Genomic DNA, 143,260 nt, shown 5'->3' with positions numbered 1-143,260 from the left:
TCTGTCTCTGCCTTTTGAGTGTTGTGGCTAAATCTTGTGACACTGTGCCTGGCTCAATGTATTTTAAATGGATTTCTGTCCTTCTAAATGGCCTCTTTAAAGATTGTGTCCCTGTTAAAGTTTACTTGCCCCTGTCTAGGGCTCTTCTGTCCTCTGGAAGATAAAATTGTGGCCTTAGTCTTTCTTACCTGAAACTACCTGCCCTGTGGTCTTCCAGGATGTGGAATGACCTACGATGAGAACATCTGTCCTCTTCTCTCTTAGGGATGCCTTCCTTTTGTAATTCCCAAAATTAACCAGTAAACCCCACATGCTCAGAAACCAGGAAACTTCCTGGAATTCTAGGACTTGTAGTCTTAGGAGATAACAAAGTCTCATGGGAAAAGCTTACAAGCTTCTCTTTATAAGCTTTTTAACACAGCCATCTGGCTATCCTTGGACCATCTCTTAGCAATATGGTCTGACACATTGTAGCCTCCATGTTACTCATAAGGTGAACTTAAGTTCATCACATTAAAAAAGTTATCACTTTAACTGATACTAAAGAATGTTACTGGGGCTGGAGAGATGGCTCAGCGGTTAAGAGCACTGACTGCTCTTCCAGAGGTCCTGAGTTCAATTCCCAGCAACCACATGGTGGCTCACAACCATCTGTAATGGGATCTGATGCCCTCTTCTGGTGTGTCTGAAGACAGCTACAGTGTACTCATATATAAAAAAAATAAAATCTTAAAAAAAAAGAACGTTACTAATAAGCCAAAAGTTATGGTTGAATACTTATGTGTAGACATAATATAATATTTTTGCACTTTTAATAAGCATTCAACCTCTCCCTTAGCCCACCACCCAGCAGAGGAAGTAAAAGAGAAAAGTTATTAGGATACGGGGGAAGTGAACCTGTTCAGCCGTAGTTCTTTGGGGGTGAGCTCAATGTTCTTTCTCAACAGTTCAATTTTGCAGCAAACACCAAATAAGACTCAGCAGCTGCAGACCAGTTCTCTGGGCAGGCAGACACCAGGCACGAACCAGCAGCTGTAGTTCAATCCTTATGAAATTGCCATGGTCACCAATTAGCCTGAGGTGAGGCGGTAGAAGCAGCAAGCTGCCACAGGAACATCTGGAGCAGTTCTTGGATGAGTTTCTCTCAATGGCGGTATAACCACAAGTTAGCTCAACAATGCTATGTAAGGCGAACCAATACATGCCTGTCCTTAGTGAAGGATAGCAAAGTGGAGCAAACCAAACCAGTGCTCAAAGCTTGTCTCTCACTGTCTGTGGGGTCATATTTATACTCTATCATCAAATGTCCTTTTGTGTGTTTGCTATATCAGAACATCTTTTCATCTGTGACTGCTTCAGCAAGACATCCTTTTGCCTGTGTGCCCCAGGAAAACATCATTTGGCACAACTAATTTTCCAAAGGAACTAGAAATATCCACTTCCCTTATGTTCTGTTATCTCAATGTACCAGAATTCCTCTGTTCACTACCTGTCCATCACCCCTCTTACTTCACCTAGGACCAATCAGCTTACTAGTTAGCTGATAATACTTTGTCTAGATAGCCAAAATATTGTACCACTTCCCTGCCTGCCTTCTAAATGTTTGAAGCTGTTTATTCTTATAAAATTCCTTCCCTGAGAACACACTGGTACTACATTTAGACTCCTGAGCCCTTTTTGTGGTCCAGACCGATCAGTCTGAATCAAGCATTCAATAAAATTTCATCATATCTGAGATTGGTATCTGAGTGGTCAGTGCATGGCTAATCCCAGACCCCAACAGTCAGTATGTAATATTTAATAAATGCTTGCTTCAATTTTGCCAACAGGTCCAAAATGGTATAGTTGGTTTTCTGGCTAATCGCAGAATTAACATTTTCCTTGTAAAATTATGGCCAATTTCGGTGAAAAACTTAGATTAAAAAAAACTCAATAAAATTCTAGAAAACCCATTTCAAGAAAATATGCAAAAGGTGATATATTCCTGAGACATAACTTAGTTTAAGATGACCAAATCAACACACATATTATAGCATTTAAATACAATTAAGGACAGAAATCACAGGAACACTTCAATCAATGCAGAGAAGACTTGTGACGCAGTTCAACATCTCTTCACAATCAAGTCTCTGAAGAAATGAATAGAATGTATTAGGTTTGTGCAGGAAGCTGAGAAAACTGACTAGAGACAGAGAGACAGAAATTTAAAAGTAAAAGCTGGTTCAGGATTTGAGCCACATCTCCAAAGGGAAATTGTACAATATTTTTAAGGAATGGGGACAGAAAAAGGTGGAGGCTAGAGGTTTGACCTTATGTGTTAAAAAAGAAAATGAGTGCCTGTCAGAGACTGGGCCACATTCAGGGCACCTGGTTCAAGATCCTTTTTTTTTTCTTAAACATTTATTTATTTATTTATTATGTATATATACAACATACAGCTTTCTGCTTGCATGGATGTGCCTGCAGGCCAGAAGAGGGCACCAGATCTGATTATAGATGGTTGTAAGCCACCATGTGGTTGCTGGGAATTGAACTCAGGACCTCTGGAAGAACAGTCACTGTCTTCTCTTACAGAGGTCCTGAGTTCAATTCCCAGCAACCACATGGTGGCTCACAACCATCTGTAATGAGATCTGATGCCCTCTTCTGGTGTCTCTGAACAGCTACAGTGTACTTATATATAATAAATAAATAAATAAATAAATAAATAAATCTAAAAAAAGAGAGAGAAAGAAGACAGTGCTCTTAATCACTGAGCCATCTCTCCAGCTCTGGCTTCAAGATCCTTAATTCAGCTTTTGCATCCAGGTCCCTTCTTGGTCTCTGGCCTGGGATTTTAGAATAAGTGGAACAAAGGAGTGGGCAAGCACTACGTAGTCAATTAAGTCAAGACAGGATATTGGTTATATATAACACATGCGCGCGTGCTCACACACACACACACACATATTTATATATATAACCTGTACACCTTGGTTTAGATAACAGTAATTTCTATATTCTTTGCCAGTGAACAGTCAATTAAGGAAATATTTGGAGAAGTGGAATAGGTGTTCGTTCATAGGCCTGGGAACATGAACTTGATTGACCTTTCCAGCAAAGTGGAGAAGTTGTCCTTGAGATGTCTGGACTCTACAACTGTTTACAACAGAAGCTGTTCAGCTGTAGAGGACTTCCCAGCTCCCCTAGGGTCTGGGATCTTAAATTTAGTTTCTCCCTATGATTAAATGGAGTCTGAAAACAAAATGGTACTACTTAGAACATGTTTCTTTTGCTTGTTCCCAACAGAAGGAACCTCAATATAATAAATGCGACATACAGCACAGCCACAGCCAATATTCTTCTAATTGGGGCATGTGGGAGAGACTCAGAGAATTTCTTACAAAATCTGGGAGGTAAGAAATACGCCTACTCTCCCCTCTCCTATTCAGTTATGGAGTTTGAACTCTTAGCTAGAGACGTGGGAAGAAGCAAAGAATATAGACAGGAAAGGGAAGGTGAAATGATCAGTATTTGCATATGGTATGAACCCATACTAAAAGACCCACATAATCCAGAGGAATCTTCTAGATCTAATAAATAGGAAACAGGATCAACATGTACAAATCAATAACTTTTCTATATTTCCACATAAAAAAACTTTCTTTGAAGGAAATCAGCACAAAGATGTAATTCGTAATAGCTTCAAAAATAAGATGAGACGAGACGAGACAAGATGAGACGAGACGAGACGAGACGAGACGAGATGAGATGGGGCCAGGCATGGTGGTACACTCCATTAATACACGGGCTCTAGAAGCAAAGGCAGGCAGATCTCTATGAGTTCAAGGCTCAGTAAGTAAAGACCCTTCATATTAACCTAATCACCTGCATTCAATCCAGGGAACCCATGCAAACGTGGAATCAACCCCATAAAGTTGTCCTCTGACATCCACATGTGCACCTAGGTACATATGCTCAGTCCCAATAATAAATGCAAAGTTGAAAATTGCTTTTCCATAAAAATAAACCTAAAGCTGGGTGTGGTGATATGAAGTGGTGTTAGTTAAATATGCCTTAAACAGCGCAATGGCTGGGCATTTTCAAACTTCCCTGTGGTGAACACATTCTCCCCACCGATATTCCTGAATTATTACTTTACCCAGCCCCAATCAGGGGAGCACCACTCTACCCTGCTTCTTACATATTGCGTGTGCTTTCTCTCCTGCAGCTCTCAGACTTGTTCTTTCTGCTTCCCCATCATGACAATTCTAAAACCCCTCCTCTCTGTGCTCCCTTGCCTGGGAAATCTAAAGTCGTGCCTCTGTCTCCCTGCTGAGTCATTGGACACCAGCAACTCTATTTCACCAATCAAGGCCAACTGGGGGCAGGGACTCTCAGCGTCTTACGGGCAGACATGCCAATTCCCATGGAATTTTGGGAGCCAAATTAACACTAACATCAAATTAGCATTAGAACCAATCCACAACAGTGATGCTTGCCTTTAATCCCAACACTCAGGAGGCAGAGGCAGGCCAGCTTGGTCTACAAAGCAAGTTCCAGGACAGTCAAGATACAAAGAAACTCTGTCTCAAAAAACCAGATATAGGGGTTGGGGATTTGACTCAGCGGTAGAGCGCTTGCCTAGCAAGCGCAAGGCCCTGGGTTCGATCCCCAGCTCCGAAAAAAAAAAAAGAATAGAAAAAAAAAACAGATATAAATAAATTAATTAATAAATAACACCAAGGTAGAAACTGAGGGAGACACTGGAAGATGGAATTGGAACAACTGGTACTTGTGAAAATGGTTATATTACTGAAAGAAATCCGGAGAATCAGTATAACTCTACGGAAAGTAAGAACACAACCCTTACAGAACCAGACAAAACAACCCTATGTGGGAGTATAAAATATCCCCAGTCGGAAAAGGGGTGCACCAAGGACCAGCCACAGCTTGGAGAGAGGTTCTGAGGAAGGGAAATATGTGATGGACAAAAAGAACAACTCAAAGTCAAATCATAGGTACAAGCTGAGCCTTTCTTCTGCTCAATACAGCTTTCTGAAGACACCAGACAGCTCAGTTCTCACAGACCAAAGCCCAGTCTTTTATTTAAGATCAATTCAATCATCCACCCCAGGTTCCCTTTTGATTATCCCACCTGTCAGCGTTTTTTGACCTTAGCCCCCTGACTCTTAGGAAAAGACAGCAAGCACATTTTTCTTAACATTGCAAATGTTGCCTTTGTAAGCACAGACAATAAGCTACCTGGGTGGGATCCAGCTCTGCTATCACCACTGTGCCTGGGCTTAAATTCATTCTGTCCCAGACTGACCTTGAACTCAGGAATCTGCCTGCCTTTGAATCTGCCTGTCTTTTTGTCTTTTTGATAAAAAGCTGGCTCATAGTGCAGCTGCCTCTGTTCTTTTAGGCCCATGAAGCCCCTTATACAATCTATCCTTATATTTTACATAATTGAGAAACCCGCATATATATGCATATATATATATATATATATGTATGTATGTATATTCATGTTTTCAGAGTTCTTTCCCACAGTCTTAGGGCTATCCTGAAGGTCACAGCATTTACCATTTTTACTAAGGACAGAGACACACCCTCGCCTCCCAGATTTATGCTGTCTCTAATTGTCATGGAGTCATTAGCCTTGGCAGAGAGGACATTCCTTGATAACCTTGGAAAGGAGAATATTTCTTGAAGGAGGAACATGAAGTTACATATATTATACAAACAAGCCTCATACCCAGCAACCATTAACACTTAGGAAGCCCCACCCTGCTGGTTCTGTTCTAGAAATAGGAACCTTGAAACAGTATCCCTTCCAAGACCATGCAGGACTTGGCATAGGTGCAACCAGACAGTAATGGTGTATGCTTTTAGTCCTAGTATTTGGGGAGCAGAGGCAGGTGGGTCTCTGAGTTTGAGGCTAGCTTGGTCCACACAGAGCAGTCCAGCACAGCCAGGGCTACACAGAGAAACACCATCTTGAAAAAAAGATGCAAACAAGCAATAAGCAGGGGTGCTCCTTGGGCTGGAGAGATGGCTCAGCGGTTAAGAGCACTGACTGCTCTTCCAGAGGTCCTGAGTTCAATTCCCAGCAACCACATGGTGGCTCACAACCATCTATAAAAGGATCCGATGCCCTCTTCTGGTGTGTCTGAAGACAGCTACAGTGTACTTGTATACATAAAATAAATAAATCTTTAAAAAAAAAAAAGCAGGGGTGCTCCTTAGGGAAGGAGAAAGGATGTAAATACAGGAGAAGGAGGTAGGTTAAAAAAATACCTGACTAATAACCTCAATACCAGGCATGAGAAGTCCTCTTTTGACTTGTTGGCCAGAGCCGTCTGAGAAAAATCCCCAAGCATACAGCCTATTGCTGTTGTCCTTGGTGATTCGGTGGGTAATTCGGTGGGTACCTTAGCCCAGCTGTTATGTTTCTATTTGTGAATTCATTAAAATAAAGTTACTTCTAAAGTAAGAAGAACACAAATATATCTCCAATAGTCAACGTCATCTTAAGCAGAAAAAAGACGTGGGTATTATGTCAGGTCTCAAACTATGATACAGAGCTGTTGAAACGAAAGCAGACATGTAGATAAATGGAATACAATCAACGTCTCAGAATAAACCAAAACTGTTACAACCACCTAAGATGATGTATGTTATCAAAAACATACATTTGGGGGGAGATAACCTTCTAAATAACAGGAGGAAAACTGTATGTCCACATGTAGAAAGGTAAAACTAGACACCCCTCACCTGCTTTGTTGCTTCGAGGCAGGATTTCTTTGAGTATCCCTGGCTGTCCTAGAACTCACTCTGTAGCCAGGCTGGTCTCAAGTTCAAGAGATCCAACTGCCTTTGTTTTCCAAGTGCTGGGAGCAAAGTCATGGGCCAGCACCACCCAATTAGAGCTCTCTTATTCCAAACAAAAGTCACTTCAAAATGTACCAAAGACCTTAATGTAAGACCTGAAACTTAGAAGCAGAAAACATAGGTAAAACACTTCAAGATAAACCCAAGCCACAAATGATGATGATTTCTTTGAAAAGAACTCCAGAACCACAGGAAATAATCCCAACAATTGATATAAAGCCACTGCACAGCAAAAGAAACAATCACCAGGATGAAGAGGCTGCTTACAGAACAGGGGAAAAACATCCTTGCCAACTACACATCAGACAAGTGACTGACATCTCATCTTTATCAAGAACTGGAAAGACAGAACACACACACACACACACACACACACACACACACACACACAATGATCCACTAACAACTTGGCTAATAAAGTAGACAGGCCTCAAAAGAAGAAATACGGGCCTGGGACGAGGGCCAAGTGGATGTAGTGTTTGCTGCACATGCATAGGAAGCTGAGGTCAGATTTGCAGCACCCATGTAAAAAGCTGGGCTTACCAACAACAGGAGGAAGAAGAGGTAGGGGGTAAGGGGGAGAGAAGGAGCAGCAGGAGGAAGATACACAGCTAATACATACTTAGTTTTTAGTCTTCTTAGTCATCAGAGAAATGAAAATTAAGGCTGTTTTGAGAGTTTGTCTTAACCCAAGTGAGAATACCCACTATCAAGAAATTAAAGAAATGGGGGCTGAAGAGATGGCTCAGTGGTTAAGAGCACTGACTGCTCTTCCAGAGGTCCTGAGTTCAATTCCCAGCAACCACATGGTGGCTCACAACTATCCATAATGGGATCCGATGTCCCCTTCAGGTGTGTCTGAAGACAGCAACAGTGTGCTTACATACGTGGAATAAATAAAATAAATCTTTTAAAAAAAAAAAGAAATTAAAGAAATGGTGAGGGCTCTCTCTCTGACTTGTTCTTCTTCTCTCTCTCTCCTCTTCCTCTCTTCCTCTCCTGGCTTGACACGAAAATAAATAAATAAATAAATAAATAAATAAATAAATAAATAAATAAATAAATAAATGGTGAGGGCAAAGAGGAGGCCTTATTTATATTACTTTGGTGGTGATATAAAATTGAGCAGCTACTGTAGCAGTCACAGAGGTTTCTAAAAGTAAATTAAAGATAGAACTATGATATGACCCAGCTATACCACTTTTGGTTATGGACCAGAGAGACTCTAAGTCAGTTTCTCACAGAGATGCTTACATACCTATGGTTATTGTGATGCTAATCGCAGTATGTAGGAAACGAGCCAGGGCCTCCCCAAGCTTTCCCTACCAGGACCAGAGGTGGCTAATAACCCAACTGATCTCTATGCTCTCCTGAGACCAGCCCGGTCTTCCCTCGGCCCTCGGGCCGTACAGGTAGCTTATTTCTAGAACCGAACTCGTCTCAGGAAAAATGACACGCGCCAAGTTTCAACATATTTATGCTTCCTTGGGATTGCATTGAACCAGGAAACCTTTCCCCAAACTATACTGGGCTTAAATGTACTTCGAATGAAGCACCCAATCTCGGACTCTTCACAAGTCTCTATCTGGGTTGCTGAAGTGAGCGTTCCTCCTCATCTCTCCTCTGCCAGACACCTGCGATGACCCCTCACACTGTGTGAAAAGAACCAGACAGAGCCAGAAAGATGATGCTGACCGTTTTCTCTCACATATGGAACCGTGTGTGTATGTTGGTTAAGAAACTGGAACAGGGAGCCTGAGAGGTGAGGCAGGGATCCTAAGGCCACGACCCTTTAATACAGCCCCTCAGGCTGTGGTGAACCACAACCATAAAATTATTTTGTTGCTACTTCATAACTGTGATTTTTCTACTGTTATGAATCATAATGCAAATACCTGATATGCAGGATATCTGATATGTGACCCCAAAGGGTCGAGACCCACAGGTTGAGAAATACTGTCTTAAGGGACAGGATGGAGAGAGATAATGGAACGCGTGTATCGAGGGAGCGTCTTCCGGGGAGAAAGGAAGCAGGAGGGGGGGGGAGGGGCGGGGCATGTCAGTCCTCTGTTGTTATGATAAAACACCATGACCAAAGAAAGCAACTTATGAGAGTTTATGTTGGCTTACAGTGCCAGAGAGAGAAGAATCTATCCTGTGGGGAGGCATAGTAGCAAGCAGCAGACATGGAGGCCGTAATAGGAAGCTAAGAGCTCTCCTGTTCAAGGCAAACAAGAAGCAGAGATTCGAGAGGAAGAGGAACAAGCATAAGCTTTCAAGTCCCACCGACAGCTGCATACTTCCTCTAACTGGGGACCGGGTGTTCAAGTAACTGAGCTTAGGCGTGCGTTCTCTTTTGAAGGGTTACTTTATACGCATTGGTGTTTTGTATACATGTACTTTTGTTTTGTGCGAGGGGATCAGATCTTGGAGTTACAGAGGGTTGTCAGCTGCCCTATGGTTGCTGGGAATTGAACCCAGTTCCTCTGGAAGAGCAATCAGTGCTCTCAACTGAGCCATCTCTCCTCTTTTAAACTTTTAAACTGACCCGTGTACATAGAAGACATGGAGGGAGGCTATTGGGTAGAGGCGAACAGACAAAGTATAATGACATATACAAGTGTAAAATGCCTCAGAGAAACCCATGACTTATGGTAATATAAAAAGAAAAAGAGCCGAATCTTCTTCTGAGTTGTTTGTTTACGACCTTCTTTGTTATTTAGGGCTGCCTTTGGAGAAAGAAGCCCCTGGGGAGGAATCAGATAACTCCTAGACAAAGAGCAGGCTTTTGTTTGTTTGTTTTTGTCTGGGGAGCAATGGCAGGTCCTTGTGCTTGTAAGGCAAGCCCTTTCCTAACTACCTCCCCAGCCTGTTTTCCTCCTTTCTCTGCAGGAATCCTAACTCTTTAGCGGAGCCTGAACTCTCTCCGCATCCCAGTATGAGCTATTGCTCAGACTTCGACTGCTCTGTCTACTTAACCACATCTCCAGGGCCCGGTACAGCTTAGTGTACCCAAGAGGATGCTTTCATGCATGTTCAAATATCCTTAAGTCTCCTTTAAAGCTTTGGCCTGAAATCAGCAGTAATAGTCCTACACGCTGGTTGGCCAATAATAAGGGCCAACACTTACAGGCCTCTATGCATTGCCCAAGGCTGCAGTGCCAACATGCTGCAAAAGCCAGGGTTTTTATCTGGAGTGTGTTGTATGCTGGTAATGAAAGGAAAATTATACGAATTTAAGGTTTAAAAATATAAAATTAAAAGAATAAGCCCCCATTATGAAAGATCCCACGCAGAGAGACCCTTACTCAAGTCTTGGGAAATCGCGGACCCCAGACACAGAGAGACCATTTTGGATGTAATAAGCAAAGGCGAGGTTTATTACAGAGACCTATTATAGAGATCTCCGGGCCGACACGTATCCCACTCACACTTGACTTTTGCTCCTGCTTCATCAGTCTTCTTTCTCAGTCTTCTTTCTCAGTCTTGAACATATATTTACACAGCTATTAACGCTCTTGGAATTTTGCAGCTGTGTCTTTCTGTCATTTAACAGACCTTGATTGAACTCTGCTGCTCTGGTCTAGGAGAGGCGACGCGCACCTTAGAGGACTGCGGAGCTGTGCCGATTATAGAGTCACTGCCTGCTGTGGTGCCTTCTTACACTCTATGGTGTAAATCCTTCTGTAATGAGCGTCTAGGTCAGCTACTTTGTGATTATATTCTTTAGATGTAAGAAACAAACTCAACTTATCTTCAGTCAGCAGGAAAACCTTCAGTGCTTAAAGTGGGCTACGGGAGGGAAGGCAGTGGACCCGAAAGGACCAGACTCACCGGTCAGCGGGACCTCTTCATTTTCCCCTGCATTGCTTCTTTCTTTCTTTTTCTTTTCCGGAGCTGGGGACCGAACCCAGGGCCTTGTGCTCGCTAGGCAAGCGCTCTACCACTGAGCTAAATCCCCCCCCCCCCCCGCATTGCTTCTTTCTTTCTGGTTCTGGAGCCCCCTGGTGGGAAAGGTAGCCCCCTTTCTGTTCCTCCACATTATACATTAACATTTTTCATTCATTTTTGACTAAAGTAGAGTCTCTTTGAAGTGGAAACTTAAGGGTTTTGTGGAAAGCGTCAGACGGTGTTTTGCTGGGTCAAACACGTGAAGGAGTGTTTCCTGAAGCAGACACAAGTGAAGGACATTTTGCTAAAGCAAACCCATGAAGCAGACACCATGAAACGACGCTAATGCAAGATTGTGGAGGACACACGACGTTTGGAGGGCACAAAACAGAGCCGACGGACAGTGACGGAGGCTGAGCTTGGTTTGCTTAAGTAGGTAAACCCTTCGTCTCTCGCACTTTCACTGATCTTCACTTCATTGAGAGAGGCACAGGACAGAACTTTTTCTGGTGTTCCTCTTGGTGCTGGTCCTTCCCGCTGACTCTTGCTGATTTGACTGAGGCCTGGCTGTCTCTGCTAGGTCTTGCTACCGTTGCTGATGCCTGTTTGCTATCCCGACTCTACCAAACTGGACCTCTGGTACATTCATGAAGTGTTTGCGAGTGGATCGATCTCCCACTGCTGATCCGTGAACTGAACTGCTAATTTCTTGACAATACACATAGGACTTGCTCCAAAGAACCATTTTTCTAAACAGGTCTGCTTCCCCAGGTCCTTTCTATTACCTCTGGTGGGTGCTGGGCTAGAAGGGAGGTTAAAACATTTAAGAACCATCATTAAAAATAGGATTTGAAAAAAATTAAAGTTTCAGTCCCATTTCCACATATTTTTGGGGGGGGAAAGACTCTGACTGGCCTTGTTTCAGTTGAGACTCTGCTTTTCCATCAATGTTTCCTAAAGGGCAGACGGTGAGAGCAGCTAAGAGGACTATAGCAGGCAGACAACAGCACATTCAGAGTGTCTATACAGAGTGGGATAGATTCTGAGAGCCCTAAGTGGTTACTATCCCCAGTGCTGTGTCCCCAGTGCTACGTGTTACATACTGTAAAGGTCTCCAACAATAACATGCTACCCTCTCTGGAAGAGCTGTCTACTCTGGGCCAGCTGTATGTAGGAGCTGACTGCATATGTTGGCATATGCTTCCAGATGTTGGCAACATAATTATCTTGATCTTAGGAAAGTCAGTATGAGGCTCTCTTTGGGGGAAAAAAAAACATAAAAATAGGGGTTGGGGATTTAGCTCAGTGGTAGAGCGCTTGCCTAGGAAGCGCAAGGCCCTGGGTTCGGTCCCCAGCTCCGAAAAAAAAAAAAAAAACATAAAAATAAAAGCTGCATTCCACTTCCCCATGTAAACTAGTTTGGTGTCTGTTAACCAGTGAGCCTTTTGGGTTGGTGGAATCCAATATTTTGAAAGTCATCCCACCATGAGAGTGCTATTGAACTGTTAAACTTTTAAACAAAAGCTGCTTTTTGTGTGTGTGTGTTCAGAAGAGCGATAGGGGACTAGGTATATTGGTGAGGGTTTTCTAAGGAACTAGAGCTGATAGAATGAATATATTATTAAAGGGGATTTTTTTGAGTGCCCTTTTGATGTTGTCCAGTTAATCCAATGGTGGATAGCAGCCCAAATTTGTTGACGGAGTCTTAGAGGATTCCCAGTGAGCTGCCGCTCTTCAGTCTACCTTGGAATCCCAAAGAAGTCAGTCCTAATTCTAGCAAAGAAATGCCTCAGCAACAGGGTAGATGAACTTGCCAGCCAGAGTGAAGGCAAGTAGGCAAAAAGCCAAAGCAAGCATCCTTCTGTGTCCTTTTGTATAGACTGCCACCAGAAAGTGTGGCCCAAGTGGGCCTTCATACCTCAAATGATCCAGTCAAAAACTTGGGTTTTAGTTTGATTCCAGATATAGTCAAATAGACAACCAAGATGAGTCATCACACCAGCACTGACAACATGGTGTAAGGGTCCATGATTTGCTGAAGAATGATACCTCACACTCAAACGGTGTGCAACAGCAAAGAGTGTCTATTCTGCAGAGAACCTGCATGCAGGGGTCTACCATACATCAAGGTAGAAGACAGGGGTGTAGACTTTGCAGGGTAGGGCTGGGTGACTTTTACCTTTCTTTCACTTGATTGGTTGGCTCTCTCTCCAGGGCTTTGGGGACTTTGCAGGGCACCTTTGGAATGGCTACTCACTCACAGCTGTGATTGGCTGACTGCAGGTTTCTGGGGCTTGGTTTTCATTTCTGGAAAGCAGAAATGTAGGCCTATTGTCCTAAACTGTCAGTTTGCAGCCTGCCATGGAGTCTGGCTCCAGATAACTCAGAGACTGGGGTTCTCTGGAAAGTAAGCATCCCTCACTCTTAACTGTTGAGCCATCTCTCCAGCCCACTCCCAATCCCCCGCTGATCAGGTGTCCCCCCAAGACAGGGTTTCTCTGTATAACAGCCCTGGCTAGCCTCAATTTGTAGACCAGATTGGCCTTGAACTCACAGATTCCCATCTCTGTGTCTTACTCCTCTCAGGGACATAAAACCATGCTAGGAAACGTGGTAAAGGAGAGCAGGTCGAGACCGGAGACTCGGTGGGCACACACCTGAGGCTTAGGTGACTCCCAGCTCCCTGCCAGACTCCTGACTTGGATCATGTGCCATGCTTCTCCATAAAAGAGACGTGTCCTAGGTCACATAGGCTCAAAACTGAGTTCTCCAAGCTACTGAGGTACCTGGAGGCCTGGAGGGTTCAGCCAATAAGCTTCCCTTCCCAGACATTCCTCTCACAAAAGGTGTTTAATCTCACCTTGAGAAGCATCCACTTTCCGCCATGACAATAAATTGTTTAGAACCATGGACTGTCTCTTTTCATCAAGATCTGCTGTGGGGAGCCATGAGGAAGGCCTCGACTACAGAGCTGCAGCCTCATCTCCCTCAAAAGGTCTCTCTGCGCTCCCAGCCACAACCACCACCAAGCCTGCATCTGCCAAGGTAAAGACAATCACCACGAGACAAGTGGGGAGCCGGGGTGCGCGTGTGCGTGTGTGTCTGTGTGTGTGTCTGTGAGTGTGTCTCTGTGTGTGTGTCTGTGTGTGTGTGTCTCTGTGTGTGTGTCTGTGTGTGTGCATGTGTGTCTGTGTGTGTGTCTCTGTGTGTGTCTGTGTGTGTGTACATGTGTGTCTGTGTGTGTGTGTGTCTGTGTCTCTGTGTGTGTGTGTGTGTCTGTGTGTGTGTCTGTGTGCCTGTGTGTGTGTGTCTCTGTGTGTGTGCCTGTGTGTGTGTGTGTGTGTCTGTGTGTGTGTGTGTGTGTGTGTTCCCCTTGCCCCCTAGACACTGGCCCCAGCCCACTGGCCCCCTACTCCGTTCTCTGCTCTTCCAGAACTCCCAGTGGTACTCGGATGTCCAGGAATCTGGGAATCGCAAGGCTTTTGTCACAGGCCAGTGACCCCCAAGTCAGCTCTGGCTTTCCCACATCTTTTTTTTTTTTTTTTTTGGTTCTTTTTTTTTTTCCGGAGCTGGGGACCAAACCCAGGGCCTTGCGCTTCCTAGGCAAGTGCTCTACCACTGAGCTAAATCCCCAACCCCCACTTTCCCACATCTTAGACTGGGTTTCCCATCCCTGGGGCAATGCCTCAGCACTTCCTTACTGCCCAGAAAAGAACAATCAAACTCCCTGCTTCGCCTCCCCAAGAGTCCATTGGCCACAGGCCTACAACCCTACATCCTCAGTGTTGGGATTAAAGGTGTCCATCACTACTCCTGGCTTTATATCATTTTTAGCTTAACTTATAGGTTCTATAAAAACAGGTCAGTGTCTAAGTCTGGCTTTCGGATTGTGCCTTGTTGACCCATCTAGAAATTTCTTTATTTAAATCACTGTCCATAAAAAGAAAAGACTTGGGTTGGGGATTTAGCTCAGTGGTAGAGCACTTGCCTAGCAAGCGCAAGGCCCTGGGTTCGGTCCCCAGCTCCGAAAAAAAAGAAAAGAAAAAAAAAAAAAAGAAAAGACTTAGAATTTATGAGATTATGTGTAAACATGTAGACTTTTCTCTAGTAAAGGTACAAGAATTTCTGTCTGGTAGAAATGTTATATTAGAGGCTCTGGCTGCCATCATGTACTGTACATATTCAGCACTCAGGATGCAGGGGCAGGCAGACTTCTATGAGTTCAAAACAAGATAGGGGTGAGCAGTGAAACCCTGTCTCAAGCAAAATGTAAGTTGAATTGTATGGCTAGAACCTTTTGGAATCTGTTTTGTTCACACAAAGTAATTCTCTAGGAATTCATGTAGTTGAAAATGAATTCTTTTTCTTGAAATTTCTTTTCCAGGATGGGCATGGTGGTGTAGCCTAACCTCCTACTCTGGAGGCTAAGGCAGAAGGACCATGGCTGAAGGCCAGTCTGGGCTGCGTATCAAGACACCTTCTGAAGGGGCATCGATGAAGGAGGAAGAGAGAGGAAAAAGAAGAGAAAGAGGAGAAGAAAGGGGGAAGGGAGGAAAAGAGAATGGGCAAAAGACAGAAATGGGGATGGGGAGTGGGGGGAAACTAAATAAGACTCTCCTCAAGGGCAGTGCCCAGCCTGAGCCAGCGTCATCTCCTGGATCATTCCCCCTTTGATGAATTGACATTTCTGTGAGTCATGTTCAAACTTTCTGAAAATAATACTTTGTCATAATTGTTTGGTTTGGGCAGATGTCTTATAGTGTGGCTCAGTCATCATCATCATCATCATCATCATCATCATTATTATTTTTTTTTTTTGGTTCTTTTTTTCGGAGCTGGGGACCGAACCCAGGGCCTTGCGCTTCCTAGGTAAGCGCTCTACCACTGAGCTAAATCCCCAGCCCCATTATTATTATTATTATTATTATTATTATTATTATTATTATTATTTACAAAACTTGTACTTGGTCTGAAAAGGCCAGACCACCTTTTCTCCCCCAAGGCAGAATCAAAACACTGATTGCTTTGAGACAGTGGAAGGCCCATGAGGTCTCTATCCAGTAATGGGTTATTTTTGTGAGATTTTGGGGTAGGTTAAGAAGGAGGTTATGCCACAGGCTGTTTTCATTTTCCAAGCAGTGCTCCCAATAGTACATCAGCACAGATATGTGTCAGCATTGGATGAAACAAAAGGCCCAGGCGTCCGACAGCTTTCTGCTGCTAATGAAACACAGGTGTCCTGATAGAAACACGTGCTCAGGAGAAAAGGTGGAAGGGACGGGGCCACTCTTTTGAGTGAACTGTTTCTGAGCATTATCAGAATAAGCTTCCTTAAAAACAAAATCCTTGGGCTAGAGAGATTGCTCAGTGGTTAAGAGCACTGACTGCTTTTCCAGAGGACCTGAGTTCAAATCCCAGCAACCACATGGTGGCTCACAACCATCTGTAATGAGAACTGATACCCTCTTCTGGTGTCTCTGAAGACAGGTACAGTGCACTCATATAAATAAAATAAATAAATCTTTAAAAAACAAAAAACAAGGGGTTGGGGATTTAGCTCAGTGGTAGAGCGCTTGCCTAGGAAGCGCAAGGCCCTGGGTTCGGTCCCCAGCTCCGGAAAAAAAAAAAAAAAAAACCTGCAGCTCGGGGCCTGAGGAAGTAGCTTACCAGCTAAGAGTACATACTGCTCTTGCAGAGGACCTGAGTTTTGTTCCCAGCAGGTCCATTGCACACATTCCATTGCACAGATCACAGCTGCCGAAACTCCAAGGCTAAGAGAATCTGACACCTTCTGCCCAGCGTGGGCGCCACACATGAGAATACACCCATACACACATACATAATAACACCAAGGGAATCTGAAACTTCTGTTCAGCGTGGGCACCCACACATGAGAACATACCATATACATATATATATATATATATATATATATATACATATAATTAAAAATACAAATAATGGGGTTGGAAATTTAGCTCAGTGGTAGAGCATTTGCCTAGCAAGCACAAGGCCCTGGGTTCAGTCCCCAGTTCTGAAAAAAAGAAAAAGAAAAAAAAAGAAAATACAAATAATTCAAAAAGCAAGCCACATTATATTATACAAATATATATAGGAGTGACATAGAATATATCTCTCTTCTATGGACACATTACTATACACATACATACACACGCATCTATATAGAGATAGATATAGATGATATAGATATAAATATGTGTATATATCTCAAAAGCTCACATGTCACACCATTTAGATTCTACACTATCCATATCTTGTCAGTCTTCTTTTTTTTTTCTTTCTTTTTTTCAGAGCTGGGGACCGCTTGTCAGTCTTCTCTAATTGTTGCTTATAATTTCATCCAACTTTGTAAATCACAGACATTATAGAGTTTCATTTTATGAACACTTCAGGATCTCCTTTGGTTTTGTTTGTTTGCTTGCTTGTTTATCGTTTTTTACTTTGATAGATCCTCCACTTTGTAGCTCAGTCGGCTGCCAGCACACACCACCATGCCTGATCCTTTAAGAGTTTTAACATCTTTGTTTCATTTATTTTGCTTTGTCTTGATTTTTGTTTTCCAAATGGTGTGAAGCAGCAGTCCAAATTCATAGCTTTCATGGAGACACCATCAAAGAAAGAAATATCTAACCATTGTTAAAGACATTAGTAAGGAGCACTTTATTCAAGGGAATGCTATAGTGTGTGAGGTAGGAGAGAGTTTAAACTCAACTCTGAATGCAGATTAGGTGGAGATTTTAAGCTGGTATGATGGTGCATAACTATATTCCCAGGCTTTGGGAAGCTGAGGCAGGAGGAGTATTATGAGTTTGATGCCAGCCTGTGCTACATAGAGAACCGTGCTGTAGAGAGAGTGTGGTGTGTGGCGATGCGAAGCCAAGGAACAGAATAGGCAGTCAATGGAAAGGAAATTAATCGGAGGAACTATCAGGAGAAAGGTGATGTCTTAGGGTTTTACTGCTGTGAGCAGACACCATGACCAATGCAACTCTTACAAGGACAACATTTAATTGGGGCTGGCTTACGGGTTCAGAGGGTCCATTATCATCAAGGTGGGAACATGGCAGCATCCAGGTAGGCTTGGTGCAGGAGGAGCTGAGAGTTCTACATCTTCATCTGAAGGCTGGCTCTCATGTGGTTAGGAGGAGGGTCTCATTGCCCACTCCCACAGTGACACATTTCTTCCAACAAGGCCACACCTCCTAACAGTGCCACTTCCTGGGCAAGGAATGTTCAAACAACCACAGGGGGTTCTGACTAACCTGACTTTACAGGCTTCTTGCTGAGGCAAGCCAGAGTAGTCAGCTAACACCTCAAAGTGATGAGACTCAGGAAGAAAGAAATCCTTCCTAAAGGGACATTCTCTTGTTCATAAACTTGGTGATGCAGACCTAGCAAGGACAGGCACTGAGCAGTAATGCCAGATGGAAAATAAGCCCCTTTCTAGAGTTAGTCCAGGAAGAGATGGGCTGGGGATGTGGCTAATTAGAAAGACTCATGAAGCACTCGGTTCGATCCCCCGCACTGCATGAACTGAGTGTGGTGGCATTTACTGATAATTCCAGCACCGGAGAAGTAGGGGTGGGAGGATCAGAGGTTCAAGGTCATCTTCAGCTGTGTGGCAAGTTTGAGGCCAGCTTAGGCTGCTAGACGATATCCATTCTAACAGAGGAGAGCATGAGAGACGGAGAGAGGGTAATACACTCCATCATTCCCCAGCACACATTCAAGGCACCGAGAGAGCAGCTCCCGCCCCTTTTAGAACCCAGGCAGAAGGGAGGCAGAGAGAAGGGGAGACTCTCACTCACCCCAGATTTGTGGGCTCTGGCTTTCAATTTCTCCACTTGAGAAACCAGTCTGAGCGGTGGTGGCTACGGTCTGCTTACCTTATAACTTAATAGCATCACATTTATTACTGGCTAAAAAAAAGTGGGTAGTCATGGTCTCCCTCCTGGGCAACCAACACAATAAATATCAGCAGTCGGGAGGGGGTGGGGCACGCAGGGGTTGTTGCGGTCTCTGTTACACACACACACACACACACACACACACACACACACACACACACATACACACACTCAGCAAACCCTGTCCTCAGGCACTCATTTTCTACATTAATTTAGAAAAGCAGATCATACTTTAAATGAAAGCGACATGGCCTCCAGGGCTTCTGGCTAGAATGGTACAGCTCACTTCCTTAGACATCACAAGTAGATAACTATCTCCAAGGAAGGAGCTCCCTGTGGGAGCCGATGGGACCTCAAGACACAGTCAGCAGATCATTGACTTTTAATGGCTAGAGTATATTAAATATGTTTTAAATATTAATGCCATGCTGCCTTCAGACTTCCTATAAAACACTGTAGACTGAGAATGTGTGTTCTCTAAATGCGAGCTGGGTCTTTGGGAGGCCATTAATTAGGCATGAGAGTGGAGCCCAGATGATGGGATCAGTGCCTCTTTTTACGGTGCCTGTCATTTTTTTTTTTTTTGCCTGTCATTTTTTAAAATTTACCTTTTCACTTATTCATTTTACATCCTTCTCACTGCCCTCCTCCCAGTCACCCCTCCCACAATCCTTCCTCCTTCCCCCTCCCTTTCTCCTCTGAGTGGTGGGGTTCCCCTGGGTATCCCCAACCCCCACCCTGGCACTTCAAGCCTGCAAGGCTAGGTAGGTGCTTCCTCTCCCACTGAGGCCAGATAAGTAACAGTTTGTTCCTGATCCCCAGCTGCCCCTACACTCTACTCCATGGTAGAGTAGCATACGCAAAATTAAATATAAATACAAATACATATATAATAATTATAAATATAGTAACTATAAAGTATAATAATATATAATATAGTAAATATAAATGCAAGATTAAAGATAAAAGTAGGGGCACACATAGTTTCACACCCCTTTACTCTATGGTCTATGGTACTTGGTCATAGCAGCCTGCACCAACACAAATGATGCTTCCTCTTTGGAAGATTAATCTAACAGTCACAGTCCTTGCTATCTATATCTTTGTTAGTCAGTGTGATAAGAATAAAAGAGGTTCTGCACCGCTTCGAATGGCTATGCCAGGAAAAGGAGACCAAAGGCAGAAAGGACTTCAAGAAACGAAAAGGAAGATGTCTCAAGGGGTTACATGTGCTTGACTCACAAGCTCCATGACTCGATGTTGATCCCCAGGACCCACATGGTGGAAATCGAGAACTGACTCCCACGAGTCGTCCTCTCAGCTCACACGGGCATGTGTATGACTGTTCCCAGCATCTGCTGTCAGGCAACTCAAAAACCCCACAACTGCGGGTTCAGGGTGATCCCACACCAGTGGCCTCTGTGTGCACTACACTCAGGTGCACACAACCAAGACACAGCTTCAACAAAAACAAAAATAAAAATTAGGGACAAGCATGGCTTCACACACCTTTAATCCTGGCACTTGGGAAGCCGAGGTAGGCTGAGCTCTGAGTTTGAGGCCTGGTTTACAAATCAAGTTCCGGGATAGCCAGGGCTACACAGAAGAACCCTATCTTGAAAAAGTAAAACCAAACCAACTCTCCTTCCCTGCCCCTACTTCCCCCTCCTCCTCCCCAAAAAAGGAAGAAAATAAAAGAAAGGGAGAAAAGAAAGAAAGAAAAGTGGGTGCAGGAGGATCTATAAACTCAAGGTCATCCTTAGCCACATACTGAGTTGGAGTCTAACCTTAGGCTAAACGAGACCCTGTCTCAAAAAAAGAAAAAGAAAAAGAAAAATTGTCCCTATGACTGTCTATGGTGCTAAGAAGGTATCCTCTATAATGCTCTGGTGACAACCACTGTTTTCTCTTGACCTCAATTGGAAATACAGACTTCTAAGACCTCATTCATACTCTCCATGTCTTGGTTTGCTTTCTTTTGCTGTGATATGCACCAAGACCAAAAGCAACTCTGGAGGAAAGGGTTTAGTATAACTTACAGCTTACACTCCTCATGACAGAAGTCAGGGTGTGGGAGCCGTATTAGATTTGGGCCTGGTTGCTTTGTCACTGTGTGGCCTTAGTCTTAGATTGTAGGATCAAAAGCTCCTCCCTGTGATTTATGGCACAAGAAGTTTACATTCATAGAATGTTGTCAGCCTGAACAAGACCCTTCTGGGTCTCCAACAAGGTTTGACCCCTTCTGAGCCCTGCCCTTGCATGTAGAAGCCTTTTGTCCCCAACTGGGAACAGTCTGGCCAGGTACTTCTCACCTGAGTCAGAATTAGGCTGGCCTTCCTGGTTATTTCCCTAATTTATTCAGGCCACATAGTCGGTCCTTTGTTACCAAAGTCTCAGCCAGGGTTCCCCACTGTGCTTGACAGATACCTGCTAAGTGGTGTTCTTTGGATATATAGTTTGGTCAATAAAGAAACCAGAAGCTCTCTTCCTCTTCTGGCTTGACACGAATAACCTGTGTGTGTGCTTCTTTCATCCCGCAGGCTTTCGCCGGTACCGTGTCTGTGCTGGCGCCGACATCAGGGCAGGAGCTCAAGGCAGGAATCGAGAGGCAGGAACTGAAGCAGAGACTGTGGAGGACCACTGCTTGCTGGGCTGCTCTCTGTGGAGTGCTTTCTTACACCTCCTGCCTTACATTAGGACAATTTGTCCAGTTGTAGAATTGCCCACAGTGGGCTGGCCCTCCTATGTCAAGAAAATGTCCTCGGACTTGCTTACAGGAAATGGGATGGAGGCAGGCTCCAGTCACTAGGCTTGGTGGCAAGCGTCCTTACCCACAGAACCACCTGCCAGGGCCTCTGGCTCGGCTCTTCCTTCTCACATTCTCATCTGAGCTCTCCCGGGATGAATCTTCCCCAGAGAGGTTTGCTGAACGACTCAGCTAAAAGTATGACACTTCCTCCCACCCTGACCCCGTTCTCTTGTTGAATTTTCTTCCCTGCATTTATTGTGATTTAAAACTACATATTCGTGATGCTAGAATTTATAACGTAACTGTGTATTTGCTGTTTTTCAAATTTGGCACAGAGCTCCTAAAAACCTTGAATTTCTTAAAGGACATGAGACAGTTGCTGGGGTTGGGGAGATGGCTCAGTGCTTTAAGAGCACAAGAAACTCTTCCAGAGGACCTAGGTTCAACTCCTAGCACCCACTTGTAGTACAAACCTGCCCACAACTCCAGTTTTAGAGGATCTGACTCTTTCTTCTGGCCTCCGTGGGCACTGTATGTATGTGATACACAGGCATCCATGCAGGCAAAATGCTTATAGTCATAAAAGGAAAACAAATAGCTATTCAAAAAAACTCCCTTCCAGGTTCTTGGATGACGGCAGCATTTGGGCTTGTTGTCAGGGAAACTAACCAGGGTTGGATGGGAGGACTGGAGTTTCAGTGTCTCTTCAGGGAGCAAGAAGGACTGACTAAACCCAACATCAGAATTTGGTCACTCATGCCTCTGTGGCAGAACCTCTATAAAACCCCAAGACTATGGGGCTTAGTGACTACACGGAGGTGCTGCTCTGCCGGAAATTCTAGTTTTCTCCTTCTAACTGTCTTTATGCCTTTCTTCAGTCTGGCTACCCCTGAAGTACATCCTATATAATGGTATTGTTTCCTGTGCTGTGGGCTGCTCTCGCACTTTTCCACCCGAGGGTGGGAGCCATAGGAATTCCTGACAGAAAACAAGTTGGTAAAAAGTAAGGAGTCTGAGTTTGTGATAGGAGCAGTGTTGACACCAGCTCTCTGTGGACAGTTAGAATTGTACTGGGGGAAAGCCAGAGCCTAGGTGGTGTGGGTTTATAACAATGACTTGGAGTGAGACTTCCCTCAAGGGACTGACTTTTCACTTAGGTCTAATGGGTCAACACTTGGCATTCTCTGCCTCCATTTTGAATCTGCTCACTTTGCTGTTAGTCATCCTCCTGTGTCAATACCTTGAATTCCAGGAACTACAGATGTGATAAATAAGGATCTTGTGTGGACAGTCTTATCTGTTGCTTATGAAGCAGTGACCCTTATCACCACAGGGTTTCCCCCCTGACCAGTCCTGAAGTAATGATAAACCAAACCAATTTGACCAACACTCACTAATGACGCATACACCCCTGCTCCAGCTCCATATCAGTGCGTGTTCAGGTCAGTATTCCTGTCTATAGTGGAAGTGTATGCTTTATATCTTAATGCCTTTCAATATAGGATAGATATTGATTGAATTTCTTTCCTTCCCCTCTACTAATAGTTTTCCTTTTGGTTTCTGGGTCAAATGGTGGCTAGACACAATTTGTTGGAGATCTTACCTTGCCCTGCTGTGCTCTCAGAGTGCACCAGAGGGACTCCTACGTGTTAGAGCTGTGGGCTCTCAGGTTTCCTTCTTGCATGCTTGAAGATGTCACACGGTACCGGCCAATGCTTGGCATTGAGAAATCTGAATCAACGTGTTCAGATACTTTCTAAGTACCATAGATATTCAACTTCTTCTGCTGGAAGACTTTAGACTGCACTCTCAGGGCAAGGAGGCTGTTTTTAATCAGACACATTTGTTACTGGATGTGTCATGTTGCTGAGGAAATTGTGGTCTATTTTCCAAATGTTTATGTTCCCCCCCCCCTTTTTTTTTTTTTTTCTTTTTTTCGGAGCTGGGGACCGAACCCAGGGCCTTGCGCTTGCTAGGCAAGCGCTCTACCACTGAGCTAAATCCCCAACCCTTATGTTCCCCTTCTTTGCACTAAGTCTTCCTTCTGCTGTCTTGATGCCGAGATACTTCCTGCCCTCAGCTGACTGTCCTCTGGATGATCCTTCCTATTCACTCTGCAGCCAGACCATAGTCCAGTTAACCTCCTGATGACCTGCCTGACCGATGCAGTATCTTCTGGGTGTACTAAGTAGCACAAATGAACTCTGAGTTATCTGCCAATGAAGGTCTTATTATTGTATACATTTACTTCTCTACCGACATCCAACTTGGTGAACCAGCGAGTTACTTACAGGACTACGGATGAGAGGGGACTTACAGAATCAGAAATGACTCAATGACAGCTGCATCAGCAAAGCTCGCCTTAGCACAGGTGACAACCCACAGACCTGGGAACACTGCACAGCCCGCAGGCAGCTCAGCAGGCCGGAGAGTGTCCTTCCCAGATGCCTCACTCTACATCTCTTCCATGCAGCCCAGATGGCTTCTGCTTCTTCCAGGGAGCTGGTCTGGCCTCAAGAGTCTTCTTCACAGCTCAGCTTGTCTGAGACTTCAGGATTTCCTGAAGCTACTTTGAGTTTATTTACCTTCTTGCTTTGAGAAAGCTAGCCTAACTCCATGACAGGCTTCAAACTGGCCGTTCAGGAGACGAGGCCTAAATCTGTTTCTAAGAACTAGGCAAGTCCAGGCCTCAGACGCTGCCCTTTCACCTCGTCTGAGGTCAGAACAGTTTCCAGACTTCCAGAGCAACAGACTCCATGCCCCTAGGCCCCAGCAATGGTTATGGAATATTCCTAGAGATGGAGCAAGATGAAAGTCACCTGCCCCAGAATTCCCCTCAGGTACTTTAAATTGGTCCTGTGAGCTCTCTTGGGGATCTCTCTTTGTAGATGGCAGACCCCAGTGTGCTGGACTTCTGCAGAATAAAACACTTTTTGTTTGCATACTACTTGAATCTGGGCTGCGGCAAATATGGGCACTTACGTTTGGGGTCCCTAGAGGTGTGAGTCGGCCGGAAGGGCCAGTCACTCCTTTGCTGCCTCAGCAGCGTGGCCAGTGTGAGGAGAGCAGGGAAGACAAATGCACTATTGGTTCTCACTTGTGCTTTGATGGCTGTTCTCTCACTCCAGGCCTTTCCTTCACTCCAGAAAGCACAGAGGAGGCCAGGGAGCGACCCTGTGGGAGGGACGACCTGGAATCCTGGCCATGAATCAGCCACCCCAGTGGACACTGTGTATGAGTCTCACACCCCATACCCAAAGGAGACACTGCTATGCCGCATCTGAAGACTGCCCACTTGGCGAGCACCTTGCTGCCCTTTAGCCAGCGACAAGATTTTTACATGCACTCAGTTTTAGAACATTTATTTATTTACATAGTTAGTAGAAAGGAGTTCTTAAAAATATTTATTACATTTGCTTTTAGAAATGATAGAAAATAAAACTGGCTAGAGTCATGTTCCACAACTCCAGAAAGGCATTTGCATCCTTTTGGAGGAGGGATTTCTGCAGTGACCGTGATGGAGATTCTTAAGCAGCTGCAGATGAAAGCAGGAGCCCTTCTCAGCTTTCCAGAGTTTCTCCATGGTCACTATGTACTTTTGAGTCCAGTGGAAAGGGTTCTGAAAGTAAAAGGCACCTACAGTAAAATCAGTAAAATCAGACTGCACCCAATAAAAGCTACAGACTTCTATCAAGGGCACCGCTCCCCTTGAAAGATGCTGACAGACTACCCAGAAAGGCACTGGGAGCCAAGCTGTATATAAACGCTTACCTGAGCCTGTGGACGTTTTGCTATCATTGAAACCAACATGAGTACTGCGTGTTAAGTGTGCAGTACTAATCCAGTCCAGATTTGTCTGCTGCATCAGCTCTGACATGAACCACTGAATAACCCCACCACAAACATAAAATTGTTTGTACTCCAGGTGCACAGCAAAACCTAAAACTGCAACTTTAAACCAAAGTCCCCCTTTATTCTTTTTTTTTTTTCTTTTTTTCATAGCTGGGGACCGAACCCAGGGCCTTGCACTTGCTAGGCAAGTGCTCTACCACTGAGCTAAATCCCCAACCCCCCCTTTATTCTTATAAAGCCACAAAGCTGAAACTGTCCTAGAATTTAAGCACCTAAGGGATATTCTGACCAATTTTAATTTTCTGAGCTATAACTAGGATCCTCAGGATTTGTACATGTGTACAAATATTGCAAAGTATTTAAGCTGATACAAACTTTACAAAATACAAATAATTCTTTACTATAAAAGATTCATATCCCAAACATGAGTCAGCACATAAAAAGAACAGAACAGGTCGGAAGCAGGTCTGCATCTGTCTATCCGTCCATCCGCTCTCTGAGCGACCCACTACTCAGACCCACTGCTCATCGCAGCCAGCTCGTGTTTAGCTGGGTCTGGTTCTTGATGCTGGTGTCCATTTTGAGCACTTCTCGAATGGCCATGGTGGCGTAAGTAGAGGGAGGAAGAGAGAAGTCCATCTTCAGAGCCCTGTATCTGCCTTCTGCCAGGAGAGAAACAGAGCGCAGTCAAAGGCGGATCGCGTAGCTGCAGGCTGACCAAACGTCACCCCCACCCCCCACCCCAAGCTATGCCTGTTTCTTTAAGATTCCACTCCTCAGGTCCTCAGAGAGAATGAGACCACAAAATGAGAACACAGGAGTGTGTGGACCAGCGGGGGTGTGGTGATTTACTCAGGAACCCTGATAAACAGGGCAGGCGGGGCTGGCAAAGTGGCCCTCCAAGTAGAAGCACCTGCCACTAAGCCTGGTGACTTGAATTTGATCCCTGGGACCCAAAGGGTGAAGAGAACCAACCCCCCAAATCATCCTCTGACACGTGAAGACCCACAAGAAAACACTTCGAGTTGTACTGATTTACCAGAAGCAAAGACTGGTGGTGGTTTCCCCTCGAGGTTGTCCACATCCGTGTTGAAAAGTGGAATTTTGGGATCATCGTATGCAACCACTTCCCTTCAAAACACAGAAAGGTGAGCGTGAATGGGCATCAGAAGGGGCGCAGGTCTTGCTATCCCCATTTGCTGAGCAAGGAAAACACACAAGCTGCCTGGCAGGCCTCCCCAGGAACAGACAGGACTATGGGAGGACTATGGTAACAACACTTCACCACTGCCTTATCGTAGAACGCAAATGGCATCAGGCAGTGGGAAGGATGTGGACTGCAATCCCTAGCATGGTAGGCGTCACTCTGTGTGGGCAAGGTGGAAGTAAAGGTGACATTTGCATCTCCTCCACCGTGGGCGCCATGCCACCACCTTCTCCTGAGAGGGACCGCTCTCCAGAGTGTGGATGGTAACCTCCGACTCTGCCTACTTCACGGCCACAACCCGGAAAGGAAAAGAAAGCGGGAAAGAGAAATTCCTGGAAATGGGCAACTAGTTCAGGACTTCATTTTAAAGTTAAGACACATGAGGAAATAATATAAATATCAAAGGTATCTTTTAAAATGTTTTTTTTTACTCTCATTTTATTTTGTATGTATGAAGGTTTTGCTTGCCTGTGTGTCTGTGCACCAGGTGTGCAGTGCCCAAGGAGGTCTGGAGTTACAGACCATTGTGAGCTGCCACGTGGGTGCTGGGAATTGAACCTGGGTCCTCTGGAGGAGCAGCCAGTGCTCTTAACTGCTGAGCCATCTCTCTAGCTACAGAGGCAAATGGAAGTTTAACAGAGAAAGGCAAGAAAGTTCATTTTCTGTGTATCTCTTCAGTAAGTCAGGGATTCTAACAACATGTAAGAGAAGCAACTTTCACTATATGATTGTAGCCAACTCTAATTGGTTGAACACTTGAAAAACAAAGACAGGTGGCAGTGGTTACCACGGTAACAAGTACAGGCAAGTGGCAGTGGTTACCATGGTAATAAGTACAGGTGACCACTATGGAGCCTTATATGCTAGGTTCTGACCAAAGAAAGACACACACACAACGCAAAACCTCGTGATCCTAAAGAAGGCCCCAGCTCTGCTTCAGTTCTCACTCACCAGCTGACGCTCTGAGGTCGGATGATGATCTTTCGGTAGGCCCCCGATAAGGAGTAATCTCGAATCGTGTGTCTCATGTTGTCAATATCAAGGTTGTCTGCGGCAAGCATTTCCCTGTAGGCCTCGCTAACTAATATAAACACAAACAGTTCATTGGAACGCAGCCTGTCAGCAGGTGACCCTCAACGAGCATTCAACTAATGCTACCAGAAATACCGATAACAAAGTTGGTTAACTCTAGTGACACAGTGACCAGGCCGAAGGTACCTCCCACTTTACTTCAGCCACCCTGTGGTTTTATGTATGTAATCAGTCACAGGGACTGAGGCATAAAGTTCCCACGCCAACTTCAAAAGGCCTCTTCACATGGACTTCCTCAGTACAATTTATACAATGACTCGAAATGTTTAAAAATAGGAGACCCAGGGGTTGGGGATTTAGCTCAGTGGTAGAGCGCTTGCCTAGCAAGCGCAAGGCCCTGGGTTTGGTCCCCAGCTCCGAAAAAAAAAAGAAAAAAAAAAAAAAGAAAAAAAAAATAGGAGACCCAGGCCTGGTCACCTCAGCCCCCAGGAGAGTTTTCTAATAATCCCTTCCATGAGAACATATTAGAAGGTCCCTTCTATTGCAAACAGGCTTGTTTTCCTGCGTGCTCCCTTGGCTTGTCTGGAACATGGTAGATTAGCTGTGCTCCACATGTGACCACACTTCTGGTACTGTCGGGCCTTTCCTTTGACTCTGGCTCCTTCAACTGTCTCTCCTTTGACATTTTTGGTTTTGTCTGACCCAGACCAAGAGGATTCAACAGTAACACCTAACTCCTTTTTTTTCCCCCAAATTTTTTCTTTTAAAGATTTATTTATTTTATGTATGCGAAAACACTGTTGATGTCTTCAGACACCAGAAGAGGGCATTGGATCCCATTACAGATGGTTGTGAGCCACCATGTGGCTGCTGGGATTTGAACTCAGGACCTCTGGAAGAGCGGTCAGTGCTCCTAACTGCTGAGCCATCTCTCCAGCCCCACATATTATTTCTTTAATCGTTCGAGAGATGGCTTCCCTGCGTAGTCTTGGCTGTCCTGGAACTAGCTCTGTAGAGCAGGCCTAGCTCAGAGAGAGAGAGAGAGAGAGAGAGAGAGAGAGAGAGAGAGAGAGAGAAAGAGAGAGAGTGTGTGTGTGAGTGCGTGTGTGTGTTTGTGTGTGTGTGTGTGTGTGTGTGTAAGAGAGAGACGGTTCTGTACATGGGCATAGGGCACATGTGGAGGGCCTTTCCTTGATTCACATGTGTTCTAGAAACTGAACACAGTTACCAAATTTTCATACAGCAAATGCCTTTACCCATCTTGCTGGCCCTTAGTAGTTTTTCTTTTTCGGAGACAAGGTCTCACTATGTATCCCTAGTTGGTCTCTAACTTACATGGGCAGGCTGGCCTCCAACTCAGTGATCCTCCTGCCTAGACTTCTTCAGTGTTAGGATTAAAGGTGTGAGTCACCACACACAGCCTTCTAGGCCCTTAAGTTTTTCTAAGCTACCATCAAACTGAATTTGTTTTCATGATTTAAAAACATTTTTCACTTTTGTTTATGCAAAAGCTTGCATATCTGTATGTATGCATATATACGTCGTTCATGTGGATGCCTATGGAAGGCACTGGATCCCCTGGGGCCTAAGTTGCAGGTAAACGTGTACCACTCAGTGTGGGTGCTGAGAACTGAACTTCAACTGTCTGTGAAGACTAACAGACTCCCTTGACTCCTGGGCCACGGCTCTAGGATACTGCCATGTAGCTCAGGAGCCTCTAATGAACCTTCTTGCCTCAGCTCCCCCGTGCTAAGGTAAAGGCCTGAAGATCTGACTGCTGGGCCTGACTCCATTCCCTGGCTTCTGTGACTCTCACTTTCCCTATTACTAACATGAACCTCATCATACAAGTATGGCAAGATTTAGGAATACCGTCAGTCATTTCTTTATTCAAGTTAGCTATCAAAATGCTGCAAGTACACTGACAAGGCAAGAAGACTTCCGGGTGCTAGCCGTGCCCATGTTACAGATCCAAAAGCTCAACTACATCTAGTAGGGTATGTCCCGCCCGTGACTACAGGGTTTCGTGAATGGCTTTGTCAAGAGTTCTTCAAATTTTCTTTCTTATTAGAGCCAGCCAAGTTCCCGGTACTGAGAGGAATAAGAAAGAAGAAGGAGGAACGGACTTTTTCTCTGTTGTGACAGCTGGCTCAGGGAATCAAGCCTGACTAATGGACACTTGGTGTACATTGGTGTACTCTAATGGACACCTGGAGTATCCATTAGTTTTGTTAACTTGACACCAACTATTGTCACCTGGGAGAAGGGAATTGTTTCCATCAAACTGGCCTGTGGGAGTCTGTGGTGTGTCTTTCCTGACTGCTGGTTAATGTAGGAAGGTCTAGCCCACCGTGGGTGGTGACCCCTGGACTGGGTCCTGGCTTGTCTAAGTAAGGAAGCTGAGCAGGTCATAGGAAGCAATCCTGTAAGCAGCATCCCTCCAGCTCCTGCATGTGTCCTTGCTTGTGTTCCTGTCCACTTCCCTCAATGATTAGCATGTCACCCGGTTCTTTTCTCCTGTGGACATGCCCTGAACAGAGCAGAAAGGCAGAAGAAAGGCTGGTGAGCTCCTGTTTTCCAGACCTCAGACACTATTTTTCTCTTGCCCCCAGACTTCACAGCTTGTACCAGCAGACCCTAGGTTCTTGTACCTGAAGGCGCTGACTGGACAGACCAATGGCTTCTCTGGTTCTCTGTCTCTAGCATACAGGTAGCCCGGGACTCCTCACTAGCTATAATCATCAAGTAAGCCAAGGCCTCTCACAGGCACCTTCCCTATCTCTATGCTGTCTGTGCCAGGAGGGTCTTGGCGAAAGCAAAGGCTCCCTCACTCTTCTGAAAAGCATGAGCCAAATCAGAACTTCACAGAACCCCAAAGACAAGCTGTGGCTCTCAGCAGCCATCCAGAGGGAGGAGGAGGAGAACAGGAAGAGAGAAAACCAAGATATTCGAGTTGGGCATGGAGGTCAGTCACGTGGCAAACAGGAGGGAGGGGGCCTTCAGAGACAGAGCAAGGAAGCCCCTAGGACCAGAGAAGCCTTACTTGTGTTCAGCCTGCATCAGACAGAAAAAGGTAACAAACACCCCAGGAACAGGCAGAATCAATGGATCCTCATGGCAGCCGAGAGCATTTTATACCCTCTCCTCGGTCGCTTCTAAGAGAAGCAGGCAGTCCTTCCCTACCTTCCTCATCCTCTCGCTCCTGTCCACTGCCTTCTCCTCAGAAAGTCAGTCAGTACAGGCACTGGAGGCAGAGCCACGTGGAGGACTTACTCAACCACCTGGCTAGAGGCATCCCATCAGCCACTACCCTTCAGTCCTAATCGCTACAAAATGTCAAGGATGTAACGTTAGTGGGCAGAATTCTGGCCCTGTGACAGAAAAATACATTGTCCACAGGCTGGGAGTAAGTGTTGGGTCAGTTCTTCCAAACGGCCCAGAGTTGTTTCTTTTTCTGCCCCTGAATCTACCACCGAGGGCATCCACGAAAGTGATGGTAATGACAGAACGTCTGGAGAGTGGGACTTACTGTAGAGCATCCTAACTTTTCATTTTCTCCTCTCAGACTGGCATCCAACAGACAGGATGAAGCCATTTTCTAGTCTGAGCACCGGAGATCACAGGCCCATGACACTGCAGTGGGGGGGGGGCTCTAATTTAAAGTTCCCTCCTGAACATACTCCTTCCTGGAAGGCCTGCACAACAGATACTTAATACATTTAATGTATTATGTGTGTGTGTGTGTGTGTGTGTGTGTGTGTGTGTGTGTGTGTGTGTGTGTGTGTTATATGTATGTATAGATACATACATACACTTTTTAACTTTTAAATTTCTAGACAGGGGCTGTCTAGATAGCCCTGATTGGCTTGCAGTTCAATTTAGAAACCAGGTTAGCCCCTGAATTCTCAGAGAACTGTCAGCCTGTGCTGGGATCAGGCACCATATCCAGCTATTTTTGCAGGCTAAATCTCTATTAAAACGTGATAGAAAGCTCTAAGTATGAATTTCCCCCTCTGGTTCAATCTTGGATACTGTTGGATACTCAATCACATCATATTATTTGGCCCGAATACGGAACTTACTTTTATGTTTGGGGTAGATGACATCAAAGCCAGGCAAAGGCATCACCACATCGTGAATGGAGTAGTTATTAATGTCATCTTCCTCAATATAGGTGGCCGTGGCTGCAAGTCCACAAGTAAACAGGTTAAGAACAGACATTTTCCATGAATTCAGGTTCCTAAAAATTATACACATCCAGGTGCATTGAAAGCACAGGTGTTCAGCTGCAGAGGCCCGGGACGCTTAGAGCGCTGTTTTTTTTTTTGTTTTGTTTTGTTTTGTTTTTTAATCAATTGAGGGACCTTGAGCAAGGGGCTACATCTCATAAAATCAGAATGCTTCCCAGTAGCCAGTAGTACTGTGACAGAGCAATGCAGCAAACTGTACGGTGACACTCAGTAAATATTTCATCGTGGACAGGATATTAGCACTTCTTTTTAAAAAAAAAATTATTTCCCTTTTTGTGTATGAATGTTTTCCCAGTATTTATGTCTGTGCATCATGTGTGGGCAAGACCTTGGAGGCCAGAAGAGGGTGCTGGGTCCCCTGAAACTGGAGTTACAGACAGCTGTGAGCCACCATGTGGGTGGTGGGTGCTGGGGACCGAGAACAGCCGGGGCTCTTTATAGTCCAGCCAAGCTCTAGATTCATCCTAGCCTTCCTGTCCTGTCCTCTCTTCTCTTTCTCGTCTTTTCAAGACAGGGCTTCTCCTGTAACCCTGACTGTCCTAGTCATAGCTCTGTAGACCAGGCTGGCCTTGAACTCATGGAGATCCCACCTCTGCCTCCTGGTGTGGGTGCCACCACGGCCGGGCAAGCATTCTCCTCTGTGAACGCTTTGGCTCATTCTATCATGCTCACCAGTGCAGTCAGCTCCAGGCTGGCGTTCATCTGAAGAAACTGCCTGACAGCGTTCGGAAACACCAACACATCCATGAGTAGACACGCTTAGAAGCCCCAGACTGACCGTTTGTAAAGACTTTTAGCCAATGCTGGCCCAATATCATTCTGCTATACTTAAGTTCAGACTTAGCTGCTTATTCAAAACACTTACATATTCTTTCACAAACTAGCAGCCTGACCTCATGCGGCCCTTCTAGCTCCCAATTATTACACATCGCTTTCTTAATTAGCACCATGCTAATTAACATCTGAGTCCTGATCACAGTGCTTCCCGTCGTACCTCCTTTGAGCACGAGGTCCCCCGGCACAGGCTTCAGCCCATACAGCTCGATTCTCCTGCTCACCATGCTATTCCACACATAACTCTGGTAGCTGTGGATGTACATTAAGCGGTTGTTTCTTGGTATCTGCAGAGAACGGAAAAGCAGAAAAAAAAACCAATTCTGAACACTTGAAGTGCTGTTTTCCCAGACATTTTGCTCATTTCGTGGTAATTCTAACACAAGAAACTCTCATTTTAGACCTGATGTGGGCTGGGAAATCACTTTAAGGTGTCCTGAATCACGCACACATGTGGGCTGGGCTTACCAATACTTGAAAGCCCACTGGCAACCTCTTAGCTACTTCCTGTCCAACTCCCTTCCTTGGGCAAAGCTCCAGTGAAGACATGACAGAGGCATGATTGTGCAGTCGGGCCAGGATGACGGAGAAACTTCCATCCGGTAAAGGCACTCGGAGTCAAGCCTGACAGCCTGAGTCTGACCCTCAGGGACAAAATCTAAAGAAGGGACTCTCACAGTTGCCCTGACCTACTCCTGTGCGCTCAAGTAAATGCCTGGGCACTGCGCGAGCACGCAGGCAAACCAGTGTTAAAAGAAATGACCGCACAGTGGGTGGGGTCTGAACTCTCAAATCCCACTCGGCTACATTAGGTATTTTCCACAGGTAACACCTACAGTCTCAATAAACACTGCCAGCATTCCCCACACCCATCTGCTCACCACCCGTCAGGATCAGAGCGAAGCACACACTAGTGAATTCCTCTGAAGACCACTAAGGATCCTTGTTTGCTGTTCCTTCGAGATCATTTTAAGATTGTGTGTAAAAAGCACTGACCACCTCTGAGGCCTGACTCCACAAATTGCACTCACTATGCCAAACGCAGAGACTATATTCTTCAGTCCATACTTTGAAAGTCCTCGAAGCAGCTGCCCTTCCACACACCTTTTGACGGGTAGCTTTTTGAGGGCAGAGGCTGGGTCTTTGGTCTTGGCCCACTCTTCTCTGCATTTCACCAAGTAACCCTTCTCAGCTGCAGGAGAGAGAAGCCAAGATCAAACTCTCCAACAGAAATTGGGTATCGCCTAACGCACTTCATAGGGAACCTAAAACTGGAGCATGTTTCTGTGTAATGAAGACGCTCACAGTCACGCAAGAGCAAAAACACGGGACCCCGGCGAGGGTGCTTCTCTCTGGCTTTTCCATCAGCCGGAGTTACGATTCATCATTACAGCAGCTAATCCAGAAAACACCAAGCCCCGAAGGAAGCTTCTCCTTCCCTCGTCCCTGTCCTGTCAAGTTTCACGCTTTCTTTAAAAATAAAAATAAAAACCAGCTAAATCCCTCTTGTACAGTGTAGTCTTAAGAGATTTCCCAGAAAAACTTTAATCAACTTTGTGAAAATCCTTAAGGTACTTTGCCAAGATCACGTATTTCATTATACTACGCTTTAGCAAAGCAGACATACATGTAAGTTCCTCTACGTCAGGGAATTTGAAGTAACCACACAGAAAGCAATTTACTTCAAGTACACTCAACCGTGCACGAATAAAGGGCTAAAACTGGGGTGCAACTTTAAAATTCAATCCAATATGCAACACTGTGAAAATAAACAGCTTTAAACATTTCAATATAGAGGGTCCAGAAAGCTTACAACAGCAGCAGCCTGCAGTTACTCTCACTTAAAGTGACGCCATGAATATCTAGCTATGCATTCTATGCGATTTATTTTTATACAAATCTTTCTCACCTCCAGAGCGGGGTTTCAGTATTAAATCCATGACTTCTGTCCAGGAATTCTGTAGAATTGCTCTAGAATTAAACAGTATTTACGTTAGTTAACTTTGCACGATAAACTTTACGTGCTCGAGTCACAATTCTTAGTGTATTAAACTTGAAAGTATGCAGCAAAGTGATAATACATCCAGTGGACACTACCCACTATAAAAGGCTTCTCACGCATAGGACCAGACTGTCATGACCTCCACCGCTCACAGCTGCCTGTAACTCCAGCTCCAGGGGATCTGCCGCCCCCTTCTGGCCTCCATGTGCATCACACTCAGTATGCACAACCTCGACAAAAACCCACACAGACACATTATTTTATCTGTTCTGCTGAACACCTGGATTCAGTTTCTGAATGACCGGTCATATATGGGATATCTGTATCATCTCCTCCATTGAGCATCAAAGAGGAAGGGAGTGGAAAGAATGTATAAGCTGGAGTGGGCACGGGGAGGGAGCCGACTTCTGAGCAGGACAGACTGCATTCTTAAACACTCAGCAGCTGTGAATATTCACACAAGCTCCCCAGAAAACGGGGCCCATTGACACCCCATCATAGAATGGAGTGGGGCTCATGCACCCTTACTTCAGCGTTAAGGCACCGAGGATTCTGTAAAGAACTCGAGGGAACCTCAGGGACACACCTAGGTCACATGAGAGTGGGGAAGCAGTGGGGGGGGGAGGGGTTGGGGTTAGAGGACCGGGATGAGAGGGCGAGCGTGAGGACAGAGGATATGCAGAACACCACTGAATACGTACACATGAAACCATGAAACCAACTAGAACATTTAACTAACAAAAACCATTAGGAAAGGTAAGGGTTGTCCTTTGGGACAACGGCATAGCTTTTCCTATATTGCCTTTATATAGGATACAATTCATCTTCTGTCTCACTAAATGCTGGGAAACCCTACGCTGATAACAGTAAGTTCTCTGAGGGTTAGGACATAGTCTGACGTTGTGGAAACAAATAATTTGAAAATCTGAACTAACTCGTGCAGACGTTGGGGAACACTGCAACTTCTGTTTCCGGGTTAAGTCTGACAACACTTTATTGAGCAATTATTCATACTAATATTCTTCGGGATACAAAACTACAGGGTCACATGGTTTTGCTTCTGCTACGTTAATTAAAAATATTAAAAGTAGGCTGGTACCAGCCTTCCCCGGATGCTCTGTCCCACAGCGACCAGTGTCGTCATTATGCCTCGGGTTTTTCCTGAGAATGTGGTGCATTTTCCCTCTCCAGGTGCTGGAGGTCTCGTCTAGGGCCCCGTATGCTACACATGCACTCTGCAGGCTCAGCCACACTCCAGCCCTAAAGGTTGCTCTTCCTGACCTTCTCTGCATCAGCACGTGGATCATTCCGTGCTGCCCGGGCTGTCCTGTCCCGGACTCACTGGGTCTGGCCTAAAACTAGAAATATTTCCAGTTCTCCTTTTACAACAGTGCTCGAAAGAGGCACCGCATGGCAGACTGAGCCCTAAGCAAACATAACCTGATGTTGAAACACTGAACCAGAAAAAACTGTTTTTACGGCTGTCCAAGTAGCACATGCTTGCAGCCCTCCTGAAGCGCAGCCCCTGCCTCTCACTGCTCAGACAGAGCCACGAACAAATGTTCTTGACTGCACTCTGTGTACCGCCAGTGTGCCAGCTCCCGGGAGGGCAGTTACTTTACGCCATAGCAGGCCTCTGCTGGACAGTGGGGTCCCCACTGAACACTTAGGCATTTATTGATAAGATTTCCACTCTAATTTACCCCGGAGGGTTTCCCTATCATCTAGATGTGAACCAAGCTCTTGAATTCCACATTTTATCTTCTAGGGCTTTCTTGAGAGGGTGGAGGAAGGGCAGACGGAAGATGAATCAATGGCAACCCATGTGCTAAGAGAGATCACAGTGTGCACACCTTGTGTTACTGTTTTTCACTGGTGTCCACTCACCTGTTAAAAAGTAACAGAGAAGCAGAGTGTGGTGGCGCACACCGTTAGTCCCAGTACTTGGGAGGCAAAGACATGCAGAGTTGGACGGCAGCCTGGTCAGTTCCAGGACAGCCAGGGCTAAACAGAGAAACTCTGTCTTGAAAATTGAAAAGATAAAAACTCCAAAACTAAGAGACCCCCTGGACTGACTTAATAGTGGGAGGAAAAATTTAAATTTAGGTCTCTCTCTCTTTTTTTTTTTTTTAGTTATTTTATTTATATGAGTACACTATAGCTGTCCTCATGCACACCAGAAGAGGGCATCAGATCTCATTACAGATGGTTGTGAGCCACCATGTGGTTGCTGGGAATTGAACTCAGGACCTCTGGAAGAGCAGTCGGTGCTCTTAACCACTGAGCCACCTCTCCAGCCCTAGGTCTCGTTTTTTATCAACTGTGTCTGTGTGCCTGTGTGAGTGCATTATATATGAGTGTGAGTGTGTATGAGTGCGTGTGTGTATGAATGTGTGTATGTGTCTGTGAGTGTGAGTGCATATGTGTGTGTGTGCATGTGTCTGTGTGAGTGTGAGTGCATGAGTGTGAGTGTGTGTTGTGTCTGTATGAGTGTGAGTGCATATGAGTGTGAGTGTGTGAGTGCATATGTCTGTGTGAGTGTGTGTGTATGATTGTGAGTGTGTGTGTTGTACATGAGACCCAGGGATGCACGTGTATTCACTCCTGGCTCTGCTGAAGGTGCAGGGGACTTGAGGTGAGGTACTCATGCACATTATGTTACTCTGTCTAAATATTGAGAATGTCTCAACAAACGAGACAAAATAAAACAAAGAATTCACAACCCGAATAAAAAGATGAAAAAACGTTAGAGAACTGAACACACACCTTCCGACCTGGTACGTAGGAACAGCCGTGGTCCCAAACCTCTGCATGCCGTAGTAGTTGATGAAGCCGGTCTGCTGCAGCGAATGCATGGCTTGCTGCACTTGTTCATCCGTTCCCGTTATATTCCTGCAGGGACCCAAGTTATCCCGAGGAAAGACGGACAGCCGGACACATTCACGGTGCATGCCAGAAGAGAGTTCTACATTTCAACTTTTTTTTTTTATCTCCCTCCCTAGACCTTGTTGCTTCATTAATGTGATTATATAAATTTGCCATTTTTGAGATAAGGTGTCTCCCTGTCTAGCCCTGGCTGTCCTGGAATTTGCTTTGTAGACCAGGCTGGCCTCAAACTCACTCCAATTCCGCTGCTTTGATCATTAGCGCTGGGGTAAAAGGTGTGCACCACCAGCGTCTACCTCGTTTTAGTCAGCTTTCAGTACCAATTATTATAGCGTAAGCCATGTGCAATATGGTGCAGCACCTTCCACTAAGTAGTTCCCAAACTTCTTCACCGTCTCCAAATTCACTCACTCACTCACTCACTCACTCACTCACTCACTCTGCACACTCTTGCTAATATATACAGTCCCTGGCCAGTCTGCAATCCATGTAGACCAGGCTGACCTTGAAGGCAGTGTCATCATCTCCTGCCTCTGCCTCCTGAGTGCTGGGATTACACGTATGTGCAGCTGTGCCTGATCCCAAACTGAAACTTAGAGCAACAAATAACTCTCCCAGAGCCAGCTCTAAGCTTTCTATGACTGTGTCCACTCTAGGCACCTCACACAAACCCGATCACAGGCTCTCTATCTTTCAACCTGAGTCCGAAGGACACAGAGCTCTGAAGGCTAGGGAAGCTTTGCAGGGAGGGACAAAGACCGTTTATCAGGGAAAATACTACACAGTATTTGATCCTCACGCCTATAGGCCTTGCTCTTCTGACCCAGGCACCCCGTACCCAATCGACACATATGCAGACTCCTGGAGCCCTGCTGTCAATCCGGCTCTGCACCCGACTCCCACCCCAACCCCTACCCACCCCAGTCCCGGCTCTGCAGCCGCCCCCCCCGCCCCTACACACACACACACACACACACTCCCACCCCAGCCCCCCAGCCCCAGTTCTGCACACTCCCACTGTGGTACTTTACCTGAGAACGACAGTGAAGTGGTTTCCTTGAAGCTCTCCTAACTTCAGAGGGGTTTTCTGATAGCTGAAATTGCCTAACTTAAAGTTCATCAGGCACTTATTCAGGTGGGCAAGCCTTTGTGCACTTATTCTTTAAAGAAAAGAGGAGCAGAGGAAGGACATGAGTTCCACAGAAGACGAGGGCACGCTAGGGCTGTGATGGCAAGGGGGCTAGCAGGAGCCGCAGTGTTCCTTTCCCACTGAGTTATTCCTGTAGCAGAGTTGGAACGGTGGGACTTGAACACCAAGGAGAACACTGAAGTGAGAGACGTGGCGGTGCCTATTCTCTGTGGGCAGGAGGTGGCAAAGCTGGCAGACAGCACTCCACATCACCTACAGAATGGTCTCACGTTTAAGATTCGCCATAGTAGGACCAGTAAGAAAAACACTGAAAACCCTTAACCACAAAACAACCTTGTAAACACAGAGAAAAAGAAACGCCATCGGTTCATCCCCGAAAAAGCACAAGATCTCTGTGTTTCCTATCTTTTAAAAGCACACTGAAGATGTGTGTAGCTAGACTCACACAACCCTGTACCCTGGTATTTTACACAAGTGTTTCCCATGCAGTTAGAATGTCTCATTAAAAAGTCTTCTGTCTTCCTTGACAGGAAATCTATGCAGAAAAGCAAACAGCACACTGAAAAGTCTTTGTTCTTTCTTTATCCCACAACCCTCCCCACTCACGGTTCTTTCTTTAGTTGTAATCATGCGTGTGTGCGTGCGGATATGTGGATGAGTACAGGTACCACTGGAGGTCAGTCATTGGATACCCCTAGAGCCAGAGTTACAGGAGGCCACACATCGCCCAGTGTGGGTGCTGGGAACCAACTCAGGTCCTCTGTAAGAGCAGCACACGCACTTTACTGCTGGACTTTGTCTGCAGCCTCCTGGCCTGGAGAGTTTTGAAATAAGATTAATATTACCATAACAAATATGTAAATATATAAATATCAAAAGATGTTTATTCCAGAGGGCTTCATGTTCTTTTTTTTTTTTTAAAGATTTATTCATTTATTATATATAAGTACACTGCAGCTGTCTTCAGACACACCAGAAGAGGGCATCAGATCCCATCACAGATGGTTGAGAGCCACCATGTGATTGCTGGGAATGGAACTCAGGACCTCTGGAAGAGCAGTCAGTGCTCTTAATCACTGAGCCATCTCTCCAGCCCTCATGTTCTTGATATATAAAAATTTTGAAAATGTTAAACTTTATATTTTTATTTAAAAAAACAAAAACAAAACAAAACGCCACACTGAGGCTGAAGAGATAGCTCAGCGGATCAGAGCGCTTGCTGCTCTTACAGGACCTGAGTTTGAATCCCAGCACCCACGCGGAACTCCAGTTCCAGATCCAACGTCCTCTCCTGATTACCAAGCCTGTGCACAGGGTGCACACACAGGCAGAATACTCACACATAAAATAAGATAAATCTAGAACAAAACAAAACAAAAAGCAAAGCCAAGAGCCCCTGTAAGGGCTGTAAAGAGGCCATCCTGCTTAGCCCCAGGTCATTCCCAGGTCAGCCAAAGTTACAAGTGAGACCCTGCCTAACCCTGCCTAACCCTGCCTAACGACAAACAAACAACCCAAGCCTCAAACTACAGATAAAAGGTGCTTGCCCCTGGGTTCAGCCCCAGGCCAGTCTCTTGACACCACCACCTCAAGGCTTCCTATCTGTGGAGTAACCCCAATAGGAGTCCTTTGGTCCATCTAGGCTCCAAGAACCCACTTCATTTACCTATTAGCTGTCTTTAAGACTCTCTAATTTGTATCGTGGTCTAGTTATTCCCAATTCTCAATTATTGGAAGCAATACAACCAATACACCACGGTGCCCAAGAGCACGGCTTTAATCTTTCCCCTGCTCATGTTTCCTTTGAAGTCATAGCTACTCTGTGAAGGGGGTGAGCCCGGCTTGCGTCTGCCAGTGGTTTCTAGTATATTTATGTCTGTACGTATATGCGCACATTTATGCTGTATGTGTGTACGTGTGTGTATACTTGCATATGTACATCTATGAACACAGGGCCTTGGCAGTCCGGGGTGTGGCTCCGCCCCCACACAGTTCACAGACCGGTTCCACAGGCCTCTCCTGTTTCAACACATGGGGGAAGCTGATGGGGCCACTTTGCTCTACTCCTTGGCCAAAGTAAATAAAAAAGAAAAGGAGGTATGTGCACTTTAGAATTCACCTTTCCAGGGCTGGAGATGTGGCTCAGCAGTTAGAGCACTGGCTGCTCTTGCAGGAGACCCAGGTTTGATTCTCAGCACCCACACAGTGGCTCACAACCATCTGTATCTTCAGTTCCAGAAGATTTGACCCCTCTGCTGACTTCCATGGGCACCAGGGAGGCACACAGTGCACTTACACAGAAACTAGCAAACCACTCATACACACACAAATAACACACATCTTTTTAAAAAATCATCTATGTGAGAAAGCAGACTGACCAAGCTCCTCACCGCTTCATCTCCCTTGCCCGCTTTTGGTCACTGTTGGGTACCCAGCCTTAGGTTAAAAAGATAGTTGCTGCTCCATTAACTGATAGAAAAGGTAGGAAGAAGCCACCCAAGTCAGGCAACGGGTGAAACCTGAACACCCAGTCCAGTTCCCCTATCGTGTGTGAAGAGGTAGGGCCGCACACAAACAGGGACAAGCTGGAGCAGGGGTGCAGCAGGCCCTTGGATCCTGGTGTGGAGGGAGAATGCTGAAAGTCGCAAAGGACCACAGAAGCAGAGGGTCAGCATGAACAGAGTGCGGCCTGATGGAGCCCTGAAGTCAGGGACTCTGCCGGAAAAAGGAACAGTGCTTCAGAGCAGGGACAGAAATAAAGTAAAATAAAATAAAATAAAATAAAATAAAATAAATGCAATAAAAACAAGCAAAAGCAGGGCTGGAGAGGTGGCTCAGTGGTTAAGAGAACTGACTGTTCTTCCAGAGATCCTGAGTTCAATTCCCAGTAACTACACAGTGGCTCACAACCATCTGTAATAGGATCTGATGCCCTCTTCTGGTGTGTCTGAAGACAGCGACAGTGTACTCATATAATAAATAAGTAAATAAGTAAATACATAAATAAATCCATCCTTAAAAAAAAAATAAGCAAAACCAGAAGATAGCTTCTTACTAGTGCCAGGAAAAGAGTCTGATGGCTGTCTTTTTCTTCTCTTTCTTTCTTTTTAAGACAGGGTCTCACTATGCCGCCGTGCTGGTCTGGAATTCACTATGTAGGCTCTGTGGGTCAGGCTGGTGTCACAGAGATCTGCCTGCCTCTGCCTCCTGAGAGTGCGTGTGTTTAAAGGTGAGCGCCCAGCCTTGTCTTTTTCTAAAAACATAAAACTCAGCATCTTGGCTGTTTGAGTGCTCAGTGTGTGCAGCGTGTCCCCAGCACCTGAGAGAGAATTCCCACCCAGGCAGCACTGGATCCACGGCCTCCAACCTGCCCGGCAGCCTCCGTGGTTAATGTACCTTTTTGTGTATAGATGTCACCACTTTGGACATTTCATGTAAATGGAAAAGAAATCAAATAATGATTTTTTTAAAAAATGCCTGACTACTTAGTGTAATTTTTTTTTTTTTACTGTTTTTAAATGTCAGGGTCACCCTGTGCAACATAGGCTGGCTTCAAATTTGCTATTTTCCTGCTTCACTCTATAGAATTATTGGCTTGTGCCAACACGCCCAACAGTGCAACAATCTTAAGCTTGTGCTGTAAGATATCTCCCTCTTTTTTACAGCTGAACAACATCCTCTTCCCCAGCACACAGTGGACAACTATCTCTGCATCTGTACGAACGCCCAGAGCTGTATTCAGTTGTTAAAGGCGAAGGCTGATGACACTGGTCACCACCTCTGCAGAGCGCAGAGCAAGCCCTTGTGGCTCTAAATTCATTTACTTGCTTTTCAGCAGTAAGGGCTGACAACAGAAGGTTTTAGTAAAAGAGCCCAAGAAATGCTGGCCCGAGCTCAGATAGGAGGGGGCAGGAAAAGCAGCGAATCACTCTGAATCAGGCAGCTTGAGATTACAAACTTGATTAGAGTTGAAATTATGAAGTAGATTAGAGCTGCAAGAAGCTGGAAAGAAATGTTGCTTATCCCAGGACTGATCACCCCGGCAATGATTAAAATCCCTGTTGGAAGAATAGGTTTGCCCTGCTCACCAGTTCTCACAGGAAAGGCCAATTCACCCATTGCATGGCTCCAGGAGGAAAACCCAGGGTGTAACCCAGTTCCTTGAGGTAAGTGTAAAGTGCTCTCAAGAGGCCAGCAGCTAGAAGTCTCGTACAGTTCCTCATGTGCTTTCTAAAGGCCAGCAGTTAGAGTGGATTGTGGTTACTGACAAAGTCAACAGGGAGGTGAAAACAGGGTCTCCGAGAGCAATGCCTGATTGAGCCTGACCCCTGCTGGCTGGGAGGAGTCCAGTACCTCAGCTTAAAAAATTTTAGTAGTATTTTTTTGTTTTTCTCAAGACAAGGTTTCTTTGTGTATCCTTGGCTGTACTGGCACTTGATCTGTGAATCAGGCTGGCCTTGAATTTATATAGATCTGCCTGCCTCTGCCTCCCAATTAAAGGTGCCTGCTTAAAAGTTATTATTTTTTTTAAGATTTATTTATTTTATGTATACATTGTCACTGTCTTCAGACACACCAGGCATCGGATCCCATTACAGATGGTTGTGAGCCACCATGTGGTTGCTGGGAATTGAACTCAGGACCTCTGGAAGAGCAGTCAGTGCTCTTAATCACTGAGCCATCTCTCCAGCCCAGTTATTATGTTTTTAATCCTCAGATTAGCAATGCCTCTCCTCTGCCCCCATTCCAAATAAAGCAGCATCTTCCTGAGTACCTAGGAAACGTCATGGAGAGGGGCTCCTAGGACAAACATGCTGCTGCCTCAGGTTAAGGAAGAAAAGGACCTTCCTTCCCTCCTCAGTCACCCTCCTTTCTTGCCTGCTCTTTCTTTCCTTCCCTTCCTCCTTTCCTCCCTCCATAGTCCTAATCCACTTGAACTGTCTTTCCATTTCCCCCCTTTTAGCTTAGCATACAGTGAGTGAGCTTCCTTAAGTCACTTGTATAGATGCCATTTGCATGCCTTGCACCCCGCTGTGTGCCCAATTCCTGCCGAGATTCCAAGCTTTCTCAAAACAGTCTCCATCTCTACTTTTTTGCCACACACATTCCTACATTCTTTTTTCTCCCATCTTCCCTCTTGAGGTTCTTCCTCCCACCTCATGACATCATCCACACACACACACACACACACACACACACGCGCACACACACACACACACACGCACACACACACACACACGTTTACATCTGCACACACGACGGGGAGATGTGGTGTTTGAGTCTTTTGGTATTTTGCTTATCTAATGCTCTTCCGAGGCATCTATTTACCTAATGGCCTAGCAGTTTGTCTATCTTTCCTGTATGGATGTCATGCTATCTGCATGATTCCAAGTGTCGACATCTGCTGCTGCAGGGGCAAACGGGAAGTTGTAATTCTTGCAACAAGTCCACAAAGCTCCTCAGCCCGCAGTGATGTGCTTTGTGCCGCAGGTCCTTCTAATATGGCTATAAGCTATTTTACTGGTTGGAGATAACCACAAGGTCCGCAAGAAACACCTCCACCTTCTGTAATCAAGACCTAGTTCTCACCCAGAGGCAACACTGACTGCCCCACCTGCCTCCAGGGCATACTTGACAAGTCTGGAGTCAGTTTTATTTTCACAACTGTAGGAGGAGCAGGGGTTTGTTGCGTTGGCATATAGAAAGGACAGAAAGGACCGAGATCAGAGAGGCTGTTAAAATATCTTACAATGAACAGGACCAGTCCCCGACACAGACAGCACACAGTGCAAAGGCGAGGCGTCCTCATCTAAATGAAAACCACAACATCCCTGAGCTGAGCCAACTTCTCTTGACTGGCCTTCACTGTAAGTCCCAGGCCAGACCTCAGACGCACGCCCCAAGTTCAGCTTCTAGCTTGCTCCAGCAGGGTTCTATTCATCTGTCTGCCCTGTCTGACCATCGTTCCATCTATATGTGTGCTACATGCAAAAGTTCTCACTGTTTCCTACGTGAATATTAAAGGATACATGTTGACATTTAATAAACGAGAGAAAGTCATACTTATTCTCTTGGCTATATCACAAACAACTTTTTAAATTACTGAGAAAAAAAAAAAACAACTCCAAAACCAAGAACCAAAACAAACAAACAAACAAAAGGCCTGTTTGATTAGGAAACACAGAGAGATTCAGGGTGAAAAAACCAAGTAGGAAATAGTATCCACAAAAGAGCAGAAACTGAACTGGCAGTTTGTCTGGTCAGCAGACGGATCTGCTGCCAACCCTGACCCCAATCCAAAGGAGCCACAGGGTAGGAGAGAATGGATTTCCTCCAGTCGTCCTTGACCGCCAGGAATGTGCCACCGTGTGTGCATACATATGTCTACATGCACACATAGCAAACAAATATGTCTACAGGATTTTAAAAGGCAGAGGACGAGATGAAGCTGAGAGTGGTAAGTTTGGTAAAGCAGAGCTGAGGCCTCTGTGCTGTCAGTCTGGGCAGGAGCTGGGGCGGGAGCTCCACTTACTTGAGAACAGCGATCTCCTGGACTGTGATAGCCCTTTTGTCTTTGGTTCCCATATAGGAGAATATGTTTGGTTTTACCCTGGTAAGACATAAACAAAGCAATGTGAAGTCACATACCACAACCAAAGCACATTTCCAATAACTCAAGCCTCAAGATACATACACTAACACATTAAGAGAATAAGGAGAAACTTTATTGAAGAAAGTACAGATGAATATGCAAATTAAAGCAGCAACAAGACGCCTTCTCTGCAGGGTTTGATTCAAAGCATCTGCAGCTACCAGAGAATCAACTCATCTTCAGACTGGGCTAGCCAGGAAAAAACACACAAGGTGCACTCTTCCAGTCAGAAACAATTTGTTCAGTTATATAAAACCATGACAGTACAGGGGGAAAACATTCTAGAGGCGTAACGTAGCACTCTCAACATTTTATAGCTTCAGTTCTCAAGACATTATAGTAATGTGGTTACTATAATATTGCCTTAAATATAATCTATAACTCGACATTTAAAAAAAAAACACCAAAAGCTAAAACACGCATACTTCTGATATGAAGATACCCGAAGTTCCATTCGCCTCCTCCCAGAAGTGCCACCTGTACATCGCAGAGGAACTATTTCCCCCTGTCTACAGCCCCAGGAGGGCCATGCATTCTCTAGGACATGAGGCTCTGGTGAGAAGACACAGACTGTTTTCAGGAAGCCAGTATAAAAAGTGGAATGTTATTTAATTAGGTACGATGCTCAGGGCTGACCTGCACTCTCCTGAGACTCCCAGAAGCCTTGACTCCTACCATCTCCTATTATAACATGGAAACAAGGAGATCACCAGGTTACAACGGCTTCTAGGGTGGACTTTACATGGGGTTCTAGGACAGACAGGGCTAGAGACCCTGCCTGAGCAAACCAACATAAACAAAAACAAAAGGAAGCAAGAAAAGAAAAAAAAACCAAAAGGAAATAAAATAAACTACATACTCTGATCTTGAAACCTGCAGCTTCTGGAACTGTGGGAAAATTATGACTGACTTCTGCTGTCTAAGGAACGTGGTATTTTGTGACAGCTGTTCTGGAAAACACATACCCTGTATAGCCATGTTTAAGCAGTTACGTTTCCACAGAATACAGATTAGTTGTGGTATCTACAGACATTCTTTTTCTTTCTTAAAAAAAGAAATTATTTTGGGGTTGGGGATTTAGCTCAGTGGTAGAGTGCTTGCCTAGAGAGCACAAGGCCCTGGGTCCGGTCCCCAGCTCCGGGAAAAAAAAAAGAAAAAAAAATTATTTTAGGGGCTGGAGAGATGGCTCAGCGGTTAAGAGCACTGACTGCTCTTCCAGAAGTCCTGAGTTCAAATCCCAGCAACCACATGGTGGCTCACAACCATCTGTAATGGGATCTGATGCCCTCTTCTGGAACATCTGAAGACAGCTACAGTGTACTCATCTATAATAAATAAATAAATCTTAAAAAAAATTATTTTAGCTGAGCATAATATATTCCTTACTCCCAGCACTGGAGAAGCAGAAGCTGACAGATCTCTGAGAGTTCAAGGCCAGTAGCACGGTCTACATAGTAGGTTCAGGACAGCCAGGACTGTCACACAGAGAAACCCTGCTTTGAAAAACCAGGGGGAAAACCCTATTTTGTATGTATGAGTGCTTGCCCACACATATCTATGTGTGTATTCCAAGCACATCTGGTGTCTGTGGAGACCAGAAGAGGATGCTGGATCCTGTGGAACTGGAGTTGTAGATGGTTACAGGCTATGATGTGGGCACTGGGAACTAATCTGAGTCCGATGAAAAAGCAGCCAATGGTCTTAACTGCTAAGCTATCTCTTCATTTCTACTAAAAACACAAATGCACAAAAACTTCTGGCACCTCACCCACCCTCAAAACCTACAATCTCTACTTTATTTTCATTCCTTTGAGCAAATATCATTTTTCCCTGACTGTGCTGGTAACTCTCAGTTGTATGTGAATTACTTACTTCCAGAACTTTCACCCTGAGAGCGTGGGGGTCAAAAAGTTTACTGCTCTTCTTCCCAGAGCATCGCTGCTGATCGGATTCCTCCTTTCCCCTGAACTCACACGTAAGGACAGAACCCACGCCTACCTTACTGATTTGTGCAAGAACAAGGACAAGGCACTAACCGCAGATACTTGGACAACACATTGATGGCGTCCATGGTGTCTTTGTTTTCCTTGTAGAGAACAAAGTGGCAGTAACTTCCCCGGGATTTTGGCCAAGAATGTTTTCTTGGATCTTAAAACAAAAACAAAAAGTTAATGTCATATAAACTATTAAAAACTCTATGACTTGGGAAAGCCTGATTCCAATCATGCTACAATCTAGAAACACATCTTAAACAATGCACAGGTTTAGATTTAAACTACTCAGAGTAAAAAGATCAGGGCTCAGAAAACTAAGCTGCAGCTGCAGTGTGCAGACACTGCAGGTGTTCATGAGTCCCATGCGACAGAGGGGCTGTTTGCTGAGGAGTGTATCTAGTTCCAAGGGCACAAAGCTCCAAGAAAGAAAAATTGTAAAAAGAAGGATTTTGCACAATCAATTAGAAAGAATTCCTTTGTTCTGAAAATTTTTCCTTTGTTCTTAAACAAGTCTTTTCACCCAAACTTAGAAATCGTTTCTCTTCAGAGCAGAAGATAGTCCTGGTATGGAAGTTAACTGAACATCTGGCTTTGTCAAGCAAGAGCATTTCTATGTGGCAGGTTAGTGATTTAATCTACAATGTAAGGAACCATCAACCAGGGTAGGCAAGCAGTAACCCACCCCAGAAAACCACCACAGTGTGTATAGACGCCGAGAAAATCAATTTCCTTCTTAGGACTCCGAGAGTCATGTATAGAAACATTCTGTACAGTCGTGTATGGAAAAATATTACAAGGACCCCTTCAGCTGTTGGAGTGCATTTCTCACAGCTTCACCCTGTCTACAGGAAACGCCAACCGCTCTTACCTGCTGCAGCTCTGACCTCTGTCCGAAGGCACAGAATAAAGAGCACAAGAGAGCAATGTTTAATTTAGAATGCTGTTAGCATGCTTTAGCGGTGAGCATGCACATGAGGGCGGACTGAAGGCTTCCACAGCACCTCACAGTTCTGCGCTCCAGCAGCCACTCTGACTTTAACAGTGGAATGCTGCAGAGGCAAACACTTTACAACGAGGAAACCCCTGGAGGCACAGCCTTCCTGTCTCAGTCTCTTCACATGGTCATGTCAGTCCATCCTCCAAGATGTCCTGTCTGCAGCCATGGGGTACAGCAAATCCTCAAGTCTAGATACTGAATGCCTCTTTTTCTATGGCTGTTTTCCCATAAATACGGCAAGTGATGTCTGAAAATGCTGTGTGTGACTATCGTGGCAACGAGAAGCTGCTGTTTTGTTTCATGCTGCTGTGTGTTTTAAAAGTTTCCTGCACTGAAATGCAAAAATCTTTAAAATCTGGACACTGGGATCATTAGTTTTCTATATTCAAATGTCCAGACTAGACGACTTAAGAAATGACTTAGGAGACACGTCCAGGGCATGCAAGGGTCTGTCCTTATCATCATATATGTCCATAATAAAAAGCTAAAATCCAAGAACGGTGCGAGCTGGTGAAGTGTAGCGACACGTTGTAACCACTGGCCCTGAGCAGTCACAGAGGAGTGCAGTGGCAAGAAACAGTGCAGCCGGGAGGCTACAGACCCAAGTGTTTCCTCCCTGGTGGACAACAGGTGACAAGTGTGCACCTCCTATTAGCGGATCCAAGTACAAACCATGAAATCAGTGGCCTCTGCAAGTAACATGCAAGGATTCATGCTCTTGGAATACTCAATATATAAGAGAGGAAAGCTTCTGCACCGGGAATATTCTGAATAAGCAAAAGTTCCATCTCTTGGACTCTACGGGAATGCCAGCCCCTGGGAACACTCATCAATGCACACCTGACCTCACAGTGTGATGGGGTTAGGGTGCGTTCCACACATTTTTAAGGCACTCTAATTTATAATACACTTGCAAAGAATTCTAAGGTCAGCGTCGCGCTTCCTATTTCCACAAGGCGGGTTCTTCCTTAGGAGGGTGTGGCATCACAGCCCAGACCAGGTAACAAGTGAAATGGGAGAAGTCATGCCCAGAGGTCCCGAGAGTGGGAAGGCAGAGGCTGGAAGCCTGGGGAGGGCGACACGATGGGGCAGCACGTACAACCTTCTTTCTGCTTATTCAAGGTCACCTTCATCAAAGCACCAGGACACCAGCTTTCTGCTTCTCAGTACCCTGCTGCACCCACGCCTTTACAGCTGTCCTTACGTCTGCACCTGCCCCTTTCTCTAGCCCCAGCATTTGATATATAAAATACATTCATGGCTCCTTATCTTCCAAGTCACATCGATGTCTTCTCCTTACTATATTTCTCCCCCTTTTCTCTTTACTTTACCGCTTTATTTAAAAAGCACTGGCCGGGGGCTGGGGATTTAGCTCAGTGGTAGAGCGCTTACCTAGGAAGCGCAAGGCCCTGGGTTCGGTCCCAGCTCCGAAAAAAAGAACCAAAAAAAAAAAAAAAAAAAAAAAAAAGCACTGGCCGTAGGCTGCCTTCTGTCTCAGCCTACTGTGTAAACTTTTCCAGTCTCGTCCTTCCAGTGCCACACCCGCTAAGCAAACAGGCACTGGGGGTTTCGTCTGCTGTTCAGTGATGGACATGGTTCTGAGTCACCATCATGCCACATCTGGAGCACTGTAGGTTAAATGTGGGTCCCATGTCTGCTCCGCCACAGGGCTTGGGATGCCTGGGGAGGACGGACTTGGGAAGTAGACGTGCTTACCCCACGTCCCTGCTGCTGGGTGGGTGCCGCTGGGCGGGTATCAGGCTGTGAGTTCTGGGATTCTTTCTTTTGGTGGAGCTGGTCCCAGAGAGATTCTGTGTCTGTGTCTCTCCCTCCTCAGTTAGGTAAAGGCCTGGGTCCAGAGACCCTGCCTGGGAATCATTTACTTCAGAAAATATAAAGAACTTGTATTTGTCCTACAAGTTTTCCCTCCTTCAAGGCAGTAGCCCTTTTGGACTATGTAGCTCAGGCTAGCCATGAACTCACGATTCCTTTGACTCTTGAAAGCTGAGATGATACAATATGCTACCATGGCCAGCCCCAGATCACTTTTTTTAAGTTTGTGGCTAAAAACAAGCAGTGGGATGCATATAACCCCCAAATATCAATCTATTACTTGCTTGTATAATGTTATAGTCATTTTATAAAATTTACCATGCTTGAATAGGTAAAGCAATACGGCTTTTTGGACTAGGTTAATGGCTAGTTGTTTCTGATACTGGGCACTGTGATTCAGAAGTCAACGTGTCTATGTTTCACAACACACAATTCACAACACACAAAAAAACAACATTTTAAAATAACATTTTAAACACAAATAACACAACACAAATAACATTTTAAAAAATATTATAAATCTACATTGAGTATAGTAGTGAACAACTATAACCCCAGCACTGGAGAGGCACAAGTTGGTTTGGAAAGATCAGGAGTCCAAGATCACTACATGTGAGTTTGAGGTCAACCTGGGTTACATGACACCCCAAGATAAATAAATGAAAACAAAAAAGACTGCTGTAACTTTGCTAAGTATCAAATAACCCAGAGATTACACCAGGGCTTGGCAGTGGATGAGCTCCAAAACAAATCAAAACTTTAACAACCGCTACATCCAAATGTCCCAGGGCCCAGGAGAACAGCCGTTGTTAGCACTGGGCTCCATTCTCAGGACCATAGATGATGCCTTCTTCTCTCTGACTCCTTGGGGACTTTTACTTTAAGACACTCTCAACTGGGGACAGGAGAACGGGAGAAAAGATGGATGTAGCTTCCACAATGACTTTCTCAGCCTGGGAACAACAGCCTTTGTGAGGAGGTGGAAGAAATCACAGAAGACAAATTGAGCCCACCTTTGTCTAAATGCTCTCAAGCCCGAGGGGTTCAGGTCTCTGGGCAAATGCTGGCCCAATGTGCTTCTTTGAAAAGTAAAATATTCTGTTACTCAAATGGCGAGGGGGTGTTTCACATCACATAATGCACTTATGACCAAGTCTTAAAATTGACTAAAGGATACATGCTGATCTCTGAGTTTGAGACTATATAGTTTGAGCCAAGGTGAGTCTGAAGCCAGCCAGGGCTATATAGTAAGACCCTGTCTCAAAAACAAACAAAAAGGTTCCTATGACATAAGCACAGAAAATCCAGACGGAAACAGAACAAGATGAGACAGTATGACAAGAAAAACAAGAGTGCAAACTAGAATGACCACCTTGGGCTACGAACTCCCTCATCCTTGCGCAAAATACAGCCTCTCCTAAGAAATGAAGGTCTTTTTAAAGAGGCAACCGGTCAAGAGACACACAGTGACCCAGCTTGTGTCTGTTGCAATCTGCATCACCATGGCCACACTGGCAGAGTAAGGCCTTGCCTTTCCTCTCTGCAGAGTGGTTGCTGGCCAAATGCTGATCACCTGCCTCCCCGATGTATCCACGAGAGAATTAAGAGAGAATTAAGAAAAAAAATGTTGACACCTTATGTTGATAAGTCACCTTTGTCCTCCCCATCTGGAAGGGACATCCTGGCCTTGGGGGAACTGAGAACACAGGAATGGAGTCGCTGAAATCACCCCTTGTGGTGAGTTCTTTGCAAGCTTGTCTGACAGAGGGACACTAAGACACTGCTTCACACTGACCTAGATGTTGTAGAACCAAACAGGCAGATCCTCCTGCCTTAGCCTCCCATGACAGGCACGTGACACCATGCCCAGCTTCCCCCGCCCCCTTTTTTTTGGTATCAATTGAGAAGTGGCCTCAGATCTCCACTTTTCCTCCCTGTAGCTCAAAGCTTCTCACTTCCGTTTGACTGTTTCCGGGGAGTCTACCTGGCTTTTCTCTTCAGTCCTTTCACTTCACCAGAAGCATCGTTACAAACAACAGTGTCTCCATACACAGCTTTATCCCTTAAATTCATTTAATGGACGCTGACGGTGCCCTAACGGGTTCAAGTCTCATAGGACATCATCCTATGGGCTTCCTGTGGCACATCTACTTTGAAATAACAGACCACTGACAGGAGAACTTGAGACATGTAGCAGACACAGACATCTTATGTACTGATTTGATGGGGAAAAAAAAAGAAATATCTAATTTTTCTTAGGGTTGTAAGTAAATGGAAATCCTCATGGCCATGGAGAACGTAAGCAAACATAAACATCAAGTGACTGGCAGTGCATTCCCGCTGACTGAACAGGGAACGAGAGATGGACTCGGGTGAATGGCCAACCCCTTAAAATTCCATGCTCTCTGTATGTGAGTGAAGACTAGGAGGGGCACCAATGAACAATAACCTTCCACTGTCTTCTTGAACTGTCCTCCACCCACTCTGCTCCTGAGGGAACGGGAGTCTCTTAGGCACCACTGTAAGTCTTCACTCACATACGAGGCTGAATTCCCACTAGACGGACAGACTGACAGACTGCAGGCTTGCTTACATCTGAAATGACTACTAACCACCCGCCAGGAGTGACATGACCCACAGATCCCTCTCCATGCGATGGCAAGTCGGCCCATGGGCATGAAGCGTAAGGCAAAAGAGCAGGGTCCGCCCCTCCCCGATCCCTGTAGCAGACAGGCCAATGTCACACTTACTTGCCAAAGCCTTCTTGCCAGCAGCATGGTAGGCTACAATGTATCTCTTCCCCTCTCTCTCCTCTGTTTTTGTCTCTAGTCCTGGGAAGAGAGATTTAATGGCTTGATGGATGATGGTTCGTTTCTCTTTGGTGTCCTCAATGACCTATGGAAAGTCGGAGAGACAGCATTACCCTAACAAACAGTATGGGTTCACTAACTCCACAGTCAACAAGAACGCTTGCTAGTATTTCAGAAAACGTTTTTCTGATATTTCTTATCCTGAGGGCTCATTGTTGGAGCCCGTCCATCTGTGGACATCACACAAGCCCTCAGACTCACCTCTTCCTTTAGTCCCAATAACCTCCCTGTTAATCCACTATTGTGCCCTGTGTGGAGATGAGAGCAAGGACGTCTGAACTTACACAGTGGGAGGGCCTAAGAGCTGGGTGTGAAACAGGCAGTGAGGCTCTGTGGTCACCACGGAGGTTGCTTGTGATATCAGACAAATAGCATAGGGGAGCCCCAGACCAAGATGCTGACAGAGTAGCATCTGGGGTATCAGAAAGTTAATCCCTCTGCCGCACCTGCCTCCTTCTGAACTTTATTCTATACTAAATAGATTTGGTGGTGGTGGTGGTGGGGTGTGTGTGTGTGTGTGTGTGTGTGTGTGTGTGTGTGTGTGTTTCTAATACAATAGGAAAATCAACATAAAGGAAATATAGACTTATCATTTAAACAACTTTTTTGTCAGCTTTGACATTTCTCAGCAGATTTTACCTCTAACCAATAGCACAAAAGGCTGGCTATCCTGTATTTTAAAGATAAAAAGATGCATTTCCCAAAATGTATAGATGCTCTCTGTATTCAGTGCACAGACTTTTATAATTAATTTATTCTATTAATGGGCTGGCAAGATGTCCCCATGGCTGAGGCACCAGCCACACAAATTTTCCTCTGATGGCCATGTGTGTACATGTGTGCACACTATGGGAGTTTTTAAAAACTATAAAAGAACTGGGCCACTTGACCTTCAAGGTCCCTTGCCTCTGACAGCCAGAAAAATGACAAGTGCTGACTAGGAGACCTACTAACTTGATTTCACAGCCTAATTTAGTTGTTGCGACCCAAAAGCTGAAAATATCACACAGAGACTACAACCGATGGGTAACTTTGCGAAACACACAACGGTACAGAAAAGAAACTGAAGTAGGAGTCCTGAGTAAATGATTTCCTCGCAGCACAGAGCAAGATCTGTAACTGCTAAAAGTGCTAAGTTGAGGCTGCAGTTTATAAATATGAACACATATTTAGACTGAAAATCCAGCAAGTTCTAAGAAGGCATGGCGGCTCATGCTGCCTACGATCCCAACACCTAGGCAATCCCAGGTTCAAGGATAGCCGGGCCACTCACACACTGTGTGCTCCAGGATTGGGAGGGAGGGCTACCACAACTAGGGTTGCAGAGGTGACCCAGCAGCTAAGAGCACTTGCTGCTCTTGCAGAGGACCTGGGTCAGTTCCCGATGTCCAGTGGCCCCTATAAACAGATATGGCTCCAGTTCCAGAGGAATCTGACACTTTTGACCTCGCTGGCACCAGGCATACATGTGCTATATATACATACATGCAGGCAAAACACTAACACATAGAATGTATAGATGAGCATAAATATATATGTTTATATATCAATACAATAGATAATATATAAATAAATATTTAAGTCCAAACTAACACCACTATACTAAAACAACAACAATCTGTTATTTTCTTTTCATTTAACAGATGAGGTAATTTGCCCATAATTTATGCTGTTTAAAGTTAAAACTGCCCTGGCATGGTGGCACACACCTTTACTCTCAGCACTCAGGAGACAGAGGCAGGTGGATCCCTGTTGAGTTAGAGGCGGGCCTGGTCTAGTGCGTTACAGGACAGCCACGGACACATTGAGACATCCTGTCTCTAAAAACAAAACAAAACACCAAGGTTAAATCTGGGGGCTGAAGAGACAGTTCGGCGAATAGAGCAGTGGCTGTCCTCCCAGAAGACCTGGGTCTGTTCTCAGCACCCACACAGCAGCTCACAACGGCCTAAACCTCCAGTCCCAGGAGATCTGATACCTCCTCCTGTCGTCCTTGTGCACCAGGCACATATGTGGTACCCAGTTATGTGATGCAGGTAAAACACCCAAAAACATAAACGAAAAAAAAAAAAGGATAAAGTTAAAACATCTGTTAGCATCGGGCACATCTGTGGACGCCTAGAAGTGACTTCACACTAATCAGACATCTTTCCTGCCTGCTCTCAGGGACTTGGCGTCATCTCTAGGCAACAGCTCCTGCATCTGTCCCTTTGTGCATGTGGATAAAAGACTCGTTCTCCCTGCCCCCCTCTCTCTTTTCTCTCCCAGAGGCTGCCTCTGATCTCCCCCACACCCAGTAAACCTCCCACATGAGACCTGTTGCATGGTGTGATTTGTTTGGGACCGTGCTGCCTACTTCTAACAACTTCAGCAGACAATATAGTTTCCATGGTAACAGTTTTCTTACACACAGGAAATGTGCCTAAGGGGAAGGTAAAACCCTGCATCTACGCTATCTTTTTAAATATTTTTATTGATTCTTTGTGAATTTCACATCATGCACCCCAATCACTCTTATCTTTGGCCCTTTGCAACACCCCCCCCCAAAACAAAAAAAAAAAAAAAAAAAAAAAAAAAAAACGAAAAGAAAGAAAAAAACTCATCATGGAGTCCGTGGTGTGTCATACCCTTTTGACCAAATAGCGTCACCTGCAGATGTGCAGTGAGTGGTTGGTCTGGCTTGAGACCTCTAATCCCATCACTTGGGAAGCAGAGGCAGGCAGACCTTTGTGAGTTTGAAGCCAGCCTGGTCTATAGTACATTCTGGGACAGCCAGTGCTACATAGAGAAGTCCTGTCTCGAAAAACCTCCCATCCCAAAATGTTTGCTTGTTTTTTACTTTGTGTATGTGTTTACTCGTTTGTCTATTTTCATTTTACAAACATTGCTGTTTTGCCCATACTGGAGAGAGTCAGATCCCCCTAGAACAAGAGTTACAGACAGCTGCAAATTGCCATGTGGGTGTGGGGAACCCAGGTCCTCTGGAATAGAAGCCAGTGCTCTTAACTGCTGAGCCATCTCTCCAGCCCTCGTGTGTGTGTTTGCTTCCAGGTATGTATTTGTACCACATGTGTACCTGGTACCCTACAAGGTCAGAGGAAGGCATTGGATCTCCTGGAACTGGAGTTTCAGACAGTTGTGAGCCACCATGTAGGTGCTGGGAATTGAACTCAGATCCTCTGCAAGAACATTAGTCTTAACCGACGGTCATCTCTCCAGCCTCAACTGCTCATCTACACAATTCTTAAAACCATCCTTAAAGCCAAGGTGAAAGTCCTCCCCACTCCCTCGATGTCCTTCACAGCGGGTGAGAAAGCAGGAATGGAGGAGGGTGCGGAGGCAGAGGACTGCCTCAGGACCCAGAGAGGCTGAAGAAGCCAAGACTGGGCTGAGCTCTGAAACTACTCACTACTGACGGCAGTTTAAAAAAAGCTCCCAAATCTACTTTAAAAGATTTTCCTTTCTTTGACAAATGTGATGTCTTAACACTCTAGAGGCAGTGAGATCTCTGAGTTCAAGACCAGCCAAGGCGACACGGTCATGTCCTATCTCGAAACAAACAAAAATCAACCATTTTTTCCAACCAAGGTCTTGCCTAACTCCGGCTGTTCTCAGAACTGCTGTTCCCCCCCCCCCCCATCTCCTCCTGGTACTGGGATCCCAGGCCTGTGCCAGCGTGTCCAGCTAGTTTAAGAGATTATTTTGAGAAACAGACACACTTATAGATTATATGATCACAAGACCACAACCAAACATCCCAGGACCTCTTTTTAAAAAATATCTTATTCCTCTGTTAAAGAGGTGGGTACAGGACTATGTGGACTCCACAGCTTGATGTAACAAAAGTAAACAGAGCTGTTTCTAAAGAGAATTCTGCAAGCCTGGTGCCCTTTCAATAGTAAAAAAACAAAAAAAAAATTATTTTTGCTGGTGATAGAAGCCATAGAATACAATTTATGAAACTATTTAGAAAAGACTAAAACCATACAAGCTATAGAAGACAGACAGCACCACATAAGGAACAGAGTTTGTTTCTGTGACTTCTGATTGTCGGCCATAAAACTGCGCAGAGGTACAACCGATGAGCTGAGGAGCTAACTCAGTCGCACAGTCGGGGCTTGCCAAGCAATCAAACCCATTCAGAAAAGCTGGGTGTGGTGATCCACATTTGCAATCCCAGCACTGGGCAGGCAAAGAGAAGACAGCTTCCCAGGCTCACCTGCCAGCTCGCTGGGGCTACCTGGGTGAGTTCTAGGCCGAGTGAGTGACTGTCTCAAAAATCAAGGAGGACGGCTCCCAAGGAGTGACTCCCGAGGCTGTCCACAGCACATGTGCACTCATGCATCTATGCTCTCCCACACCCACACAGAAGAAGACACAGTAGTCAGGGATTGTGGTCATGTCGGTTGAGCCTGTATGTAACCCCAGCTCTTTGAAGAGCAAGGCAGGAAGATCAGGGTTTAGGAGACACAGCGAGGCAGGAGGACCTGACGTTCAGCTGTCCTTGATTATCTAGAGCATTTCAGTTCCAAGACAGTCTGGTCCACATGAAAGTCTAATCTCAAAACAAAACCAGAGGGGAGTGGGGAGACTCGGTGCACGGCATGACTGACATGAAGGAAGCCGTTGATCCCCAGTACCATGTTTGGTTAACACCACAGTATCACTAGACAGGCTAACCTAAGGAAATAAAATTTCACAGGAAAAAGCTTGAATGGCGGCACTGGCTTCTACCTGTCATCTAAACTCTCTTTTTCTCATATAGCAGCGGATTCAGGGTAAGCAAACAGTGAGCAAAGGGCTTCCTCCTCTGCTCTCCCCAGCCCCCCAATACCACCCCTCCCTCTCTCAGTCCCCCAGCGACTAAGATGCTGTAAGGCCAGAGCCCCCTGCCTGATCACCATGACTAGCCTGTGGTTCTAAACAGCAGACCTCTCAGTTACACTGTGCTCACAGACTTTCTTCTTACAGAAAAACATTACTTTGGTAGCTAGGCATGGTGGAAGTTGAGGCTGAATTTTAGGCCAGTCTGGGCTAGAGAGAGATACACTGACGCAAACAATAGAAGCTGGCTGTGCAGGCAAACACCATCATCTCCGCACTTGCACGGTGGAACTAGGAGGAATACAGGTTCAAATCCAGCCCTCACTGAAATCCTGCTTCAGTAAGAATAAAACCGGGGTTGGGGATTTAGCTCAGTGGTAGAGCACTTGCCTAGCAAGCGCAAGGCCCTGGGTTCGGTCCCCAGCTCCGAAAAAAAGAAAAAAAAAAAAAAAAAAAGAATAAAACCAACCTTTTTCCTTTGATATATTATCTTGAAGTTGATTATTTGCCCCGATTTAAACGAATATGCTTGACTGACAGTAGACTGTGCCCTTTGAGATCAATAAGTCACCCCTTTGTTAAGCATGGATCATTCTTCAGGAGTCACATGTTATCACCCACCCAATGGCAAGCAGTCCAGCCCCAAGACCTTGCTTCCCGTGCTGCTTACCTCGATGGCAACACTGGTTTCTTTATTTTTGAAAAGCTGGAGCTCCTCCAACTGCTGCCTGTCCTCAGCTGTCAAGACAGTGAGGGCATCTTCTGGAGGGTCCTTTAACCACAAGAAGGCAAGAGAGTCACACAGTTTTATTTCCAGGGTCACTAGGAAGAGCTGCTACACACAGAAGGTGGCTTTTCTAGAGACATCTTTACCTCTTCGTCCACTGGAACAGATAAGTCATCCAAATGGCTGATCCGCCCATCCTTCCCGATTTCATGAACCACGAAGTCAGAGTATCTAATGAGAAGAAAACCAAAGTGTTTTTAAGAGGCGGATGCTGTCTTGCTTCCTACCTAATTTTAGGATAACGGTTTATTACCATTCAAAACAAGGGATTTAGAGAAAATCATTATTGTCAAGCAGTACCAAGCCATTTTCTCTTATTTTAATGACCACTGAAACACATGCAGTTTTTATACTAGAAGCTTATCACAGAATATTATCAGAGAATATATGAACAGATGCAAAAGGAAAGTGCATCAATATTCAGTCAGTTTAGTGCTTGAGCAGCAAGCACGGATGAGGACCGCGTTTGAGGTGAAAAGGCCAGGTGTGGTCACACAGGCCTGCTGTGCTGTCAGTGTATGTGCACTGGTGAGCCCCAGGTTTTGAGACCGTCTCAAAAACAACACAGAAGTGTAGGATGATGTCATCACGCAGGTGTCGGCAGGTACAATAGAAGGAGGCCTGTCACTGGATGAGATGGAGACGGGTGAAGAGCTTTAGAGAGAGGAGGAGACTGGAGGCGGCAGGAGGAGAAGCTACGGAGAGAACATGGAGGTCGATGTTAAGGTTCCTCTCTGCACATTTACAGGTTGTTATGAATATTCTTAAGGGATGGATGTGTATGTTTTGTATGTTTGGATGTTGGGTTTTGTATGTGTAGGTGGGCAGTTATATCTTATCAATTGGGCCAAAGGTTATTGTGTTGTGTGTTCTTTCATGTGGTGATTTAAGTTGAAGAGAGTGTGTGGTGGCTGGAGACACTGGGCTGCCATGGAGTTGGGATGTGTGTGTCTGGCATGGTGGCGACCTGCCTTGGGAATAGATGGGTAGAGAGATGGCTGCCAGGCTCAGAGAGAAGCCATCGGCAGTGTGATATAGGGTAGAACAGAGTGGGTGAGATGCTTTGCTGACTGAGATTAAGATATCTACCAGACATCTTGGGACACTATGGGCACCAGACCTTGTAGGGGTAGAAGGAAGCCATTTTTTATATAATTTTACAGCAACATGGAAGGATTGAAGAGATGGCTCAATGGTTGAGAGCACTAGCTGCCCTTGAAGGGAACATGGGCTCGGTCCGCAGTAACCTCATGGCAACCCACAACTGCCTGCGACTGCAGACTCGGCGGACCTTTTCTGGCCTCCTTTAGGCACTGTGCACATGTATGCAGATAAATATATGCAGGGACTCACATAGTACACATAAAAGCAATCTTTAAAAAAATAACCATGTGGAGAGTGAGTGAGGAGGGCACCTGAGGTCGGCCTCTTGACACATGCACACACATGCATGCATGCACGTGTGCACACACATACCTAAGATTAGACAGTCTATCTTAAAGTCATAAATGCAGTCATTAGTTAATTAAAACTAAATAAGTTAATTAAAAATAGTTAAATCAGAATGCAGTGAGCCTGCCCTAAGCTCCCATGAAGACTTGTTCCCACCAGCATACAACCCCAGCGACTCTCACTGTGATGGCATCCTCTGTCTTGTGGATATGAACCCTGAGGCTCAGGAGGCTTAAATACCTACTAAGTAACCAAATGGAGTCATAGGCCATGCCCAGCTCCAAATAACCCCTTCCTACTGAACAAGGTCTATTCAGATAAATGAGTTAAGATTATATGTCAAATTAGAAAGAAAAAAAACCTTAAAATGTCTCAAAGAACGTAACAAGACAAATACTACCACCCCTGAACACACATCCACAACCCGTGTCCCTGGGACATTCTGTTTATTCAAACAGTCCTGGGAGAGATCTCTCCTTGATAAGGACTGAGAATTCATCGTCAGCCAGATTGTGAATTAAAGGCTGAACTGCTTTATGTAGCGAGACCCTGCCAAGAAAGAATGAGATTAAAAGCAAAAGAAACAGAGGAGAAATAGAAAGAAAGCAAGAAATATCACAGGTACAGAGCAGCAAGAGTGCTTTCCTGGTGTGCATACAGTTTAGGTTGAACGCCCAGTTACTTACTTAGGCAGCTCCCTTACACTCTGGCCCCCTTCTCATCACGGATGTAAACACTGCTTAGGTTTAGAAAGTAAGTCAAGGGGCTGGAGAGATGGCTCAGCGGTTGAGCACACGGGCTGCTCTCCCAGAGGTCCTGAGTTCAATTCCCAGCAACCACATGGTGGCTCACAGCTATCTGAAATGGGATCCGATGCCCTCTTCATTTGTGCAGGGGTGTATGTGGCAAAGCACTCACACATTAAACAAAATTTTAAAAAGGAAAAGAAAAGCTGAATGGAAAGGCACACCCCCAAATTTCTAATGTACAAGAGGCCGAAGATTGAGAGTTCAAGACTACTTACAGGTCAACCTGGGCTACTTAGGAAGACACTGCCTCAAAAAACAAACAAACTAAAGTTTTTTTGTTTGTTTGTTTTGTTTTTTAAGGACAAATTATGGGGAAGATGAGGGGGGGGAATGGAGGAGGGAGCACAGGGAGAGAAGGGAAGTGGAAGGTGGGGCTGTAACGCAGTAGCTGAGCTTGGTTGGCACGCCTCAGTCCTGGGGTTTGAATAGGAAGAAATAAGGAGCGAAAGCTAAACTCAAGACTGCATTGCTGATTTCTTTCTGAAGGACAGCACAGGTCCAGAACCAACATGCTCGCTAAACACACCTTTCTTTTAAGATCCCCGAGAAGCCCTGATGAGGACTCACGAACTTGGTGATGCCCACATCAAGTTCGGTGAGCCCATGCTTCATCATGTCCGCAAAGCTCTCTGGCTCCTCCTCTTCCCCTGCCTCCGAAAGGCCGTCCTCTTCCTCCTCCTCCTCCTCTTCCTCCTGCACCTGAGCACCGGAGTTCTCGCCATCTTTCAAGGTGCTTTCCGCTTCTGGGGGCCCCGGCTTGGTCTCACTGCTGTGAAGACTGTCACTCTCCACCCCGTCCGGACTGTTGGTCACACAGCCCTCAGACACCTTCTGTTTCTTCGTCTCCTCATGTGGGGTCACACTGTCGTTATCTTCCACAACGAGGCACCCGCGTTTCAGGGACACACTTGTCATCTCCATCTTTTTTGTTTCCAAGAGAACATTTAAGAGAACCTTTGACAGAGGAGAAGGAGTAGAAAAGTTAACAATCTCCCACAAAGAGGCTGGTTTGGCAAACAGAAGCATGCTGAACTTTGTACAGAGAATCCTTAAAACAAAAATCATTCATTACAATAATCCTCCGGGGTGCGCAGAGACGGCTCAGTGGTTAGGAACACGTGCTGATCTTCCAGAGAACCCAAGTTTGGTTCCTAGCACACATATCGGGTGACTCCCAACCACCTCCAAGTCCAGATCTAGGGGAATAGATACTCTCTTCTGGCCTTCTAAGGTAATCACAAACATGTGGCACACACCAACACACATACGTATAAATAAAATATAAAAGTAACTTCCAATGAGAAAAATACGTAATTCTGACATCTGACATCAGCACGGACTTCAGTGTGTAAAAAGAAGAAAACTCGCACAGCACCTTGTATTAGGAGTCCTGAGAATAGACAGGTGTGGCGGCACATGCCTACACTGCACGCGCGCGCGCGCACACACACTCTCACACACACACACACACACACACACACACACACACACACACACACACACACACACACAATTACACAGACAGAAGATGAAACAATCCAAAACAAACCATAAATTGTGAATACATAAGGTTGGGCTTTAACTCTCCAACCTTGGCCTTCTGAGTGCTGGGATTATAAAAGTGTTCCACTCTACCAGCTGTTATGTGATGTATTTCACCACATCGAAAAAGACACAGCCTGGCTGGACAGACGGCTCAGCAGTTAAGAGCACTGACTGCTCTTCCAGAGGTCCTGAGTTCAATTCCCAGGACCCACATGGTGGTTCGTGACCATCTATAAAGGGATCTGATGGCTTTTTTTTTTTGCAGGTGTACATGCAGCAGGGCACACATAAACAAAAATAAATACATAAAAATTAAATAAAAACGAACCTAAAAAAAGTTAAAAAATAAATTTAAAGGCACAGCCAAAACCCAAGATTATTATTTAACTAGACCATCTGCAATCTAAGACGCTACACATCTGCCCCCAGTGAGGAGCTTGGGAGAGGGGCAAACCATCAAAATATATTCTGAAGGGTATGCACCCGTCTACTTCATCTCACCGGAAACTGAAGTAAGAATGGCAGTTTTCCCTGTTTTTATTACAAAGAAAGACAGAAAAGTGAACTTATCCATAAAAACCATAAATGAGCTCTAAAAATATTCCGGTCCTCTAAGGTTAATGAAAAAACCAGAAACAGCCATGGTTAGATAATAAAAATAAGGCACGTTCTAAGAACCGGCAGATCTTACTTCACGGCAGACACATGACCCCCTGAGCAACCACGGCGGAGTAACTACACTAACGGGAGACCCGACAGCCGTCCAGAGGCCACGACTCTCAGCAGACGGGCGAGCACAGCAGCAGAAGCCACGCGTGCAGCCTGCCTCGGGGACTTCACCACCCACCTCTCCCAGAGGCAAAGGGAACACCAGATCTCCAAAACCTGGAGTCAGATGCCAAGTCTTGCCATTTGGTGAGTGGTCACTCACCCTGGGTAAACTGTTGGAAAACTAAAACCGATGCCTTGGATAAAGTTTAATACCTGCCGCCACCCATCCACCTTCGCTCACTGGCGTTTACTATTCCCCTGGAGACATGGAGGGGACATGACACACAAGAACCCCCTTTTTTGAGATAGGGTCTCCCCACATATCCCTGGCTGTCCACCTGCCTCTGCTTCCTAAGTGCTGGGATTTAAGGTGTGTGCCACCACGTCACATCCCTATGACACTTCTTACTTAGTTTCTGATTCTTAAGCTATTGTTATCACTTAACCATGGCTTGCCCCTTTAGATGCGTTTGCGTTTTGAGACAGGGTCTCACGAAGTGCTGTGTATGACAAGCAAGCATGCTAACCAATGAATGTGCTGTTCTCGCTCTGACACAGGGTCTTGCTAAGATGCTTGAATGCCCTTGTTCTTACAATGTAGCCCGGGTGGGTTTTGAACTTGTGATCCTCCTGCTTTGGCCTGGAGCAGCAGGCCTTACTTTCTTTAATGGCAGAACTCACTCCACATCCTAGTCAGAAAAAAATTAATAAATCTATCAGAGTCATCTACTCTAACATTTACTGAGTATATCCTGGGTAGGCACTGGAGAAAAATGGAGGGCTTCCTGCAATCAAACAGATTACAGCCTCCTTAAGAATATATTAAAAACAAAATAAATTTGCGGGGGATGTGCTCAGAAGCAGAACACTTGCGGGGGAGAGCACTCAGAAGCATGCCTTAGGTTCAGTCCTCAGTACTGAACAAACCAACAGACCAACAGACCCAGTAGCGGGACATGCAAGCCGTTGAGAGTGAAGTAGAGAAGGGGTGGTCTCAGTGAGGCCTCAGTAGAGCAGTTGAAGAAGGCAGACCTGAAAAAATGTTTGAGAGTTCCGAGGGACAGAACAGAGTCTGCAAAGGTCCCAGCTAGGAATCAGGTCAGAGACGGGCTGGCTAGTTACTTCTTTTCCATGGTGCCATCAGTGCTCACGGCGGATTGCTCCAGTCTCCAACAGGAGTGCTGACAGCCGGCAGTGGCCCAAGCCTAGGAGTTCCAGGCCAGCCTGGTCTACAAAGACAATTCCAGGATTGACAGGCTACATAACAGACAGAGAAAGAGACTCTGCCTCAACCCTTCCCCCACAGAAAGAGAGAGACATGTTCAGAGGGGAGCTCAGTGGCTGTCTCTCTCCTAGAAGGCCAGAACTCAGAGGGCTGAGGCAAGAGGTGTGTCCCAGGTCAGGCCAGCCTGGTCTACAAAAGTCCTGTCTCAAAACAAAAGAGGTGTGTGTTCAAATGAACTTGTTAAAGGCAGGAGGATCACAAGTTCAAAACCCGCCCCGGGTTCGTCGTAAGAACAAGGGCATTCAAATTCAAATTCTGGCTGTGGGTCATTCGCTAATGACTGGACATAATTTCCCCCTTCTCACTACAGTGAGCTGGCTGACTTGACAGCTTCTTCAATAATAAAAACATTGCCCTGACACTGGGGCAGAGTGTTTTACAAATGTTCACAGATTTTTGTTGTTTAAGAGGGGGGACAAACCAAAGTAACACCTATATTTTAGAGATTCTTTTTTCAAAATTAGTGGCTTTGAAGTAAACTCTCTCCTAACCCTTCTTCCTTTGACAGTCACTAATTACCAGCAACGTACTGGTTATTTTAAAGGCCTCCCTCAGTGACGGGCTGGTGGTATGGACCGGGTAAGTAGCCTGTACAGTCACCGAGCAGAGGCTGGAGAAAGACCCCAGACATCAGCCCGATCGCTTCTCAGGATTGAGAAGAGCAGCGGCCCCTAAGGCCTGCCCAGCAAGTAAAACATCTGCGGCCAGTACCCAGCACCAGGCCGGGACCAGTGCAGGTCGGGCGATCTGGGAGCTTTGAGCAAGAACGGGAAAGGTTGGTTTGCTTTTCTAACTGGGGGACGAGTTCGGGGAGCGCCCGAGGCACGGCAAAGCAAGGAAGGAGAGGGAAAAGAAGGTTCTAGCCCACAGCGGCGCGGTCACAGAAGGGATAGGGACGCGCCGCCGCCCAACGATCGGCAGGAATGAGGGCGAAGAGCCGAGATCGGAAGCATGGAACGGGAATTTGGGGTCCGAGATCAAGGATACAGGAGCGTGGAGCAGATAGGAAAGCGGGGAAGGTGGAGCGGGCGAAGGAGAACCCCGGAGCGGCCACCCTCCCTCCCCGGCCGCGCGCCTCTCTGGAGGCCTGGGGCCACGCCGCAAAGCCGCGCACTTACCCGGAGTCTGAGGGCGCGGCCGAGCGGCGAAAAGGGCGCTCGGCTCCGGACGCGGGAGTGAGGCAACGGTGATTCGGAGAAAGAGAAGGCAAACGTGGATCCGCACAGGCTGCACCGCGCGGAGACTCACAGGGACTGGCTCTCCCACCAGCCGCCGGGCTCGCACACGTGCAGCGCTGCGCCGCGCCGACCACGCCCCGGGGCGGGGCCCACTCCACCCGCCCTTGGCTCCAGGGAGGACGCTCCGCCCATTGATGACTGGGAAGTGTCTTCTCTTATGCAAAGAACCCTGAACACCTTTAGGACTTCAAAAGCAGAGACTCCCTTAGTAGTTATTAATTGTGCTTGAATGGGAGCTACTTTCACAGCGATGGCCTTTTATTATGGTTAATAGTGCATATTAATAGAATGGGTTTCTTACATTTGATTGGTCCCCAGTAGTATTGTCTTCAAGAAAACCCCATCATAGCTGGTTAATGCTTTGGCATAAAGACAAATAAAACGTATTTTTCTTCTCATGCTCTTCAAGTAGCAAACGGACCAAATCAAAGTACCCCATAGCATTTCAGGTCTAATATTTTGCCAGACCAGCTCAGGGTAAATAAAGTATAATAAAATAAATCAAGATTTGTGGAGAGTCATAACCCTGTGATCCAAGCATTCAGGTGATGGGGGCAGAAGGATCAGAAGCTTAAGGGCACTTTGGGATATGTAAGGAATCCCAGGTAGATATGGGTTAGGTAAGACGCTGCTTTTTAAAAAACAAACAAAACAACCAACAACACAACAAACCAAACCAAACCAAAACCCCCATGTTAGTTCAGATCTTCGTATTTCTCTTAGTCCTGTGTGTGTTGTCTTTGTTGTATCCATGTGTTTTACATATGTGATACTTACATACGTGATGATTAGTGTTGTCAGTTTGACAGAGCCTGGAATTACCTGGATACAAGCCTCTGGTCATGCCTATGCAGAATTATCGAGATTGACTTAATTGCCACTGTGCAGGACCCAAGTACTGTGAATAGCACCATTCCCTGGTTGGAACTCTGAACTGTGTAAATCAGTGGTTCCTTAACTTATGGGTAGCAACCCCTTTGGGATTCCAATGTCTCTTTCAAGGGGTTGTCTAAGACCATCAGAATATCAAAATCTAAGATCCATGTTCAGTTCTGAGTTCGTGGAGTTCAGAGGCCCATATTGGATGTTTTCCTCACTTATTATCACTGTGTGTTTATGAAGTGTGTGTGTGTGTGTGTGTGTGTGTGTGTGTGTGTGTGTGTACGTGTGTGTGCGCACACACACACACATGTATGTGTGGGCGTGTGTACTTGTGGCGGTTGGAGGACAGTCTGAAGAAGCTGGTTTTCTTCTTTTACCTTTACATGGTTTCTGGGGATAGAAGCTAAGTTGCCAGGCTTGCTTGGCAAGTGACCTTACCTCTGATCCATCTTGATGGCCCCTGCACCCTACCTTTTCACTGGCTCTGGCCTCAGCTGGACTGGTTGACCAGCAAGCCCGAGGATCCTATCTCTGCCTCTCTGATGCTTGGATTACACGATCTGCTGTGCCCAGCTTCTTACACAAGTAGCAGGATCTAAACACAGGTCTTTATGCTTGCAAAGCCAACCCTGTATTGACTCAACCATCTCCTCAGTCCCACACTTGTTTTTAAAATATGGATTTAGTGGGAAGGTCCAGCTAAATGAGTCACCGTCTTAGTTACTCTCTTATTGCTATACTGAGACACCACCTCCAAAGCGACTTATAGAAAGGAGAGTTTATTGGAAGATGAGTCCATGACAAGGGACATGTGAACATCTGGAGCAAGTCAGGAATGCTATGGGCTCTTCTATTAAAGATTTGTTTATTTTATGTATATGAGTACACTGTAGCTGTGTTCAGACACACCAGAAGATCCCATTACAGATGGTCGTGAGCCACCACGTGGTTGCTGGGAATTGAACTGGGGACCTCTGGAAGAACAGTCAGTGCTCTTAACCTCTGAACCATCTCTCCACACCTATATTTGCACATATAAGCCCATGGGGGAATTCTCATTCAAATCACCACAGTCATGTATATTAGTTTTAGACTTGTGGCTTCTACACTGCCTTCCTCTAAGATTATTCTTCATAGTTACCTACGGTAGTGGCTGCTCTTCCTGGTTGTCAACTTGACTACATCTGGAATGAACTGCAATCCAGAATTGGAAGGCTCACCTTAGATCCTGATCTTGAGTCTGGGAGATACAAGTTTCTGATCTGGATCTTGGTATGGAGATCTTGAGGCAAAGTAGCTATGAATCCCAGGAGCTTAAGGCAAGGAGATCTCTGAGTTCAAGGTCACCTGGGACAAGGTGGTACTCACCTTTAATCTGAGACACATCTGCTGCTGGAGACTTACATAAGGATATTGGAAGAAGGAGGAGTCTCTCTTTCCCCCCTGCCTGCCTTGTGGGACTGAGCCACTGCTAGATCCTCGGACTTCCATTCACAGATGCTGCTGATTGCTGTTGGAGAGTTAGACTACAGACTGTAAGTCATCAACCAATTCTCTTACTATATAGACTACCCATAAGTTCTGGGACTCTAGAGAACCCTGACTAAGACACCTAACTAAATTCTTTCCTTTGTCTTTAATTCATTTATTCATTCATTCATTCATTCATTTTTTTCTTTTTTTTAAATTTATTTGTTTATTATATAAGTACACTGTAGCTACCTTCAGACACACCAGAAGAGGAGCATTGGGTCTCACTACAGATGGCTGTGAGCCACCATATGGGTGCTGGGAATTGAACTCAGGACCTCTGGAAGAGCGGTCAGTGCTCTTAACCACTGAGCCATCTCTCCAGTCCCATTTTTTTCTTTTTAATATTGGTGCTCAGTATATAGCCCAGGCTGGCCCTGAATTCAACAGCCTCCTCCCTCAGCCTTAAAAGTACTGCAGTTAAAGACTTGTGGCACCATGCCTGGCCCGTTTCACTAATTCTTGTACATCCCCACACTCTTGGACTATGGTAAATTAATAAGACCTTACAGCTTTGTGATGTAATGTAGCCTAGACTCTGTTTTAATTTTTAATTTATTTTATTACTTTTATTTTTTAAAGTGTGTGGCTGTTTTGTCCATACGTATGGCTGTATACCAAGTGTGTGTCTGGTGCCTGGAGAGTGCAGAGACAGTGTTGGACGCCCCAGAATTAGAGTTAACAGTTGTCAGCTGCCCTAGGGGCGCCAAGAAGTGAACCTGGCTTCTCTGGAAGAGCTGCTAGCATTCTTAACTGCTGGAGCCATCTCTCTAGACTCTATTAATTGATTGATTGATTGATTGATTGATCGATCGATACAGAGTTTCACCGTATAGCTCTATCTGTCCTTCAGCTCACTCTGTAGATCAGGCTGGCTTTGAACCCATAAAGATTAACCTGCCTCTGCCTCCTGAGTTCTGGAACAAAAGGTGTGACCACTATTCCTGGTTCCTAATTTTTATTTTCATTTTATGTGTATGGCTGTTATGTTTGCGTGTATGCCTGCACCTCAGTGAGGTTTTTTCTCAGCGAGTATTTTCTATTTCCTCTAAAGGCTTTCTGTTTCTTTGTTTGTTTGTCTCCGTTTAGTCCCATTTGTTTTGGTCTCAAAGGCATTTTCCAGGGTTTGCCTGTCAAATTTCAGTGTTCTCTACCTATCTCTTGCTTCTAAGTAACTCTAGTTCCTCCTCCCTGGAAAACAGTAGAGGTTTGGGGGGCTCAGCTAGGCAAACTGGATGCCAGTTTTTGAGTGCCCTGCCTGATTCCTAGAATGTTTCAACCCTCCAAGCCTCCTACAAACAGAACTGGACCTTCCCGTTAAAAAATAAGATCATCTCTAAGCAACCTGACCAGCATTAAATAAAGATCTGGATACTGGCATTCACTGGCAAATTCCCAGTCATGCCAAACCTAGTAACTTACCCTGACACTTCTTGTCTGTATCCGCACTTTCTTTTTTATCGGGATTTGCCTAAGTATAAAACGTTCATTTATTTATAGAGCGATGGGGAGGCGTTTGGAGGTCAGAGGACAACCTGAAGGAATCGGTTCTCTCCTTCTACCACATGGGCCAGGTATGGAACCCAGGTGCCTTGGTGGCAAGTGCTTTTACACACTGAGCCATCTCGAGATGTTCTCTATGATGCTCTAGCTGATACTGAACCATCATAAGGAGGCCAAAGTATTTTCTCTCCCCTCTCCCCTCTCCCCTTTCTCCTTTCCTCTCTTCCCTCTTTTTTGAGAGACCTCGTTATCTGTGGTCAAGAGCGGCTTTGAACTCAGTGTGTAACTGGAGCTGACTTTGAACTCCTGATCCTCCTGCCTTCACCTCCCAAATTGTGGGATTACAACTGTGAGTCACTATGCCAGGGCCGAATTCTGTTTTTAATAACTCCGGAGAAGTGAAGGGAGCTCTGCCACAGAAGAGCATGCTAGCCAGCCCTCTCTGCCTGGGAAGCAGTAGGGTCGCTGGGTTTCCTGAGCGGCCGATCTGACAGCCAACCAGCAGGCGGCGCCACGGAACAGGACAGCGGCGCCACAGATACGCCTCTCTAGGCCAAGAGAACGGAACCAGAGAGTCGGCGATAGGAAGTCGAGGTGGCGCTCAACCCGGCGTCCCTGAAGGCTGGTCTGGTCGCCTAGTGTGTGTGTTCTCTAGCCGGACTCTGCAGGCCAGGCTGGCGGTGCATGGAATCCAGGACTCGAGCGGAGGCAGGATGCTTGCAGCTGGCGAGATCGGCGATGTGCCGGCAGCCCTGGTGAGGCGTCCCTGGTAACCCGGAGAAGGGACTCTGGTGACCCTGTGAGGTGGCACAGAACGCATCACCCCCCCCCCCCGGGACATTGTCCCCGCAGGGTAACTTGGAAGCGTGTGGCAGTGGTTCCCACGGTCCGAGGCAGTCAAGGGCGTCCCGGGGGAGGTAGTCACGGTGCAGTGTCCGATGTCCCAGAAGATGACAGTTTTGAGAGTTGGCGGGAAGGTGGACTCAGTGTCAGGGCAGGGTAATTTGGACCCTGGGGAGGTGGTTCAGACCTCTGGGGAGGTGGCAGTAGTGTCAGGCATGCCTCTGGGAGAGGTGCCTGGGACGTCTCCGCTTTGGAGCCCTGTATGAATTCCACTTACGTGAGTCTAACTTGTTTGCCACACCTGTTTCTCTGCAGTGCTGCCCCGAGAGCGGTGACGAAACGAAGAACACAGAGGAGAAAAGTAAGCAGGCTCCAAACCCTCAGTTCTTTTTGTCTAGTTGTCCTTCGAAGCTCGCTCTTTCAGAGTCTTTCAAAAAGAGGTTTCTTGGCCAGCTATCTTTTAAATGAAGTATCTTTTTCCTGTACGATCTTTAAACAGTAATAAATATTAGTTATCTTTGCATGTGGACTTTTATCTCTCTAAAAGAGCACTTTGACACTCTTACCTAGTGACTGGTTTGAGTTCACTGGGACCTGTCATTTTAATGAACCGCCAACTCGTTATCAGGTATTTGCTGGTCACTATTATGGGCTCCGGGGAGAGGTTTGATGATCGCTTACTTGCACTTTTGCCTTTGGTGAATATGCAGTTAAAATGTGCTGCAGGTAACACACAGCTTAGGTCCTGGGGCTTGGTCTGTGTAGGTGACAAGGAAAAGACCTGGTACCTACATTTCCTACCTAGGACAGGAAACTATGTCAGGCTGTGAGATATTTGTCATTTCACGTTGAAGAGATAAGAGTGGCAGGTTGTTAGGAATTCAGTACTCTGCAGGGGCTGGTTTTTTGTTTTTGTTTTGAAACAATGTTGAATGTAGCCCAGGTTTGCTCCAGGTTCCCTACATGACTAAGGATGACCTGGACTCCCAAGTCCACAGCCCTCTGTTTCACAGATGTTAACATGCCCAACCTTTTTAGAAGCTTTTGAAGGGTGCCCACATTTCCATGTGGCTCCTAGGAGGAAGGTTTGGCTTCTGATAAGCTCTCCCCAGCCCCTCGGAGCTTGAGAGATGGCTTGGTGCTTAAGAGTGCTTGCTGCTTTTACAGAGGGCCTGGGTTCGGTTCCCAGAGCCCACATGACAGCTCAATACTTTAGTTTCAGAGTTCTAAATGTCTGGTCCTGGCAAACCAGGCCTCTGGCTTACACATGGTACACATAAACTCATGGGAGCAAACTACATATGCACACAAATTAAATGAACAAACCCTTAAACAAATAAACCATAATTTAAAACCCCTTAGAGCTTGACATGGCCTGGGGAGTCACCGCCAGAGTTCTTGCCTCGCACTTTGGAAGCCCCAGGTTTGAATTGAGCCCTGCCACCACCACACAAACAATGAGACAGACAGACATGGACTTAGCAGTTAAGAGAATTTGAGGACCTGACTTTGATTCCCAACCCCTACAGTGTGGCTAACAGCTGCTTGGCACTAGCTCTAGGGATCCAGTGCCCTCTTCTGGCCTTTGTGTACACTGAAGAATGTGGTGCACAGACACACATGCAGACAAAACACACATACACATAACATTTCGAAAGTTTAATAAGTACCTGCCAGCCCATCCTTAAACCAAAAGTTAAAAACCAAGACAAAAAACCGAACAAGGAAACAAACCTTCTCTACCTTTGCCTACCCACATGCCTTGACTCTTCACATCAAACAATCTATCATTTTAGAATGTTAAGTGCAAACTACTTCATTAAGGACTTTGTCCTTGTCCACAGTGGCTCAGTTAATTGCTGTGTGCAATGGTGAACGCTCTTTATAAACAAATAAAACGGGAGAGACAAAAAAAATCTGCCAAGCCAGGTGTGGTGGCTCACGTCTGAAATCCCAGCCCTTTGGAGGCTGAGGCAGGAGGATTCCCATGATTTGGAGATCAGTTTAGGTCACAGAGTTAGACTGTATGTTTTTGGGTTTTAGCTCCTTATTTATTTTTTAGTTGCGTGCTGTATAGTTAAGGCTAAACTTGTCTTTTTAAAATTGAAATTATTTTCTTTAACAGGCAAATGGATAAGGAATTTTATTCAGCTATAAAGAGAAGTGGAATTGTGACATTTTCAGGAAAATAGATGGAAGCACAAATTATAATGTTGAAATAAGACAGACAGACAGATACTGCATGTTTTCCCTCATTGGTGGCATATATGGGTGTGTGTTGGTTACTGTTCTAGGGTTGTGAGGTGACACCATGCCCAAGGCAACTTAAAACAAAGCATTTAATTGGGGGCTTGCATATCAGAGGGTAAGTCCATGACTATCATGAAGGGAGCATGGACAAAGGCATGGTGTGGGACATCTGTTTCAGAGGTTTAATCCATGAGGGCAGGAAGCATGGTGGTGTGCAGCTAGACATGCTGCTAGAGAAGCAGCTGAGAGTTCTACATCTCTGAAATTGTTTTTAATGGTGTTTCGGTTACATATATGTCTGTGACAGTGTGCGGCCCTGGTGCCAGGGGAGGCCAGAGGAGGGCTTCGGCTTCAGCTTACGTGGAACTGGAATTACTGATGGTTCTAGGCCGCTGTGTGAGGGCTGGGAATCCAATCCTTGTCTTCCAAAAGCAACAAGAGCTGCTAGCTCTCCAGCCTGTCTTAAGAAAGCAAAAGTAAAATCAAGTGTGGTGCATGCCTGGAATCCCAGCACCCAAGAGGTGGAGGCAGGAGGATTAGAGATTGAAGTTAAAGTCATCCTTGACTTGTACATGGCAAGTTTGAGACAAGCTTGGGATGCACGAGATCTTTCTCAAAAGCAAATAAGCAAACATAGCTAATACAAATCTCTGTGTAAAAGGATCTCACATGCTTAAGAATATACTGTGCCCCTTTAAATAGTTACACCTGATGGGTGTGGGTTTCACTGTTTCCAGTGAAGGTCGAGCCTGTTGATACTCGCCACAACTCATTTGCTTTATTTCTGAACGATTCTTAGGAGGTCAGGACATGAGTACAGTTGGATTAGTTTGTGATTTGAGACACTGTGTCTCACGTATCCCAGGCTGGCTTTAAACTTGCCATGTAGCTGAGGATGACGCTGAACTTCCCATTTACAGGTCAGATATTATTAAAGTTTAGGTACAGAAAAGCTAGGAGACATGAATTTTAGTCTCATTTTTTTTTTTTTTTTCGGAGCTGGGGACCGAACCCAGGGCCTTGCGCTTGCTAGGCAAGTGCTCTACCACTGAGCTAAATCCCCAACCCTTAGTCTCATTTTTTAACCTTTGTAGGGTGAGGCACACATTATTACTTACCGTGTAGTTTGGAAGTTGAGACTTAACCTTGTTCTATTTCTCCTACCAGTGGCCTCTTACTCCTCATGTCTGTAAACAATCTTCTAACTCTCGTTTTTTTTCTAAGTTTGTTATTTCATTTTATTGAGACAGAGTGAGAGTGAGAGAGTGAGAGAGAGAGAGAGAGAGAGCGAGCGAGCGTGAGCACGAGTGCAGGCATGGGCGTGTGTGTATGTGTGTGTGTGTGTGTGTGTGTGTGTGTGTGTGTGTGTGTGTGTAGGTAGGTAGGCAGGCATAGGCATGTGTATGCCATGGTATGTGTGTGTGTGTGTGTGTGTGTGTAGGCAGGCAGGCATAGGCGTGTGTGTGCCATGGTGTGTGTGTGGAGATCAGAGGACTTGTGAGTTAGCTCTGTTCTTCAACTGTGTGGCTCCTGGGCACCAGGCTTAGGACATCAGGCGTGATGGAAGGTGTCTTTACCTGCTGAGCCACGTTGCTGGCTAATTTGTTTTTAATTTATCGATTTGTTATTTTTGCAGAACTGAGAATTGAATGTGGGTTTTTGCTTAGGGTGGGCACTATCACTGAGCTCTATCCTCAGCAGCAAAATATTTTAATTTGTTTAAGTTACATAAAACAAAGGGAAAAGAATGTTTTCTGGAGTAAGGAGAAGAGAGAGAGAATACACAGCAGCAAACATGTGGTATGTAACTGCTTTTCACTTGGTGTTTGTGTGTGTATACACGTGTGTGTGCATGTACATCTCAGGACACACAATTTGCAGAAGTCATTTCTACACTTCTATATGGGTTCCAGGGATTGAATTCAGATCATTAGGCCTTTCAACAAGTCCTTTACCAAGTGAGCCGTCTCACTGGCCCTGTAAGGTTTTGTTGTTGTTTGTTTTTTATGTTTGTATTTATTACTGTTGAGTGTGCGTGTGTATGTGTGTGTGTGTGTGTGTGTGTGTGTGTGTGTGTGTATGTATGTGTGTGAGTGCGTGTGCGTGTGTCTGTGTAAGAACCCATTCGCCACACACCGTTCATTAATGGTAGTTAGACTGGGAGAAGAAAGCTGAGAAGCCAAATGGGAGTCTGGCACCCTCAGCTCTGCCAAGAAGCTCTCTGAGGCTTGCCTGAGGCGGGGGATGGCTGAGTCTGGCACAGTTGCCCGTCAAGTAAATGGGGCCATTGGACCACAGATTCTAGGACAATAGGAAACCATCTTATTGCTTCTAAAGCTTGCTCTTTTAAAGAGATTTTTTTGTTTTTACTGTGTAGCCCACATTGGGTTAAGACTCTGGATTCACCTGCCTCTGCCCCCTGGTATTTGATTATAGGTATGCACCACCACACTTGACTAGTCGCTTTTGAAGAGGAATTTTGATTAAAAAATGTTTTCTTGGGCTGGAGAGATGGCTCAGTGGTTAAGAGCACTGACTGCTCTTCCAGAGGTCCTGAGTTCAATTCCCAGCAACCACATGGTGGCTCACAACCATCTGTAATGGGATCCGATGCCCTCTTCTGGTGTGTCTGAAGACAGCTACAGTGTACTCATATAATAAATAAATAAATCTTTTAAAAAATGTTTTCTTAATTTGTTTAAAATGTTTAAACATTTTTTCTTTGCATAGTTGATGCTTGCTCCACAAAGTATCAGTGGCCACATAGCCTCTGTCTAGTAAAGCATCCCGTGATACTGGAAGAAGGCAGAGCCTGCAGTGTGAGGGCTGGTGTACAGGAAAGACCAGCTCTTAAGTCCAGGGTAACTAGAAGGACTCCTAAGCTGAGATGAGAGCGGAGTTCATATCCATCCCTGCCCTCTCTCTGCATCGCTTGGTTTTCTGTTACTATTATTTTTTTTTATTTTATGTGCACTAGTGTTCTGCTTGCATGTATGTCTGAAGAAGGGTGTTGGATTCCCCTGGAACAGGAGTTACAGACAGTGTGAACTGCTATGTGGATCCTGGGAATCGAACCCAGGTCTCCTGGAAGGGCGGTCAGTGCTTTAACCACTGACCTATCTCTCTAGTTTCTGCATTACTTGTTTTAATATTTAGTAAATGTTGTCCTCTATTTAGTGCCTTCTTTTGCAAGAAATAAAATGTGGTTTTTTTTTTTTTTTTTTTTAAAGATTTATTCATTTATTATATATAAGTACACTGTTGCTGTCTTCAGATACACCAGAAGAGGGCATCGGATCTCCTCATAGATGGTTGTGAGCCACCATGTGGTTGCTGGGAATTGAACTCAGGACCTCTGGAAGAGCAGTCGGGTGCTCTTAACCACTGAGCCATCTCTCCAGCCCATAAAATGTGGTTTTAAAAGTCTTATCTGTTCAGGTTTTATGGATGGGTTACCATCTTGGTTTTATTTCAGTATGTTCCAATCACAAGATACTATCGTTTTTCATATTTATTAAAGCCAGAGCAACCCTTTGATGCTAGGTCATTGTTTTGATTCCTTATCAACTTTGGAAAGTTATGTATTGTCATACTTAGGACTCTCGTAAACTCTGAGATTCAGGGAATTTTTTCCTTTTGCTTTAACTTTCTCAGCCCACAAACATCCCTGGCGATTGGTTGATTAATTGCTTTGCTGTTAATATTCAGGTACTCTCTACACATACTCAGATGCATAGGTATGGGACGAGAGACATAGTTCTGTTTAAATGATCAGGAGGTGCTGAGAATCGAACCCATGGACCGGTACATAAGAGGCCTCCGGGCCTCAGTTACCCTCTAGTGTACTGACCTGCATGTCTTTCTTATAGCCTCGTGGCTGTCACACTTCCTGTAGCGCAGAGCTGCTGAGGAGATGCTTTCCCTTTCTCTAGGTGACGTGAACACCGCAGCTCTTGTTGGAAGTGAGCAGCTCGGCCAAGGTGGCGGTGACCATGAGCTTCTTTTGTATGTGTCTGCGTTCATAGAGAAGGAGGTGGGAAGTGACCTTAAGTCTTTGAAGACACTTGGCAAACTCATAGAACAAATGACAGAGAGCAAAGTGAAGTTAGAAGAGCAGGTAAGTGCTAGCCTCCGTGCAGTGCTGTCAGCTGTCTGTGTGGAAGTGGAGCACAAGCAGCAGCGTGTGTCGCGCACAGCGTGCGCTGGCGATGCAGAGCACGAGGGGTGAGCCTCTGACTGAGAGACGGCTTTAAAGACCCCTGCTGCAGAGTTAGGAGTTAAGGAAGAGCTCTTGCTGGCTTGTGTCTTTGGAAACACAGCGATAGCTGGCACTTTGTATCGTTTTGATACAATAGTTTCTTATGCTAGCATTTTCTATCACTTTCATTTAGTAACTTCAGAATGTGCAGAAATGGTTACACACCATCATCCCAAGTGTTTAAAAATGCACAGATAGAAACATGAGTACGGTGGTAACCTCAGCACATGGAGGTCGGAGGCAACTGTGTCAGGAGTTCAAAGCCAGCCTCAGCTACAGGATGATTTCAGACCACCCTGCCATGGGTCCCTGGCATAAACAATAACAGAACCTGAGAGAGAACTGGAAGGATGATTGCTCTGAGTGCTGCCTGAAAGGTTACTTTCTTCTGCTATTACACATTTTCAGGGTTTCATTTTACTACGAACATAGTACTTGTATTTTTAAAAACCCAACAAAAATAACTTAAGCTAAAGATAAGAAGGTCCTTATAGTTGCCGCACTATCAGAGGTTGATGTTTTATCATGTAAGTAAGAAATTAGCTAGGGCGAGCCAGCTGCATATGTGGGTGTGGTCTTCATGCTCTCCCACCCGCGTGGGTCGTTAGGTTGAGCTGGGCCTCCACTCCTCTCTGCTTTCCCGTCACTCCTACTGGCAGTCTCTATGTGTAACCTGACTGCTCAGCTTTTCCATTCCTGCAAGGCTCTGTTGGAGGCTAGGATTTTCACCATGGACCACCAAATTGTGTGCCCAGGGACTGTGCTCAGGGCTTCGTGCAGGCGAGGCGGGCACACTGCCAAGCTGGGACTCAAGGCAGCACCCTGCAGACAGGATTGATGCAGGGAGCATGCAGCCTTCACACGGGTTCCAGAGCTTAGACTTGGGCAATCAGGCAGTTGACCTGCTGAGCTGCCTCCTGCTGCCCCTGGCCTTCAGAAATCTATCCTTAGTGTTCTCAGTGTGTGAGTAGGCTTCATGATGACATTTTCATACATGTATACCTCTGGACTTTGCACATGCCTGCTCTCTGTCCTTCCTCTCTATCTGTCAGACAGAGGAACCCCTTCTACCCCACATAAGTCTTCAGCAATACCAAGGCAGCCTCACACCCCAGCTCTTCCCCAGCCCCTTGGCAGCCAGTGGCCTTAGTGTGCTCCTGCTTCACTGCCAGTCCTGTCTTCTCAGTAGACGAACATATTTAGGTCTTTCCCATAAAACAAACCAAAATCCTCCCCTTCATTTTTGAGTAGGCGTCTGTTCATTCTTCAGTCAGGCTTCTCAAAACCTTCATCATCGCTCTCCGCTTTCTAGCCTGCCATTAGCTCCTTTACCCCTTTAATCAAGCTTGCTTCCCTGAAGTCCACAAAGACCTGCTAAAGTCCATCATCCAGCCTTGTCGTAGCCAGGGTTCCATTGCTGTGAGCAGACACCATGACCAGGGCAACTCTGATGAGGAAAACATTTCACTGGGGCTGGCTTACAGTTTTAGAAGTTTGGTCCATTATCATCATGGTGGGAAGCATGGCAGTGCCAAGGCAGATACGGTGCAGGCTTCTACATCTTGATCTGCAGGATGTAAGGAGGAGACTGTGCTATGCTGAATATAGGAGACCTGGAAGTCCGCCCCCACAGTGACACACTTCCTCCAACAAGGCCACGCCTCCTAATAAGGCCACTCCCCTTAGGCCGAGCATTCACATTCTATGGGGACTGTATTTCAAACCGCCACAGATTTAAAAGTGAGCATGTCTCAAATTATCCTCTTTTGTCTCAGGTTTCCTTCAGTGGCTACCAGTGTCACCATCTGCCTAACACTCAGGTCTTGCTTTCTAACACTGTGATCAAAAGCACCTTGGGGAAGGAAGGTGGTTTTGGCTTACACTTGCATGTCATGGTCCATCATTGGAGAAAGTCTAGGCCCGAACTGATGCAGAGCTCTTGTGAAAATGTCTACTGGCTTATCCCTCATGGCTCACACAGCTAGGCTTTTTATAACTGAGGACCACCTGCCCCGGGGTGGCACTGCCCGGGGTGGCTCTGCCCGGAGTGGCTCTGCCCGGGGTGGCAGTATCCGGGGTGGCTCTGCCCGGGGTGGCTCTATCTGGGGTGGCTCTGCCCGGGGTGGCTCTGCCCGGGGTGGCTCTGCCCGGGGTGGCACTGCCCGGGGTGGCACTGCCCGGGGTGGCAGTATCCGGGGTTGGACTCTTCCACATTAAGCGAGGAAATGCCCACAGGCTTGCCTGAAGGCCTGTGTGATGGAAGCCTCTTCTCAGGACTCTCTAGCTTGTGTCAGTTTGACAAACTCCAACCAGCCCTGCGTCCTAGGAGTCTGCTGCTTGCCTTCCTTCCTCCCTCCTAAACTAAGTGTCCCTGCAGCCCCTGTGACTGCTGCGATCCTGCCTCTTCCCCCCCGCCCAGCTCCTTGGCTGTCTCTCTTCTTCCCTTCAGTTGGAGTCTGTCCGTTAGGAGAAGGCGGCTCTGGTACATGTTCAGGTGTCAGGAGCGCTACTGTAGCACACCGTTTCTCCTAGCCCCTAGGTCAGGCGATTTTGTTGGTGATGAGAGAGAGATCACTCTGGCCCTGACTGGCTTGGAAGTCCTTCTGTACACCAGGCTGACCTGGAACTCACAGAGCCCTACCTTTGTGTGCCCCGGTGTGTGCCGCCATGCCCAGACTAGTTTGTTACTTGTGAGAATGCATGCTTATATGTGTGTCTGCCATACTTAAGGCAGATGTCGCCTTTATGTCTCCAGCCTAGTGCTGGGTTCAGAGCGTCTAATCAGGCTTGATTGTGCTGAAATTCCATACAATTCTGTGTAGTTCTGAGTGTGGTGACATTAGCCTGTAATCCCAGAGCTCAACAGATGGAAACAGAATGTTCAGAAATCCAAGGCCAGCTCAGGATGTATGAGACTATCTCAAAATAAAAATAAAATATTACTCATTGAATCTGATGTCATATATGTTTACCATATATGGTAAAAACATTTAAAACAGTTCAATAAAAATATCCCATAATTATATCCCATAAAGATATCCTTTAGTAAATGACATGTCTAAAGACATTACCTGAATATCTTCTTACCAAATCAGTAGGTCTCATCCTAGGCCTCAGCAAAATATAGGGGACTAGATGCATTTTGGGTGTACGAGGCAGGGCTTCATGTGACTCAGGCTCACCTCAAACTCCTCCGTAGCTGAGGTTGATATGGAACTCCTGATCTTTCGGCCTCTACCTCCCAAGTGCTGAGGTTACAGGGCTATGCCACCCTGCCTACTTTAAAAGATCTTTTTTCCTGTGATGCTGGGAATTGAACAGAGTCGATGCACACGAGGCTGTGGTCTGCTGTTGAGACCCATCCCAGCTGCATCATCAGTACATCCTGAAACATGCTGCATTTGTGTTTCGAAGGAAAATGACTTAGTAGGTGAAGAAGAGATCTCTGACTGTGTGCTTTCAAAGTGTTCCAGACACTTGCTAAAGAGCCATGTATTGGGAGGGAGGTATCTATCTATCTATCTATCTATCTATCTATCTATCATATTTATACATCTCATATAGCATTATATGTTTGGGTTGATTGCTACAGATTGAAGAAATTGAACTTTTTAAGTGTGTGTGTGTGTGTGTGTGTGTGTGTGTGTGTGTGTGATATGTGTGCATGAGCATACAGACAAATAGGTCAGAGGTCAATGCGATCAATGTCTAGTGTCTATCTCTAGCACCGTCTGCCTGTTTCTGTAAGGCAGGGTCTCTTACTGAACCTGACGCTCACTGATTTAGCTGGACAGCTGGCCACTGAGCAGTTTCCACCTGCCTCTGCTCTCCCAGCACAAGGGCTACAGACACATTGTTGTGCCTGGCTTTTTTCGCGGGTGCTGGGGAATCCAAAAATAGGTACTCATGTTTGTGTGACAATGTTTGTTTACCTACAAAGCTACCTTCCATTCCTTGGTTTGTTCTTTTTGAGACTGTCTTATGTAGCCTAGGCTGGCCTAGAACTCAATAAATAGCCAAGGCTGACCTTGAAGTACTGGTTCTGTGCTTCTGACTCCCAGCTTCTGGGACTAGCCAAACCTTTTGTTTGGTGGGTTTTTATATTTTGTTTTTAAGACAGAGTCTCTTCTGTAACTGAAACTGGCCTGGGACTCTGTAGTCTTGAGTTTACATAGATTTTTGTGCACCTACCTTCTGAGTGCTGAGATTACAAATGTGCACTATGTCAGCTAACTTGAAATTATTAGTGGGAGTCTTTGAGTTCTGTTGGAGCATGTTTTTGGAAAAGACCTAACTAGCATTTTACCTCATTGCTAATATTTTTGTGTGTTGTCAGGTACTTACGATTTCATCAGAAATCCCTAAAAGAATTCAAAGTGCTTTAAAAGATGCAGAGGAGGCCAAACAAGCCCTTGGTGACATTCTAGGGCAGGAGGCACCTCTCTTCAGCTCCATCAACAGCCATTTACTGATTGCCCAGCCCTGGACGGATGACCTAGGGGCCATGATCAGCCAGATAGAAGAGATTGAGCGACATCTCACTTACCTTAAGTGGGTGTCACAGATCGAGGAGCTGAGGTACGGTGGCATTGTTCCAGGATGACAGTTTCCTCCAAGGCTCAGGGAGTGTATCTGTGCTATTAAATAATTGAGTTAATTACAGATTATAATTCTACCTGTCTTTAGGAAAATAGCATTATTATAATGCTTATTTTGTTTTATTGTGAGAACATAAACTTTTCAGGGAGCTTAATTTGCATTTGAAAGAACATGATGTGGACAGGTTAAATTTCATTGCTGTTGTTTTTGAGACCGGGTTTCTCTGTGTAGCCCTGGCCATCCTGGAGCAGCCTGTAGACCAGACTGGCCTCTGTAAGTTAAAATTTTAAGGCTAAGCAGTTGTACTAAATGCTAGGTTTCCCTGAGTATGCTTGTCAGTATTCCTACTACTATTAAGAATTGTCAAATACTGACCTATATTTTGTCACTAGAATATGAACTTCTTTAAATTAACATTTATCTATTTATTTCATGTATGTGAGTACACTGTCACTGTCTTCAGCCACACCAGAAGAAGATATTAGGTCCCATTACAGATGGTTGCGAGCCACCATGTGGTTGCTGGGGATTGAACTCAGGATCTCTGGGAGAGCAGTCAGTGCTCTCAACCACTGAGCCATCTCTCCAGCCCAAATTTAAAAATTTAAAATATGGGTATCATCTAATAAGAACTGCATTGTTAGAAGCTGAAAGATGGCTTAGCTGTTAGAAGCATTTGCTGTTCTTACAGAGGATTCTATTTCTGGGATTCACACCTCTGTAACTTTAGTGCAGGGGGATCTGATGCCCTCTTCTGGTCTCCATTGGCACCGCACAGTATGGTACATGTACCACAGGAAAGCACTTGCACACATAAAATAAATAAGTGATTGGATGGGCAGTGATGTCATATATCTTTAATCCCAGCACTTGGAGGCAGAGGCAGATGGATCAGTGTCTGTCAGAGGCCAGCCTGGTCTAGAGAGTGAGGATCAGGACAGCCAGAACTGCACAGAGAAACCCTGTCTCAAAAAATAAGTCAGTCAGTAAGTAAATGAGTGGATGTTTAAAAAGAGCTGTGGGCTGGGCTAGAGCATGGGTAATGCCTATGACTAGGGACTGAAGCAGGAGGTTTGTTTTAGGTCAGCTTTGTCTACACAGTGAATTCCAGGAAAACCCAGTCTCCAAATCAACAACAAAAGGACAGCACAGTTAGGCCAGGGAGATGGTGCAAACCTGTGATCTCGACTACTGGGAGGCTGAGGCAGGAGGATAGCCAAGATCAGTCTATGGCTAAATGACCAGACCTTCCCTAAAAAAAAAAAAAAAAACCCTCAAAAACCCAAAAACCAAAACAAATAAATCAAAAACTATACATTGTTTTTAGACAAATAACAGAGTTGAACTATCTTTGAGTAAGGAAAAATAAGAAAGTTCTTTCGATAAAGGAGAAATACAGTTCACATATGTTTTGTGAACACTGCAGGTTGATTACATCTGGTCTTGCCTCTCAAGCCAGAGCAACATTTCTGCCTCGGTGAGATTATTCTGTTTCATGGTCTGTTCCTCTGTGTCCTCCACATTGAACACTGTTGTCTTCCTTTATTTTCTGAGACAGTCAGTCCCTTATTAAACCCAGAGCTCACGCATTGGCTAGGCTGGCTGGCTAGCGACTCACCAACGTCCCGAGTGTCCTGGTCCTGTGCTGGGACTGCAGGTGCATTCGCACGCCTTTACTTCTTCTGTGGGTGTTAAGGATGCAGACCCAAGTCATGAAGTCTGCCCAGCAGTCCTTTATGTAGTGAGCGTCTCTCCCCAGGGCCTTCCCTAAAGGACTTTCAACTCTGCGTACCTCAGTTCTCTCTGCCCCTCTGAAGGAACACAACAAGAAAGGGTAATACTAGCGGCCTTCATAAGCAGAATAGGTTGTGTGAAAGTTTCCCTTTCATAGTAGCCAAAGAGATCGACCAAAACAAGACGTTAGTTCTCAGTAACCTTTTTGGTACCTGAATTATTTAAGAGAATTTTAACCCAGGAATCAGATTGAGTAAGAATGAAACTAACAGTGAGCACCATACACACAGTTACTTCACTCCCTTAATAGAGATTTTCCTCAGGTCTTTGTGATAACGTTTCTATTTCCATTGTCCTGAACTCATGAGACTTTCATCTCCAAGTTTCCCTCTAACAACTAGTTCTTATTCTGCTCTCTCTCCCCTTCCTCTTTCTCTACTTCTATCTGTCAATCTCTCTGTCTCCCTCCCTCCCTCACTACTCCTCCCCTCTCTCTCCCCGCTCCTTGCTCCTCCCTGCCACCCCCTCAGCTGAAGCAGTATCCTGGCAGAGTGTATGGACATACGAGATCATTGTCACATGGCCATTGTCACTCCGTTCTTTTCTGGGCTCTGAGTGACCTTCGGGCTTCAGTGTTTTATAATTCTAGAAATTTTATGTTGTGTGGTTAGTTATACACTTTCTGTTCTTTTATAGAATAACATTTTGGGTTTTGAGATTGGGTTTCAATGTAGCCTTGGCTGACCTGGAACTCACTCTGTAGACCAGGTTGGCCTTGAACTCACAGAGATCTGCCTATCTCCACCTCCTGAGGGCTGAAATTAAAGGCATGTACCCTTGTGCCTATCACATTTCTTTCTTTTTTTCTAAAGATTTATTTGTTTATCTTTCGTATATGAGTGCCCTATCATGTATCCCTGCACACCAGAAGAAGGCATCAGATACCAGTACAGATGGTTGTGAGCCACCATTCGGGTACTGGGGTTTGAACTTGGGACCTCTGGAAGAGCAGCCAATACTCTAACCGCTGAGCCACTTCTTCAGCCCCATCTCATTTCTTTTTTTAATTGAATGGTTTATGCTGGCCTTGTGGCCCCATGAATTCCTCATCCTTCTGCCTCTGTTTCCCTGATGTATACCACAAGGATTACATGTTTGTGCGCTGGGCCTGAGTACGTTTGTACATTTTTAGAAGCATAATGGTCTTAATCTAATGTAACAATTTGGAATGCATTATTTTATGTAGAAATGGTAAGCAAGGTGCAAAGTAGATAAGAACTGAAGGTCACTGTCCTTCCCTGTCCCAGATGCTAGTCACATTGCCCCAGGCACACTGGCTTGGATGACAGAAGTCCTGCCTGCAGGACTGTGACACATCTGTCCTCAGGAGGAGCGGGGAGGGGTGGGTGGAGGGAAACATCTGGACCACAGGCTCTTAGGGTATTAAAGGAGGGCTCCATGTTCCTGCAGATGTGACTGTTGGGTGAAGTAAGTAGTCAAGCCATGGCAATCCTTCATTCCACCTTAGATGCGACTTATGTCAAACAGGAAGGAGAAGTTTTTCTGAGCTTAAAATTATCCCCAAGAAGTCGGCACAGTGGTTTCAATGCAAGCATAAATACTTGAGTTCAGTCTCTAGTACCTGCATTAAAAAGCTAAACTGGAGAGGCAGACAGAATTCCTGGAGTTTGCTGACCAGATGGACAGTCTGGAATCTAGACTCCAGATGGACTGGTGAGCTCCAGGTCAGTAGAGACCTTGTCTCAAAAATAAGGGAGAGAGTGACTGAAAAGGGTACCTGGCATTGACCTCTAGGTACACACACCACACACACCATAGACAACACACACACACATATCACACAACACATACATGCCTCACACCACACACACAACACACACATACCACACACATACATACTCACATCACAATACACATATACATATACACACACATAACACATATCACACAACACAGACACAGACACACCCCACACACACCCTACACACACCCCACACACCCTACACACACCCCACACACCCCACACACACAACATACACATATCTCACACCACACACACACACACACACACACACCACACACACCACACCGCACCACACTCACCACACACACCCCACACACACACCACACACACACACACACACACACACACACACACTCATTCCACAGAAACTCTCACTGACATGTGTTTTGCTTTGTCCCGCAGTGATAACATTCAGCAGTACCTGATGACCAATAGTGTGCCAGAGGCAGCCTCTACCCTGGTGACCATGACAGAACTGGACATCAAGCTTCAGGAGTCATCCTGTACTCATCTTCTTAGTTTCATGAGAGCCACAGTTAAATTCTGGTATAAAATTCTCAAGGACAAGCTTACCAGGTAGGAAACATCTCATGTTGACTGCTTCCTGATGCGTACTTGATGGTGTAATAGATCACATGTAACCTTGTTTCTTTTCTGTTACAGTGATTTCGAGGAGATTTTAGCACAGCTTCATTGGCCATTCATTACACACACCCAGTCTCAAGCTGTTGGTGCGAGCCGACCTGCCAGTACCCCTGAGACGTACGCTAGCCTGGAGACACTGTTTTGTCAGCTCTTGAAACTACAGGCCTCGTATCTTTGTTGGAGTGGAAACTTACTAAACTCTCAACAGTAGATTTGTGGTTAGTGAGTGACACGTGCTGGGCTCATGACAGAGTGGTAGAGCGCATGACGCACTGGATCAACCTCCATGATCAGGGGAGAAAGGTTTCCAAGTGGCCATGTAGCCAGAGTGAGGGCCCTGGGCTAGACTTATGTGAACCCGCCTATTGGAGATTATATATTATCTTTAAAGATGAATTGTGGCAGAGCTGTAAAACAGTTCTAAGATGAATGACTGTCTTAGCCAGTGTTCTGTTGCTGTGAACAGACACCATGACCATGGCAACATTATAAAGGACAACATTTAGCTGAGGCCAGCCTAGTTCCAGAGGTTCTGTCCGTTATTGTCATGGTGGGAAGCCTGGCAGCACACAGGCCCACATGGCACTGGAGAAGGGGCTGAGAGGAGTCATCCGGATTGGCAGCCAGAAGGAAGATAGAGACACCGCAAAGCCTACTCCCAGTGACACACTTTCTCCAACCAGGTCACACCCCCTAATAGTGCCACTCCCTGTGGGCCAGCCTATGGGTGCCACGCCATCCAAAGCAGCCCAGCAGATGACCCGTGTTGGCATTCCATACCGGCCCTTTAGGACAGGAAACCCAATCGGCAGTGGGAGGAACCTGAGTAACAGTATTGGAGAAATGGTTGGTTGCCTAACTCGATTTCCTGAAGACTGATTGGTTCTAAAGACATTTCATGTCGTGAGTGATTATTTCATAAGCATGTGTGTGTGTCTGTGCACCACGCCTTGTGCCTGTGGAGGTCAGAAGAGAGAGCATCAAGATCCCGACACCATTGTTAAGGTTGATGGTGAGCCAACATGTGGGTGCTGGGAACTGAGCCCAATCCTCTACAAGAGCAACAAATGCTCTTAACTTGTCACCTCTCCAGCCCCTAAACACCTTCTTGGTGAATTCCCATTCAGTATCAAGTTACGTTTTGCATTATTTGTATTAAACCTTTTGCTAAGTATTAATACCTTTGTTAAAAAAGTTTATTGTGTGTGGGCGTACTTGTGTGTATAAATATAATTTTGATTCTTTTTCCTTGACTTGCCCGTGTCAGAGATGAATTATTGACTGAGTCAAAACAACTCCCAGAAAAATACTGTCTTCCTGCCTCTCCTTCTGTGGCCCTGCCCATCCAGATCATGCTGGTTCCCCTTCAGAAGAGATTCAGGTACCACTTCAGAGGCAGCCGGCAGACCAACGTCATCAGCAAGGTGTGCTTGGCCAGAGTGTGCTTCACTCTCTCCTCCGTGGTTATGTTTGTGAGACAGGGTCTGAGGAGAGCCCCGGCTGAGTCAGACTCCGCTCCCTCTGCATCTGCCTCCCAAGGGCTGGGGTCCCACAGTGTCCATCCTACCCTGAGTGTTCATTAGTAGTGAGTGTTGCCTGTGGACTTTTACATGATTAGCCTCAAGGCCTGTCTGTCTTCACGTTTCTGTTTTCCCTTCTCTGTCGGTTCCTGCCTCCTCGCTGCACTCTGTAGGCGTGACTGGGGCTCAGGTTGACAGGTTGCCAGTATCTGTGCCGTCTTTGGGACGTCATCACGTTGTGTTCGTGTGTGCAGGCTTTACAGCCACCTGGACCTCACTGCACAGACCGCTCCTGCACATAGATAAACAGAAAGAAAGAAGTGAGTTCCACAGGAGAGAGCACAGGTGCCATGGTGACTCAGCTACGGAGGACATATACCATGGCAAGGAGTGACGGAATAAGTCAGTTAAAGGAAGTCGTTACCAACACTTGATCTGAGAGAGCACTTTGTTCTTGATGGTTGCTGCAGCCGAGGCAGTGTATGGAGCTGGGCTCACCAAGTGTTCTGAATTAAGAGCAAGACCACAGCAGATATTTTTCAGGTCATATGAGTGAACTTAGTGGCAGTGGGTCTTCTGTTTTGTTTAGACTGTTGTTGGGACTGCACAGTCATTTAGTCCTCAGTAGTCAATGAGACAGAGCATAAACTAAACATTTAGAAAATGTAAGAAAATTCTGGATTGGATTGGCTCATTTTGAAAGAGTGATCCTAATGAATTTAGTATACTGTCACTGAGACAGTCCTTGGGATTAGATGCTGCCACCCTTGTTTATCCCCAACTGAAAACACTTGGGGATTTGCCAGTCAGTGCTAGGGACTGAAGCCAGGGCTTGCCTGTTCAAGGCAAGTGCTCTATCCCTTAGTTAGAGCCCTAGCTATAAAAAACAGGAAACACACATGCACATGTGTGTGGTATGTGTGTCTGTATATGTGTGTGTGTTGTGTGTGTTGTGAATGTGTGTGTATATGTTGTGTGTGTTTTGTGTGTGTGGTGTGTGTGGTGTGTATGGTATGTATGTGTGTATGTGTTGTGTGTATATGTGTGTGTGGTATGTGTTTGTGTATGTGTGTTGTATGTGGTATGTGTGTATATGTGTGTGTATATATGTGTGTGTTGTATGTGTGTGGTGTGTATGTATATGTGTGTGTTATGTGTGTATATGTAAGTGTGGTGTGTTTGTGTGTGTGTGGTATGTGTGGTGTGTCTGGTGTGCGTGTGTATGCACGTGTGTATGTGTGTGTGTACCCAGAGGTCAATGCCAGATACCCTTTTCAGTCACTCTCTCCCTTATTTTGAGACAAAGTCTCTACTGAACCTGGAGCTCATCGGTTCATCTGTTCATGTTCACTGAGTTTTAAGTTGTTGTCTAGAAAAACTTATATGTGTGCAGAATCCTCTCTAAAGACAAAGTAAAATCTTTATGTGGGGTGAGTGAGTGACATGGCCCAGTGGGGGAAACCACCTCCAAGTTTGAGTGTGATCCCTAGGACCCATGTGGTCACAAGAGAAAAGTAACTCCCAAAGGTGTCATCTGATTGCCACAGTGACACTTGTCCACCCACCCAGACACATCCATTCTAGCATGCATATATGCACAGAGAAAAGTGTAATACTTTGAAATGCTCTGCCTGTTTCCTTTGTACATCACACCCAGTTTACAGCGTAGATGTATTAGTAATTAGGCCACTAGACTCTTTTCCTTACTTTACCTTTTGGAAAGAGGAAGCAGCAGAAAGTCTTGTTTAAAAAGTAGTTGGGGGTGGGGAGGAGTTGGGGATTTAGCTCAGTGTAGAGCACTTGCCTAGCAAGCACAAGGCCCTGGGTTCAGTCCTCAGCTCCAAACAAAAAAAGAAAAGAAAAAAAAAGTGTTTGGGGAAGCAGGTCAGTCTCAACAGAGCGTTTGTCCCGCTCACGTGAAGCCCCATGTTGGTCCCCAGTACCACATACGTCACGTGTGATGCGCATATTGATGTCATGTGTGAAATCCTGGCACTGGGAAAGTAGAGGTGACAAGACCTGAAGCCCGTCACCCTCAGTAACATAGAGATTTTTGAGGCTAGCTTGGGCTACGTGAGATCTATCTCAGAACCTTCTTTTTGGAATGCTATTTCAGAAATATCAGTTGTTAGTAATACCTCATCACGCTAGGCTTAGAGGGCTTTACAAAGTTTGTGTGTAGGTCAGAGCAACATCTGTGGGAGTTAGCGCTCTCCCTCCCCCACGTTGGTTCCAGGGATCAAGCTCAGGTTGGCAGGTTTGCTGGCAGGCGCCTTTACCCCGGGGCCATCCTGCTGGTGTGGCTTGTTTTATCTTGCTCTGGGATGAGGGCGTGTGCTGGGCAGATGCTCCTCTTTTTTTTTTTTTTTGGCTCTTTTTTTCGGAGCTGGGGACCGAACCCAGGGCCTTTCACTTCCTAGGCAAGCCTCTACCACTGAGCTAAATCCCCAGCCCCCCAGATGCTCCTTCTTGCGTGTGTGAGGGACTTTTCCTCAGTATTGTTCTTAAGCCTTCTCTTCCTCTTTTCTGTGATGCTGGGATTCAAACAAGGCTTTTTATAGCCAGGCAAACGTTATACTTCAAAACCACACCTAACCCCAATGTGGCATTTTAAATTACGAGTTTACTGAGTTAGGCCACATTATTAGCATTTGTTGTGGAAGTATACTGGGAAACATTTGATTATGAAGTCTTTTGTGAGTTTGAAGTGCAGGGTAAGAATTGCTTTCTTACATATAGGAGTTTTCAGTTAATTTTTATGTCTGTCCATAACTGTGTGCATTTAATTAGACTTTCCCGTCATCGTAGAGTGAATGCAGAACTAACCCCATTTTCCCTTCCTCTTAGCCTGAATGGTACTTCGCTCAGGTACTTCTGTGGATTGGAAGCCATTCTCACTTTCTGGATGAGAAGATCCAGCCAATACTGGATAAAGTGGGTTCTGCAGTGAACGCAAGGGTAAGAGGCTGAGCCCCGTGCACTCCGGCTTCCTGGAGGCCCCCTGGGCACAGTCCCTCCCTCATGCCTCCTTGCCTCTCTTTCAGCTTGAGTTTTCTCGCGGCCTCGTGATGCTCATCCTTGAGAAGCTGGCGTCTGATATCCCTTGCCTGCTCTATGACGATAGTCTCTTCTGTCATCTGGTAGACGAGGTGCTGTTGTTTGAAAGGGAGCTGCACAGTGTCCATGGCTATCCTAGCACATTTGCCAGCTGCATGCACATTCTGTCGGAGGAAACCTGTTTCCAGAGATGGCTGACTGTGGAGAGAAAGTGTAAGCACTCAGTGACCGTTGAGCTGACTTGAGGCTTTTGGTTTGTTTTGTTGTTTGCTTGCTTGCTTTCTGTTTTGGCCCAAGTTGGCCTCAGACTCATTGAGATCCACCTGCCTTTGCCTCTCAAATGCTAGGATCAAGGGTGTGTCCCACCACTGCCTGGGAATGTCTGGTTTTGGTGTGTGAGGTTTTGGAGTTTTGTCTTTCTTACAGGATGTACTGAATTACTTTCAAAGACAGTCCTCTCTCCACAAGACTTGTTTGTTTGTTTGTTTGGTGGGGTTTTTTGGTTTGTTTTGGTTTTGAATTACAGTCTACATGTTGGAATATGGAGCCAGTAGAAGATATTGATGGTTTGTAGAGTTCCTAAAAAAGTGTGAGTTGATAATTGAAGGAAGAAATAAGTCCTCGACTGACTTTTCTTTCTTTCTTCGTTTAGTTGCTCTTCAAAAAATGGACTCAATGCTTTCATCAGAAGCTGCCTGGGTATCCCAGTATAAAGACATCACCGATGTGGATGAAATGAAGGTCCCAGACTGTGCGGAAGTCTTTATGACCCTGCTTCTGGTTATAACTGGTAAGCACTGGCCTTTTAACATCCGACGCTAATTTAGAATTAAGTTTTTAAGCTGGGCAAGGGTGAACACACTTGCAACCTAGCATGTGAGGTGGAAGCAGGAGGATTGAGCTCAAGGCCAGTCTCAGTTCTAAAGTGACTTTGGTCAGCCTGGGATATATGAGACCCTGTCTCAGAAAACCCAAGCAAACGAATGAACAGCAGAAGTCTGCAGTGAGTTTGAGGCTGGTGGGGTCGCTCAGCAGATTCGAGCACTTGCTGTTCTTACAGAAGGCCGGGCCAGCTCCCCAGTCATAACCCACCCACTCCAGCTCTGGATCCAGGGGCCGCTTGGTCCCCTCAGGCACCTAGGACGCGTGAACATGAAAATAAACCTTAAACAGTAGTGCGCGCTACATGTACTCATATTTTTAGTAGTTAATAGACAGCCGTACAGTAACTTAAAACTCTACGACAGTCTCTCTTTCGACTGAGCCAGCTGTGGCAGCACTCACCTTTAATCCCAGCGCTCTGGAAGCACGGCTGGAGCATTTGTGGCTTTGAGATCATCCTGGTATATGGGTTCCCAGCCACCCTGATGTAAGATCTTGTTTCAAATACTAAAATAACAATAAGTATTAATAAATAGTACTAGTCATAATAATCAGGTCACCTAGACATACTGTGAGACCCTGTCTCCAAACAACAGCACCTTAAAATGTGAGCGTTGGTGTATACATGAAGGGGAACGTCCAGGACAAAAACAAATAAAAATGCGTTAATTTTTAACTCATTGTCATTCTTTTTTTTTTTCTTTTCTTTTTTTCGGAGCTGGGGACCGAACCCAGGACCTTGCGTGTCATTCTTGTTATAGGTTTTCAAGTTTCATTTTACTACTCTAATTTTACAGACTTATTTTTAGTTTATGTGTATGAGTGTGTGTCTGTGAATGTGTGTACACCACATGCATGCCTATTGCCAATGGAGGCCAGAAGAAGGTGTTGGAGCCCCTGAAACTGGAGTTACAGAGGGTCGTGAGCTGAGCCCCCTCCTCCCCAGCTCCTTTTACTTTAAGACTCTCAGCTTTATGTGTATTTTGCCTGCATTTTATCTGTACCACATACATTCCTAGTGCCTGTGTAGTTCAGAAGAGTGTTTGATCCCCTAGAGATGGGAATTACAGTACTGTAAGCTATCAATGTGGGTGCTGGGAACTGAACCAGCGATCTCTCCAATGGCAGGCAGTGCTCTTAACCTCTGAGCCATCTCTCAAGCGCCCACTTACTCTTCTTTGAGAGACGGTGTACTGTGTTGCCCAGCTGGCTTGAGCTCCTGTTCTGAGATGATCTTCCTGCCTTGGTTTTCCACATAGCTGGGACTAGGTACACACTACTATGTCTAGTGTTAACCCAAACCTTAAATAAATATCACTTTCTTAGCACTGGTTTATCAGGACTTGAAGAAGAGAGTGGAATGGTACAGTAGTTTTAGAATTGAGGTGACAGGGTCTCTTCTCGAGCCATGTGTGGAGTGTCCGCATTCCCTGCTGCAGACTGCTAGCTGTCCAGGGCCACAAGATCCCCAATGCTGCCACGCTGGGCCCTCATTGCTTCCCTCCTCCCCTGGCAATGCACTTCTTGAGCTTCATGATAACCTGAAGACCTTCACTCCTACCCAATCAGTAATTGCACATTTTGACTGTTAGAAAAATAAACACTTTTTTTAAAAAAGGATAGCCAGACATGGCAGTGCACATATTTAATCCCAAATATCAGGATTTTGGAGGTAAAGGCTGGAGGATCAGGAGTTCAGAGCTATTCATAGCCTCAGGAAATTTGAAGCCAGCCTGGGCTACATGAGACCTGTCTTAAGCCCTCCTCACCTACCAACACAGCTTCTTATTTAAGGCACAGTTATTTTAAAACACAGTTTGCTTTTTCAGAAACGAGGTATGATTTCTGTATGGCAATGTACACATCTGGATCTCGAGCATACTGTTGGCTGAGTCCTGACACGATGTTCCTGTGTGATTTCTTAAGATTTTGCAAACGGTCAGCTGGGTTTTGTCATAAAGGCCATAAGCAGAGATTTAGGGAAAACCAACTGTGATGAACAGTATCTAATCCCCTCCTGTATTTTGTCTACTTTCTCCACAGACAGGTATAAAAATCTCCCCACAGCCTCCCGGAAGCTGCAGTTCCTGGAGTTACAGAAGGACCTAGTGGATGATTTTAGGATCCGGTTGACACAGGTGATGAAGGAGGAGACTAGAGCGCCCCTGGGCTTTCGGTACTGTGCGATTCTCAACGCCGTGAACTATATCTCAACAGTGCTGGCTGACTGGGCTGACAACGTGGTGAGTTGTGTGCTTTTGTAGGAAATGATGTATCAGTGCCTTGGTCTCCATAATATATCAGTGCCTTGATCTCCATAATACATCAGTGCCTTGGTCTCCATAATACGTCAGTGCCTTGATCTCCATAATATATCAATGCCTTGATCTCCATAATATATCAGTGCCTTGATCTCCATAATACATCAGTGCCTTGATCTCCATAATATAGCAGTGCCTTGGTCTCCATAATACGTCAGTGCCTTGGTCTTCATAATATGTCAGTGCCTTGGTCTCCATAATATAGCAGTGCCTTGGTCTCCATAATATAGCAGTGCCTTGGTCTCCCTAATACATCAGTGCCTTGGTCTCCATAATATAGCAGTGCCTTGGTCTCCCTAATACGTCAGTGCCTTGGTCTCCATAATATAGCAGTGCCTTGGTCTCCATAATACGTCAGTGCCTTGGTCTTCATAATATGTCAGTGCCTTGGTCTCCATAATACATCAGTGCCTTGGTCTCCCTAATACATCAGTGCCTTGGTCTCCATAATATAGCAGTGCCTTGGTCTCCATAATACGTCAGTGCCTTGATCTCCATAATATATCAGTGCCTTGGTCTCCATAATATATCAGTGCCTTGATCTCCATAATACATCAGTGCCTTGGTCTCCCTAATACATCAGTGCCTTGGTCTCCCTAATACATCAGTGCCTTGGTCTTCATAATATATCAGTGCCTTGATCTCCATAATATGTCAGTGCCTTGGTCTCCCTAATACATCAGTGCCTTGGTCTCCCTAATACATCAGTGCCTTGGTCTCCATAATACATCAGTGCCTTGGTCTTCATAATATATCAGTGCCTTGATCTCCATAATATGTCAGTGCCTTGGTCTCCATAATATAGCAGTGCCTTGGTCTCCCTAATACATCAGTGCCTTGGTCTCCATAATACATCAGTGCCTTGGTCTCCATAATACGTCAGTGCCTTGATCTCCATAATATATCAGTGCCTTGGTCTCCATAATATATCAGTGCCTTGGTCTCCATAATACATCAGTGCCTTGGTCTCCCTAATACATCAGTGCCTTGGTCTCCCTAATACATCAGTGCCTTGGTCTTCATAATATATCAGTGCCTTGATCTCCATAATATGTCAGTGCCTTGGTCTCCATAATATAGCAGTGCCTTGGTCTCCATAATATATCAGTGCCTTGGTCTCCATAATATATCAGTGCCTTGATCTCCATAATACATCAGTGCCTTGGTCTCCATAATACGTCAGTGCCTTGATCTCCATAATATATCAGTGCCTTGATCTCCATAATATATCAGTGCCTTGATCTCCATAATACATCAGTGCCTTGATCTCCATAATATAGCAGTGCCTTGATCTCCATAATACATCAGTGCCTTGATCTCCATAATATAGCAGTGCCTTGGTCTCCATAATACATCAGTGCCTTGATCTCCATAATATAGCAGTGCCTTGATCTCCATAATACATCAGTGCCTTGATCTCCATAATACGTCAGTGCCTTGATCTCCATAATATATCAGTGCCTTGGTCTCCATAATATATCAGTGCCTTGGTCTCCATAATATATCAGTGCCTTGATCTCCATAATACATCAGTGCCTTGGTCTCCATAATACGTCAGTGCCTTGATCTCCATAATATAGCAGTGCCTTGATCTCCATAATACATCAGTGCCTTGGTCTCCATAATATATCAGTGCCTTGATCTCCATAATATATCAGTGCCTTGATCTCCATAATATATCAGTGCCTTGGTCTCCATAATATATCAGTGCCTTGATCTCCATAATACATCAGTGCCTTGGTCTCCATAATATATCAGTGCCTTGATCTCCATAATACGTCAGTGCCTTGGTCTCCATAATACGTCAGTGCCTTGATCTCCATAATATAGCAGTGCCTTGATCTCCATAATACATCAGTGCCTTGATCTCCATAATACATCAGTGCCTTGATCTCCATAATATAGCAGTGCCTTGATCTCCATAATACATCAGTGCCTTGATCTCCATAATATAGCAGTGCCTTGATCTCCATAATATATCAGTGCCTTGATCTCCATAATACGTCAGTGCCTTGATCTCCATAATATAGCAGTGCCTTGATCTCCATAATACATCAGTGCCTTGGTCTCCATAATACGTCAGTGCCTTGATCTCCATAATACATCAGTGCCTTGATCTCCATAATATAGCAGTGCCTTGATCTCCATAATACATCAGTGCCTTGATCTCCATAATACGTCAGTGCCTTGATCTCCATAATATAGCAGTGCCTTGATCTCCATAATACATCAGTGCCTTGATCTCCATAATACATCAGTGCCTTGATCTCCATAATATATCAGTGCCTTGGTCTCCATAATACGTCAGTGCCTTGATCTCCATAATATAGCAGTGCCTTGATCTCCATAATACATCAGTGCCTTGGTCTCCATAATATATCAGTGCCTTGATCTCCATAATATAGCAGTGCCTTGATCTCCATAATACATCAGTGCCTTGGTCTCCATAATACGTCAGTGCCTTGATCTCCACAATATAGCAGTGCCTTGATCTCCATAATACATCAGTGCCTTGATCTCCATAATACATCAGTGCCTTGATCTCCATAATATATCAGTGCCTTGGTCTCCATAATATATCAGTGCCTTGGTCTCCATAATATATCAGTGCCTTGATCTCCATAATACATCAGTGCCTTGATCTCCATAATACGTCAGTGCCTTGATCTCCATAATATAGCAGTGCCTTGATCTCCATAATATAGCAGTGCCTTGGTCTCCATAATACATCAGTGCCTTGATCTCCATAATATAGCAGTGCCTTGGTCTCCATAATATATCAGTGCCTTGATCTCCATAATATAGCAGTGCCTTGGTCTCCATAATATAGCAGTGCCTTGGTCTCCATAATATAGCAATGCCTTGGTCTCCATAATACATCAGTGCCTTGAAATGTTGACACTGCTGCAAGCCAAAACATCCCATGTTAGACAGAAAGCATAGTGAGGCCACATGTAGGAGATGCGAGTTAGATTTTTCTTAATCTAATCTAAAACAGTTGAGTAATACTAGTTGTTCAATGACTTACGTAAAGAGGGCTGGAGCATGGCTCAGTGGGAGCACAGGAATGCGAGCGTGAGCAGTCTTGGGCTTGATCCTCAGGACCATGAAATGGAAGAGAAAAGAGAAAAAGAGGAAATCTGGCAGGCAGCGCATCCTGTGGTCCAGCACGTGGGGATGTAGATCAGGAACGTCCTGGTGACATAGTATAGTCCCAGGCCGCCCTGGGTTATGTGAGATCCTACTTCAAAAACAAGCACAGGGGGGAAGGAAGGAAAGAAAACATAGACAGACAGACTTTCCTGGGTAGCTGTATGGCATGAACCGTTTTTCTCTTCTAACCTTGCACCCTGGAAACAATAGAGACCAAATGCCCCCACAGAAAGAAACAATAGAGACCAAATGCCACCACAGAAAGCATTTACTCTGATGTGAGAATCAGTGCATCTAAGTTGGTGATGCAGCTCAGTGGTGGAGCATGGCAGGAAGTCCTATTCATTCCCAGCACTGCAAAGAAAGAAGTCCAAGGCCTGACTTTTTTTTTTTTTTTTTTTTTTTTCGGAGCTGGGGACCGAACCCAGGGCCTTGCGCTTCCTAGGTAAGCGCTCTACCACTGAGCTAAATCCCCAACCCCCCTAGGCCTGACTTTTTAAAATACATTCTCAAAACGGGCCTGTCTTAGTCCTGCCACTGTGGGAAAACACGGTGACCAAAAGCAACATGGTGACTCTGTCATCCAGGGAGTCAGGACAGGGCCCAGGGCAGGAACTGCAGGCAGAACCTGGAGGCAGGAGCTGATGCAGAGGCCATGGAGGGTGCTGCTCACTGCCCTGGTCTCTGTGACTCTCAGTCTGCTTTCTATAGCACTCAGAACCACCAGGCGGGGGCAGTGCACCCACAAAGGGCTGGGCCCCCACGTCAGTCAGCGATTAAGAGAACGCACTACAGGCTTGCCCGCAGCCCGTCTGGTGGGTGCACCATACAACTATCACTCTCTGGTTTGCTTTTTAAGATTTTCAAATTTTATGTGTATGACTGTTTTGCATGCATGTTAAGTATGTATACTACATGTGTGCAGTGCCCACAGAGGCTAAAAGATCCCCTAAAACTGGAGTTAAAGAGGGTTGTAAGCCACTGTGTGGGTGCTGGGCACTGAACTTGGATCCCCTGGAAGAGCAGTCAATACTCTTAACTGCCATGTGTTGTAACTTCTCTCTGCCAAAACTAACTGATTTTTTTAAAGAGTTTCTCACATATCATATTTAATGATATTTTGGTGTATGACTGTAAGAGACAAGGATTCTGTGTTTGTATATGTGTGTATGCACATGTACATGTTTACACATAGAGACCAGAGGTTAATACTGGTTTTGTTCTCCCTTTCCAACTTATTTTTTGAGGCAGTCTTGGTGAACCCGGGGATTGTCTTTTTGGCTAGACTGGCAGGCTGTTAAACCCTGGGGTCCACCCAGTTTTACCTCACACTGTAATTACAGGTACACACCACCACGTTGGGTGTTTACTTGGCTAAAGTGGGGTCTTTGTATTTGTGTAACAGGGAGCTAATTCCACTGATCCATTCCCCAGCCCAAGACCTACTTAAAAATCAAAACAGAACATAACCACAATAACATTGAGAAGAAGAAACATGTCACTTTGCAAAGTGTATTTGAAGTAAGTCTGACTGGTGGTGGCCGTGTGCACCTGTAACTGCAGCACTTGGGGCTGAGGTAGGGATTGCCGGGAGTTCTAGGCTACCCTGCCCTGTCACCGAAAACAAAGACAACAATCTAAACATTCAAAGTTGGATCTAATGACCACTAGACATCCTTTTTCTCCTTCAAGGATTCTACCTACCTTTCCCCACTTCCTGAAGGGTATATGTGTCTAGCCACTGATCTGTTGCCGTGAAGAGATACCATGACCAAGGCAACTCTTATAAGAGAAAGCATTTAATTGGGGCTGGCTTTCTACCGTTTCAGAGGCTTCGTCCACTATCATGACAGGAATCCTGGAAGGATGCAGGAGGGCACTGGAACAATAACTGACAGCTACATCTCAATCCACAGGCACAGAGAGAGAGAGAGAGAGGAGAGAGAGGAGGGGAGGAGAGGGGAGGGGGAGAGAGAGAGACAGAGAGAGACAGAGACAGATAGACAGACAGACAGACAGGGCATAACATGGACTTTTGAAACTTCAAATCCTACCCCTAGTGACACACTTCTTCCAACAAGGCCACACCTACCCTAACAAGTGTGGCCAAAACCAAAACATTAAGGGGATGGGGGTGGGGGGCGGACTGTAGTCTAGTGTAGTTGAGGACTTACCTAGTGTGAGTGAGGCTGTAGGATAATTCCCACCAACACAAAAAAATTTACTCAAAGTATGTGTGTATAACGTCATTTGCTGGAACAAGGAAAAACAGTGACTTTGTGAATATATTAGAGTGCAATGCCTAGTGTGTTCATCTTACAACGTCAACCAGCATGTAGTCGTTTTGTGTTCCAGCTCCCACACTGACCAGCTCTGTGCTAAGACTTTTCACGCATGAGACAGATGGTCATTCTTATGCCAGAAGACTCAGTGAGAGGCTCATGCCAGGACAGAATTTTAGTGTTAATGGAGTTCCTTGTAGAACATCATGGCTGCTTGGTGCCTCTTCTGTTAATGAGGAGAAGTGAGCTATCCCTACTGTGGAAGGTTAGACTCTGTTGCTGAGACCAAGAGAGAGAACACAAGGTAAGGGCTGACTGTGACTGTCATTGACTGAGTTCTGGCTTTTGATGGTGCTGATTTGTCTTCACGCCAAATCCTCCAGCCATCCTCATAGTGCTTCCGACTGTAAATGCTCCAGATAAACATCATCAAAGTCCTCTTGTTGCACCAGCCCAGAGGTAGAGAAGGAAACAGCGGCAGCTCGCCTTCCTGTGCTTCTGATCGTCTGCTGATAACCGTTTGTTGTTGGGCCACCCCTGGAATGTCCAACCTCTCAGAACGTTCTTTTCAGTTGTCGGTGACAGAGCTCCAGTTCCACTGTCCATGATAAGTCAGGGTCTGTGTAAATGGACGGACGGGGCATGCCTGCTCCACAGGCCATTTCTGGTTGCATTTTTTTTTTTTTTTGGTTCTTTTTTTCGGAGCTGGGGACTGAACCCAGGGCCTTGCGCTTCCTAGGTAAGCGCTCTACCACTGAGCTAAATCCCCAGCCCCTCTGGTTGCATTTTTGGACAGTTCCCGAATGTGCGGCCATAGGTGGTTCTGGACTGGCTCCTGCAAACATGGCATTTTTGTTCTCTGACTGTCAGAACTCCAGGTTTCTGACAGCCTTCAGTCTGTGTCTAGAAAAACTGAATACTTAAAGGAGCATGCTCACCAGCAGGACAATACGGTGTCACAGATAAAGACCACTACAGTGAGGAAAAGAAACTGGCAGAGGAGGTGCACCCCTGTCTTTTGAGCAATGGAGGCACGAGCAAAAGGGCTGTCACACCTTCAAGGCCAGCTCCATGTGCAGAGAGTTCCAGGCCAGCCGAGACTACATAGTACCACAGAAAACACTGCATACCGAGCACTGGGGAGGCTGAGGCAGGATGGCCATGAGTGTGCAGCTACACTGAACTACACAGCAAGATCCAGTCTCCGAACAACCCCCAACCCTCATATACCAAAACCCAAACCAAGCCAAAACGACAGGCCTGCTCTGTGCAGGCAGAACTTGAAACCTCTGGGTACGGTTGGTGGTGGCGGAACCCCTGCAGCACAGTCGAGGCAGCCTGGCAGCTCTTAAGACAGTGGGTAGAAGTCTCAGTCCCTTCCTCAGGACAAGCAAAGACAAAGGAAAGCACTCCTTACAGAAAAATGCACATCTCCTTCTCAGCAGCACTATGCAGAATAGATACAGAATGGAGAAACCCAAACACATCAGCAAAAACATAAAGTGTAGCATGATCAGATGACGAACTGGGGGCAAGAAAAGCATGAAGTGCATGCTTAGTACATGCTATGGCACCCAGCGAGAGGAGTTGGTCATGAAGACTAGACCTTCATATGGTTCCGTTTACTTAAAATGTCCACGATCGTTGACTCTATAGACAGTGGATTAGTGATTGCCTGGAGCTGGAGGAGCGGGAGAAAAGGGAGACAGCAGACAGTGGATGAGGGGTTTGGGGCAGGAAGTAATGGTGGTGCTCTAGAACAGTGATGGGTACACAGCTCCAAGTTACTACACTACTGAATTGTAACAAATGATTTATACTGTGCATCATATGTGTGTCACAGTGCACATGCTGAGATCAGGGGACAACTGGCAAAACTTGGTTCTGCATTCCCCCAAGCGGGGGCCAGGGATAAAGCTTCAGGGCATCGGGCTTGGTGACAAGTGCCTGTATCCACTGGGCCGTCCTACCAATCCTGAACTGAAAGTTTTATTATGGGGGGAAGATGAAGGCTTTTATGCTTGTTTGACTTTTGAGTCAGGGTCTCATGTAGTCCACACTGGCTTTGAACTCAGGGTAATCTTCTGGGGTCAGCTCCTGAGTGGGAATGCAGATATCTGCCACCATGCCATGCTGTGTGTGTGTGTGTGCATGTGCGTGCGCGTGTGTGTGTGCGCGCATGTGTGGTGTGTGTGTGCGCATGTGTGGTGTGTGTGTGCGTGTGTGCGCATGTGTGGTGTGTGTGTGCGTGTGCATGCATGTGTGTGCATGCATGTGTGTGTGCATATGCACATGAGCACACATGTCATGCATTCCTGTGGAGTTGCTTCCTTGCACTGTGTGGGTCCTGGGGATTACTTAGCAAGTGCCTACCCATTCAGCTGTCTCCCTGGCCCTGGGCTGCATACCTTAATTAAGGAAGTCATGTGATGTAGAGGTTCCGTTTTGAGATGCCCAGAGTCCTAACGTAAACGTAACGACACATGTTTGTCTGCAGTTCTTTCTGCAGCTGCAGCAGGCAGCACTGGAGGTCTTTGCAGAGAACAACGTCCTCAGCAAACTGCAGCTGGGGCAGCTGGCCTCCATGGAGAGCTCCGTCTTCGACGACATGATCAACCTCTTAGAGCGCCTAAAGCTTGATATGCTGACTCGCCAAGTAGACCATGTTTTCAGAGAAGTGAAAGACGCGGCTAAGTTGTATAAGAAAGAAAGGTGTGTCCTGTGTCAGTCACCCTTTACACACTTCAGTGCGAGTTGCCGTTTCCACTCCCGTTTTAGCTTCTGTAAACTCCATGGCTTGGAGATGGAGCTTGGGGCTTTTGGGTTTGGTGGGATCTTTCTAGAACCTATTCTTTTGAAGAATTCATTCAGAATAAACAAGTGATGGTGTGGACCTCTTAAGAGAGGTGACCTGGAGTTCACTAGTGCCACTCATTTTACAAAGGAAAGGGCCCTGTGGTCAGTGCCTGTCATGCTTGCATTTCACAACTCTCCTGCTTCTGAACCCTAGCATGGTACCTTCACACAGTACTGCAGTCAATGTGCAAGTACTGTTAGTTCGTATGCTAAAGTCAGAGCATAATACTAACTGGATTTTTGAATTCTAAAGACGAACTTTAGTTTAACTTTACAGTACTTGAATTTAGGGTCCTTTTCAGGAAATAATAATTAAAAGTTAAAATGTAAATATAGAGACATTTATTTCTGGTAGAGCTTTTAATATCAGACGACATTTTTTTTAATCCCAGAATTTCCCCAGGACAGCACATTTCCTCAAGTTTAAAGTGATTTATGAAACCTTAAGGATACACAGTGCTCAGGGTCATTCTTTGAACGTTATTTGTTTTTCCAGATGGCTGTCCCTGCTGTCTCAGTCTGAACAGGCAGTGATGTCCCTGTCCAGCTCTGCCTGCCCACTCTTGCTGACCTTACGGGACCGGCTGCTTCAGCTGGAGCAGCAGCTGTGTTTCTCCTTATTCAACATCTTCTGGCAGATGCTCGTAGAGAAACTGGACTTGTATCTGTATCAGGAAGTAAGTCAGGGCAGGCTGGGGCGGAGCCGAGGACGAGAACGGCAGCCATTATGTGAATTGCTCTTTGTTGCAGATAATCCTTGCTAATCACTTCAATGAGGGAGGAGCAGCCCAGCTGCAGTTCGATATGACGAGGAACCTCTTCCCTTTGTTCTCTCACTATTGCAAGAGGCCAGAAAACTACTTTAAACAGTAAGTCCAGTGTCCAAAGTATTGGTGTCCAAACGCGGCGGGAAGTTGGCTTCTTTTTAACGACTTCAGAATTTTGTTGATATATTGTATAATAGCATCAGTTAAAATCTGGAGCCGACTTGCCTAGGAAGCGCAAGGCCCTGGGTTCGATCCCCAGCTCCAAAAAAAAAGAACCAAAAAAAAAAAAAAAAAAAAAAAAAAATCTGGAGCCGAGAGGCGGCTCGACAGTTAGGGGCACTCGCTGCTCTTGAGAGGACTGGGCTTCAGTCCCCAGCACCCACAGGAGCCTCATAATCATTTTACACATTCCTCTGGCCTCCACACATCAGGCACACACGGTGCACAGACATGCGTGCAGGCAAAACACACAGAAAATCTAAAAACCTAAAATGCAACAAATAAGTAAAAGCTTAAAACATTCATTACATGCCTGTTTTCAAAACACTGGGAAACCAAAATGATGCTCTGGTACACACCCGCAGACAGCTGAGCAGAGCCGGTATAAGTTACGTGTTGGGCCTGCTTCCTAGCGTCTGCGTCAGTGCTATTTGCTCATTGCTGGGCGAGTAACTAGGAAATGACACAGGTATGACTGCCACTTGCAGGAAATAAGGACTAATACTTAGGTTGAGTTCCTCACAGTAACCCAGACGAGACAAAAATCAGTTTTCTTACAAATGTAATATTCATTTTAGCTCTTAGTCATAAACGTGAGAATAGTTACTAGGAATCTCGTAAAAATTCTTTATTTAAAATTTACATTATTATTGGGTTTGTGCATTTGGAGACATTCCTTTAGAACATAAAGGTTATGTGCTTCCAGGAAGCCATGGTTGTTTCTGGTCTGCTTTTCTGTTTTTGAAATAGGTTTCATGTATCCCAGCCTGGCCTTGAACCCAGGACACAGTAAGAGGATGAACCTGAGCTTTTGATCCTCCTGCCTCTGTCTTCTGAGTGCTGTGTGTGTTCCAAAGCCCCTCCCTACCGAGTACCCTAAATCTCCAGCCCCCTTTTGCTTTTATTATTATTTAAATCTGTGTTTTCCTGTGTGTGGAGTGGAGGCCAGATGACCACTCTTGGGAAACGTTCTCTCCTCAGCCATGTGATGCCAAGGACTGAGCTCAGGCAGGCAGCTTTACCCATGACAATCATACCAGCCTTCCTACTTCTGTTAGTTTCTGAGACACCCTCACTATGTAGCCTTGGCCGGCCTGGAGCTCACAGTGTAGACAGGGCTGGCCTGGGGTTCATAGTGGTCCTGCTTTGGCTTCCAGAGTACTGGAAATACACTGTCGTCCCCAGCCTCTTTATGGTTTGGTTGGTCCTGCTGTCCTGCTATCTGTCCTGCTGTCCTGCTGTTTTGCCCTTGCTGCTGCCTTCATTTTCATTCCTTTGCTTTCCCCCCAAGTCCTAATTCTAGCTGAAATCATAGCTACATTTCATAATCCGTTAGCATCAGGGCACTGAGACAAATCTAACGACAAGCCTTAATCTTAGCTATTAACCCTGCACGCCTTGTGCAGTCCCAGCATCTGTAAAGAGCCAAGCAGTCCACAGGTAGTTAAATGTGTAGACTCTGCAAAGGTCAGTGACGTCCTATGGGCGGTGCAAAAGAGGATCTCTTCTTTCTTGTTTCCCAAACAGTGTAAAAGAAGCCTGCATCGTTCTGAATTTGAACATCGGTTCCGCGTTACTCCTGAAAGACGTCCTTCAGTCAGCTTCCGAGCACATTCCCGCCACAGCAGCCTTAAATGAAGTTGGAGTTTACAAACTGGCTCAACAAGATGTTGAGATTCTGCTTAATCTGAGGACAAACTGGCCTAACCCTGGAAAATGATGCATCTTTGAGAAAAGGGTCATTTAACAGAGCGGCAGTTGGATTGAAGTTGTCTGATAAAGTTCTGAATTGATGAAACTGGACAAAGGAAACTTGGCAGAATCTTCTCTTGTCTTGAGTTATGATATCACTAAAACAATGGCCATCCTCCACCCTCCCGTTCCTAAGAACAAAAGGAAGGAAAACAGCTGTGAGACGCAGAGTAATTGTGTGCAAGTAGGAATGCAGACATCTGAAGACAGAATGAGAGCAAAGGTCAGCCATACCTGACCCCTGACCTCCACTGTCCTAATCAAGGGGGCCGTTGTCAAAGGCTGGATTGTACAATGCTTACGGGTGCAAGTAGGTAGTGGAGGGTCCTTTTTCCAGTTTGGGAATTCAGTGTTCATATAAGAAATACACTTTGAGCTGCAAGTGGTGGGAGACACCTGTAATCCCAGCATTCTGAAGGCTGAAGCAGGGGGATCACTGTGGGTTCCTGGGCAACATAGTAAGATCCTATCCATATCAACAGAAAAAACCAAACCAAACCAAACCAAACCAAACCCCAAGACCAACAACACAGTAGTCTTATGAGATGGTGGTGAAGCTACCATGGTTCTTAATATTCTATTCTTATGTCCTTCCGTTTAAAGTAAGTTTTGTGTGAGTGTGTGTATGTGTGTGTGAGTGTGTGTGTATGTGTGTGTATGTGTGTGTATGTGAGTGTGTGTATGTGAGTGTGTGTATGTGAGTGTGTGTGTATGTGTGTATGTGAGTGTGTGTATGTGTGTGTGAGTGTGTGTGTGTATGTGTTTGTGTATGTGTGTGTGTGTCTGTGGTGTGTGTGTGTGTGTGTGTGTGTGTGTGTGAGTCAGAAGCCTACCTTGGATCCAGCTCCTCAAGATGCTCAGCTTGTTTTGAGACTGGCTCTCCCATCTGGACTTCGGGCAAGCCCCGGGGTTCCTTCTGTTGCTGCCTCCCCTAGACAGGTATTTCAAGTGTTGTATATCATGTTAGATTTTTCCCATGGGTTTTAGGGAGTGAATTCTTTAGGCTTACTTGTCATTGTCAAGTACCTGACCACTAAGCAACTCCCCAGGCCTTCCTGGCTCCACTTCTTGTGACAACGGTCATCCTTTTTCCTCTGAAACATTTTAGAGGCCAGATACCTCCTTAGTCATTTGCCTGTGGTAATGATTACGTAGCTGATGAGATAAAAATCCTGTGTGTGTGTGTGTGTGTGTGTGTGTGTGTGTGTGTTACTAGAGATCAGACTTAGAGTTTAGAGTCTTGTTCGTGCAAGGAAGGGCTCCGCCGTCATCCTCAGCCCAGACAGATATTCCTTCATAATAAATCCTCAGAGACTGAAGCTTTTACACTAACTAAGCTTGACGGGAAGATTTCTACACTTATAAAATGTTATTCTCATTTTTTTTTCTTCTGATACAGCATTTATTTAGTACTTTCAGCCCTGTCATATCTCAGTCTAAAAATGTTGGACTATGGTCTGGGGAGGTGGTTTCCTAGTGAGAGAGGAATGAAGCTACCCCTGGAACATCCTCTCTTACCTCCATCATCGATCCTCCCCTCCCCAGAGTGAGCCCTCCCTGCCTTCACTTCCTAATTGCAGAAAATTAAAGGGAATGAAACATTCCACTCAAGGGTGGAGGGGGTGGGGAGCAGAGGGATGGCTCAGCAGTAAAGTGCTTGCTGTGCAAGTGTGAGGTGCTGAGTTTGAATCCCCAGAACCCATGTAAAGCTGCCTAGCCTGGGCTACACAGTGCAGCAGCAAACAGTAGAAACAAAATGGGAGGTGGAAACTGACCCCTAAGATTGTTCTGTGAGCCACAAGTATGCCATGGCGCGCTCGCACATACACACACACACACACACACACACACACACGAAAGGGTAGTGGTACTCTAAATGAAATGGTATTAATACTTCAAAGTCACACCATGTCATTAAAGCATTAAAAAGCTTTCACTTATTCTTTGAATTGATCCAGTTATTAAATGTCTACCCTCACTCAAACTTCATGTGCAGTAAATACAGACCCAAGATTTTCAGGGCTGAAAAAGTGCGGAGAAGAAATGAAAATCTGAGAGTAGGATTATTTTCAGCTAGAGATAGGGAGTGGTTTGCTCCATTTATAGGTCACACAGACCTTTATACCACACCAATGATGTGGCCTCTGCCAGAGATCATGGCAAACATGGACATGATGTCCATAAGGAACGGAAGACTTCTGTTAACCATGAGTTCCTCAGCTGTTCCAATAGAGATTAGACTCTTGGTTTTTCTGCCAATAAATAGTTGGGCTTCATTCTTACACGAAATTAAACTGTCACAGTGCAAGTCGTCCCCTAGGAGCTGGATGCTTGTGTTGAAGGTGCTGTGCCAGGCATTCAAGGTTCAGGCCTCGCTCAGGTCCATGAAACTTTCAGTACAGAGAGAATGCCTAAGGAACCGGACATAGCGGTGTCCTGCCTCACGTGAGTGAATGCCAGTCTGCAGATGATCTGTGCGGAAGTGGGATGGAGAGCGAGTGCCACAGACTCCCGAGAATCCTCCAAGAGTTCTGATCTATACTGGACCTCAGATCTAAACTGGAGAAAGCAAAAAGGAACCAAGGCCAAGGTCATCACTGGGGAATGCTTTCTCCATTCTCACAGATGGCAATACTCCCTCCCTCCACATCCCACCACACACTCTTTGAGTTACCTCAGTAGGCAGGACTTTCATTGGAGCACACTGTGATGAGATACTTTGAGCAAGGATTTAAGGACTTGGGATTGGTTCAAACACTATACTAAGCAGGTCCCGGGATGCATCACGTGACTCTGTTGCCGCTCGCACCCATCCCTTGGTCCTGTTGCCACATGGACCTTGGGCATTATTTTTAAGAGCTCTCTAGGTGATGTAATTTGCAGATAGATATGGAAAGCAGAAAGACAAGGGTTAGCATGATGCAGGGAAGACGCTCCCCGCTAAGCCACGGGAGCAGAGTCTTCAGACAAATGTGGTTTTCTGACAAGGCAGGATGTTTATGTGTAACACAGAAGCAGTGCTCTGGAACAGCAGGCTCTTACAGGATCCTCACAGTGTGACAGTTATGGCGGGGTTGGTGGAAGCGCCACCATCACTGCGTTTTATTCTCTGAATACATTTCCATGCCTGCATTTGAAAAACATTCATTTTTAAGTTACTGTTGTGAAAACATGAAAGGATATCAGGGCAGGAGAGCTAGCTCAGCATTTAATAGCACTTGTTTTTGTAAAGGACGGAGTTCTATTCCCAGCACCCACCTCGCATGGCTCGCAAGAGCTTGTAACTCCAGTACTAGGGATCTAGTGCCCTCTTACGGCCTCTTTCGGCACTTGCACACATATGGCATACTTAGTCAGGGTTTCTGTTCCTACACAAGCATGACCAAGAAGCAAGTTGGGGAGAAAAGGGTTTATTCAGCTCACACTTCCACACTCCACCAAAGGAAGTCAGGACTGGAACTCACATAGGGCAGGAAGCAGGAGCTGATGCAGAGGCCATGGAGGGATGCTGCTTACTGGCTTGCTTCCCCTGGCTGGCTCAGCCTGCTCTCCTATAGAACCCAACACTACTAGCCCAGGGATGGCACCACCTACAGTGGGCTTGGTCCCCCTTGATCACAAGTTGAGAAAATGCCTTACGGCTGGGTCTCATGGAGGTATTTCTGCAACTGAGGTTCCTTTCTCTGTGATAACTCCAGCTTGTGTCAAGTTGACACACAAACCCAGCCAGTACAATCGACCCCTTGTCAACCTGACACGCAAACACATCATAAGTAAGCCTCAACCCTTACTTTCTTATTCATTCCCAAGATCTAAATATCTTTAAGAGTCCCACAGTCTTCACAGATTAAAAGTTCAATACCTTTAAAATATCCAATATCTTTTAAAATTCGAAGTCTCTTTAAAATTCAAAGTCTCTTAACTGTGGACTTCTTACTTCAAGAGGGAAAAATATCAGGGCACAGTGACAATCAAAAGCTAAATCAAAATCAAACTCCAACCGCCTAATGTTTGAGATCCACTCATGATCTGGGCTCCTCCAAGGCCACTTCTCCAGCTCTGTCCTTTGTAGCACACACCTTGTCTTCTAGGTTCCAGCTGCCTGTTCTCCACTGCTGCTTCTGTTCTTGGTGGTCATCTCATGGTACTAGCATCTCCAAAACGATACTGTCTTCCACTGCAACTGGGCTTCACCAACAGGCTCTCTTCATGGTGCTAGACCTCAACTCCTTTGCATGACCCCTTCAGTCCTGGGCCATCAATTACAACCTAGGCTGCACCTTCACCAATGGCCTTCCATGGCCTCTCACAGTGCCCAGCCTCAGCTGCTCTTCATGACCCCTTCCTGCCTTCAAAATCAGTACCACCTGGGTTACTCTTGCACATTAACAAGTCCAGCCACAGCACAAGGTACAACCTTGGCTATCTCTGGAACACAGCCTCTTTGAGCTCTCAGAAAACACTTCCCAGAAGACTTCACCTCAATGATGCTGGTCTCTTCTTAATCACCACTAATTTCTAGCTCCAGCTGACCAGCATCAATAGTCCCAGTAATGCAAAGGTTCACTTTAGCAGTTCTGGTATCTTGTTAATCATTTCAGCCCCAGCTAATCAAAAACACAGAATCGTCACAATCAAAACAGCAACAGCCCTGATAAGAGTCTTTAATCTTCCCTCTGAAATTTCACAAGCCAGGCCTCCATCTTCTGCACTGTTCTCAACATTATCTTCCAAGCTCCTATAGAACATCCCACAGAGCTCTTAACATCCTAAAGGCTCTTCTAGCTCAAAGTTCCACAGTCCTTCCACAGCCCTCCCCAAAACATGGTCAGGTTGTCACAGGAATACACCATTCCTGGAACCAATTTGTCTTAGGGTTTCTATTCCTGCACAAACCTCATGACCAAGAAGCAAGCTGGGGAGGAAAGGGTTTATTCAGCTCACACTTCCACATTGCTGTTCATCATCAAAGGAAGTCAGAACTGGAACTCACACAGGACAAGATGCAGGAGCTGATGCAGAGGCCATGGAGAGATGTTACTTACTGACTTGCTGCCCCTGGCTTACTCAGCTTGTTCTCTTATAGAACCCAAGGCTACCAGCCCAGGGTTGGCACCACCCACAATGGGCTCCCTGCCCTTGATCACTAGTTGAGAAAATGCCTTACAGCTGGGTCTCATGGAGACATTTCCATAACTGAGGCTCCTTTCTCTGTTATAACATCAACTTGTGTCAAGTTGACACACAAAACCAGCCAGTGCATGCCATATACTTAGTCAAACATACACATAAATAAGCAAACCTAAATTAAAGAGTAATGGACTCACCACCAACTTCGACAATGAGATTGTGACTGCGGTGGTTTGTATATGTTTGGTCCAGGAGTGGCACTAGTAGGAGGTGTAGCCTTGTTGGAGGAAGTGTGTCACTGTGGGTGTGGGCTCTAGGACCCTCATTCTAGCTGCTTTCAGAAAAAGAGGTGGAACTCTCCGCTCCTCCATCCCCATTAGCCTGGATGCTCTTGTCTTGATGATAATGGACTGAACCTATGAACCTATGAACATGTAAGTAAGTCAGCCCCAGTTAAATGTTGTCCTTTCTAAGAGTTGCTTTGGTCATGGAGTCTGTTCACAGCAGTTAACCCTAAGACAGTGACCAAACTTATTTTATTATTGTCTCATTTATTTGCCCTTCCTTCTCTGCATATACACTTACTTTAGTTTGATTTTTTTTTTCTTCAAAATAAGGTTTCTCTGTGTAGCCCTGGAACCAATTCTGTAGACTAAGTTGGCCTTTAACTTAGAGATCCACTCTGTCTCCCAAGTGCTGGGACTAATGGTGTGTGCCACCACACTTGGTCTCTCTGTGCATATTTTAAGAAAATCACAGGATGATTTTGATTAATAAAGTGCATATCTCTGGCTTAGTTATTTTTCTGTTATGCTAAAAATGCTCTGACAAAAGCAACGTAAGAAAGGAAGGATTTATTTTGCCTCACAGTTAAAAGTTAAAGTCCATCATGGCAGGGAGAGTCAGCAGCAGGAAGCCAAGACTGGCGAATCCTTCTGCTCAGCTCACTCTCTCCACTTACAGGTCCAACCATAACCCTGGGAGTGATGGCCCCTTGTGGGCAGATATTCCCATTGCAATTAACCTGATCAAATAGCCCCCATAAGATGTGTCCAGAGGCCCATCACCCCGGATGATTTCAGTCCTCATCAGGTTGACAGCTGGAATTAACCACCATAAGGACTGTTTTTCATATTACCACAGTACTGTTTGGGAAAATTGCTAATTAAGGTCGAAGTCCACCATTGACCAGACAGCCCTGGGCTCGGTGCATAATGGTGATAATGGTGCATTAGCAGGATTTCTCCTTCTCTGACCTTGTCTGGGAAATTCAAAGCCCCCACATATGCCTCTACCTGAGGAGTGTCAAGAAGCCTAAGTTAGATTACAGGATCAATTTCCTTTCTCCTGACAAGAACCAGTTCAGCTAGCACCTGAGATTCCTGCACTGCTTCCTCGTGCCAATGAGGCATTTTGGTGACTTTAGGCTTCAGCCAACGACCTTTGTGCATCCTGAATGTTCCTACCTTCAGTTCCCCAAAATTATATAAACCTTGAGTCACCCCGAGTAAAGCGGATCTGACTCAGCAGCCGCTCCAGGTTTGAGTTATTCACTGTACTTACTTTTAGTATCTGTATGTAGGTGAGTAGTATTCAAGTTTCCACTGGTCTACAAATGGTATTCTGACTATCATTTAAGGCTAGCTATGTCAATAATGCCAGCACTGGGCTGGGGAAGTGGAGGTGGAAGGATCAAGAGTGTAAGGCCAGGCTTAGATCCCTACGAGGTTGTAGGGCAGCCTAGGATACAAAACCTTGTCTTTAAAAACAGACAAACCACAGATGGTGTGCCGCCCGGTTTTCTGTCAACTTGACACCAGCTAAAGTCATCTGAAGGGAGGGAACATCTGAAGTGGAAACTTCTAATTTCTCTGGATAGTTCATTGTGTCAAGTGATGTTATGACTCCACAGACGGGCATCAAGCATTGGTTTGCTTTGCTCCGCCTCACTATTCTTCAATAACAACGTACATGTATTGGTTCGCCTTACATAGTGTTGTTGAGTTCAACTTGTGGTAATGCTTCCAGAGAGAAACTCAACCAAGAACTGCTCATGAAGTTCCTGTGGCAGCTCGCCACTTCTGGGTCCTTGGTTCAGGCTGCTTGGCGAGCCTTGCAGTTCCTTCAGGATTGAACCACAGCTGCTGGTTCGTGCCTGGTGTCTGCAGAGAGGACTGGACTGCAGCCGCTGAGTCGTATTTGGTGTTTGCTATGGGACTGAACTTGCTGCCAAAGACTGAGCTCACCCCCAAAGAACTATTGCTAACAGGTCCACTTCCCCCATATCCTAATAACTTTCCTCTTCCACTGCCTCTGCTGGGTGGTGGGCTAGAGGAAAGGTTGAACCCTTATTAAAAGTAGGCTGCAAAAAATTTATTCCTACAAACATCAATTGAGAAAATGCCTCCATAAGATTGGATTGATGGTCCTGGGGTTAACATTAGTTCCCTTTCTAAATTACAGACTCCTTGGAATTGAAGATTGGTTGCTCATCTGGCCAAGATTGGCTTAGCTCTTATTCTTTTAATCTTCCCAGCATTCCCATGAGATCTGCACTATTTTCTCCATTTTCCAGTGGAAGAGAGCGATATTCATTCTTGCCCCAAGCAATCGTTATTAAGGAGTAGACCTGGAGCTAAACAGCCCCAGACTACCACCCACTGAGCCCTCTCCCTGTCATACAGAGCTACACTACAGGTACTGAGGGGCCATTTATCACATTTGACTTGGGGCTATCAGGAGACAGAGAGCATCTTTCAGTTATTTTTTAATTATTTAGTGTGTGTGTGAGTATTTTGCCACCATGTATGTCTATGTACCATGTGCACTCTGTGCCCATGGAAGCCAGATGAGGGCACTGGAGGTCCTGAAACAGGAGTTACAGACCATTGTGAGTCACAGTGTGAGTGCTGGAAGCCAAATGCAGGTCCTCTGGAGGAGCAGCCTGTGAAGGAGCAGCCTTTTAAATGCTGAGCCATCTCTCCGGCTCCCTCCGAAGGTCAGACTGATAGAGCGTCCATCACTGAGTATGATGGAATACAGATGGCTAGGAGAGCTATTGTTTAGCCAACTGCTATGATTAAAGAACTAAACTCTAGACTGGGGCTGTGCTCCTTGAGTGATCTCTGAAACCTGTGCCTTTATCTTTATTTGTTGTAAAATTATATAAAATGGCTTTCTTTTACCTCCACTAGGTCTGGCACCACAGTGCCTCAAGATGTCTGGTGGATATCTTAATTTCAGTCAGCAAAGCCTCTCACCTGCTCTGCTCCATCCCATATCACACTGCCGATGGCTTCTCTCTGAGCCTGGCAACAATCTCTCTACCCATCCACTTCCCAAGGCAGGCTTCACCATGCTAGAAATACACATCCCAACTCCGTGGTGACCCAGTGTCTCTGCTGCCACTCACTCTCCCAAACACAAATTGCCACAGGAAAGAACACACAACACAATAACCTCTGATTCAATTGATAAGATATAATTGCCCACCTAAACATACAAAGCCCAGTACACATCCATCCCTTAGAACATTCATAACAACCTATAAATGTGCAGAGTGGAATCTTAGCGTCAGCCTCCATGTTCTCTCCCCAGCTTCTCCTGCAGTCTCCTCCAGTCTCCCGTCTCCTTCCGTTGCAGTCTCCTCCCCTTCCCTCTGCCCATCCTTCCTTCTCATCCAATGACAGGCCTCGTTCTATCTTTACCTGCCTTCACCTGTATGACACTCTTACATATCTTCACCAAAAAGTTGGGCTAGAAAAAGAGGAGGGTGTTAAGGATGATCCTGTGGAGGACTCAAGTGTGGTTCCCAGCTCTCACTTAAGCAGCTCACAACTGTCCGACTCAGTCCCGGGGCTCTGATGCCCTCTTCTGGCCTTTGTAGGTAACACACACACACACACACACACACGCACGCACGCACGCACGCACGCACGCACGCACGCACGCACGCACGCGCACACACGCACGCACATGCACACACATGCACGCACACACGCACACGCACGTGGAGATGAAGGGGAGAGTAAAATAATAGAAAATAAGTCCTTTAAAAATAAAGTAAGAGGGAAGCTCAAGGCAGACCTGACAGAGCTTCCCTGGGTTAAAACATTTGCTACCAAGTTACATCCCCAGACCACATGGTAGAAGGAGAGAACAAGCTTCTGCCGTAGACTGTCCTGACTTCCATACTGGTACAGTTCAATACACACACAGACACACAGACACAGACACACACACAAGTTTTAAAAAGTATGAAAGACAAAATATAACATTGTTAAAAATATTTATTTTGATAGTCTATCGTAAGTCAGTACAGACTCCACTCTGCCTCAGATGTGTTGAAATGACGTCTCCTTTCTCATCCAGCCGGAGCACACACCTCCCATGTTGCACTGCGTCCAGATCCAGATGACCGAACAGTCCTTTATCCCCAAAGTAGGCTAAAACATTTATGAAAGGAAAATAAGTTAACATGGAAACAAAACCTTTCTACACACAGCTGAAGAGCCGGGTCTAACACACTCATGGTTATTTCTCTATTAAACTCACTCACTAGAGGACAAGAATCAGTATCAGACAAATTAAAGATAACAAAACAAAATCAAATATACAGAAATATAGTTCTTTTACTTTTGAATGTGGTTACCTTGAAAAAAAATTTCAGTTGATATATAAGATGAAGTCAATCAAAAGATAAGCAGTGGGGGCTGGGGATGTAGCTCAGTGGTAGAGCGCTTGCCTAGGAAGCGCAAGGCCCTGGGTTCGGTCCCCAGCTCCGAAAAAAAGAACAAAAAAAGAAAAAAAAAAAAGATAAGCAGTGGTTTTCATTAACTTAAAGGGCCAGGGCACTGGAGTAGACTGGTCTACTATTCCACAGCACATGCGTAACACAGCACCACCCTTACTGAATACTGCGTGAGACTGTGGAAAGCCCACCATGTGGTCACCACTCCTGCTTCTAACCTCCACAAATCTGGCAGGGAAATGGCTACACAATGGAGGAAGAGTGGCTCTCACTAAGGGCCACCTTGGCTCACCCACATCCCTGGGGCAATCAGCCACTACTTCCACTTCTGCTACCTCACGAAGGGGACAGATCCCCACAGCATTTGTTAAAGGGAGGGGCACCAGGATCCAAGAAAGAAAAGAGACATGTTTCATGTCTAAATCTTACTGATTAAAAATGTGACTTCGTGACAATGAGGTTCTGTAGTTTATCCTTAACAGCCATCCAGGCCTTTTATGCTTAGCAAACACAACATGTATTCATCATCACAAATCAAACTGTCTCCCACTGAGTCCAAGTATTTACATATAGCTAAGATATGAAAGCAAACTCTTCAGCTAAGATTTTTTTCTCGATGGATTAAACGCCCAGAATAAAGAAAAGACAATCTTCCTTGGTCTAACACAGATAACAGATAATACTACTCATCTGACCTAAGGCTTAGCTGGGTGTGATGAATTAAGCCTATAGGTCAGCGCTCAGAAGGCAGAGGCAGGAGGATCAAGAGTTCAAAGCCTAGGGGTTGGGGATTTAGCTTAGTGGTAGAGCGCTTGCCTAGCAAGCACAAGGCCCTGGGTTCGGTCCCCAGCTCCGGAAAAAGAAAAAAAAAAGAAAAAAAAGAAGAAAAAGAGAGAGAAAGGAAGAAAGGAAGAAAGGAAGGAAGGAAAGAAGGAAGGAAGGAAGGAAGGAAGGAAGGAAGGAAGGAAGAAAGAAAGAAAGAAAGAAAGAAAGAAAGAAAGAAAGAAAGAAAGAGTTCAAAGCCTAGCCAGGTAGTGGTGGTGCATGCCTTTAGGTTCAGTGCTTGAGGCATAGGCAGGTAGATCTCTGGGTTCAAAGCCAACTTGGTCTATGTAGTGAACTTCAGGATGGCCAGGGCTATATATAAAGAGAGACCCTGTCTCCAAAAACCAAAACTCAAACAAACAAAAAGTTTATTGATCAAGTTACCTGACAAATGCTGTTAATATTTATATAAAATATTGTTATTTAATTCTCATGCCAGTCTAATTTAGGAGGTGTTCTATCCAAATTATATTTCCAGATGGATACAGCCGTGACTGTGGTGCTGTGTCTGAAGTGAGTTTTTCTCTGAAGAGATAACTGCTTGCAGTCACCACGCCAATCGAGAGCGGACAAAGTACCTCACTCCGGTTTCACAGAAAAGGACATTCATAGTTCAAGGAACAATGGCTTAAAAAAAATAGAAACTAATGGGGAGCTCTGAAGGCAACTTTAAGAACCTGTTCCATGAGGTGCAACCTGCAATCTGAGCTCTCAGGTGGCTGAGTTCAATGCCAGCTCGGCCTACAGAGTGAATTCAAGGCCAGCTTAGGACACACAAGACCCTACCTCACCTCTCCTTGTCCCCCTCCAAAAATAAAACCACACAAGAAAAAGAATCTGTGTCATGACAGACCAAAGGAAAGAATTAAATGAGGGAATAAAAAAGTGAAGGCCACATCTGAGGGATTGATTCTTACAGGAGAAACTACCGCACACTGGGCCAGACTATCGAGGCTTTGGACATCTACCACTTATCAACTACATGTCCTGCTCTGGAGGGACTGAAGTGACACTACAGACAAAATGTACAAAACACCTAAGTTGGCATAGTGACTCTGAGCACTATTACTGCAAACTGCCAATGTCCAATGTGAACAGAGGGTTTGCTGGGGGTGTGGCTCTTAGCAGAATGCTTGCCTGACATTCACAAGGCTTTGGGTTCATTCCCCCAGCACTCTGAAAAAAGAAAAATTGAAATTGAAATTTGAAGTACTTCTAGTATAAGTACTTCTGACAAGGAATAGCCAATCTGTATTTTCTGCATATGCCTAAAACACAGCTGAAAACCCACAGTATCACTGCAGTGTCCATGGTCGTCATAGCAACTGGAATACCAGTCCTTCAGGACCACATCCACCTATTCAGACTCTGCTTTTATCGTAATATTTACAGCATTTGCACACATGTACATATACAGTTTTCACAAGTTACTATGTGTTAAAAGCTGAATGTGCTCAAAAGCTCAAATATTAAAGATCTACTGACCAGCCTACAAAATACTGGAAGTAGACAGAACCTTTAAGAGAAGAAGTCTCGGGCTGGAGAGATGGCTCAGCGGTTAAGAGCCCCGACTGCTCTTCCAGAGGTCATGAGCTCAATTCCCAGCAACCACATGGTGCCTCACAACCATCTGTAAAGAGATCCGATGCCCTCTTCTGGTGTATCTGAAGACAGCTACAGTGTACTTATATATAATAAATGAATAAATCTTAGAAAAACAAACAAACAAAAAAAAATTTAAAAAAAAAAAAAAAAAAAGAGAAGAAGTCTCATGGGAAATTAGATCATGGAGGCACGTCCCTGAGTGGGATACCGAGACTAGCCCATCGTCTCCCAGCTTCCCCTTCTCTATCAGGTGAGCACCCCCTCAGTCCTACTACCGTTACAGACTGTGCTGCCAGGATCAAAGGCTCAGGGCCGAGCAACCTTCGCATAATGCCTCCTCGACTGTGAGCCGGAATAAACCTTTCCTCCTTATAAACCGACCGACTCATCACACAGTGATTGATTAACACACACACACACACACACACACACACACACACACACACACTATGTGCACATACACACACACACACACAAACTATGTGCACACACACACTCACACACACACCATGTGCATGAACGTTTTGAACAGCTTATATGTATTCATATACTTGGACTTACTAATCTAAGAACTCATCATAAAGAATGCAAACAACGAAAGCTCTATGCAGTAAAATGAATAGGTGCTGAAGAGATGACTCAGCAGTTAAGAGCGCTGGCTGCTCTTCCAGGGGACCTGGGTTCAGTTCCCAGCACCCACCCACACATAAGTTCACGACTGTCTGTAATTTCAGTTCCAGAGGATCTGACACCCTCTTCTGGCCTCCACAGTCACCAGGCGCACACAGGAAGCACAGACACACATGTAAGCAAAATACTAACACAAATAATAAGTTATCTGTAAAGATTTAAATGTTACATTGTTATGAAAAAATACTGAGACCCCCAAGTAACTGACAAATAAAAATATAGGGATATCAATTCTAATTTAGGTGAAAAGATAAAAATTCTATGTATCGCTGTTAGAATTTGATACACAAGTTTACCCTCTCACGGGATAAGGAGATGAATTAGTTCTTTTCTTTTTAAAACGTGTATCATTATGATTATAACATAGTAAATAATGAGTTTTCAGATGGGAGAAAGAAAGTAAAGCAGCTACACAGTAATTAATATCAGCTAGACTAAACTACAGTATTTCTTCCAACAACCCAAGGCTACAATGACTGGTGATGTTATGGGCTCTCCATTTCCCAGTGATTCAATACCAATTAACATATGTGCACCTGCCTTCAAATGTTGATATTCAAAAGCATTACCTTAAAACTGATGGTTCAGGCATTCCAGGATCTGCACCCCTTGTGAATCCTGAAGGAAGAAAATGGAAACAATTACAAGTCCAGCAGACAAAATGTCCACAATCCAATCTGGGACACCTCAGCTGGTCGCCCCAGCTGGCCTGTGCCGCTGAAGGTTCTAGCTTTCACCAAATGTGGAGCAGCACCCATGACCTTTCGGCAGAAAGGACAGTTGTTTCCACCATGCGGTAAGCAGATCATGTTAGCATGGCCTACTCTCATTCAGTCACTGCCCAAGACTAAGTCCCAAACCACAGTGGAAAACTATGGAAAGCTTAAAGAGAAAGTATAATTGGGTAAATCTTACTGTATCATCCAAAAACTGCTCTCTTCATAAATAAAGGCCCAGACAGAAAAGGAGGAAAAATAATTTAATATCATTCATCCATCTTTTAGATCAATATACCCTAATTTTAAGTATGAAAAACCCTTTACTATTTATACAATTTAAATTCAGTTGATGATATATACACTAATTTCCTGAATAAATGATTAAAATTAAGAATGTCAAGAACTGTGAGGGGCTGAGTGAGTGTGGTAACCAGCACTTGGAATCCCAAGTTTGATAAGAAAAAAGTCACACACAACAAAGGTGAGGGATCTGGATTTTATCCTACTTTCAAGCAACAATGGCTGGTCTCTGACCCTGGTTGAAGATAAGCATCTGGGTCAGGAATATACACAAAGAAGTGCTGGAAGTGCAACCCTTCCAGCATCAATCTTTTTTTTTTTTTTCCCCCCGGAGCTGGGGACCGAACCCAGGGCCTTGCGCGTGCTAGGCAAGCGCTCTACCGCTGAGCCAAATCCCCAACCCCTCAGCACCAATCTTAAGTGGCCTGACTTGGATGCTAGAGTAAAAATCACTACAATGACAAGCCCTAGGAGAGAACCAATGTGCGTCCCCCAGTCCTCAGACCGAAGAGTCTGACAAGAAGCTAAAGCTTCGAGCTAAACAGAATCTCAATCAAGACGTTCTAGACATAGCTGTACACAACTGCAACCCGTTAGCCAGAAGCTGAAGGCCAAGAGGAGCTTGGGATTACAGCCAAGCCAGCCTAGGCTTCGTGAAGGCGGTAGGAGTGGCAGTGTACCTCAAAAGAGCATAGTGTACCTGCAATTCCAACTGCACCAGAGACAGGCAGAATTGCAGGCTCAGCCAGCCTCACCTACAGGCAGGCTATGAAAATGGAGGGGTGCTGCAAAGAATTGTATGGACAACATAGCCTAGGAAAGTAAAGCAGTGGGTGGTGGCACGTGCCTTTAATCCCAGCACTCAGGTGGCAGAGGCACAAGGCTTGCAAAAAGGCCAGTGTGGTCTACCTGGTGAACTCAGGACAGCCAGAGCTACATAGAAAGACCCTGTCTCAAAACAAGTAAACAATTATTTATCTGATACCTATATAATGTCACAATCTGAGATATTTTTTTTTCTTTCAAAATAGAAGAGGAAAGAGCTGGATGTGACAGTGCAGGTCTGTGATTAAAGCACTTGAAAGGTAGAGGAAAGAGAATGAGGAGCTCAAGGCTAGCTTGAGCTCCATGAGGCACTGTCTCGACAACAGTAATACTTAGGAATACCAAGAAAAATATTTAGGTCCTATCAAAATATCCTGGTTGTTACAGCTCATACACGTCTCATAGGTACAATAGCAGCCTGGAGAAATGTCCAGCCTAGCTAAAGGCTACGCCAAGCCTACAAATAAATGTATTTTATCTCGTATAATGCAAGTCATCTAAAACAAACCAGCAGTGGCCCCTTGTGAAGGCCCCGCTTTAACATGTGAAATGTCAAATTCCATTTTCGAGCTCTGAGACCCAGAGCTAAAATCCTCTGCTATTTCCCTTTTATCTTATGGGTTGAATAAGGCAATTAAGATTAAAAATTTTAAAACTACTCAACCAGGGACAGGATAAGGTTCAGCGTGTAGCCCTAGGTGAAAATATACGCCTGGACACTTGGGCAAGGAAAGTACGACTTTATGGCTCGGTTTCTTTCTCTGCAAAATGGAGTCGGTAACTTCTGGGAGAAAAAAAAAATCCCCGAAATCCTTCATTATACAAGAAAACTTAAGCATCCAACTACAGTCATAATCATGAGTTAAGGTAGTGGTGTTTTAACCTGATTAGCGTCTTTCCATTTAGGTTAACCTACAGGCGAGGAAACGCCCTAAAAGCCAAATAGGGGAATAGGGAATTAACCTTTCTGTAGGGATCATAGACTCCTAAAATCAATCTTGAAAGGTCTTGCTTTTATTTTACAGATGTAAGTACGGAAATATAAGGGGTTGTATGATTGGTTAAACACTACCCAAATAGCTAAAAAGAACTCGAAGATCGATTCTTGAGCCTGTCCAGACAGCTTAGGAAAACGTGGACCACATGGTGGCTGGGTTTATTTTCCCTGCCCCGGAAGACCAAAAGAGAGACTCAGACCCACCAACCCCTGCCCTGCGGCTCCTCCCAAGATCTTCAACCACTGACCCAGGTAAATCACGAGAGGAATAAAGCCCCAGCGGATGGCAAACTGGCCGCCCTTGAAGAGCTGCTGCAGCCTCTGTTTGGCTTCCTTGCTCAGCTTCACCATGACGACGACGGACCAGCCGAACGATGAGCCACCACAACCAAGACTGCGTCGGGATACAGGAAGGGAGAGGAAGTGCGCATGCGCCGCATGCGACCTTTACGGCAGGAGTCGTGAAGCATCGCCTACAGCGGCCGTAATCCGTCGCCCTCCACCAATTTAGCTCCGCCTTGGCCCCCGTGGGAGCCGCGGGCTGTGCTGGTTCGCTGCTCTCTACTTGTCTGTCACGTTTTTGTCGTTGTTGTTGTTGTTACGAATCGGGCTTTTCCTTTAGGAGGCGGAGAGGGGCGGAGATTATCTCTCAAAATAAGAGCTTTAGGACCCTCAATGTTTAGGACCATGCTATCTTCGAACCCACGGAACTTCTACTGCATCTGCATCCCGAGAGCTGGGATTCAAGGTTCGCAGAGTTTATCCTCGGCTTCCCTGGTTGCTGAAGATTGCAGTACGCGCTTACTTGCGGCCTTCCTTTCTTTGAGAAAGAAGGAATGTTAATAAAATTCCAAAGTACAGAATTCTAGTATCCACTATTCTGTTAACCTGGCTAAGTTCTTTACTATCCTAAAATCAGTTTCTTCGAGCCAGAAGTATGACTGCCAAAACCGAACGTCATTAGGGCAGTCCTCAGGCTTTGTTCTCCTTTGCGCCCATGCTGTTTTTCTTTTTTTTTTTTTTTCCGGAGCTGGGGACCGAACCCAGGGCCTTGCGCTTCCTAGGTAAGCGCTCTACCACTGAGCTAAATCCCCAGCAATGCTGTTTTTCATTCACCAACATTTTCAAATGCAGGAAGTTTCGCATGAAATACGTGTTTATTTGTTTATCTTTGAGACAGGGTCTTACTTTGTAAATTGGCTATCCTAGAACCGTTTTGTGTAGTCCAGACTGGTCTGGAACTCAAAGAGATCCGCCTACCTCTGCCTCCCTGGCGATGGGATTAAAAGCTACACCACCACTTTTGTTTGGCTCTTGGCCGGACAGAATCCATTGCAACAATCAAACTGGAGTTTTGACTGCTGTTGACTGCGTGGTGTGAGTGAGTTTGGGCTTCCTTGTCTTATGCAAGTTCTAATACTTAACAAGCCATAATTTTCTGGTTCACATCTTGTCCTTAAGGTAGAAGGTTGGTGGTTGTCCTACCAGTGTCTGATGACATGTCTCAAGCTCTAAGAGAGTTCTTTCTTACTCTTATGTGTACGGGTGTTTTGCCTATGCCTGTGTCTGTATACTGTGTGCGTGTCTTTATGCTTTATGTCGTGTGTAAATGTGAACTATTGCTGATGTTTATTCAGACCAGAGGTGTAGCACTCCCCTGGTGCCAGAGTCCCAGGTGAATGTCAGCCACCCGAAGTGGGTGACAGGAGCCAAAATCAGATCTGCAGGAGCAATACACACTCAGCCACTGAGACAGCTCTGCAGCCCAGTATTCTCTTTGGTTAAACTTTTAAAAATTGAAATATAATTACATGATTTTCTTCCATCCCCCCTTCTCCAACCCCTCTAGTACTCCCCTACACTCTCTAAAAATCCTTGACCTCTTCCCTGTTATTGTTACACACACACACACACACACACACACACACACACACACAACTAGCTGAATCCTTTCAGTGTTACTTGCATGTACAGGATTTCCAGGATGACCACTTAGTATAATTCATTAGGGGCCTTATTCCTGAGGGAAGACTCTTTCTCCCACTCTGTATCCCTTACCTGCCTATAGTTCTTTGTCTAGGGGCGGGGCCTCATGACACTCCCACCCTGTACGTCTGCACGTCTGTTGGTATTGTCATTGTTCAGGTCTTATTTAGACCACCACATGGTTGAGGTATCATAGGGGCAGCTTCCCTACCCTGTCTATGAGACACGTTCTCACAGCAGACCTCTAAATCTCTGGTTCTTATAACCCTTCCTTCTCTTGTTTTGCAATGTTTCCTGAGCCTTAGATGCAGAAGTTGTGTTGTAAATATATCCACTGTGGCTGGGCAGCCCAGATCAGGGATTCTGCATTTTGACCAGTGTGCTCTCTATAATGGTCTCTGCCTGTTGCAAAGATAAGCTTCTTTGGTGAGGTTTGGGAGCCATGGGTATATGCGTAAGTATTCAGAATGCAGATAGGAATGAGGTTAGTAACGTAATGAGTTTAGTAAGGTAGCTTCTCCTTGAGACCCATGACCTCACTACTCCCACACTGGCAGATTCCCAGGACCAGGCACTATTCTCTCCTGTTGCTCAGGCCTTAAGTCCAACTAGATGCTGTTAGTGACTGCCAAGGTGTGAGCGCCACTATTTAGTCCCTGGGTCTTTACTCTTTATGTAGCTCTTTGTTAACTGAGCTCCTCCAACACAGACACTTTCTCATCCTTCTGTCTATGCTTGCTTAATAGAGAGTACAGTGGACCTGGCATGGGGCCTGTCACATCCAACAGACCTGAAGTAATCTTCTTTTGTCCCTCATGGAGCCTTACTATATGGTAGATGCTAAAGATAGAATATTTGGGGGTTAATTTGTTCATATAAGAGCCAGATGCTAAGGGGTCATTAGTTTTAGCAATGGAATCCAAGGCCTTATACTTGAAAAGCACAGACTGTATCATTGAACTACAACTTCAGCCCAGGATTAGTTTCTGAAGAGTAACTTTTCTCTCATCATTGAGGGTGAAGAGGGGACTAAATAGTTTATTCCAGTCAAATGTTAATAAATATGCAAAGTCTGGCAATGAGACTATGCATAAAATGTGACAGAAAGACAGTGGAAGAATTTTTTTAATAATTTATTTCATATATGTGAGTATACTATTGCTCTCCTCAGACACACCAAAAGAGGGCATCAGGTGGTTGTGACCCACCATGTGGTTACTGCCATGCTCCTGCCTTGATGATAATGGGAGTTGAACTCAGAACCTTTGGAAGAGCAGTCAGTGCTCTTAACCGCTGAGCCATCTCTCCAGCCCAACAATGGAAGAATCTTAACATTGCCTACGAAAGTCAAGAAACTTTGAAGAAACCAGTATCAATCAAACTGGAGTGGAGGATAAATGACAGAGATAAAATCAACAGAACCTGTGGATTATGCTGACTGAGAGAGGTAGACGGGTGATGGCCAGCTCTGAATCTGTGCCATTTACCCAGTGAAGAGTTTCAGTCCTTGACAGCCATTAGGTGGTCTTGCCTTACCTCAGCAGCAATTCCTACTACAAGGCCGGGGAATGAGGGCAATGGTGCAGTGCTTATCTGCTCCTTAGATAAAGTTCTTGTTAAAAGAGGACGGTTTAGACTCAATGTGACCATGTATCCTTGATGTGTCTCCATGTTCAGATCTCAACAGAGTACATAAAATGTTTTAAGAACCAAGACCTAAGGGGTTCTCCCTCTCTGTGGTCCCCACCCATATTTACTAATGGACACACCTGTCTGTCTTGGTATTCTGCAGAGTACTACCCTTATCCTTCCCTTTTCCAAATGCCAAGACTCCCCTTGTGGTGGTTTGAATATGCGTGTCCCAGGGGGTGGCACTATAAAGGGGTGTAATCTTGGTGGAGTAGGTGTGTCACTGTGGGTGTGGGCTTTAAGACCCTCCTCCTAGCTGCCTAGAAGCCAGTCTTCTCCTAGCAGCCTTTGGAACAAGAGGTAGAACTCTCAGCTCCTGCTGCACGATGCCTGCCTGGATGCTGCCAGGCTCCTGCTTTGATGATAATGGACTGAACCTCTGAACCTGTAAGCCAGCTCCAGTTAAATGTTGTTTTTATAGCATCTGTTCACAACAGTGAAAACCCTAAGACTCCTCTGTAAATCTGTTTTGTTTGCATGATGGTTTAATCTTTATTGTTAACTTGACTGGATGTAGAAACACCATGGACACACACCTCTGGGTGAGTCGATGCGGGTGTTTCCAGACACTAAGGGTTTAAGACTCACCTAAAAGTGTCATTGCCACCCAGACTGTGGCAAAAAGAGAAAGGAACAACAGCAGCATCAATTTGCTCTCTGTCTAGGAGCCGTCTCATGCTCCTGCCACTGTGACTTCCAGACCATGATACACTCTAACTGATGTCACATAAACTCTTCTTGTCTTTAACTTGCCCTTGCCAGAGCAATGCGCAAAACAACTAAAACACTGGGGGAAGGGCACTGGGGATTGAACACACGATAAGTAAGGGCTCTGTAGCTCAGCTGTCCCCCTAGTTCTTTTTCATTTTGACAAAAGATATTACTAGGGTATCTCAGCTGGCCTTCAATTTGCAGTCACATTCCTTAGTTTCCCAAGTAGCAGGCCTGCCAGCTGAGCTGGTGATAACTCTCAATAAATCTGTGTTCTGAAGAGCTTAGTTTTCGGGACTACTGCGAGGAATAAAAGCAGTTACTGTTTGTGAGAGCTTTCCACAGACATGAGCATGCTGAACATGTAATATCATAGTCAGTGAGAGACACCCAGAAAGACAAGAGTGGTTAAGAAAAAAATAGTTTCCTTTGTACTCATTTGGAATCAAAGAAAATTAACTTGAATTGTAACATTGTAAGGTGAAGGATCAGAAGAAACTTCATAAAGAACAGGGCACTTAGCTAATGTTAACACTGCTTTTGTCAGCCATGATGCTCACAAATTAGTTGTTCTGGAAGATGGAGTATGGAAGCTTTTCAGCAACCTGAGCTGAAAAGGTAAGGTCACCGAGGTATACTCCCCACTCAAAGGTTTACCATCTAACTAGAGCTAAAGCACACACTTACACTACTCTCCAAGTGACTAGCTTTGGGAAAATAAAATGTAAAGACAAGATAAAGTGCAAGGCCAGGAGGTCAGAAGGTTTGCATCAGAATCCTGGCCCTCTCACTTAGCTCTGTGATCATGGCTAAGTCCCTTCCTCGTGTGCAGGAGAGGAAAACAGTTCCTGCCGCCATCCCTGTAAACACAACTCAGCCTGTAACCTGCCTAGCTGAGTGTAACTCACTGAGCTAGCAGTCTCATCCCTTGGCCTCCACAGAGGGGTAAGTCTGGTAGCATCGCCTAACAGTGACTCACACACAGAACACATGCCACATCGGTTGTTCTTGGGATCAAAATTTTCCAGACTTGTTTTCCCTCCCATTCTAAAGCTTCCCTGGAGGAGCTTTCTTGGCACCAGTTATTACACACACACACACACCCGTGTGAGAGAGGCACAACATGGAATATGCAATATACAATAACCCCACGTGCGTGTGGACTTCCCAAGGGAATTCACTTCAGTGTCTGCATGGACACTTGCTGGATTCTAGAGTTACATCTCAAGGATTGCCAAGGAACTAACTGAAGGAGATCACTGGGCATTTATTTCCCAGGGTGCCCTGGGTAGAATTGCAGGTGATTAGGAAGGGCTCTGGATCACAAGGGTTTCACAGGGAGTTAAGATACGTTTTTACTGTAAAGGAAGTTAGAGACCTTTTGTGTGTGAGAATCCCAGAAAACTGCACTTTACATCTGGGAAGGAATAAGGCCATATATGGGTAAGCCTTAGGCTTGGTCATTGTTTCAACGTTCTTATTTGAAAATAGCTCTCAATATAAGGAGTACTGCCTCTGTGTGGACAGCTTTCACAGCAAATGCTGTTAACTGTCAGGGAAGTCTTTGCTCAGCTGGTGGGATTCTTCAGCCAGAGAGCAAGCCTTTCCTTTCCCATGTCCCCTTAATTCTGTCTTTCTCTCCTGCCCCACTGTGTTCATCCTCAAAGAATACATTTTTACTAACACAATGCAATGAAGAAAAAAAGGACATAGGTGTAGAAAATGTGACTCTAGAATCAAAAGTGCCAAGATTTTAGTTGCCAAGATTTTAATAGATTCTGCAATTGACTTGAAATATGGACCTTGTGAATTGGTTGGTCCATAGCAAAGCAGCTAATTAGTTCACCATGGTTACCGGGAAAACAGTGCTCTGCTCCTAAAATGCAGGGAAGTAAATGAGAAGGGAATTTTTTATGCATCTTGTTTCTCAACAAGACATACAACAGAGAAACAGCACGTGCTTTCCCGCATTTTAATCCCTCGCTGGGCCTTTTGTTCTGCCAGGGCACTTCTGAGTGATCATTTCTTGCTGCTGTGATGCAGCTTACTATTGTTAAGCACATCAAGTAAGTATTTGCATGAAATAAGATTTTAACATAGACTGACGAATCTCTTCTTTTCAATCAGATGGGCTGGCACACAACTTTAACAGCTCTCTGTGAGTTTAAGGCCAGCCTGATCAACATACCAAGTTCTAGGCTACCCAGAGCTGCACAGAGAGACCCTGATTCAAAATAAAGCAAAGAAACAACCAACAACTGGGCACACCATGCATACCTGTAACCCAGCACTCCGGTGCAGCAGGGCACAGCAGGCACACCTGTAATCCAGCACTCAGAAATCAAGTTCATCCCAGCTACTACACAGCAAGTTCGAGGCTACCCTGGGCTACATGAGATTCTGTCTCAATGAAACAAGGCGTTACTGAGACATCAACCAAATATGACTATATCAAGAAAAAGGAGTTTCAGTGTTGGGGATTTATTTAGCTCAGTGGTAGAGCACTTACCTAGCAAGTGCAAAGCCCTGGGTTTGGTCCCAAAAAAAAAAAGCCCCAGCTCCAAAAAAAAAAAAAAAAAAAAAAAAAAAGAAAGAAAAGAAAAGAAAAAGGAGTTTGGGGAACAGAGTATACATACTCCTAGTAACATTAAAGAGAACAGGCCCCAAGTGTATAGCAGACCATGCATTGTAGGAACCTAACAAGAGCCATAGAAGACTGGGAGTAAATTCACCGCTAAGCGATGCCCCAACTCCCTCTATACCCCCAGGGTCCTAACATCTTTTTGAAAGCTTGGAAAGCAGAAATGCTAGAGTATAGATATTGGGGGGTTAGAGGAACCCAGAGAGGAGGAAAGAGGAGGAAGGAAAGGGGGAGAGAGGAGAGCGACAGAGGAGGGAGATCACAAGAGAGCACTTGAGTAGAATAGAAAACTCCAGCCAGGAAACCATGAGGCCAAATTGTAAGAAACAAGACAACAAAACTGTTGAATTAAAAATCAAGAATTGGACTTTAGCCTGAGAGCAGTTGCAAACCTGTCAAATATTTTAGGAGAAAAAAATAAAACAAACCATGAAAATCGAAAGCATTTTTAGAGCCTGGGTAGATCCCCACCCCCCAATTCTCTTTTCCTTGTCAAAGCAGAAATCATAGCCAATGGAGCAGAGAAAGTAATGGGCTCAGAAAAGAATTGATTGAGGATCAAACGACCCTTCTGTTTACCTGGCAAAGTTCTTCTATTTAGGAAAATGTCATCAGCTCTGGTTTTGGGGTGTTGGGGAGGGCTCTGAAGCCAACAGAAATAAAATCATGTAATTTAAGTTGAGAAGCTATGGAAGGGCCCAGAGTGGAAGTTCTCCTCCCCACTTCTCTTGGTGCCCGTGCTCCTATACAGTCTTCCAGATGATTCGCACCTGAGAGCAAAGGCACAGACAAACCACGCCCATCCCCCTTCTAAATGGGGCCGACATGCATATATATTTATCTCACATTTGAACTAAAAAATGTATCAAGAATTCATTATTTGAATATATAAAACAGCCTTACTTTAAAAAAATAAATGCATTGCATCATAATAACATGCATTTAAAATTTTGCCTCCTCCTATTCTTGCAGCAGAGTTCTTGCAGGAGGAAGTGGTGTCTGCCTTCTCATATCTCTTCTCAGAAGTTTGTCTGAGCGTATGGAAATGAATAATAGCGCTCTCTCTCTCTCTCTCTCTCTCTCTCTCTCTCTCTCTCTCTCTCCCCCTTGCTTTTAAACTTGAAAATAAGATACATTCTATATAAACACTATCTTGTCTCTCTTTTTATTTAAAAGTATTTTTAGGAACGCAAGTGAAGTCTTTGAATTAGCAGTCTCTTTACTGTGACGATGTTCTAGTCATGTACAATCCTTTCGCTGAGGGAGAACTGAGCGAAGGACCATAGACTGCTATTTTGGAGCTTCTTGTGAGTCTTGAAGTATGTCAAAATTAAAGAAATGTAAGTATTTCCTGATAATTATTCAAAATTAGTATACAGCGTCCTTCTTCCAGGGTTACCTTCAATAATCTATTAACTTGCACCCAATGAAGACCAACTGTTATTTCTGTGCATGTCCAATCTTTGATATGATAGTCAGACATCATCAGTGGACCCAACTAAGAACCACAGTGTGCTGAATAGTTCTGTGTCAGACACAGTGGGAGTCGTCTGGAGGTGGAAACTTCAACGGAGGATTGTCTGTAGGCAAATCTGTGAAGCAGACAAACCTTGATTAGTGATTGATGTAAAAGGGCCCAGTCACTGTGGGCAGAGCCACCCCTGGGCAGGTGGCCCTGGATTGTATTAGAAAGTAAACTAAGTGAGCCATGGAGAACAAGCCTCTGCTTCAGTTTCTGCCCCAGCTCCCTGCTTCTGCTCCTGCCCTGACTTCCCTAGGTGACAGAGAGTGATGGGGACATGTCCAGTAATCCCTTCTCTCCCCAGCAGCTTTTGCTCCCCATGTTTTATCACAGCAATAAAACAAAGCAAAACAGGGTCTGGAGGGAGAGCTCAGAGCTGAAGAGCACCGACTGCTCTTCCAGAGGTCCTGAGTTCAATTCCAGCAACCACATGGTGGCTCACAACCATCTGTAATGAGATCTGATGCCCTCTTCTGGCCTGCAGTCACATATGCAGGCAGAATGCTGTACATAAAATAAATAAATAAATCTTTTTAAAAAAATGAATAAGTCTTTAAAAAACAACACAAATAAACAACAACAAACTAACGTATACAGCAAAAACCCTAATAGAAACACAGAGGCCAGAGAGCGCTCACCTTAGCCATCTTCCAGTAACTACTTTTAAAATATGTTTATTATTATTATTATTGTTGTTGTTGTTGTTGAAAGATCCCATGTAGAGAGACCCTTACTCAAGTCTTGGGAAATCGCGGACCCCAGACTCAGAACGACCATTTTGGATGTAATAAGCAAAGGCGAGGTTTATTACGGAGACCTATTATAGAGATCTCCGGGCCGACACGTATCTCACGCAGGAGACAGAGGTGTCGACCACGAAACTCAAAAGTCAGAGGGTTATATAGAGAAGGCTAGGGGGTTCTGGCGTGGTTACATACAATTGGCTCATTCAAACATAGCAGTGAGAACAAAGCAGAAAGAGTACGTGCTAGAAGTCAGGGGTTTATCAGGGGCCGGAGGACACCTAGTTGAAATATGGCCCTGAGTGAGCTGGGGGGAGATGTCTTCCTGCCAGACGTCCCATGAATCAGTCTCATTAACTCAGGCTGGTTCCTGCATTCCTTTTCTTTATGGCTTGCCAGTCCTGCCTGGACAGTGTTTCCTGTGCTCCTTTATCTTTATGGCCTGCTAGTCCTGGCTACAGGGCTTAGCCCTGGGTCTGTGGCCTTTTGGGGTTTATTCTTTTAATTTTGTATCTCTAAACCTAGAATTCGTATAATTCTCCTTTCAGTTGTGTGTACATGTCTGTGTGCATCTGTGTGGTGTATATGTGTGTGTCTATGTGTGTGTGCTGTATGTGTTTGTGTAGTGTATGTGTCTGTCTGTGAGGTACAATGTGTGTGTCTATGGTGTGTTTGTCTGTGTGGGTCTGTAGTGAGTGTGTCTATGTGGTGTGTGTCTGTGTAGTGTGTGTTTGTCTGTTGTGTGATGTGTGCATGTCTGTATGTTTGTTGTATGGTGTATGTCTATCTGTGAGGTATGTGGTGTGTGTGTGTGTGTGTGTGTGTGTGGTGTGTGTATGTGTGTGGTGTGTGTATGTGTGTGGTGTGTGGTGTGTGTGTGGTGTGTGTAGTGTGTGTGTAGTGTGTGTGGTGTGTGTATGTGTGTGTGGTGTGTGTGTGTGGTGTGTGTGGTGTGTGTATGTGTGTGTGGTGTGTGTGTGGTGTGTGTAGTGTGTGTGTAGTGTGTGTGGTGTGTGTATGTGTGTGTGGTGTGTGTATGTGTGTGTGGTGTGTGTGTGGTGTGTGTATGTGTGTGTGGTGTGTGTATGTATGTGTGGTGTGTAGTCGTGCACACGCCACAGTGTGCATATGCAAATCAGAGGAAGTCTTTGAGGTATCTTCCTTCTCCTTCCACCCTTCCATGGGTTCTGGGACTGAACTCAGCAAGTACTGAGCCACTGAGCCACCTCATTGCGCACCTCTCTTCACTTCTTTTGTCTCTGTCCCCAGCCCTGTTACTTCCCGATTATTCAAGAATCAATAAGTCGATAGTTGCAGCAATGTCTTCAGGTTGAATCGATGGCAGGTGTGATTCTCTTCTCCCGCCACCTCTCCATCTTCTCCTTCCAATTAGAAGTAGGAAGAGATAGCTTGTGACAGAGTCCGTCCCGTGTCAACAAAGCTGTTCATGTTGTTTGCATTTAAAAATAAAATGAGGGGCTGCAGTGTTGCTTTAATCCGTAGAGTGTTTGCTGTGTAAACATGAGGACTGAGTGTGAAACCTCGCACCATGGGAGGGGCATGTTTCACAGAGGCACTTGTCCCTAATCCCAGTGCTGGGGGGTAGAGGGGGAATGGTGGCCTTTGTACTCACAGGAATGCACCAGAGGAGCCTGGGATGTTAAGCACACAGGGTTGTTTCTTCAAGAGAAGTAATGAAAAATCAAACCTGTTTTCCTCCCAGAAGCCTGGAGCAGACATACTTTCTAGCTTGGTGATCTCTGCACAATCTGTGTAGCTGAAGACTTTCTGGTACTGGACCCTTCTCCAGACCCATTCTTGTAAGTTTGCTTTTCCACCGTCAAGCTACAGAACCTATTATGGAAGGTGTCACACGTACTTTATAAAGAATTTCGTTGTAGTCACATCTGAGCTGTCTTTACTTTGTCCCACAAAGAGATTTAGGTATGGCCCCATGATAGTGGCTCGTGCCTTCACTCCCAGCACCGAGGAGGCAAAGGCAGGCAGATCTCTTGAGTCTGAGTTCCAGCACAGCCAGTGCTATACAGAGAAGCCTTGTCTTGAAAAAATGAGAGAGAGAGAGAGAGAGAGAGAGAGAGAGAGAGAGAGAGAGAGAGAGTGTGTGTGTGTAGGAGTGCTTCCTTGTGCATGTGGGATATCATTATAAGGATGGTTTTGGCCAGATTTCGCTGTGCTTAAGTATACCTAAAATAACAACTAGGGTCTGACTGCCAAAGTTTTGCCAGTGCTGGCCACTGAGTCCTGTTGTGCTGACCTGCCTTGTCACCTCACCTGCCATGGCTCTTGTCTCTGCTGCCCATATAGGCTGCAGGGAGGGGAGGCCTGGAAGACCCCACAGGCTTGCTGATGAGTCTAACTGAAACAGTGAGGTCCAGGTTCAGTGACAGAACTTGTCTCAAAAAAATAAGGTGGAGAATAATTGAGAGAAACACTAACATTGACCTCTGACCTCCATCTGCACGTGCAACATGAGCACACACAAAGACACACATATACTCATAAACAAATAGAAAACATATTTAAGGTAGCCATAGATATGTTTCTATGTTGGGGTCCAAAAATCCAAAACAGTCTGGGCAGGCATAAGAGTCAACAAAACGAAAGATCTTCACTTGAATTAGGTAATAAAAAGTGACCAGACAGGAACAACGGCCCAGATTCTGTCTGACTGTGTCTTTGAACGTTCATCTTAGTAAATATTTAAGCAGACGACAAAAATGTATTGCACTCAGACCACTACTGATCGATCAGGGTCTTAGAGCAGACTCAGGAACTGAACTGCAACCCCAAGCCAGTAGAAATCCACAAACGTCGGTGCCAAGTTATCCCACCCATCAGGATTTAGGGACTGGGACTTCCAAAGAATGTGTCTTTGTGGTGCACTTCTCCTGCTCCTCCTGGATCAACCGCAGCGGGCGCTGGCATAGCATTCCAGTTTCAACTCACCAAGCAGGACGTCAGTCACCCAGGGAGGTCTTGGGAATTTAAATTTGACTTACGGCCTGTTCCAAATGGCTTCAGTTTGGTTCCTTCTTACATCACTGTCTTCTGAATACAGCATTTCCATTCCCACAAGCAATGGATGAGTCAGGTCTGGGGTCCAGGCGTTTTGATAAATGTGTAAGTGGTACAATGGTGGTGTCTTTTCAGTTCCTCAGTGGCTTGTGACGCCTAACATACCAAGAGCATGAAGGGTAAACAAGACTTTTGAGGGCTGTTGCTATAAAGAGAAATAAAAGGTGGCAGGATGTGGCCGGATGTGGCAGGAATTAAATGGTGGGGTTTGGTCTGTTGATCAGTTTGCTTTTGTTTTTACAGGGCTAGAAAGATGGTTTGGCTTAAAGAGTGCACTGCTCTTGCAGAGGACCTGAATGTAGTTCCCAGCACCCAATTCAGGTAGCTAACAGCTATCTGTAAGTCCAGCTCCAAGTTGCTGACACCCTCTTCTGGGCTCTTCTAGCCTCCTCAGGTACAGAATACATACATGCAGAATCACAGACAGACGCAATTTTATATTTTTTGAAGTCTTTTCTTTAAACAAAAGTTCTCTGAGTTCAAGCCCAGGCTGATTTAAGAGAACCTGCCAGGACAGCCAAGACTACAGGGAGAAACATTGTGTTGTGGGGAAAACAAACAAAAACAAAAACAAAACAAAACAAAACAAAACAGACAAAACCCCAAATAGGCCAGCCTGATTGTGTCAGGCACAGATGCCTCCGGGGTCACAGAAGGGCTCCAGGGCAGGATGTTTACAGATCTTGGCCAGCATTGGAAGTGCACAGGCAGTAGTGGGATTTCTAGGCATGGGGTCCTCCCTTTGCACCAGCCCTCTTTAGAGAGTCCACTCCACATCAACGGAATGTTACCGTTTCCTTTTTTTTTTTTCTTTTTTCTTTTTTTCGGAGCTGGGGACCGAACCCAGGGCCTTGCCCTTGCTAGGCAAGCGCTCTACCACTGAGCTAAATCCCCAACCCCTACCGTTTCCTGAAGAGGAGCAAATCCATTAGACATAGGTCTTCAAATGAAAACAAGCACAGAAGGGTGTGGAATAGTACCAAATTCAGTATATGACTTTAAGAAGCACGGGGAGAAGAAAAAGAAATCCCCACACTGCTGTGGCACCAAGATCATCTCCTTTCTAACCTTCAGGGAGGTGACAGACTGCAGTCAGGGTAGAGAGTGGGACAGCTGCCCTGGGGTAGGGACCGATTGGGAGCTCTGGTGCCGCCAGGGGGCGCACGATGGCCCGCGCAGGAGTCAGGCGGGACCCAGGGAAGGGGCGGGCAGGAGGGGAGCTGGGCCACTCTGGTTGGCTGAGCCCGAGAGCTCAATGTCCGGTCCGTTTTAAACTCAGTCCCGCCCTGGCTCCCTTCTTTTCCGCCGCGGCGCGTTTTGGTAAGGAAGGTCCGCCTTGAGAATCGCAAGATCCCACCACGTGGCCTCGGGGGGTCCCCATGGCGCTCGCCCCGCGCGCCGGTCCCTGCCCGTTCGCGGCCCTTCGGTGTGTAACAGGCGATCGGTCTCGAGCAGCCGGGATTTGTCTCCTCTGGGGTGGAGGCGCCACGTCCGGATGGTCCGGGGTGCTGGGCACATGTGAGGCTCCCGCGCGCCCAGTAGCGCGGACATCGCCTATTTAGGAAGCGGATGAAATCGGAGATGTGAAAGCGGGAAGCAGGAGAATGCCAGTGTTAGCAAGGACGGAGGTAATTTCACCCACGCAGCCTTCAAATGCTGCTTGGCACTTTTTGTTTTGTGCTTGTTTTTAAAGTTTGAGGGCGTCATCCGAGAGCAGGGATCCTTCCTCTGACACAGACCCTGCGTGTTTGGGTTTTTGCCCTGGGGGGGAAATCTGAGCGTCTGGGCACTTAGATGCTTAACCTTTGTGCTCCATGCTGTGGAAACAAGTTGTCTTACGGCAGAGTTCCTAAAACCAGGCTTAGGTTTCAAATGAGCACCCTGGAGTCCTGTCTGCTCACTACTGCTTTAACATTTGTGAAGATCTAAATTTAGATGTGAGCGCCACTTAGTTTCCTATTGATTTGCAAATTCTGAATTTGCCATGAGGAGGCTGAATGAAACGTCAACTTAAAAAAATAATTTATTAGATTATTGAGGCAGGATTTCATGCTGGCCAAGGAAGTCTTTCTGCCCTAGTACCCAAGTGTTGGGACATGAGCTACGGACATGAGCCACTATGCTAGGTGAAGGCCATCTTAGAGGGAACTTAGTGTTGTGCGCTCTTGTAAACAACTACCTTATGTGCTCTGCCTAATACTGCAACAAGGGAACATGGAAGTGGGGTGTAAGCCTTGCTTCTGTTAGGGGTTATGTTTGTGTTAAGCAGTTTGCTTTGACGGAAGGCAGAACAGCATGAGCCACTAAGGACTGCATAAAGCAAGTTCTAGCGTTTCGACTTCCTTGTTCAGTCTCAGCAAACAAATTTGCTGCTGCTTCTGGCTTCGAAGTCAATGAAAGTGGTTTAACTCGCCCGAAAGAAATGGTGTAGAGGGCTGGAGAGATGGCTCAGAAGAGCACTGGCTGTTTGTCCGGAGTTCAACTGTAAGCAACCACATGGTGGCTCATAATCATCTATAATGAGACCTGCTGCCCTCTTCTGGCAAGTAGGCAGAACATTGTATAAATGATAAAATAAACCTTTAAAAGAAATACCGTAGCTAGTAATTTTGTTTCTAAACTTTAAGAGTCTGCTTCTGAGGTGGATTTAGTCAGAAGGTTGTCCCAGAGGGAATAAAACAGACTCCCAGCTGTCAGCAGTGTGAAGGTCAGAGCCCTGTGCAGGAGTAAATGCTCATCAGAGGCAGGACTCACAGCATCAAATGTAGCCACCAGAAAGGTCCTGGATATAAGAAGCTCTGACGTGGTACATGTTGCATTGCTGACTTTTTTTTTTTTTTTTTTTGGAGCAGATGTGGCCGGCGCTGTGTCCAGGATGATAGTGAATTTAAGGTATGTGTCAGATGGGAAGATTTGACTTTCCAGGGATAATCCCAGAAACAGTTCTTGGCCAAGGATGAGAACTCTAACCTGACTGGATATGCTGCTGTGATGGGTTAAAGGATTTACCTGAGGCCAACAGAACAGGCAGGAATTTAATGCAGTCACCCCACCCACATCTTTTTAAATTAGATGAGGGGCTTGGGGACTGTAGTGAGAGGGCTTAGCAGCACCAGGCCCGGTCACCTTTGATTCTGGGGCCTGGTGGAGAGAGCCAAATGTCCAAGTTCTTGGATGTCATGTGTGCTAGCACACCTGTGTGCACACTCAGTAAATAATCAATGGGAGTACTGGTGCATGGATTAATACTTAGAGAGAGAGAATTTAAAGTCTTGTTAAAACATTCCTGAGTAGACGTACCCAGCGTACTGGGAAGTGCTGTAAGGATTCTGTTTATACAAAGACTGGTAATGTCAGCATCGTCTGCACGTCGGCGTGTTGCTGTATTCTCTAATGGTTTCAGGTCTAATCACCTCTGGTGTTTCTTCTGCAGCTCTGGAGTCTGAGGTGAACTGGTTCAACTTCCAGAAGAGAAGGTAAGCAACCGTGTGGAGAGAAAAGGTTTTAGGTTTCTTTGTCCCCCCCCTCATACTGGGAACAGATAAATTTTGAGGCAGTCCCATTGCATATAGAGAACATGAGAATTTTTTTGCCTGTAGAATTCAGTGCCATTATTTAGTTTTCTGTGTGTCAGCTCTAGTGTGAATCTTGCTACAATATTAACATAAAAGCCAAATTTTGAGAAATTTGGCTTTATTTATAAAATTTTTACTTTTATCTGTTTTGCCTGCATGTCTGTGCCATGTACGTGCAGTGCTTATGGCAGCCAGAAGAGGGCATCAGATCCCCCAGGAATTGGAGCTGCCTTGTCCGTTGCTGGCAGTTGAACCTCCAAGAAGAGCAGTGGGCCCGGGCGCTTCACAGCAGCCCTAACCTTTGGCGACTCAGAATTATCCAGCATAGTTGAGAGATCTGGTGTTCCCGGGAGAGTGAGGTGTGTGGTCGGCTCCACTGGGCGATCTGGCTCAGGACCTGCCGTGTGCACCCTCCCTGTCGCTGGAGTGAGCAGACAACATATGTGATTAAACGACTGGGTGGACACCTCCTGTTCAAATGCCCTGTAGAGAAATGAAGCAAAGCGAGGGTTTTCAGAGACCCTCATAATTCTAAGTGAGAGTCTTGGACATAGAGGCTGAGAGAGAACTTTACATTTTCCAGTATGAAGAGCTGTGGCTCTCCCAGGCGTGAGCAGAGTAACTCTAGGTCTGGTGGTGTGGGGTGGTAGGCACAGTCTACCCTGTTTCACCAGATCTCCCTCCAGCTGGAGACACTATTCAGAGTCAGCCTTCCAGCTACCCCAGAACCTGCCCACATCTCTGGCATAGTGGGTGTGAGGCAGAGCGCTTTAGTTTGCTGATAAGGGAAGCACATGACCTCTTCCTCAGAGAACGCGTTACCACTAACCAACTCTGACCAAGAGGAAGAAAGTGTAAAGGACTTAACATGGCCACAGACGCCCATCTCCAATGTAGGAATCTCACGCCTGCCCCCGGGCCCACTGGTCTCTGGCCTCTAGTAAATGATTGTTTCTTATTTCTAGGTTTTTATCAAGGAAAAGCCAGTGAGATTACCTGACGGCGAGTAAGCCAGGTGTTCCTGACGGGGTCCTCAGATCTACCATCGCCTGCTAGCCTGACCCCTCAGACTGTCCCCCTTGTGAACAAAGGACGGACTGGTGCACAGTAGCCCTGTGGATCCGTGCATCCCAGGTGAAGCCTGCTACTTTGGCAGAAGACAAAGCTCAGCTCTGCTCACCTGGAGGGTCCAGGTTACCGAAGACCCTTTAAAATTAAAAGTCACCAGGAGAACCGAAGATGTACTGTCTCCTGACAATTGTGCGACAGGAAGCTCTTGTGCTTCGTTTCTATCCAGACAGAGGCCTGTGCCTGGAATGGCTTGGCCTCCTGGAGGTCCCTGGCCGTCTCCCTACAAACAGATGGTGACTAGGATCTATGCTTGCGGTGGAGGTGACTTCTGTGTTCTAGCCTTGGTGATCTTAGCAACTTTAAGCCTGTCAACAATAATCTAATTTTAAGAATATAGCAGTGTGGGAAGATGGTCATGTACCTTTAGATGTCTCAGGAACTGAAAGTTCAGAGACGGAAACGTCTCACACCATCATGATCCTGATAAACTCAATGGCTGCGATGAATACAACTGCTGCACCCATTAGTTCCCAGCAAATAGGAGAGAAATTAATTGCAGTTACTAACAACATGACTGTTCCAGAAAAGCCTTTCCCCCCTTTTGGGAAAGTTTTGTTTAGCATGATTCAGAATAGTAGTGACTCTTAGAAAGATCATAGACAAGTTCCAACAAGCTGAGCAAACTTCTCAAGAGTTAACTATGGTTATTTAAACTATTGTTTGCAGTTGAGAACTGTTTCCTAGACTGTATGTTTAGCTTTCCTTTTTGCCGGGGACACTTGGTGGGGTGATGAATAAGAGCTGGATGATTGCCAATTGTGATGTACCTGTTCTAACTGCTTAAATCTATGCCAAGAAGTAAAGCTTTTTACAGCTGCACACACCTCAAGTTTGTGTCTGTCTGTCACGCTAAATCCGTTCTCTACCTGAAATCCAAGCCTTGGTCCCTCTGCTGACACACTCCCCTGGGCGGTCTGGGACAGACAATGCTACTGTATCTTAGTTCCTTTCCCATAGGCCCAACCAGTGCCAGCCCTCACCAACCGCGTAACTTAACCTGGATGGTGATAAATGGCGCAGGACACATAGTAAGGAGCAGGTCTATGGTCACCACGCCCAATCAGTGGTGGCTGGACTTGTTCCCTGACATCTGCAAGCTGGTTGTCGGGGCCACGACCTGGGACCTAAAGGAACACCCAGATCTTCAGAAGGTTCCCTATACCTGCACTTCAGATGAGTGGACGGTCAGAGGACCTGCATAGTGAAGTTGCTGTCATGGCCACTGGAGAAAAACCCCAGAATTTTGTTTGCCCTGGGTTCCATCGGGGCAGATCCCTTGATCCTAAGTGTGGGGGTAAACTTGATTTCTGTTGTAAGAGTTGGGGGTGCGAGACTTCAGGACAGGCACATTGGACCTCAAGTTGGGACTATATCAAAGTAGCCACTAACTATTCCCTTAAGGACTATGTGCCAGCGGAAGTCTCAGCGGAGAGTGAATGGAACTGGTGTCACCCACTCCAGGTCACTTTCACTGAAAAGGGTTTTAAAAAAGTCTACAGACTGGTTGAAAGGATATACGTGGGGCCTCAGATTCTACCTTGGAGGATACGATGAAGGGTTAATATTAACCGTTAAATTATGGGAAGAGGCTCTTTACACCTCCCTTGGCCCCAACCCAGTTTTAAGCCCCATCAGATCCCAACCCAAACTTCAGAAGCCCCCGCTTCTCCTAGGCCACCAGATCGCCCGCCATGGACATGTCATCTGCGGTTCCCACCACTGAACCCCTAAGAGAAGGCTTCCATCTGTTTGATTTAGTTGAAAAGGCTTTTAAAGTTCTTAATGCTACCAACCCCAAGGCTACGGAATCATGCTGGCTGTGTTATGATGTGGCTCCCCCCCTATTATGAAGGCATAGCATTTATAGGGACTGTCAACCAGACAGAGGACATCAACCAGTGCAGGTGGCAACAGCGGCAAGATGTCAGGCTTACTCTGTCCGCAGTCACTGGGTCGGGATTGTGTATGGGAAAAATCCCCCCCCCCCTCGCAGGAGTTCCTCTGTAACCAAACTTGGCCTATCCCTTCCGGTGGGGGATACCTCTTGCCACCTACAGAGGGGTGGTGGGCCTGTTCCTCCGGACTCACTCCTGTGGATCTGCAAGTCTTGAGAGACACCCAGGACTTCTGTGTCCTGGTACAGATAGTCTCCAGACTTATTTACCACCCTTATGAAGAACTTTTATCCCATTGGGATAGTGGACTACCAAGGGCCAAGAGAGAACCCCTCGGCATCACGCTCTCTGTCTTATTAGGACTGGGGCTAAGGGCAGCAGGTGCTGCCACGGGACCCACCGCCTTGGTCATACATGATCAAAACTTTAAAGGCTTGCAGGCTGCCATAAATGCAGATATACACCGGTGCACGTCCCTTAGGTGTGGAACAGGCGATCAGTCTCGTGCAGTCTGGATTTGTTCTCAAGGCAGACAAGGACAGGAATCGACGTCCCTGTCAGAGGTAGTACTACAGAATAGGAGAGGCCTTGATCTCCTGTTCCTCCAATAGGGGGGCTTTGTGCAACTCTTAGGGAAGAATGCTGCTTTTACAGAGAACATTCAGGGGTGATAAAAGATTATGGCAAGGGTTAGGGAAGGACTGGCAGAGAGAAAGAGAACAGCACCAGGGGTGGTTTGAATCACTGTTCAACCCTTTCCCCTGGCTCACCACTTTGATTTCTGCCATTACGGGGCCCTTGGTGATTCTATTACTTTTGTTGATCTTTGGGCCTTGCATTTTAAATCTCGTGCATACTTTTAGTAGAGAACGTATTAGTACAGTGCAGATTATGATGTTGAGACAGCAATATCAAGAGTTAAATAAAGATAAGGTATAGCAGAAACAACATATGACCTCAGGATCGAGATACTCCCGAGAAAGAGAAAAAGGGGACTGTGAGAACCAAGCAAAAAGGATCACCTCAGAAAAACACCAGGTGACTGGGACTTTCCGTTAAGCTTGAGGCCAGGAGTAAGACTTCGTTGAGTAAAACCCAGGAAATGTTCCAACCACAGTAGGGGCAGGACCCATTCTTCCACCCAGGGGCCACCAATGAATTCAAAGGACAATAAGCTCCACCAATGAGAAATGGCCAGCTCATGCTGTAACCTAAAGCCTATACCCTGAAGTATAAAGGGTGTGGGCCTTTGTTCTTCAGGGTCGCCTCTTCCCTGATTGCAGAACGACCCCAGTGCACTGGATCAATAAACCTCTTGCTTATAGCATCGATCTCCATCTCTGTGAGTGGGACGTCCCGGACGTAGGGTTTGGGGGCTTCTCGAGTCTTACTCTAAGACTACACAGAGAAACCTAAACACTCCAGCCTGATTATGTCAGGCACAGACCTTCCCTGACAGGCTCTGCCATGATAAAGTCAGAATGGCCAGAGAACTGACCTCTCGGGATCATGTGACTGCAGTCTGCTAGTCCAGCTGATATGCTTGGAACTGGAACTATCTAAGCTAGTCTTGCTAGTTCAATAGTCGAGCTGTCCCCCCAAACAGTCTCCTAGGTCATTCACACCTCTCAAACCCCCATCCAAGACCTCGCTCCACACTTCCTCTGTATCCTGATAGCACCAGTGTGTAGTAACTGATTGGGATTCGGTGAGTCACATCTGGCTGACATCTTCTGACAATCAGACGAGTTGAGTGCTCCCCTCCCCAAGGGACATCAACCTGACCTGAGGATTGTCTGGTTCTTCCTCCTTGACCTCCCATCCGACAGTCTCCCTGATGGTCTGACCCCAACATCCCTTAGGGTGTTGGCAAAAGTCACCTGTCTTAAATCTCTCTGAAGGAACATGGCAGCACAAAGATCAGCCACAAGGCCTTAGGGTGGTTGCTGGCTTTCTTAAGTTTGTGTGCAGGCTCTGCAACCTGGAACTTGTGTAGTCCTGGGATGTCCCCCCTTTGGCTGATTCTTTCTGTCATGGGAAATTCTGCTTCTCACCAGCACAAGTCCCAAATTAGAGGCCTTCTGCCGGGAGCCGAGCCCATTTACACACCCTCTAGTACACCTGCAACTTGTGGTTTATGGTCACAGGAACTGAAAGAACAATGGGAGTGTGGTGACGGTGATGAATTGGTCTTGGGTCCTGTGTGGCTTTCCCACTTGCTTGTCTTTATAAGCCACTGCCCTGAAATAAACTTTGAGGGCTTGATCAGACTACGACTTGCTCTCCTAAGTGTCTCTTGTCCCCTATTCTTTCACCCCCTCCTCAGGTCTCCACTGAACCCCCACCCACGCAGGTCGGGGCCGCCTTCAAGCTCTCAAGCTGTTGGGGGCTTAAAATCTCCTGGAAGGAAGCAGTTTCCTTCTGGGAGGAAAGAGGTCCTTCACTTAGCCCCTTGGATTAACTCCAGCCACTCCTATGACACTGAGGTATGGACTCAGGTGGCTTATCTTGCACAATCTAGAGAAGTCCAAGAAAGGACAACTCCCTGTTCCTTCCTCCCCATCATGGCAGCCATTCAGCAATGTGTAGGTCACTCTGAGAAGGAGATTAAGGATGAACCTAAACCCCTTATTCCCAACAGTGACTCTGAGGAGGAAAGTCCCAAAGACCTCCCTGTGGCAGACCTCGCTGCCCTTGAGCAACCCATTGAATACACTAGACAGAAAATAACCCTGACCCCCACACACCCACCTCTCTTAATCCCCTACTGCTGCCTTACACCCCTCCTGCCTTGCCCTCTAAGGACACTCCTGAAACTGTTGAAAGTTCCGTCCCTTCTACCCCCTACCAACTACCACTGAACAATTACTTGAGATCAGACACTCCTCCAAACTTGCCCACAGTGGACATGACACCTTGGCTTTCCCTGTTGATGTGCAGCCCACTGCATCTCGGCCCCTAGACTGTATCCCTCCCAGACCTACCTGTTAAAAAAGGTTGGGCCAACAGTTCGAGAGGATGGAATTCATGCCTCTTGGACCAAATCCATCCTCCTGAGCCTTCTTGCTGCTCTTTTTTTTTTTTTTTTTTTTTTTTTTGGTTCTTTTTTTTCAGAGCTGGGGACCGAACCCAGGGCCTTGCGCTTCCTAGGCAAGCGCTCTACCACTGAGCTAAATCCCCAACCCCCTTCTTGCTGCTCTTAATACACCACAGGACTGGCATGACATCTGCCTAGCCTCCTTTCCTACCCTCCTGTTCTTCAGAGGGAGGCTTTTTACAGAGATGCATGCCTGCAACAGATCAGGAACAAATCAAAATCAAAACCAACAAAATATCCCTTGGTGCTTCAATGAGCTACAACAGTACACCCACAGTACAACAGGCTACCCAACCCCGGGAGTACTTTGATCAAGTACACCTCTGTGCCCTTTGGGCCTGGGATCACATAAACCCCGATTCTGCATCCCAACACTGGGATTCCTTGCTTCTCCACCTCCGGCAAAGACCCGAGGAAACCCTTTCTGACTTTGTTCTTAGAACAAACCTGAGCCTGGAATCCAAATTCCTGATCCCGTGGGTAGAGGAGTCCTCTTTAAAAACCTAGTTTGGGAAGGCATGAGTTCGGAACACCAACTCTCAAGTCAGGGCTTGGAAAGTGAAGGTAAACAATGGTTAGTTGCCACTGAAGACATCAGAACCCCTTCCTGTAAAGCCGCCTCCCTCGCCAAGGCCTCCACAGAGGCTCTGTTTTAAAGGTAAAGAGGAGGGACAGCTGAAAGATGAGTGTCCCAACTCTGCTCCAGCTGAGGGCGAGGAAGCTGCACAACCTGAAAGCCTT

At 45.6% G+C, this 143,260-nt stretch overlaps 3 protein-coding genes, 1 long non-coding RNA gene and 1 other non-coding gene across 12 annotated transcripts; 3 read left to right on the top strand and 2 right to left on the bottom strand.

Moving 5' to 3' along the window:
- Positions 1–24,790: 24,790 nt before the first annotated feature.
- On the bottom strand, positions 24,791–65,785 carry Pus7 (pseudouridine synthase 7). Of its 5 annotated transcripts, XM_039107224.2 has the most exons (17): positions 65,595–65,785; positions 61,402–61,829; positions 58,701–58,785; positions 58,498–58,599; positions 52,884–53,028; positions 48,172–48,189; positions 47,346–47,457; positions 45,190–45,267; positions 38,539–38,667; positions 37,388–37,513; positions 34,529–34,590; positions 33,651–33,811; positions 32,780–32,906; positions 31,618–31,719; positions 27,455–27,584; positions 26,336–26,427; positions 24,791–25,958 (listed from the first exon to the last, which is right to left on the bottom strand). In XM_039107224.2, the coding sequence occupies exons 2-17, from the start codon at positions 61,794–61,796 to the stop codon at positions 25,822–25,824; spliced, it is 2,001 nt and encodes a 666-aa protein (XP_038963152.1). In that variant the 5' UTR covers positions 61,797–61,829; positions 65,595–65,785; the 3' UTR covers positions 24,791–25,821. The 5 variants fall into 5 exon arrangements, 3 of the variants coding, with proteins under 3 accessions (XP_038963152.1, XP_038963153.1, NP_001164060.1); NM_001170589.1 differs by lacking the exon at positions 48,172–48,189 and having other exon boundaries at positions 25,435–25,958; positions 65,595–65,655; XR_005503174.2 differs by lacking the exons at positions 24,791–25,958; positions 26,336–26,427; positions 27,455–27,584 and having other exon boundaries at positions 33,724–33,811.
- A 4,435-nt stretch (positions 65,786–70,220) lies between these two features.
- Positions 70,221–106,532, top strand: Rint1 (RAD50 interactor 1). Of its 4 annotated transcripts, NM_001399263.1 has the most exons (15): positions 70,221–70,384; positions 70,788–70,833; positions 76,655–76,839; positions 81,317–81,558; positions 85,541–85,714; positions 85,802–85,951; positions 87,051–87,207; positions 90,151–90,261; positions 90,348–90,573; positions 91,013–91,150; positions 93,286–93,485; positions 101,496–101,710; positions 102,351–102,531; positions 102,605–102,723; positions 104,368–105,182. In NM_001399263.1, exons 1-15 carry the CDS (start codon positions 70,343–70,345, stop codon positions 104,558–104,560), a joined length of 2,379 nt encoding a protein of 792 aa, NP_001386192.1. In that variant the 5' UTR covers positions 70,221–70,342; the 3' UTR covers positions 104,561–105,182. The 4 variants fall into 4 exon arrangements, with proteins under 4 accessions (NP_001386192.1, NP_001386193.1, XP_063141766.1 ...); NM_001399264.1 differs by lacking the exons at positions 76,655–76,839; positions 81,317–81,558; XM_063285696.1 differs by lacking the exons at positions 70,221–70,384; positions 70,788–70,833; positions 81,317–81,558 and having other exon boundaries at positions 76,702–76,839; positions 104,368–106,532.
- Positions 106,533–113,993: 7,461 nt separating this feature from the next.
- Tomm7 (translocase of outer mitochondrial membrane 7) lies at positions 113,994–120,835 on the bottom strand. Its single transcript, NM_001135174.1, has 3 exons — positions 120,682–120,835; positions 118,162–118,210; positions 113,994–114,167 (listed from the first exon to the last, which is right to left on the bottom strand). The coding sequence occupies exons 1-3, from the start codon at positions 120,782–120,784 to the stop codon at positions 114,152–114,154; spliced, it is 168 nt and encodes a 55-aa protein (NP_001128646.1). The 5' UTR covers positions 120,785–120,835; the 3' UTR covers positions 113,994–114,151.
- Positions 120,836–134,134: 13,299 nt separating this feature from the next.
- LOC100909675 (uncharacterized) lies at positions 134,135–138,350 on the top strand. Its single transcript, NR_110709.1, has 4 exons — positions 134,135–134,449; positions 135,674–135,713; positions 136,255–136,297; positions 137,362–138,350. It is a non-coding gene; the product is annotated as an uncharacterized LOC100909675 (long non-coding RNA).
- Snord93 (small nucleolar RNA, C/D box 93) lies at positions 135,769–135,839 on the top strand. Its single transcript, XR_005504333.1, has one exon. It is a non-coding gene; the product is annotated as a small nucleolar RNA SNORD93 (small nucleolar RNA).
- Positions 138,351–143,260: the final 4,910 nt, after the last annotated feature.

This window comes from Rattus norvegicus, chromosome 4, assembly GCF_036323735.1.
Source record: "Rattus norvegicus strain BN/NHsdMcwi chromosome 4, GRCr8, whole genome shotgun sequence".
Taxonomy (NCBI): domain Eukaryota; kingdom Metazoa; phylum Chordata; class Mammalia; order Rodentia; family Muridae; genus Rattus; species Rattus norvegicus.
This window is presented reverse-complemented; position numbering and strand designations above follow the sequence as displayed.

Excerpts from the sequence above, each read along its gene's own strand:
- Pus7 (XM_039107224.2), bottom strand. The coding sequence starts at position 61,796 with ATGGAGATGACAAGTGTGTCCCTGAAACGCGGGTGCCTCGTTGTGGAA. Across the intron at positions 58,600-58,700 it reads CTGTTCCAGTGGACGAAGAG|GACCCTCCAGAAGATGCCCT; the intron begins GTAAAGATGTCT and ends TTGTGGTTAAAG. Across the intron at positions 32,907-33,650 it reads TAGTCTCTGCGTTTGGCATA|ATACCAAGAAACAACCGCTT; the intron begins GTGAGTGCAATT and ends CGTTCTCTGCAG.
- Rint1 (NM_001399263.1), top strand. The coding sequence starts at position 70,343 with ATGCTTGCAGCTGGCGAGATCGGCGATGTGCCGGCAGCCCTG. Across the intron at positions 101,711-102,350 it reads AAGTTGTATAAGAAAGAAAG|ATGGCTGTCCCTGCTGTCTC; the intron begins GTGTGTCCTGTG and ends TTGTTTTTCCAG. Across the intron at positions 102,724-104,367 it reads CCAGAAAACTACTTTAAACA|TGTAAAAGAAGCCTGCATCG; the intron begins GTAAGTCCAGTG and ends TTTCCCAAACAG.
- Tomm7 (NM_001135174.1), bottom strand. The coding sequence starts at position 120,784 with ATGGTGAAGCTGAGCAAGGAAGCCAAACAGAGGCTGCAGCAGCTCTTC. Across the intron at positions 118,211-120,681 it reads TCCTCTCGTGATTTACCTGG|GATTCACAAGGGGTGCAGAT; the intron begins GTCAGTGGTTGA and ends TTCTTCCTTCAG.